We start from the raw sequence: 125,836 nt of genomic DNA, 5'->3' as shown, positions 1-125,836 counted from the left end.
GACATACCACCTTGTGTCAGCGTTAAATTGGCACAACACGCACAAATGAGCCTCCTATCTATGACAATGCAGCATCTTTGTGCTCTTTGGTAATTGTGTCCCTTTTTCCTCATTCTGCTATCTTGAGGGTATACAGAGAGCAAAGTCAGGCAATCGTCACTCCTGATAGGCTGCTGGTGCAGGGAGCCTCTTCAGCCTTAATAGAGAGTCTCTATTTCAGGCTCTTCAATTAAGCTGTTCTGTTCAGCCAGCTGACTGGCTGCTGCATAATATGCTCCGTGTTCTCCCATTCTTTGTCCTGTGTCCTCGTCCCTTTGACAAACAAGTTTTCACTTTATTTTGGTTTAGTCTGTAAGGACATTTGCTTAGAGGTGTACAATCTAGAAGGTCTTCGTCAGTGATGGCCTGTAAAACTAAAACATTTCTAGGTTGGTGTAGAATAAAATTGGCAAAAATATCTCCAATATAAAAAATGATTGCTGAACTTTTGTACATAGTGAGGTATTGTTCTTTACTTGAGTATTTCCATTTTGTGCTAATGTGTTCTTCTACAGTTCCGATGGAAATAATACACCTTTTTTTTAATTACTTAACAAAAGAAAGATTTCACATTACATAAATCATTATCAATATTTATAAATCAGTTCTATCGTTAATATTGATAAGAAAAACAACTTAATACTGACCTGATACTCTGCAGACTTCCAAATCCTATTAAAAAGAAACATACGCTTCTTTTTGTGTTGCACTTCACAACAATCTTCCCTCACACTTCTTTTCTTTTCTATATATTTTCTTATCTCTCTACATAATTGCTGAATGAGATGTTTTTGTCATGTCCATATCTAAGGTGTCCTGGCTTTCAGCAGGTTTCTGAATCCAAATCTAAACAGAATTTTGACATTTAGCTCATCACAGAGGGAGCATCATGAAGAAAGTAAACTTTGACTTTCAAAATAGCTGCTTAAATGATAAAGAATATTTTCCCTAAAGGTTATGGTATACTCAGATGGGATCTCTTCAGCTGTGTGAAAGCTGTTCCAGGTATCATCAGAAGAAAATGTTTCAAAAGTTTCCCTAAAACTACAAAAAAACACACATTTAACCCTCACCACCTGGAGCCTCAATCCAACCTGAATGAATATACTACAGACCTTCAATCTCTTGCTTTTACCATATCATTCTCTGCTTAAGTGAAAGTATTCTGGCATTCAAAATGAATATTTCATCTCCATTCCACACCTGGCTCTCTGTCATAGACATAATGTGGAGATGACATACCGTGGTGGCACAGACACAATCAGAGGAGGGATGGAGAGAGGGAGGAGTAAATATAGCATCAGAGTCTTGGCAGGAGCCGACGACAATCTAGGACCTAATCTGAGGCAGTTATCAGCATCTGTTGCCTGGCACCCAGTTCTGTGGGGGTTTTAGTTATTCATCTATTGCTCCATATCTGTCACTTTTTTGCATCTGATTCCCCGTACAGAGGATGCGTTCGAGAGTGTGGGAGGATGTAACCTCTCAATACCCCTCAGTGAGTCAGTCTGTCAGTAATACACGCATGTCTACGTGCTCAGCTCACCTGATGTGTAAAAACAGTTTAAGGATGGGAAATTGATTTGTTTTGCCACTGGCCATGTTAAATGTAAATTGCCAGAGTGCCTGACCTTGGAGGAGTCCTGATTAATCATTTGCATATCTACAGAGTGGTAATGTGTCTTCAAGGAACAGACTGTGTCACTGTTACCATTTGTTTTCTAATCATGTGGCAGCAACTCGATGTGGAATTTAATCTAACGACTGATTTACTTATTTATGTATTCACTATATATGTGGACCGTAACATCTGTGCAAAACTAAATAAGTGTGTGTTGACTTCAAACACTAAAAGATGAGCCTGATCTCTGGAAGGATCAACTGAAAAAGACATAACCAATCAAATTTATGGTTGAGACAACAAGAAATCTCTGTGCTTAGACACACTATAGCCCACTTAGGTATGAGCTGACAAAAATGGAGCCGACTACAAATCACTGGCTTACAAGAGAAGAAAGACAAATGGTGGTTTGGCGTGTTCGATGTGATTTATCAGCACCCTGGGTGACATTTGAACCAACATTTTGACAAAGGCCTTTCCTCCCCAAGTAGACAAACCAACCTCATCAATTTGATTGTCCACTGCAGCCTTTGTTATCAAGGCTTGTGAGTTATAAACCAAGAGTATGTTGATCAGCTTGGGTGCTTGGAGAGTTTTATGACCCTATCTGAGCTGAATACACCTCAGCTCATTTTCCTGAAGTTGTTTTTGGAAACTATATAGGTCAGAAATACACCGACTAAGTTTGACAGCTTTGAGGCACTGTAGGGCCAACACAGTTTGATTTAATATGTCATTACAATGAGGAATGAATGGCATCTTAAACTCAAATACTCCATAAGCAACATATGTAGCCTCAAAACCTTGAAATGTGATTTATCTCTTGTGTAGTATAAACAAAACAAAAAAAAGAAAAAGAAAACGATCATTGCTTTCCATCATAAAAATAGTTGAGCTAAAACAAGCTTTCTGAACTCTTGCTGACTTCACCCATCTCCCTGACTCTAAGAAAGGGTCACAACTTGGTGGCATTAACAGCTCTCCACAGCTGGCAGTATACAGTAACATGATCAACACCACACATGCAGACAACTAATAAAACAATAAAATCCATAAACATAAAAGGGCATAGTGACAGTCTGAAGAGATAACTTTTCTTTCCTGCCTCCAAATTATACCCAAAATATTGTCTAAAAACTGCTATTTGAATAAATACACAATACAGGACTCACACATCTCTGTTGGAAGAGGCAGCCTGTTTATCCAGGCAACCATCCAGGCTAAAAGCACCAGATAGCAAAATTATGAATGGTAATTTAATCACATAATGGCTCCTACACTCTCCAAAGTCTAATTCCTTGCCTCTGCTCCTCTGTAACAAGTATGCAGTGTGAATTTTAATGATTGAGGACAATTGTTTTATTGCATTTTAGACAACTTTGTTCGTGACTGATGGAAAATGATCTTCAACAGATTTGATATAATAACTCAAAGGAGAGCGCATGGATATGCATGCCTAATATGAACGCTGTTATAAAACTGAATTAGATTATCTACTTCATAAGAAATATCTATGCTATAAGAACTCAGGAAAGGTCCTTTATCATGTCTTCTCCAGCTTTACGATGCACATTTAGGTATTTATCTGCAGAGCTCAAGTTTCCACGGACGGCTAATAAGACAGTTGATAAGATTTTGTGACTTTTTTTAAATATATAAAATGTTATTAAGTTTTTAAAAATTAACAGAGAGTACCTCCAGAGGTGACTTTTATTGTATATTACAGCTGCTGTTTGTACATGCAACAGCTGTCTGTACATCCAAAATTAACATTTATATTGAATTCTAAAGTCAGGCTAGAAATATTAATACTGGACGATTCTGCTTTAAAATTTTCTCTCCGCCTCATGACATCTTGGCAAAAAGGATAACTTGGCAGAATTTTCACCGGCTTTCGTTGCCTTCTTTCCCTTTCATTTTTCGTTTTTTTTTCTCCTAAACACAAGACAGCCAGTATCATACACACCACTTCAGACATCACTGTTTGTTTACATTCTTGTTCCCAGAAGTCGCTCCCTAGCACCTCCTACCCAATGACATTGCACAGATTGTGAAAGATGGCAAGTTCTGATTGGCTGCAGACCAACATGTAGTCTGTCATGCCTCTTGGCTAAGTCAGAGCCAGAATTTATGAGTATAATCACTTAATCTGACACAGCTACAATCTTAACAGACAAAAACATTGTGGTATGATTTGCTATTGCGATTTCAAACTGGTGAATATTGATTTTGTTTGCTGAAATGACAATCATCGTTGGCAGATTTCATCAGCTATAGCTAGCTTGCTAATTACATTAATGAACTGGTTGGCAATGTTGCTCTGGCTGACGTTTTAACAACTCGCAATGCATAATTTTGATCTAAAGTACAAAGGCTAAAACTCAATGTTCCGGGCAAAAACTCAAAGCATACTTACCAATCAGTAATCCATGTAGAGGACATGCAAATCAAGAAATAGCATATTTCTTTTTTTTTAAGTTATTCTTTTAGCTTTATTTAACAGAGACAGCTTGAAGAGTGGGTCGAGAGAGATGGGGAATGACATGCGGGAAAGAGCCACAGGTCAGATTCGAACCCTGGGCCACTGTGGCAAGGACTGAGCCTTCATACATGGGGCGGATGCTCTACCAGCTGAGCTAAATGACACCCCAAAAAAGCATATTTTTTTGTATTGCAGTATAGAAGTAGCTATATAATAAGGTCACTCAGGAAAAGACTGTTGAATACATTTCTTACACATTTGCTTGTGTTTTGGTCTTACTATAGCCTTTGCCCCTTCTCCAGAATGTTGAGAAATGCAAAGCTTGCCATGCCTAGTCATGATTGATGATTGGACACTCATTGTTCAGGGTTAGGGACAGGCATTTTAAGTAATTTCCATATTTCAGCACTAAATTATTATACTTTTAATACAAAACATAAGAATAGGATTTGAAATTAACATCCCACTTGGGTTGGGTTAGGGTTTGCCTATACTGTATTGATATTGTACTCTGGCTCTCTTTCCACAAAGCTCAATAAGAGCCAATCTTCAGTCACCATTTTCATGATGAGCTGGCTAAGCTTCTCTGCCCTGGTGGCATGATGATGCAATGAGGGATTGCATGCTATCTGTCTGTGCTGTTTTCTGCTTGTGCTAAAGGTTAATTATCCAATTAGCATTTATTTTATACTTCAAAATAGGACTGTTACGCCTGATCGCAAAAGGCTAATGTAACACTGAAAATTGCTGAATATTTGCGGCTGAGCAGATCATTTTTGCTCGAATACTGATCCATATTCAGGGTTTGGGTTTACTGTTTCCTGTGTTGGCATTAAACGTGCAGCACTCTCCAATATGGACCATATTTCCTGGTCTGTTCATAGCACTTCCTAATCAACAATGTTATAACTTGTATACAGTAGTAGGCATATTGATTTTGTCAAGTTGTTTCATTGAGTTCTCTATGACGTAAGAACTTTCACTTAGAAAGCACAGTCAGTTCTTTAGTGTTAATGTGTACCTTTTCAAATCAGATGTTCTCTTTTAATGTGTCTGTTTCGCACCCTGCTGAGCATAAAATACATTCAGTAGTTCTTTTTGCTTTTCCTGTCGCCAATTTTGGCTGCTACTGATCAGGATTTAAAGGATGAATTGCTTTTCGAGCTGTAGGAAGTATCCCACAGGACAAAGCGTGGCAGGGTGTTATTCAGCTGGTGTGGTTCTGAAAGCCAGGCACTTTTGACTTTTATGTTGAAATGGTGGCACTATTGATTCAGAGACACAAACGGTGAGAGCTTTCAAAGCATCCCTCTACCCCCCTCTGTTTTAGAGATCTGTTTGATGGGATTTGTGGTTGTGTTCCTGTAAGAAAACCAAAATCTGTGAAAATACTCCAATTTATCAATAAATGATGTGAAACAATTGTTTTTTTGTTTTCAGCAACTGTTTAGGGGAAGCAGCAGGTAGCAAACCCTGTCTGAATAGAAGCCATGATTTTGTGAAACAGAACAATGTCAGCACAAAGTTTGTTACTTTTTATCAATTTCATAACAAAACGTTATAAACTTATCAAAGTATATGTGTGCTAAATGCAATCAAGCTGATCTGTAGCTGGGCTCGAGTGAACACCATTTGACTTGGGTGGTAAGCAACGCAATTCTCTCTCTGATGTGAAATCGCAGGCTGTGACTGCTCATATAATGCAGTGTTTACCTCCAGCTTTGTCATTATCACTCACCAGACAGATTGATTCAACGGCCCAATCAGACCAGTTGAAGTAGATTGTTTGTTTGTATGTCTAGCTTCGGGTATTCTTGGTGCATGTTCCCTTTTAGTCAGTCATTTTCATCAGTAAAAGAAGAATGTAGCAAACTATGAGATAATGACAGAAATTGTAGATTGCAGCATTTGGAAGAGCTACAAGAGAGAAACTTGAAGAAAAAGTTTTGAACAGATTTAAGCTGAAATACAGTGTCACAGTAGAGGAAGAGTAAGACAAACTCAATCTTTAATAGAAATGCAAAATGGATGTAGGTATTTAGATATGGTATTTCCCAAATATCACACACATACCACACCGAGGAGGAAATTGGACATAGCCTGAATCCTGCCGCCCCAAAATCTTAAGTACTCAGTCATGCTTCACTCTAATCTAATTGAGTTGGAAATTAAAGCCCCAGAATAAGGTTAGTGACAGAGCTTTTATAAATGAGGTTTAATAATAGCCAAAGAGAGTTGGATGTAATGATATCATCAAGTCAGTTTTATGATTACTGAGTCATGTGGAAGGTAAAATACCCCTCGACAGAGTAATGCAAAGTGTGTATAGTTTGTTTTGTGAGAATGACAATCAAATGGATGCCAGTTGTGAGAAAGACATGCATATACATTCATATGTACTGCCTTTCAAGAATAACTGCACTCAACTGTCAGAACAGCTGACTTTTAAAGATAGTCTGTTGAATAAATGACTCCATTAATGAAAAAAATCTAGCTAACCAGCTAGCAAGCTGAATGTTGAATAGAAGATTATATGTCAGGGGCCCACACTGTCCCCATCAAAGTAACAGATTTAAATAGTTTGACTTTTAAAGCCCATATGGTTCAGAGCATGCATGTAGCTTTCAAGCTAAAATTACCTTTGTCCATGAAAATATCATCTAAATGTCATCACAGCATCTTACCTTACAGTTGGTCGTGTCCATATGGCCACTGACCCATGATTGATTGGCCACAGTCTCCACACCCTGTGTACCTATCTTCATGTTGTTTAATTTTCTTGTCTTGCTCGTGTTTTTCCCTTACACACACACACACACACACACACACACACACAAATACATACACTTTTTCTACATAAACCCTCAGCATCCCAGAATTTCTAAAGCATAGATTGTCTCTTTAAACTCAGAAAGCCTATTGCTTCGAAAAGTCAATGTTTGTATGTTGTATATTATACAGTATATAATATGTTTTCGTTTAGGCATCTGCTCTAATGGCCCACAAAATATTATTATTATTATTATATGAATTATTTTTAGTTAATAGTTTAATAGTTATTTATTTTAAACCTACAATCATGTTGTAGGTTTTAGTGAAAAGCCCCAAACTATTCAGAAATGTGGTTCATGCATTCATACTTCATAATCAGAATCACTTTGGACATAGATGACTGAAGTCCATTCTTGGTTATTATAGAGACATGGTGGTTCAACATGGCAAAATCCATGGAAGAGGACTTATGGCTGTTAAAGCTTGGAAAGGCCAAAAAAAATCTTTAGAAAAATGACTTAAAGGTTAATAATATTTGACTGATAGTCTTTATTGTCCCTGGAAGTGTTTTCATAATCTGCTTGCTATGCTTCACAAGTATTCACTTCCCCATATATTGCAAACACACTCACACACACACACACACACACACACACACACACACACACACACACACACACACACACACACACACACACACACACACACACACACATCTATCATATAAAGAATTCAGCAAAGTATTTTAGTCAGGGCTGCTATGGCAGAAGGGACAAAACCTCCACCATTGTAAAGTTGCTATGGTGAGTTCTGTGCCGTTGAGGTCTCATGTTAGGTACTGTACTACTGACGGTCAGCTTGGTGAAGAAGCAGTGGGAACAGTATAACAGGATTATTCTTTTGTAAAATAACAGCTAGAGATAGGGAGCAACAAATAGTGCCCAGAGTCTGCAGATGACATGGAGTCCTTGCTGGCATCCTTTATGGATAGAAGTGGTGTGTTGGTCAAAACTGATTTATTGTTTATAATGAGCCCAGGCTACTTGAAGCCTTCAAACTGTTCAACTGTTTTGCTGTGGATGGAGTTGGGATTCAGTCCAAAGCAACACTCACTTAATGTAACAGGCTCGCTCTGCAATGTGGGGGCCTGTACTCGTTTCATTCAAAAACAACATCTGCTGTTGTGAAAACATAAACGTGTTGACCTTGATTATATAATACAACCCTTCATTTTTTCAAACATAATATACAGAAAAGAATATGTCCTTACATGCAGTTATACACATTGATTTAGGAATGAAATAAACAGCAAACATATACACAATTCTCAAAAAACAAACACCATAAAAAAATATTCTAAGTCTGTTCAGCGTCTTTAGGTTAATCCTTTTTATACATACATTTATACTTTCTTTATACTCTGTATCACAAATTTGCTTCAAGGGACTTTATGATCTGTACAGCATATGACACCCTCTATCCTTAGACCCTCTAAACGGGGACAAAATTGGAAGAAAACCCAGTAGAAACCAGTACAAACCAGTTGAAAACTGAGGAGCTTTAGGAGCCCAGGGGCAGTCACCTTCTTTGCCTGGTCGGTAATCCATCCTTCGGCTCTGCATATTGAATTAACATCATATTAAAGTTGAGTAATAGCGGACTATGTTTTTGAAATTTGCATGACACCTCTCATTACGGAAGCCATGAATTAAAAAGTCCAACGGTCTTATGTGATTTTTTATTTTTTTAAAACAGTTTTAATATACTTTCTTGCAAATTAATGAATTACTTAACCATACGGCTATCTGATAACAAAACAAATCCATGCCAGCTAAACTGCAGCATTGCAGTTAGTGAGAAATGCTTTTACAAACTGGTATTTTATGTGTAGAAATATAAGTGAAAGAAAGAATTGACTTGTCTCGGTCTGTGCTACATGCTAAAATACCTTTGCATTAAGCTGAAAATTGCCATCTGTCATGAGAAGCAGACACTGACATTTTATGAAGTTTACATCGACGTAGTTTTCAGACAAAAAGACAAAAGGCTAGTGTGCAGCAGGCTAAAAGAAGCTGAACTCAAAAGTTGCACTATTGATGTTTTTATATTACCAATGGATATGATGACTTTGTGTAATGTGAAAGGTGCATTTTGTAGTGATGAAGCTACAGAGAATTTTCACTCCTGACTCTGCAGTTCCCTTGAGCTGTATGGAGCGTTTTAGTGTCTTCCAGCTAACTGTTTTGGTTCTACATCCTGCAGCTTACTTGATTCCCTCTTGATACATTCATCACTGTCATTTCCAGCAACAGTATTTTAGACAAAAATAAGTCTAAAATCCCACTGTACATTGTCTCTCTGCTGTTATGCTGAGCATTTAAAGATAGCAAAAAGCTTGTAAACATAGTGGAGCACTTACAGCTAAAGAGAGAGGTTTGACAAACAGGACTTGTTGTGGAGTGAGGGGACTGAATATTATTTATAAGTTGATAATATGTCCATGATGATTTCAGAACTGTTGTTTTATCCATGTTGCCAAACTTAAAAAGAAAGAAAGAAATAATTTATTTATTTACTCAGATAAATAATAACACTGTAAGCCTCTGAAACATGCCAGGGTATGAAGAATGCTTTAAATAAAAAAGAAGACATCTCAGAGCCTGCTGCATCAATTTTGATCTTTTCGATTTTGAACACTCCATTGCGAGTTGTAGGAGTGCAATGCTAAACCAGCAAAGTATTCTTTTAAAGCCTTGAATATTTTTCTATATAAAATTGTGAAGGTTTTAATATTATAGTCAGTCATTGTTTTTATCCACTTAATAAATTCCTTTCACATTGTTTAAAATCCTTTTTCATGCCAAGATGAAGCCCCAAAACATCATATAGTGTCATAATTTACTGTGTATAACTTAATAATACATATTAGTATAATAATACAGCAGCCTTCACCAAGTGACCCATGGTGATTACAAATTGTTAAGTATCCTGCCAAGCCCCCGTTTTGCTGAATATTTTCATGAGCTTGAATGTTAATGTAGAGGATTCATTGTTATTTTTTAAGAATCAGTCCACAAGCAGTCTACCAGTACTAAAAGTACTAAAGTCTTCATCATCAAACCCTGAGCAATGCAGAGAGCGGCTGTCAAAGGAAGCCCTATAGAGCCTCGTCACCAGAAAGGAAGAAGCAACAAGGCCCGCTGGTTCTCCCTCCCAACTCACACTTCAATCCTAGGGAGTATGGTCTGTACACAGAGGCCTCAGGGGACTGGTGTGGCTAGATGAGGAGGGCTTTTGAATGGATAGCCCTGTGTGTGTCCGTTTAACGGAAAGAGGGAGGCAAAGAGAGAGAAAGAAAGGAAGAGAGAGACGAGAGTGTGGCCTGCGTGCTAAGACAGATAGGCTATTGATGGACTCCAGTACACTCAAATGTTCAGATGAAGTTCTGGCACATCTTGTGAAATATTTATGAGTTGAGTCTGAACATTTTTTAAGTTGCAGAGTTTCTCACACAAAGAGGCTTGCGTTCGTTTCATCAGTTAGGTCATATAGCACCATAGAGTCTAAGAATTTAAATATGTGTAGGTATGTTTTTCTCTTTCTTCTTTTAAATTGTATAACTTCTCTGTAGTGTAACCACTTCTTCAGTGAACCCTGAACACACTTGATATATGGACCCACTCCTACATCTTATCATTAAAGCAAAATCGAAATCAAAATCAGAGGGCACACATTCACACTGCAGAGATATCTTTAGTTACATCTCTGCCTTCCCTGTGTACACACATTTCAAAGAAATATTAGCACATGTAGATAAAACAAACTTAAGATAAATTGACAAAGTCTGGATTTTTGATATCGCCGTCATTGTGTGCATTCATTTTTTTTATTCATGCTTTTTTGAAACACTTCACCTAAATCTGCCAGTATAATCAGTATATCTGTCTGTCTGTGGATCATTTCCCCCATTCTTACTCCTTTTTGTGACATGTTCAAACCTCTGGGGTGGCAGCTAAACTTTAGAGAACGCTTACAAGCAATTTTTTTTTTTACAGTACTTTGCATGAGATGGTGACAGTAGAAGCTTTTAAATATTCAAAAGAAGAAGAAGAAGCATATCTTAAGAACATAAATGTGAAAAAGTGAAAGAGAGAATAAAATGCTTTACAGAGAGCGAAACTGACGTGCATATAACTTTATCTTAAAATATTTTTCCTCCAGTGTGAGTGTGCTCCACAGACATACAATCAAACGAATAATACAAAAAGTTTATGTTCTATCATCCAAATGTGCACATATAGTGATATAGTGATAGTGTCCTTGCAGAGCTTTGGCATTTATAGATGCAGGTATAATCAATCACTGTTTATCATGCGTTTAAATCTTACGCAGTATTTGGCATAATTTCTTTAATAGTTCATCATCCAATTTCTGTTGACCAGCACTAAAGCACCAGCTGAGATTTTAAGGTGTTTTTTCATGTGGCTGTCCAGCACCTGGGGCCAAATGCTTGCAGATTGGATAAATGCCAAATTATATGAATTATAGCCCCTAAACAGTCCAACTCCATGAGAATACACAGCCTGATGCAGGCTTCATCTGCTGCCATTTAGCTGAGCCGTCTCTCATTTTGATCGAGGCATTTGAATTAGATTAGATCTCTACAATAAGATCTTTCATTTAGATATTTGATCATCATTATGTCGGAAACTGTTATTCAGGGTTATTTCTTTGTTCAACCTCCTATTCATCTGTCATGGTTTTCATGGTCTAATAAACAGATGTTTTTCTTTCTCTGCACTTCAGTTGTGGCATTCAGACCACACAGAAATATATCTGCAAAGGCATATCGAGATTGTTTATGTGAAGGAGAAAGAAACTAACAAGAAAGAACCTTGAATTTGCACAAATTGTGCTCAGAATGTTTCAAAAATTATTGCCACTTTACTTTAGAACAAACTTTAAGTGAAAGGATACATTTATATTAACAATGGATGAAATGACTTTGGGTAATGTGAAAGGTGGAACTTGTAGTAAAGCTCGAGAATTTTCAGTCCACAGTCCACAGTTGCCTTCAGCTGTGTGGAACTATTTAGTGTCTTTAGTGCCAGCTAATTGTTTTGGTTGTATGTCCTTTAGTTAATTCTCTGTCATCATGCACATCAGTGTTGTTTTCAGCAGTAGGCAGCTGTTTTAGACCAAAAATTTGCTTTGCCATCTGCTGTTATGCTGAGCAGGTAAAGCTAGCCGATAGCTAGTGAACATAATCCAGCATTTAGCAGCTGAGGAGACAGATTTGATGCTCATTGAGTTGTTGTAGAGACCAAAATGGAGCCCAAAAGGAGAGTGAATAATAATAAGATGATAATATGTCCATGCTGTTTTTACAACTTGTAGAAAAACTTAAAAGAAATAATTTCCCAAACATTCATTATCTAATTATTTCAATTAATAATAACACTGTAACCTCTGATTTAGAGAATGCATGGAATATAAAAAGAAGATATCCATCACAATGAACAATGAACCACTGTTTTTCTCTACTACATGAACTCTTTATATTAAACACATTCAAAACCCTTTTCTATCCAAGATAAAAAAAAACAAATACTACTAATAATTTACTCACACTGCATAGCTTATACATAAAAGCAGCCCTCACCAAGTGACCCATGGTGATTGCAAATTGTTTAGTATCCTGCCAAATCCCAGTTTGTCCAGTATTTATCATGAGCAGGAACGTTAATATGCAGGGTTTGATGTCCATCTCTATATCAGTTCACAAGCAATACCCATTCATCATTACAACACGCTACAGTACTGTAATTCAAGATAGATACAGCGGAGATTCAATGGGGAGTGAAGGCAGATGATACTTCTTTGTTAAATCATAAAATGCAATGGATCCCATTTTAATAATCATATACAGTAGATACAAAAAATGTAGACAATATCTAGTGAGAAATAGTGAGAGATGTGGCAGTCACGAAATGGAAGTAAAAGTAATGAGGTGGACATGGGCCACAGGTGTCCTCTGAACAATTACAGAGCATGAACAGCTGGAGAAGCAGTGGGCCTGAGAGGCTGCAAAAAAAACAATAACAAAGGAAAGGGCTAATAGAAAGACGGCAGTGTCTGAATCATTGTGAGTAAAAAAAAAAAATCACAAGTGTGTATCTTAAAAAGGAAAAAAAGCAAGCCAAACGTCAGACGGAACATAGACCCGGAGAGACCGTGTGGGTGTGGATAAATGAGTTCAGATGAAAGCCAGCAGCATTGAGTCGGTTTGAGTAGTCATCTATGACTCACTTACAAAAAGACTGAGCGCCAGCTTCATTATCCAAAACACAAACCACACTACAGCGTAAAATGCATGAATCCTATTGATCCAACCTGTTGAAGAAAAAGGTCGAAACAAAAGAAACACTGACTGCAGCGTGGACCAACACCATCGGGCTGGATGTTGTGCGAAGCATCTGCTCATGGAGGCCCACCACTTAGAGAAAAAAAACATTTTGACTCTGGGATACCCTGAAGCTTTGAGCGGCAGAGCAAATAAACACCAAACAAGAATCCTATGTGAAATTCATAACAGCTGAGACACATTCAAATCAGGTGGGAGTATAATGAGGAGTTAGCTTATGTACACACTGCCGTAAGTCACCCTGAAATGATGAACAGAAAGCTTTATAACAGAGTTTTGTCAACAGCAAATGGATCCAGAAACTGCAGGTGCGTTCACGTTATGGGACATTTAACCAATTACACATTAAAGCAGAACACTCTAACATGGATGCAAATGATCTTTTTGGAAAGTTGTTTGTTTTTGGTATTCTTTTTATATTTAATATTTTTAACATTTTATATTTTGCACCTATTAAAAAAACATTTTAGAGTGATTATAGAGGGATATAAAATCTCAACGCAGTGTCAGAACCCTTCACTGAACATAAATGACTTTAACTGAGTTGTAATAATACACAGGGCTCTGATTCAATTACTTCTCACTTGAAGGAAGAAGTCAAATGTGCAATCTGAAGAATGAAGGGGTAAATGTGTAAAGATGTACACGACACAGCCAATTAGAAGTAGTAGTGTTCATTGTCAAATATGGCAATACCTTGAACTGTCCAATGAAAGAAAGAAAAGATATATCTCTTCCTGTTAGATGTCATTACACTTCAGAAAATACCACCGTTATCGTAGTTCAGTGTTTTAATTAAAACTCTAATGAGCGCGGGTGAATGGTCCAAGAACTCCAAGGCTGATTTATGACAAAGTAATAAATTACATATACACTAATGAATATTTTCAATTATAGAAGTCCTGGATGACAAAATCACCAGTCTCAATGGGTTCAAATGAGGCAAATGTCAAGCAGTATCAGCTTAGATCTTGGATCTGATGTGGGAGCCAGAAGTGTTTTCTATTTGTTTTTTTCTGAATATCTGCATTATTTACAGTCGTATGTATGCACTCATACACACAGTGCTGCGCCAATAGGTGGAAATGTGATGACAGTAGGATGTAAAAGCCCAACTGGATCTCTCCTGTCTTGACCTAGTTACTGTATAATGGTTTGCATCATTATCTGCAACGCGGTTATTCAAAGACATCAAAGCATTAAGGAGATGCAAGACAGCCACTGGATTGTCCTAGGAGGGTGGAGAGCTGAACACGCTTGAGGAAATAATATTTGAATAAATTACATGGTGTTGAAATGATGAGATGATTAAATTATTATCCGAATCATTTTCAACCATTCTAATAATTGATCGATTGTTTAAATCATTTAATAAGCAACTAAATTAAGAGTCTACATTCGTGCTAGCTGTTCATAGGCACAAGCTGTTTTGAGCTAAATGCTAACATCAGCATCTTTTTGAACAATATTTTTATTATAAGGCCCTCTTCGAACTCTTACATACCTGTATGTTGTGTTTGTAATGCTGGTTTTGTTTAGTACAGTGACAATGTCAAAATGTTGACCATGATCACTGTATTAAAAAGGTCCAGATTTATGGGTGTCACAGTGTTTTCATTAGTGTATAATCACTTGAAAATAAGAATCGTTATTGTTAGAATATCAACAGCCATAAGTCCTCTTTCATGGATTTTTCCATGTTGAACCACCATGTTTCTATAATAACCAAGAATGGACTTCATCTATGTCCAAAGTGATTCTGATTATGAAGTATGAATGCATGATCTATGTCCAAAGTGATTCTGATTATGAAGTATGAATGCATGAACCACATTTCTGAATAGTTTGGGGCTTTTCACTAAAACCTACAACATGATTGTAGGTTTAAAATAAATAACTATTAAACTATTAACTAAAAATGATTATTTCGTGGGCCATTAGAGCAGATACCTAAACGAAAACATATTACATACTGTATAATATACAACACACAAACACTGACTTTTTGAAGCAATGGACTTTCTGAGTTTTAAGAGACAATCTATGCTTTAGAAAGTCTGGGATGCTGAGGGTTTATGTAGAAAAAGTGTATGTATTTGTGTGTGTGTGTGTGTGTGTGTGTGTGAGTGAGTGAGTGTGTGAGTGTGTTTGCAATATATAGGGAAGTGAGTACTTGTGAAGCATAGCAAACAGATTATGAAAACACTCACCAGGGACAATAAAGACTATCAGTCAAATATTATTAACCTTTAAGTCATTTTTCTAAAGATTTTTTTTTGGCCTTTCCAAGCTTTATTTGATAGAGACAGCTGAAGAGTGACAGGAATGCGGGGAGAGAGAGATGGGGAATGACATGCAGGAAAGAGCCACAGGTCGGATTTAAACCTTGGGCTTCCACAGCAAGGACTGAGCCTTCACACACGGGGCGGCTGCTCTACCAAGTGAGCTAAGGCCGCCCCACTTTTAAAAAAAAAAAATTATTTTACATTTCTTGAATAAATTTAAAATCTTGAGAATAAACAAGAATAAAGCAACATCTACCATAAAATAACGTCATCAGGGTTTCGGTCTGTCATTCCCACTCTGTGCCCCATATGCTTGTTATTGCCCCATGTTACTTTGTGCTCTGGGTACAAGCTCCTGTGAGAAGTATTGGTTTACGGCACTAAGTCACACACAACCAACTATTTCGCTTACTTTGATGAGAAAATAGGTTCTGGTTTTCCCTCTGATGTCCTCTGGGTGCCCTGTATCAACTTCAGCATCCTCTATAGACATAATGGCAGAGGTGAAGAGAACCAAAAGGATGATAGAGAAAGCTATAAAAAAAGAAGGAAGAAGAGACGAGCAAGCAACTGCTGGTCAAGGGGAAATCTGGGACTGACTTTTAGAAGTTAGCGAGAGCTTCTTGAAATAAAAGGCTGAAAGACAGACACTGGGCTGGGCTTCTTGCTGTGGGACTGTTACGAGAATTTTTAAGAAGAACCCTTAAATAAAAAGGACTGACTTCAAAGTATCAAAGTTTAAGTTGAATTTAATATTCTTGTACAAGAAGGAGCGTTTAACAGTGCAACAGGGCTCCATGAGGAGCACTATCAATAGGTTCTTATACATTGTTCAAAATTGGGCTGTCTCTGACACCTCCCCACTGATACAGATAACGTCATAACATTCCTTTAGTTGGTTTACTGCTCAGTAATGAGCACTATATTTTACATCCACATGGTACTCCCCTAGCCTGTCTCTCCTGTCCTTATACCACTAATTTATAATTGTCCCTCCTTACCAGCCTCAATAAATCAGAGGCCAACTAAGGGAGGTATGCAAGACATACAAAGAACAGGACAGACACACAAAATCTGTATGAGTTAAGACATCTGCACCCCAGTATAATCCTAATTTTTATAACAGGGACTATTAATTAATATTATCTGGCCGTTATGTCTTTGTCTTGTTGCATTTGCTTGAAACAGGTAGCACTAAATTGCAAATATACTAATTTTGTTGCTTAAAAGTCAAACTTTTAAGAATAAATCTACTAGCATATAAAATGCCTTGTTTCAATGAATTGGTGAAATAATCCGGAATCGATTTTAGTGACATGAAAATGTGTTTTTTTAGCACAATGACCATGTGGTAATAGGTATTTGGATTTGGAGATGGAGACGCCAAATAAACTGGGACGAGGTGTTGATTGCTCTACTAACTTGAATAATTTTTCTCATACATTTGTCTCACACTAATACTGGAAGCCATTTTGACTTTATTTTTGACCAAATTTTTTTCCCCCTTATGTCTGGTCCACACACTCTTGCGCTCTCACTGCAGGTTGTCTTCCTATCAGAGTGTACATTCTAAGCATTACAATATTAATAGTCTAGAAAATAAACATAACACATTGGTAAGTCAGTTAAAGAGGCCCAGCCAATCATTTTTGCCCTGGACCCCTCAAGACGTTTAATCTGGTCATGTTCTGGAAAATGGGAATAAATGTTGTGTGAGTGATACATCCTTCATAAGTACAAGTTTACAAGTTAGGTAGTAATTCTGCAGCCTTTATTATCCAAGTGTTTTTTTGTGAGTGCAGTGACTGAGTATGTGTCCCCTGTGTTACTGTCCTTTACTATTAGTGGTATTTTCTGCTTATAAAGCAATACAGCACGACAAAACTGGCTGTAGCCAAAGTGACACGGTGGGTCGGTCACATATGATGGTAAAATGAGAAAGAGGGAAGGAGGGTTGATGATACAGAGCGAGAGAGAGAGAGAGGCGCACATTGGACTTTGTGGTGAGAGAAGGAGGCGCGCTGCTCCTCTCCATCACATTTCACTTTCCAAACACTGACGAGGGAAACAAAAGAAAGCCAGGATGTAAAATCCAGTCAGAGGACATCCACAAATCCCGCAACAGACCAGCTTTTCTTCTGTATCTCTGAGAGGTTCCATAGATTAGGGTTATTCTGCTCCATCAGTCCCGCTCTGTGCGCTCTGCTCGGTGCAGGAGTCTGTCACCGACTGAAGAGGAGGAGAGGTGCCGTTTTGCTGCTGCTTCCCGCTGGACGGATCCGAGCTGCTTTTCTCACTTATATCAAAGGAGTCTGTCTTTACAGAAGCTTTGGAAGAGTTGGGATTTTGTTTTCCCACCTTCACTTGTTTCGGTGAGTGCGTTTGCTACCTGATCCATTTCACTCCATCTCTGTCTCAGATTATGTTGAGACACATTTCATGTTAAACGTCAAGTGCATGGGGGGGAAACGTATTTTCAGTCTACAAAACCTATGTTAAATCACCTGATATTATATCTTTATATAAAACATGTTTTAAGATATGTGCAAACATAATCACTTATTATGAGTCATTAACTGACCAGGTTATTTCTGAAACAAATTCAGGTCATTCGTGTTAAAACCCACAAAGATATTGTCTAGTAATATTTTATCCTTAGATGAATCTGAAGCAGTTGCCTCCTTATTCCGATTCAACAGGTTTGTTTCAGTCCTGATAGTCAGCGCTTTCCCTGTCGGTCAGTTAATGATGCTGCTCAGGGCAGATAGGTTTGAGGTTCTAGGTGTGTTTTTACTAATGCTGGTAACACTAATGATGATGTTGTTGTGTACATATCACTGTATTCATATCTGTAACAAATGTTGGTTCAGGTCCAAAACAGAAGTGATTTGGTTTGCAAATGCAGCTCAGTACTAAGTCTGTTATCAGTTAGTATATGCAAACTGTTAACAGTTTTTAGATATTCGTAAAAAATTATGGACTAAAAACATTTAATAAAACTTCGAGTTGAGGTAGTAATATCTTAAAACCTAAATAGAACTGAACTTTACCTTGACCTCTATTTATCAGCTTGTTCCTAAAAAATTAAATGAAATATTGGATTTGGACTAAATGCAGGTGAGAGTGACTGGAAAATTAATAGAGATGAAAACTGATTTGGAACTCAAAATGTCACAGTCTTTATGGTGTTTTGTCTAGTGCCATGATCTTTGTTGCTCATCCAAAGTGCTGCTGTTTTCAGCTTTGTTTCCTCTTTTTTTGGTGCCATTTCTCCCTCAGATGTCAGTTGATTTTGGAGACCACAGACTCTGAAGGTTAGGAGGACTACTTTAAAGACTTTGCTTCGCGATGGCTACAGGAGTAGCAGCGTGGCTCCCTTTTGCCCGGGCAGCAGCCATTGGCTGGATGCCTGTTGCCAACTGCCCCATGCCTGTTGCACCAAGAGACAGTAAGAGACAGGATGAGCTGATTATCCTCAATGTCAGCGGACGTCGTTTTCAAACTTGGAGAACCACTCTGGATCGCTACCCTGACACCTTGCTGGGCAGCTCTGAAAAAGACTTCTTTTACAATGAGGAAAGCAAGGAGTACTTCTTTGACCGGGATCCTGATGCCTTCAGGAGCATCCTCAACTTCTACCGGACAGGGAAACTCCACTACCCCCGCCACGAGTGCATCTCAGCCTATGATGAGGAGTTGACGTTCTTCGGCATCATCCCCGAGATAATCGGTGACTGCTGCTATGAAGAGTACAAGGACAGAAAGAGGGAGAATTTAGAGCGGCTGCAGGATGATCAGGAGGAGAACAAGGACCAGAAGCTGCCCAACATGAACTTTAGGGAAACCATGTGGCGGGCCTTTGAGAACCCCCACACCTCCACCATGGCCCTGGTCTTCTACTATGTCACAGGTTTCTTCATTGCTATCTCAGTCATCACTAATGTGGTGGAGACGGTTCCCTGTGGTTCCACCGCCAACCAGAAAGACATGCCATGTGGTGAACGCTACACAGTGGCATTCTTCTGCATGGACACTGCCTGCGTCATGATTTTCACAGTGGAGTATCTGATGCGCCTGTTTGCCGCGCCTAGCCGTTATCGTTTCATGCGCTCGGTGATGAGCATTATCGATGTGGTGGCCATTTTGCCATACTACATAGGTCTGGTCATGACCAACAACGAGGACGTGAGCGGTGCCTTTGTGACGCTGCGTGTCTTTCGAGTGTTTCGTATCTTCAAGTTCTCCCGTCACTCGCAGGGCCTGCGGATCCTGGGTTATACACTCAAGAGCTGTGCTTCAGAGCTGGGCTTCCTCCTCTTCTCACTCACCATGGCCATCATCATCTTTGCCACAGTCATGTTCTACGCAGAGAAGGGCTCAAGCTCCACCAAGTTCACCAGCATCCCAGCTTCCTTCTGGTACACTATTGTCACCATGACAACGCTGGGGTGAGTAATAGACATGTGCACACCCACATACACAGACACACAGGTAAATACATTCACATGTGGACATTGTAAGCACCCTTTAAGTTCTTCACTCCTATACTGTATATGTTGCAGAACTGAAACAACTGTTGATGATGTTAAGAAATGCAATGGATGTATTTTTGTGGATTTTCTTTATAAATTGAATAATTTATGAAAAACACTTTGAATTTCAAATGAGCATTATGACAGCCTGCCCCCATACTTCAGTACACTACAGCTTATTTGAGGCTGCCAGCGTGAGTAAGGGTAGGCAGTGTAGCATTTATCTACCAGCACAAACACTTGTGGCATTTTGTTTTGCCTCACTTAGAGCTCACCAAGTAAGGAGACAGTGGTTGAATACATACAATACACCTGAGTACTGAAAAGATGACCAGATGCTACACAGGTGTGTGTGTGCACTAAGGACTCAATTGATGGAGAGCTATTTTTAGTGTTTTTGCTTGGTTGAAATTAATGTTTTCCTTTTTAATTCTACTCTTTTTAGAACATGATGCACGACCAGTGGCCTGACCCAAGATGTAGAATAGGGCTATTCTAGTGTTGTGCTAGAACAGAACTTTGATGTTTTAAAATGATACTGATGTTGGAAACAAACAGTTATGATTAATCAGCCCATTCATAACCATCCAATAAAGGCAAATCTTCATAATTCTTCCACCTCTGTGACATTTAGATGACATGACCCCTTACTATCTTTGGATAAGCCATGGTTCAGTTTCATTATTTTGCAGAGGAAAAAAAAAATATATATATAGTACTCTATTTCTGCATTTCTTCTCTCCTAATTGGGGCCACACAAGAGGTACAATATTGATGTGGTGCTCAGTATAGAAATGCATTGTTAGGAATTCATTTAACTGCATTATAAAGTCAGATCTCTCTCCTGTGTGCCTGGAGGCAAGGTGTCCCGTGAGAGATACTCTGTCACCTTTATTATGATTCTACGCTGCTTTTAATATTTCACACAAGTTCGCTGAGATTCAGAGCCATGAACGGCAGTGTGAATTTGAAAGTGTTCCCAAAGTTTGACTGAGTATCTATTATGAAGGCACAGTGGACGAATAGTTATGAGTTCCTAAAGATCTATTTTTCTTTCTGGCTCTCTTTGCAGATAATGCTGTATATGCAAAGACATAACTGCCGTTTGGAATGAAATGGCTGAACACAAAATTAAATTTAGTGAGTTTGCTCACACTCCTAAGTTCAGCTGAAACTAATATGAGGCTTGAGCAGTTAGAGTATAGAGCTGTACCTAATGATTGTTTGCGGTATCAAAGAATTTACTATTTTGATTAAATATGTTCAGTTTATCTATATTATCACATCCAGAAAAGCATCATTTAAAATGCTGCAGCCAGTAAATATGAGATATTTTCCCTTGATGATTGAGAACCAGTTGAACAGTTGTTGATTTCTGTCAGCTCCATGTGGTCATGTTAGTATTGCACTAAAGTTGTAATCCTTAAGATTTTCATGAAATCAAGCCCTGTTTGATTGCCATCATTTGTTCTATGATAACCATTCAATCTGGGATGCATGTATTTACTGGATGAACACTGGTATTGGGCCATATCCGCCTTGCTGACTGACACTGGCCAACAGGCAAACAGAAATTCATTCACAGATGTTAGTGGCAATAATGTATTATCTGTTGTGTTGCATCCTGGCTAAATGTTGTGTTACGTCCAGCCTGGATCTTGGATAAATAATCACCTCAGTTTTCCAGCACTGGCACAAATTATGCTCCATGCACCAGCACGAACAGAGAGTGGCTGTTCAGCTGTGCATCTCCCATCCAGCATGAGAAGAGAAAGAGACTGAGCTGCAAAAAGCCAGAGATAGTATCTTTGTAGATCTCACATGCTATGCTCTGTCTTCTTGCCCTATGTAATTCTGGGCACGATATTTTATAGAGAAAATTTGTTCTGCTTTCCCTCTGATGTCCTGTGGTTGCTCTGTCCAGTAATTTACAGCTTTTCTCGACGGTCAGTAAAGTAAACTGCTGCGAATTATAGCTGCTGATAGCTAACTCAGTTTGTTAGCCGGGCTGCCCAGGCCATGAACTCAGAACACCAGGCGAGTGTTCGTGTTTATGCTGGTACCGCAGGCATACCTGCAGGACAAAAAGGTTTTCAAGGCCTGGGGTGTGGGGAAATGCTGATATTTCGAGTTAATGTTTCAAACTCCACCAGAACCGGCTGTTATATTTTTGCGGGATGTCGCGACTAGCCGGCATCAATCTGCACAGAGCAGCTTGAGCCAGAGACAGAAACAGCACAGAGAATCCGGTCAATTTCTGGAGAGTAAAACACACCGTGCAAAGTTCTGATCATAGAAACCACCAAAAAAGAAACAATTGAACTACATAGAACACTTTGTTTAGAAGTATATTTAGAATCACATAAACCGAGGGCTATGACAAAATCTAAGTAAACAAAGTCTGGTGAGCAAAAGGCTCCGCTTCCCAAGCGCTCCTGGTGTGGTTCCAAATCGCATAGAGGACGGACCAAAAGAGTGTCACGGTAACAGTGTGTGACACAGACATGTCCAATGGGGCTTTGGCGTAAAAAGAGAAAATGATTGTGCCTGAGCAAGCCACTGGATTAGAGTAAATCTCGGACTGACTTTTAGTAACTGGCAAGAGCTTTGTGAAACAAAAGGCTGAAAGACGGATGCTGAGCTGGGCTTCTTGCCGTTGCATTTGTAATGTGTTGTGTTGATGCACTTGTTTGATGTTTGGCTGTAGTTTTTGATCACAGTAATATAATAACAAATACACGTGTACGACTGTCCATATTTATGACAGTTGTATTGCACTCCGAGACAAGGAGCATCTACTGTATGTACAGTACGTACAGCTTTTGGGATTCTAACTTTTAAAGCCAGACTTGAAAATGTGAAGTGTTCCATTAGGATACATATTGCCCAAAAGATTGTGTAAGTAGATAAATAAAATATAATTTAGGCTACTTATTAAAACAGACCTCTTACAATAAGCAACTGAGAGCTTTAAAACCTGCTTATGTCTTAAGTGCTCTATTTTCTGCAGTGTTCATTACTGAGAGTGATGTGCTCAAGGACTAAGAATACTGGACAGGAGAATATGTGGGCTGTCATGCTGTACCTCATTTGACCCTCAGCAAGATACCTAATGATGTGACCTTGGAGTTTCTTTCTTTTCTTTTTTTTTAACAGGAGACTCCCTGTTGACATGTTTGGCTGGCAGAACTGAAACCTTCTGTCCTTTATAGTAACATAACAATACAGAATCATGACTTATGGAAAACATTTATTCTTTAGGTTATGGTCAGTGTTATTCACAAAACAAAAAAAAAATGGAAACCAAATGAAGAGTCAAGCATGGCTCTCTAGACATTAGTCGGTCTACCAAGTAGGGGCTGAAATGGCTACCTCACCTTACCTGTGATACAACATTCGTGTGTGTGTTTGTCTGTTTATTTTAATGATTATAAGAGGGTATTTTGTACCGTACATAAAAAAGGATAGAAATGCCAAGGTGAGAGCATTATGTATTGAAACTGTGAACCCTGAACAATGAGTTTGAGTGTGGAGCCATTATGTCTGACACACAATAGGCAGCACTCAGAGTCTACCCACAGCTGCAACAATAGTGATCCTCGTCACTAACCAAGGTCATTTGCAATCAGGAAAACTCATCATCTGATGCATGTTCAAGGCTCATGTAATCATTTTGTGAGTGTTCAAATGCAGCATGTTTTCTCTATAAAGCCACAGAGTTGTATGTATTTATGAGAAATCATGAGATAGTGTTTGACATATTTCTGTACCAGATCAGATATCCAAAAATCGGTTAAGTTTCTTCTTTTCCAGACAGAATTTAAGCACATTTATTAATATAAACAAAAGGAGAGCTTGATTTCTTACAGAATCAAGTCAAAATGTTTTGGATTTTTAACAAAAATAGCAATATTTTATGTGAAATGCCCTAAAAGATACCTAAAGGTACGGTATCGTTTTTCATTACCTGATTCTAGGCTTTGTTTCTGTACTGTACGAACATGAATCTGAATATGATCTGCACAGCATTCCGCTGATTGCAGCATGATACACTGTAACCTCCTTTAATCCACAAACTTTTTTTCTTTTTAAAACGTAAAAAAGAAAAACAAACACACGCAGATACAGTACAGTCTTTGTTCTGTACAACTCTAACCCACACATACAAAACAAAAGCAAGAAGGGGGAAAATAAAACATTCAAACACTGCTGCTCGTACAGGATAAGAGAGGCGGATCTGTGCATAATCACAACTGGAAGTGAACAGCCTTTCATGCTTGCCTGTCGCTCTGTTCACCTGCTGAACGGACATATGCTCAGGTCATAGAGTCATGAGTAACCCATCTGTCAATGCACATAAAAGACCACAGGGAAATAATCTCACAATATGGTGCATTAAGAGGTAAAACAAACAAGCAAATAAACAATATATACTGTTTTTTATCTGCCGGTTTGATTACTAGTTTGCATGGTTGTGTGTGTATGTTCAATAACTCAATTTAACTACTACAAAACAAAGCGTCATATTTCAATATAACAGGTAGTAATGAAACAAGAAGGAGCCGCTAGTGAGCTGTTGCGGAAGCACAGTTCCAGATGAGCCATCCCCATTGAATTGGTGTGTAGTGCATAATTTATGTCCAGATGTAGCCACTGGCAAAAAAACCCCACACATATTCACAAGCAAATATTACACACACATTAACAATATGTGAGCAATTTGTAAGCCAAAAAATAAAGACTTTTAATTAGCCAACACGACATTAAAAGTATAAACACACCTGAGAAGACTTTCTGCAACAATATGAAATGTTCTGACAGCTGATGGTCAAGCCTGTCACTAAAATGAATCAGCATATGAATCTGTCACATTCATATGCTGATTCACACACACAGTTATTGCCTTTGATCTTGTCTTGCCTTTATGACCTGCTTCTCTCTCTGAGTCCTCTCTCTTGTCTGCATGAGCCCAGACAGTGCAGCGCAGCAGTTCTGGGTAATGGGCTGGAGCTATGGGAGATGAGGGGGGGAAAGGCACTGACTGGCTGTATAATCAGCCGCTTTCACTGTCCAGGAACAGAGGTGTTAAATCAACCTCAGGTGGCTGGTAAAAGGATCTGGATTGAATATCAGCAAGGTCCGCTCCCTGCGGCTGCCTAGAGGCGCTTGAAACTGCTGGTGCCGACCGGATACACGGTCATTGGCATCAGTGGGACAGGATCCAAAAGATTGATGAGAGAGGAGAAAGCCCTCTCTCTCTTTCTCTCTCTCTCTTTCTTTCTCTCTTTCTATCCCTAACGTATCTTTCTCTCCCCCTTCCTCCCCTCACCCCCCACGAGTCTCCCAAGGGAACAGCTATTTTGAGAACACAGGCTCTGTGTGTGAAAGGGAGTTATCTGTTTCAACTATAATCTGATACACGATACAGGCACAACGGATGAGAGCAGCCGTTTTACCTGCATGACAGGTGCACTGGAAGCGAAGGTTCTCTGGCATGCCACTGGCTCTCCCAAGTCTCCCACGCCTCTGAAAACATTATTAACCCAATAATGAGAGAAATATTAATGAGGTGTGCATTGAAATCTGACTCTGGTGTTATAATTAGAGTGATTCTCCCAGTTGTAGAGTCCTGGTCCTGGACAGAGGCTTGTTCCATAGCAGAAAGTGAGAGAAAATGTTGTTATGCATGTAGGTCATGTTCCCATCTCTGCCTTAATCAGTGGCTATATATAATCTCTTTCTTCAGAGAGACTTTTAGCTCCTCGCTCTCCTCTGTGTTCTCTGCTCAACATCTCTATTAGACAATGTGGACTCGGCCTTGGGGCCAAAGGCAGGAGGAGAGAGGTCTTGTTTTGGGTTCACAAGAACTCAGCGGTGCAGGGTTGGTCGAAACGAGAAGAAAGTGCCAGAGAAAAGCCAAACAAAACTTTCTTTGACTCAGTTTTATTACAATGTGCACATTGATAAACCACGCTGTCATACATATGCACAGGATGCAACTAATGATTATTTTAATGTAGCGATGAATTTTTCAGTGAATCCATTAGGCTCAAATTAGACTTTCCACGTCTGTGTAGCCAGGGTCATGATGGCCATACTGTATGTGTGCACAGGTTATGCAGACACTCAGTGTAGTAGAAACAAAGAGACCAGAAAAAAGACATAATCAGTCATTTCAGCAAAATGCCCCAAACTGACATTTGTTAGCATTCAAGTGACCTTTGTAAATATGACTCTTATCCTCAGAGGCGAAGCAGGAAATAATATTTTGTACAAAGACTTGATTTAGAGGACCTGTTGAACAAAACCCTGTATGAGTCTGTTGAGGCGCCCTTTTTTAATCATTTAATTAGCGTTCAGTAATGTTCAACAAAATGTTCAAAAATAATGAAGAATGGCCTAAGGTGACTTCATCAAATAGCTTTTTTATTCAAACAACAGTCCAAAACCCAAAGGTATTTTGTCTAAAACAAGCAAAAAATTACATCTAGCTGAGACCAGTGAATGTTTGGCATATGGCTTGAGTGATAAATCAACTATCAGAATTATTGTGGTTTAATTTTCTGTGAGTTGATAATCCACTTCAGCGCACGTACAGCCGACTCACACACTGACTCTTCTTTCGTCGACATTTCTGTTGTTTAGCTTCATCTTTTGGAGACTGGTATGCACCGATAAGCTGTGTATGCCTGTGCTTTGTCTTGACGTTTGTGTTCCTGTATTTTGGAAGATGTAAATAAGGTTAATTGTCTAACTTGACCACTGATCCTCATGTCTCTGAAACTGCAAAAAAAACAAAACAAACCTGGTGCAGTGAGTTTGGTGACAATAATGAAAGCAGTAATCTCAGTCCTGGCTTTGATGGAAGGTTTACTTAACTGTGTTCTCAGCTCAGCACCCTTCTCTATGTAAAGGGATTAATTAACAGTGGGTAGAACAAAGCCTTTCACATTGGGAGTTAATCAATAGTCTGTTTGAAGATGCATGTAATATCTAAAGAAGCCTTTCCCTTTTTTATCTTATTGTGTGAAATTAGTGTGTGGCTTCTTGCCTTTTGATTTGCTTTACTTGTAAGTACATTTTATAGTAATTGTGTGCTGTATAATATATTTACATCAACACAAACAATGGATAATTGGAACAGAAGTTAGGAGTTTGGATGGCCAATTAATTCTGGAATGACATACATTGTTTTGTTAATAATTCAGGATCTGTGCGCCATGCTGAAACAGAACTGGGATGTGGAGCTGCAGTTTGTAAGTGGGAATGTACTTTCACACAAATCATCGGAGGTTACATATTGTGGCGCTTTTCTATGGCAGCCCGCTTTCAGATACAATTAATGGGCTATTTTGCTGCTTTGCTGAATCCCTGAGGTCAAAACGAGTGCAGCTAGTCGGAAATTAGAAATATTCCTGCCTTTATCGGGCCAACATGCTCGTGGAGCCAATTTCCCAACACAAGGCTCTTTAATAGAAACCTTTCTAATGATAGCTGTGGAATTTAATTTAGCTGCAACACAGGTTCATTTAACACCTAAACTCATTTAAAAAGAATTAAACTTGTAAAGGATAGTAGTGTCTTGGATGCTTAATGACCCCTGTTCATTCTTGCTGTTTCTCTGTTTCTCTCACTGGTGTGGTACTGCATACTCACTCACATAAACACACACAAACTACACCCATGCCATGAAAATGCATTAGTGTTATCATACACTGACCTCTATTTTAACACCGGGAAACGAGAGAAATCATCGGCCGATAAGGCTTCAGCACTGTTTCTTCATTCACCCTGCATTAATAGTAACCTTCATCAGTCCAGTTACTTTTTTGAGGTTGAGCAGCAGCGCATCAAGAATCACTTATCTAATCATTAAATCATGTGCAAATCAGTGACACAAAAAAACTCAGTTTAGCCTATCAGGTTGATGCATTTCAGCAAACCATTTTTCCACAAAAGTTTTTCCCAGGTGTGTAGGATAGGTGTTTTTTCATTAAAGGAATAAAAAAGAACATTCCATCCTAAAGTCAAATCCTGCAGCATCTTATGGAGCATTTTATGTATACAAAGTTCAAATATAGATACATAATCTATGCCTTGAGGTACCATTATTCTCTGTCAGGCCTGCTTGTCAGTGGGCCAAACAGCTTTGGAAACTCCCTCCTCCCACATCTTTCCAATGTCGGATTAGTGGGGATTTGTGTCTGGCACACCTACGCTCACTCAAAGTGCTCACAACTCACACCCAGTTCACTTTGTGACTGGCCAGCTGTGCAGAGGTGTAAAAGGAGCTCGCGTTCCATGTTGTGTTCTGTGTACAACTTTTCATGTGTACAACTGGGTGTGTTTTGTTTTCCACATATTAAAAAAATGATCATGTCCCCCCCCTCATAGCTTTTGACTGTAGCCATTCGGATCAGGCATAAACACTTTAGCTCTCTGATGTTGCCGGACACACATAAGAAATATTTTTTGAGTGGACCCCAGTCGGTTTCAGTGGCTTTACTGTTTTCTCAAAGACAGATCACATATAATATAAGGACCCTCCTTATTATAGCTTAGTAAGTATCATTAAACCACTTTTTAAAACCAGCAGAATAAGCTGTAAACCTCAAACAGACATCTTAACCATATAAAGTTGTTGATGCACATGTCCAATAGACACAGATCAACTTTATGACAATTGAAGTTTATGTTTCTGGCCAAAGTCCAATATACACAGATATGTTATCTCTGTTTTGGTTTCCACTAACCCCTGAGGGAAATATCTGGCTCTTAAGCTGCTATATGCTTAATGTTCACCAGCTAGTCATTAAACTTTATCCGTCTGATGTTTCTTGGCAGGTAACAGAATGTATTTATCAGAGCTTTTTTTGCTGAATACATTCTGTCTGTTGTGACTTCAAACGGTTCTGATGAGAGCAGTGAGACTAAACCGAAACAGTAAAGCTGTGGGCTGTAAAAACAAATAAATGAGCTAAAACATGCTAAAAGAAAGTTCTCTGCAACCTAGAGAAAGCAACCTTAAACATTATACTGAGTTGTATAGTCTATTGCAGATTGTATAAATAATTATTTAAATGAAATGGATATTTAAATGAATGGTTTTAGTACTTAAAACTAATTGATTTTCCAGTGGATCTTCTCTAAAGTTTTTCTTTATTCTCTGAACAGTTAATGATTCACTCCATAATAGCATCCACACTGTAATATCTTAGGGAGTCTTTGTTTCATTTAGTCCATTCTTTTATTTTCAGATTCAATTGAAAACAAGCACTTTTGGCATCACTGAACAATCCTTTATCCATCTTCAGGGCGATCCAGCTTTAAAAGACTGAACTTGTTCTGTCATATTTTTTTTTCTTTCATCTGCTTTTTCTCTTTCTAGCTCTAATTGTCTACAACTCCCATTTTGCCAGTAAAGTATAATTACTGTTTTTCATACTTGACTTAATAACTAAGCACTGAGCACACTGTAAAGTAAACACCAGCAGCTTTAAACAGGTCAGTATGTGCAAATGTGACCTCTCCCCATATGACATCCTTCACACAAAGGGCAAAGGGAAATGTGCTTTGTGTTATTAAAAGAAAAACATATGATAAACCTGGTAATGTATGTTGTTTTTACCCTAAAAACACTTATTGGTCCATGTAATGTTGATGATGTAATAGAAACAAAACTAGTGGCAAGAAGACTTGCAGCCAGTTTGGATTTTGTTTCATGTCAACATATTCACAGAAATCTTTTGTGCTGTAATCACAACCTGATCTTTCTCCTTTCCTTCAACATCATACACAGACATAGGGCTGCTGGGATATGACTGGAAGGGTATGCCAACTTTTTTGTAGTAATTTGTACTTTAGGGATCCACAATTTCAAACATGCCGCTGTTTGCTTATTTGTACATGATATTTTTCTAAAGTGTCATGTTTGATCTCACTCTCACACCTGTTCCTAACATGGAGCGAGTGCGCAAACTTTAGTTAATAAAGCACAATTTTATTTTTCTCCAGATTTTCTACGCCTTTTACGCCACTTGTGATTTCTCTCTTTGCAAATAAATAAGTGTCTAAGTCGGTGATACACAACAAGGCCCATGGACTAGATTGGGTGCTAGTTGGCCCACCAACCATTTTCTAATTTACAATGAAAATAAGTACGTTCACCATGGGAATTTTTGTATGCTTATACCAATGAGTAAAAGTTCAATAATGTCCTTTGGATGTTACTTGGGAAGTTGTATATTAGCCATCAGCAATCTGTGCAGAGCACATTTGTGGTGACACTTGGGGCTGCTTGACTGAATTTGCCTCTTGGCAAACATGAGTGAGAGCAACAAATGTTAAAAAGGCTGAGCAAATCAATGAAAAAAAAATGGACAGATAACTTTGCCATTGCCTCCTCTTACCACTCCTAAACAACTGTTTAATTAACCAAATGACAAGTGTTGTGTACAAGAAGATTACAACGCACTCATCGCATTCACCATATCAACAATCCTAATGTTTATTCATTTTATCTTATAAACATTTTAATAGTTGTTTATTAACTGGCTCCTGGAAAAAGCAAGTTGAGTATCCCTGGTCTAAGTTATTCCTTCCGAACCTTTGAGGATATCCTTAAAAGAAGGGTGCTGTGTATTATATCATACATGTTGACTTTTGACTGGAGGGGAAATGGAGGACATCAGCATCAATTTTGATTTTGACCACTGAAAATAAGTTTGAGGTGGAGCAAGTGTGTGAAACTTTACAAAAATACAACCAGCATGAACGCTTAGCCTGTTCACTGATGCACGGAGCAGGTTAGGACATCTTCTTTTGGAAAAACTAAAACAGTCACATGCTTGTTCACATTGCTTTCAGGAGACAGTTTTAGAGAGTTGTAGTGAGTCGTCTGTTGAGTTTTGGAGCAGTTGCACAGAGACTCAGACGATCGTTTGTGTGATTGATTGTGGCATGCTAAGGTCAACAAAGTGGCAAGAAGTGAAAGGAAATGAAGTGAAATGTTTATTAAATGAAAGCTGAGGCAAACAAAAGCTTGATGAGATATGGAAAATATCTCATCAATTTGATAGTAGGAGGAAATGAGAGGTGAGGAGGTAAGAATAAATGAAGACAAGCAGAAAAGGAAGTGAGTGTAGGTAGGTAAAAAAAAAGGAAAAAAAAGGAAGGAAGCCAGTAGGAAAGAGACAGAGGACGTGATGCTATCTGGTACAGTTTCTAACATGCTATCTCAAAATGTGTGTATCGGGGCACAAAGGAGAACCATGAATGACACAGCATGCTATGTACTCTGGAATGACTGAGTTATTTTTAGATACTTGGCCCTTATCTCACTGTACAGCTGGCAAAGGTAAAGAAAATGTACGTATAACCTTCAATGTGCCGTGAAGGAGGAAACAGAGGAGGTGCTGTAGCAGAACTATTACAGTTTGTGACAGGACAGTCAAGGTTAATTGACCGAAAAGTAGTGCATAAAACAGAGAAAGATTGTCTTGTTTTGTCTAAACAAATCCAAACTGATGTCAAATAACATGCAAGTATATGTTTCCGCCTTTGTGGGAGCATGTCATCTGCCTTCGCCTGGAGTGCATACCTGACATTATACTGTATATAAAACCAGCATGTTTATTGGTATTTTCTATTACAGTCTTGTGCTTCCCTTTTCACCTGGTGTTTAAATATCAATTTATATGCAGCCAGAGTTCAGCAGATGTTAAATAAAATGTGAGGTGTAGCTTTTCTTTCATTTATTTGAATTTCTTTTTCAGAACTGAAAGTGACGATGTGGCTGTGTTTCATTCAAACATTCATGAAGCAAGAGATGAGATCCATTAACCAAAATGGGCTTTCTGATTGGACGACAAAAACAATCAACATTTCTAAGTTTGCTGTAATAAAATCACACATTTAATGCATTTATACTGAAGGGGGGCATTATGTTTATATCATCAGACAACAAAAAGGACACTGTTATTGTTTAACTGAGTTAAACAGCCGTTTGTAGTGATAATTGTCATAATTCGTCTTAATTATGCATTGGACTCGCAAAAAAAAAACCTGTTCTGAAGTTATATCATAATAATACTTGGTTTGATTAATTATTTAATAAATATAAATGTTTTGAGTAAGTTTGTTTGTTGCAGTATCTCTCTATTCATCAAACTTGTAAAGAGACTATTTTAAATGTACAATAGACCTGTGAACATTTTGAAATAGCCTATTTGCAAATATAAAAAACTGCCATTCTACAAAGGACAAGATGTCCAGCAACCATTCTAATACAAGGAGCACCTTTATTGTGAGACCAACACATTTCGGCTTGTGGCGTTCATCAGTGTTGCTGAAGTTCTGACCCTTTAAGACTATTTTTCTTTTCTCAGATAACTCTGCAAACGTTGTTTTGAAAAATAACAAGATAATGATAAGATTTGCATGCTAAATATTTTTTACATGTTGCAGAAACTGTGGCTCATAAGGCTGTGTTATGTACTACTGTTATGCAACATGTTTAGAAAATCTTGATTTGGGACACTTTCCTGGGCAAGTACTAAGCATCTCAATGAATTAACCCAATATGACAGAGAAAATATAAATATATCGTAATATCTCAAAGCAGTTTAGTTACCTGAAGAATATCCCAAGGTAAACTGATCTTATAGTGTGTAAGGCACCAGAAGATGTGAATATTGGCATATGCAAATATGCAGCTAAATGTTTGCCCTCAGTTCTAAAATGTCCCCCAAGAAAACAAACATATTACTGCACCTATAGGCCTTAATGTTGATACTAATGTTGATACTAATGTTGATATTAATGTACAAACTCTTTGGTAAGGTCAATACTGAAATGACAACTTGCACTGTTTAAACAAACAGTTTTAGTAGCTGAACTATCCAAGGCACTCTGCTGATAACAATGAATGTCATTAACAAGCTTTTCAACACACACGCTGCACTCATTCACAGTTGCCATAAAAGGTATGTAAGATGACTGCCTGGCCTGGATTTGATGTTTGATGCCTCCAGCTGTTCTGTGTTTGGCTCACAGTCTGTGAGCCAAAAGTGGAGCGAACAATGACGTTGCTTTTTCAATGTGAAAAACACTGACTATTGAGGTACTGAAGGATAAAACAGATGTGTCTCTTGACTTGTTTCTGAACATGATTATTGCAGAAACACTCGCCGCAGGTCAAATTGAATAGGATATTGGACTGAAGTGCAACTTCTTTGAAGAAAGGAGATGAAGGCGGAGAGAAAAAGCTGTTATTTGTTTGTTTCAGATTAGGTATTTTGGTTTTGACTGTGGGCTGTAGTTAGATTACTACTGCACATCTATTAAAAAGAAGGAAGTGTGCTTGCAGTTTTAGGAAAATGTTCATTGATTTCTTGTCAACCACTATTTCAACTTGAGTTCATCAACTTGAGTTAAACATCATTCACTGTATTTCTTTACTCAGTTACTTTTTAATCCCAAAAGTTGTAAAAAATAAAGTCTGAATTGTCTTCCCACCAATAAAGATTAGAGCAGAATTCAATTTAAAATCGTTAACTCCCACTCCTCCACTCAGTTCGCTTCTTCTTCATCCACATCTTGGACTGAACGTTACAGTGACTCACTATCACCTCTCAAGGCACAAGTGGGATTACAAGAAAGTACGGGCCAAAGCTAATAATTATGAAGACATTTGACGTAACCTCTTAATGTTCTTTTGAACGATGTTTTGTAATTTTTTTTATAAATCTTAAGTCGGTTGGTAAATTAACTTCTATGTTAGAATAAATGTATGTCTTTTTTCTATTTCTACTGCTCTTTATAACCAGAAATGTATGGGTTTAAGTAGTTTAAGTAAATTCACTGTTTTTCTGCAGTGTGTTTATGTCTGAACGCATAGTGTCAATAATAAAGCAGTTATTGACAGCACACCAAACACCAAATATAAGTAGGAGCTGACAAAGATCTGATGACACTGTTGCCGATTGTTTGCTTGTAGCGCAAAAACTCAACAGAAACAATACAGTATATACTCGTAAGTATATACTCGGTCTTTTACTCACCATTATATTAGATTCAAGGCCTTGATCAAAGAAGACATTCAGAATCGTTATCCTCTATCAAACTGGCATGCAGCTCCATTATCGACCACGTCAATACGTCACATCTCTCATGAAGTGAATCAACAGCTCTGGATGCCAATTATGTTGACATCTCAAGGTTACAATGACCCTTTGGTGTTCCCTCAGAATATGAAAAGCCTTTCTCAGGCTTGTTATCCTCACATGAGCACGGTTTCTTCAAAACTACTTTGGTGTTTTGAATTCAGGTGGTGGTGAAGTACACAACCATTACTGAACAGAAAACACCAATAAAAGCTGTGTCTCTAGATGAAAATTTCTGTTTTGTATTCAATTTTTAAAATCTTATTCAACATTAAATGAAGACTTCCTGAGGATATACTGTGTTAAATAAAATGATCAGTCACAATATGAATTATAATCTTGTCTCACTCTTTTATTTTTAATCAGTCAGCTGGAAAACATTTTGCATTTTGAGTTGGGGTTCAGAGATTAATATTTCATTTTAAGACTTCAGTTCTTTTCCTGTTCACCATGATAAATTCACCCCTGAATTAAAATTTTAGTCATTTTATTGTTTGAAATATATTAAGGCAGTCTTTCTGTATCCATAAAATACCATAAAGTTGCTATTTTCACATAATATATTCATTATGATACGAAGGAATGCATTAGTTAGGCTATTCCTTTAATCTAGCAGTATTCAAATACCCATACTCCCTGACACTGAACATCTGGAAGTCCTTTTACCGGATTTATGTGTAAATTGCGTCATGTCCAATGATTTTGCCATAATCTTTATGGGTTTTGCTGCTGCTGATAGCTGTTGGCTGTATTTGTAAGATATGTTTTCATTTTAGCTGGACAGCCTGATCATAAAAGTTGTCATTTATGGACAAACTGAAAAATAATAATCACAGCTCCTGTCATGAAAACCGCCCGTCACCGACATTCAGTACAGGTTTGTTTAGAAGACGATGGCTTACACAACGTTATTATATCAGACTTTAGACTGCATTTATAATACGCTATATGTATGTTGATTAAGCAAGCCATTACAAGCTTTTCTAGTCTTATTATATTAGAATTTAGTGTCAGTTACTTATTGACAAGGATGCTTATGAACAGGACACAGAGTGAGATTACATCTAAACATACCATACTGTATATCGACTGAGGTGCAAGATTGTAATAATGTCCCTAATCAGAGCAACATAATCCTTGTAAATGCACATTTATCCTATTACATTTCCAGTAGTTATGATGTTGATTCCTTCTTCACAGATAATAATAAATGGACTGCCATGCCATAAGTTGCTTGTTGATTAAGTATTGCTGCTACCTTCTACAGTCGCTGTCTTCACCATGGTGGACACTGTCATCTACTGTCTGTCTGTCTTTTACTCATTAAATGTCTTTTGTTGGCGCTTATGATGTCTCTTTTTCAGAAGGGGATGCATAATTGTGACTACATGCGTACTGTAAATTCCTTTTGATGATCAAACTTCTGACAAGTATTGAGTTATATGTATTGAATTCAGCCAGGCAATGTTATTAAATCCTTTAGAGATAGTTTAAAATGTCAAACTGAAAAAAATGTAACCAGAGGGATATTAAATCTCCTCAGCAAGAACCACAGATGAAACCAAATCTTTACAGCATCTCAGCCTTCAGCAGCACACATAAGGGAAATATGTTTTATCCTGCACTGTGAGCCACCTTCATTCCTTGTCTGTGCTGAAATCCCACACTTGGTTGAACATGTTTATGAATGGGAGCACCCAGGTGTAAATAAAGGACAGAACTCAGAAGTGAAACATAGAACACAGATAGCGAGTGTTTTCAGCAGTGTCTGTGTATATATAAACAACAATGTTACACAGTGCCACGAAGATTCAGTGGAAATCTAAAAATAATACCCAGGGCCAGCTGTTGCCTTTATAACCACAGCAAAGATTTTCTTTTATCTTGTGGCGTAAAAGAAACATCTTTGCATCTGTTTCCATTTGACCTTACATTTTCCATCAACATGTAGAGATAAAACATGACAACCCATAAAAATTAAGCTATTAAAGTGAAATTGAGTGGTCAACAAGAGATGATGATAAACCAAATGGACGAGTAAATTAACCAAGTTTGGACTTCAAAGAGCTCCTTATATTTCTATGCAGCTCATAATAAATAGCAGCTTGGGCTGGCAGATTTGTTCTCCCATGAGCAACAGAATAATCATGTACCATGGCTGTCCACTACATTAATTCAAATATCAGAAGCCAACAATAAAATACAACAGGTTTCTGCACATCACATGATGCTGATGGACTTGTGTTTGGCTGCAGAGAGCTGGATCAAGATGACCATGTAACAGAATGTGTGAAACATTAGATCATATATTATATATTTACAGTATGTTGACATTATACGCTTTATATTCATTCAGTTCAAGTGGTGATATAATATTTTCTCTTTTCTCAACAGAAAAACAATCCAGTATCCCATTTAGCTCACTGGAAAGGTACAACTGCTTTATTTAGCACAACATTTTTAAGTTAAGTTATATTTTATATGAAAGAGACATAGTTCCATACAGTATCACAGCAAAAGAGATTAACAATAACCAATTATTAATGTGTTAATTTCCCCTGAAAAAGTCACATTACTAATATCTCCTATAGGTGTAAATGTGAGTGTGAATGGTTGTTTGTCTCTATGTGTCAGCCCTGTTACTGTATGTACCTTGCCTCTCGCCCAATGTCACCTGGGATCGGCTCCAGGCCCCCGCAACCCTGATAAGGATAAGCAATTATGGGAAATGGATGAATGGATGGGTGGAAGTCATGTTGAACTGAGATTATACAACGTCACCAATATTTACAGCTCTCTGTCCTGACAGTGACTGAGGTTGTTTTGTTCAGAGAGCAGAAAAAAAAAGTTATTAAAGTTGGAAGAGTCCAGGGAACCTTAAAATTGATGATCACAGAAAGAAAAAAAAATCTTCAGATCAAGTAGAGAAGTTATATTAAAAGTCTTTAACAAAGCTCACAGGGTGTTAAATATTATTGTACCACATAATGTAATAATGAAAAGACCCACAGAAAACAGCTACTGCACTTATATCAAAATATTGATATCACAAAAACTTTACCATACAAATCATATCAGTATGATGCAGTCACAACAATTAAAGTTGTTTATAAAAAGGGTTTGTAATCTATTTCTTCATTCAAATCAGGATAGACTAAGGCATCAATTGTTTTATAGACAGTCACACTTTTTGATAGATCGTTCAACACATTGACACATAAAGTTGTTTTTATTAATCAGTTCATTACATGAAAAAGTATTATGTGTTCAGGAATAGTGAGACTTTTTTGACAGGGTGTGGTACTGTCGAATATGTTATACTGTTCTTTTTGAGCTGTTTTTGATGATGATGATGATGATGATGATGATGATGATGATGATCATGATGATCATGATGATCATGATGGTCTGTTTGTTCAGAGGTTGAAATTTGAAATTGAAAGCATTCTCACTCTTTCATCACAACTCTTTAAATAACTACTGTAGTTTTCTGTTGTCTTGAGCAGTGCTGCATTTTCCCATCACACGTTCGCTTTAGGTTTCATTGCTACGTTAAACATACATAATTACTTGCTGTGCCGAGGATTTACAACTTTCTTCAGACATGAAATCCAATAATGAAAATAGATCGACACTATTGAAGTTACAATAAAATGAACAATAACTGCCTGCTAATTTCCTCTGTCATTATATATACATTTAGCACATTGCATGGATTTTGAGATCAGTGTCCCATTAATGTTTAGCGCATGGTATAGCAGACATGCACAATCAGTTCAGCACTGAACTGAAATTTAGGAGACATACAATATAACTGTTAGTCTCAGGCTTTTGCTTTCAGAGTCATTAAACCTATTATTGGTCTCATTATGTTATTGTGTATTCTTGATTTGCTTGTTTGGATGCTACTGTTGTTTCTGAATTGAAAGTGGCCCATAATGAGGCATCAATGTCAGTTGCACTTTGGGTTTAATTTAATGACACTTCTTAGCAGCAAAGGGTCACATATAAAGAGTGCACAGAGTGGCCTGCTGTTCCTCATGACACGGTGTATGTGGAAACCCATTTTAACTCCAATTATTCTTCACAAGCGAATAACTGTTTGTCAATCCTTCATAAAAGTCTACAGGAGATTGCATTGTTTTTCCACACAGCTGTCACCTCTCATTTAGCAGTGACTGCCACTATTGATTTCTTTTGTTTCCAGCTCATATCTGCTTGTTGTACCTGAAGCTTTTTTTTGTTTTAATAACTTAAGACAAAGATTAGAAAATAGAACAGAGGTTTACCAAAAAGTAATAATTTTGGTCTTTGACAGCTCAGTCATTCATATCGAATGGTATCAAACAAGTTTTGAGTTTTAAAAGTTTTGATTAAGATTTCAGTCTTGTCCTTCAGTCAACGAGTCCTCCAGAGTAATAGTTTGTCCATTCCCTCTAGAATGACACATTGTTTTCTGATCTGACGGATTATTATCAGGACAACATAATTTGTCTGTGCCTTCAAGAACAAAGCACTGTTGAAAAGTAAATCCATTTTAAGATGCGACAGCACTATGGTTAAGGTTTATTGTTTAGCCACAAAAATGACTCCAAGTTTAGGGAAAGAACCCCAAGGGCTGGATTAAAATGATTACTTCAATAATGTTAGGCAGACAGTTAGAGTAATAAAATGTTCAGTTTGTCTGCTCGTTCCTACGTTTTGCTGGACCACCTCCCTTCTTTCCTGTGGCTGCTTTACAATAAAAGCTTTGCAAGTTATGTGCTATTAATCACGAAGAAGTAGAAGGAAGAAATGTTTGATTTGAATTAGCAGAAAGTTAACACACCTCTAGTACAAGTGTAGGAGAGAGTCAATTAGATGAACAGGAACGTGTTACATCCGTGCAATGCTTCCTGTGAATCTATGTGCAAGTATAGGTTATTTGAAAAGCAGACTCAACCAGTGGCAATGAAAACCACTATATACAGACGGAATTACAGAAAACACTGAATTGCTCTTGCAATTACCGACTTTTTGTAGACACGAGGGTTTCATTAGCAGCACGGTATGTCATGATATTCAATGCAGTCCTAACACAGACTCAGCTCAGCAATTGGTCACAAGTGGATATCAATAATTCATGTGCTTATAATGGTTGACCTAGTCAGGGAGTTATGTTCAAAACATGCAATTATTAAATAATTTGGCTATACAAATTTGTTTTTCCACAACACACCTAATGTGCTTTTGTAGAGTGATTTTTACCTTCCTGCGAGCATTGAATACACCAGGGAAGTGTTGGTTTTTAGCCATGTGAGCAGGATGGCTCTAGGGATGTCAATGTCGGTCGGTCAGTCCACTAGTTTGGTCCAGACTAAAATATCTCCGGATGTATGAGATAGATTGCCATGACATTTTGTAGAGACGCTCAGGATCCCCAGATGATGAATCCCCTGACTTTTCCTCTAGTGCCACCAAGCAGGCTGACATTTTCGTTTTTTATTGAAATATCCTGACTGTTGGATGGATTGCTATGAAATTTGATAGAAATATCCAAGGTGCCATAAGGATGAAGCTTTCTTTAAGATAGATTCTCCTAAATCTTCTCTTAAATACATAAAGGAGATTGTGTACAGTATGTCATTGATAGCAGATGTCAAGACAACCAACTTCAGGCTGGTGTGTCTATTTGATAATAACACACACCCTCACACACATACACAAGGGGCAGAACACCCAAAGGTAAAAGGGTCACACTACACTCTTAGTTAGGGAGCATAGGACCCCATTGAGATTGAGATAATAATTTTGAAGTGCGATGAAATCTAAGCAAACATTTTATATATATATATATATATATAGTGCACTCTTCACATCGTGGTAGAAAGTCTGGTTTAGTTATGCATGATTTAAAAGGGCCCGACCTGTTGAAACTGTGACTTGTGAAGATTTTGGTTTCTTGTCTCTGGAAATATCTCTCTCCTCCTCATCCTGTTCTCCTCAGTGACTTTGCTCCTTCATCCTGGAAATCCTTGACATGCTTTTTATGAGGTTACATGAGTGCTTCACTCACCTCTATATTTAGCTGATGCTATAATGATGAATGTTAGGTTGACAGAGTTCAATTACATAAACATAACGTTTACAGTGGCACCATACTCTCCAGTGATTTCTCCAGCTGTGGGGACAAAAACCTCTTACTACTGATGAATAAGAATTTTTACTTTAGTATTTAAAGCTTGTTGCAAAGACTCTCTATTTAAAGGATCATATATGGTCCTCCTAACTAAACTAGTTAGCTTGAAGTATGCTATGAAATATTCACTCTAAAACCACACCTACAGTACATGTGTTACTGCATTTAAACCCCTCTAACGTAAATGAGACTTTACAGTAGTTTATACATACATGTACCAAATAACACCTAACCTTGGAAGACACTGGTTGGACAATGCTTCAGTGAAGTTGTTAGACTTACTCACTGGTCCACAAGCTGAGGTTTGTTAGAATGTTTCCCCATTGGGCAGAGAGTGTGCTGTCTGCATTGAGTCCAAAAATAAAAGGTTTCTAGATCCCAAGAAATCTTTAAAAGCTTGTAGCTACTCAAACTGAATGGAAGTTGATTGGTGACCATGAATCCATAAATGAGAGATCTTTTTGTCTGTCTTTCGAAAGAGAAGTTTTAATAAGACAGAGATAGCATATAGGATTTAAAGTAGGGTGAATGGTGATATGAGTAGAATAGAAAAACGAAACACACGTGGACATGCCGATAAACTGTCCCTGTAGGCTTCAGCTGGAACTCTTTGGTCTTCACATAATATCAGTGAATGAACAATTTCTTTCAATGAGCAATCATGCTCTGACCACAGTAAGGTTACCAAATGCATTCTTTCCTCTGAAGGTCATTTTTTTCAAGATGCAGTAAAAAGACCTGCTTCACAAGGACACTAGTTTTATCTCGGTGCACTGCTTTTAAAACAAAGAATGCTCTTTGTTCACAATCCTACAATGACTGGCTGTTGGATCATGAAAATAGTACATAGAATGAAAGTGCAGCATTTTTGTCATCATCAGTTGATATGACAGTCTGTACAGCAGCTGATCATGTTGGGTCAGAACTGCCATAATCATTGTTGCATTCTTTACACTCATCTCTAGCATGTTTCTATTTGAGAGTTGAGGCCAAGCTCGAATCACTATGAAACTTGCATCCAAGTATCACATACTTGCTGTGTATGTTACCATTGTCACATTTCTGCTTTAGATCTCTTTGGAAATTGTTTCCACAACTATAATTTCAACACTTTGACAGTATCTGTATTGTCATTTCTGCCTACATTATGTAAACCATCTGAACAGAAACATACTGTTGCACAGAGACAATAACACTTGCAATGATGACTTCACAGATATAAACTTTACTTCAGTTTACCCAGCTTGCTAAAGGCACGGGGAATCAACACATACAAAAATACATACACATATATCTAATATAACCAATTGATGACTTTTTGGACGATGACAGTAACAAGAGTCATAGTGCTGTATTTTATATTTATTAGTGCTCCCTAGAAGTGCATTGCTTAATTGTGAGCTGTGTGATGTCATTCCAAACGGTAAGCTTATAAACTCAATCTTCACTGAGTATTACAACATCATTAACTAATGGATTTAACTGTGCTTACACTTCATCACTGGACTACTCAAGACAGTTGTATGATTGCAGAGTTTAATAAATGAGGGTTACAAATCCTGTTAATTGACATCATAGCACTCGATTGATTTACTCTTCAGTTTTATCACCACGTTGTGTCTTTTTATTACCTTTCCCCAATCAAAATAAATAGGAATAATAAAAAAATGTGTTCTTAATTCAAGTAATCGCTGTTATTCTATATCAAAAATAAATATCATTACACATTAACTAGCTTGTTCACCAGCAGCAGTTGTTATTTTAGATCTTAGATTTTAAATCAACAATTAAAAATGAGAAGTCTGTTTTTTTCTGGAAGAACGTGTTGTGCAGTGTTAGATTGGTAAACTTGGACCATGGCTAATGTTCACAATTACAAGGATGGATGGAGGAGGCTGCCAAACTTTTGCCAATCAACTTTTTAGAATGACATAAACTGACAAATTAGGGATGAAGTCTATCCAGCCATGGGGATGCATTGATGGTTTTAAAGTTCCAACAACTCATTGTAATCCCAATAAGACCTCATCATTGTGAGGTGTTGTCTATGTTTAGACTTTGTTAGAAATGTCTTGTTAGCACCAAGTCAGACTGGAAGAACCAGGGCAGCTCTTCAAAGTGAAGAGTCACCATGGAGACGAATCGACTCAGTCGAAATTGTCTCCTGTGGCCTTTTCTCTTCTGTCATTGTCTCTTCAGACGAAGCGGTAGCACAATGCTTCATTCCCTCGAGCTGTCAGCAATGTGCTCCTCTACTGTCCTCAACACAATAGACAGGCTGTCTTGTTTGGTGCTCATCCTGGAAAACCTCATGAATGTGGGAGCTTTGGCACAGCATTACCATTGCCATAAGAAATGCTCTTTTAGACATCCATCTTTAACAAACAAATTGGCAATTATCTGGTAAATCTCATGTCAAATGATTCATCTGACTTGGTCTAGTCTATATTTTACTATATGAAAATGCTCAGCTTCAGGACTAACACTTTAATCACTTGCTCTGCCTTGATACTTTCTGTATGAAACCAATAATTTTGACAGTACCAAGACTGATCAGAAAAAATAGGCTTCTTCTTCTTCCTCTGTATACCATTCCTCTATGAATTACACCAGGAGGATACATGAAAGGCTTCTCTTTATGGTGATGCAATTACCGTCAGGGTTGCAAATTTTTGCCAATGCAATTTTTCAGTTTAGCAACAGCTGTAAATGAGCCCAACAGAGGTTCATCTGAGTTGTGTGTTTTCTGAGTCTGAATATTCATTCTAGAGAGATGATTTCTGTTCAGGAAAAGAAAGGATGTATCCATCATGCAAGAGGAGGACAGAAGGGTACAAGCAGAAGGAAGAAACACAGTATTTCAAGCTGCTCTTTTATTTTGTTATTACTAAATAAAGAGCTACTTTAAAGCAACTCCATAATGCATATTGTATTTTTCTGAAATGTGCTTTTCTCTTATCAGGAAGGTCTTTTTTTGTCCGTTGACATGTCCCGTAGTTTATTATAAAAGGGAACTTGAGTCATGTTGGGATACATTGTTCCTGTGACTGTTGGCAGTAAAAAAAAGCTGTCATGAGGGATAAAATTTGACACTATAAATAATCAAATGAAACAATGTTAGAATCAAAGCTCATTTGTAAGTTGAGGAGTACAAAGTTTGATATACTCAAAGCCTAAACTTAAGAATTTAAGTTAAGTTAAGAATATTTGCAAGAGACACCTTTAGATCAACCACTACAATTCTTTAGAGCTCATATTCAGTGCAGTTGGTAGCTTGAGGTTGCTTGTTAACAGAGTAACGCTTTCAGTTGCATCATGGACCTCATTATACTGCCTCAGTTGAATAGGACCTACCTTCAGTATCTGGTGCCTAAGTGGCAAAAAACAGACTTGCTAATTGTGTTTATCAGGCCATCTTTTATCTATATTTCTAAACAAGCCTAATTCACACACTGCAAAGTGTTAGCAAGTGGAGCTGGGAAAAGGGGGGATTGTATTATGTTGATGGTTGATGGCTGATGATGATGGCTCGGGCCTTTTTGAAAGAGAGCCACAAGATGACCGCTTGGGCACAATGAATGTTCAGACTTCTAAATGAACTTGTTGAGGTCACCAGCTCCAACTCTCCACACATCCTATGTCTTTCTGACCCTCTCACTCCAAATTTTACAATTAAACCTAATTTAAATCTCAAATATTGTATCATCTTCTAAAACTCAGATAATATCATGAAAATATTAGATCTGACATTTTAGCTTTCATGAAACTACAGAGGACAACAAGCAAGCAGACGTTAACACAGGATCCCTATAGTAAAAGCTGTAGATCAAAGTGATCCTTTTAATATGTGGTACAGGGATCAGGCTGAGAGCCAATACTGCCTTGAGCCTGAGTACATACTACGGTTACGGTCGAATAGTCAAAAAAATTAGCTCCTAATTCCTTTCCTAACCACTTTTCGTTGACCTTGATAGAAAACATCACAAGGTCAAGGAAAGATGTGAAGGAGAATTCATAAGGAGTTAGGAGAAGATATATGATTAATCAGCAATGGTAACTTCATCACACTGTTGAAATACATTCATGTTTTCTGGTTGTGAATGACTGAACTGACTGAAGTATGCGCCGATTTTTTGTTGCTGCCGCAAGGAATTGTTAGGCGGCATTACCTCCTTTCGTTTCGTAAAGGATGGTCCAGTGTATCCTATGCTAAAGGAGATAATAAAGGAAGTATTGAAGCATCTTTCCTTAACAGTTAGAGAATTTGACAGCTCTTATCATGGCGGCTTTGTTAATACTTTCGGGTCATTTCACTCAGTTTAGAAGTTTCCTAAGAAAATGTGACTATTCGACCACACCCTGGATGTCATGAAATGCTAATATGGTAGAGTCAGCAATGCCTGGTGTCATTACATTAAAACAGTGATCCAGAAGGAAGGAGCAGAGAACTTTAATGATGATAATTCTTGATGTCAACATCAGTAATAGATGTCCAGCCACATCTAAACAGGTAGCATCCTGCAGGCACAGCTGTCACAACTTCATCAATAACTCTGACATGCTCGCTATTATTCTGTTACTGTTTTAGGGCTTTTACAGTATGTTTTGAAAAAGGCACTCCTCTAAAGACAGATGGATGGATAAATATATTCAAAACAACAGTTTTGCATTATACCTTCCCTTCACGAAGGTGTTAATGTCGAGATGTATTGATTCAGTTTTCTGATCATTTTTGAGTATACAGTAGAGAAGATCTATATCTATCTATCTCTTCTGTTATATGCAGTATAATGCAATACAGTTCAACATTGCCGATGCCATTCGAAATTACCATAAATTTAAATAAACAAAAACTGAACATTACAATGGTACTACTATTACCTGCTAAAATAGATTATTATTTTTTTAGCTAGGTAGACTTGTGTGTATATATTGACACAAATCCTAATCATAAATCAACAGTGTAGCCGTGAAATATCCTAACCACACAACATAACCCCTTTTAAATCATCACTTTTGAAATGTGCCACAGAAGCTGAGATTCCAAAGGGCATCAGAGGTCATTGATGTCAAAAGAAGAAATTAATTCTGTGACCTTTTTGCAGTTGTGTTGTGCTGCTTTCAAAGACTTCTGTAGATTAGCTGAGACCATCAGGACTTAGCTAAATATGTATGTGTAGTTTACTGCTGCATCGTTTCATGTATTATACGGTGACTATACTTTGATTAATCTAGGTTTTTAAGGTAGGAAATAATAAGTTATTTTGAGTTAAAGTGTCTATTGCCTCAGGGTTCACATTTCTCTGCACGCATCAAGGTCCAAACATAGGAAAACACCCATTCAGTTTTATTTCACAACGTGAAAGAAAAATCACTTGAGGTTTAAAACCTAATGAAATAAAACAGGAAATAAAGTGCAATCAGGGCTCAAAACTAATGACAGTAAAAATGTTGCAATAGCAATTTGAAGTAATTCAGTTTTATTTGGGGTTCCAAAATGTATTGTTTTTTTTATGACAAAAGTTAATCGGCCCAATAAAAACAATAACAGGGCAAATACAACAGTTGGTTTGCTGAAAGGGATGAACAGTTATAAAAGTTGCTTTCAAGCCAGGCTGGATTGTATACTCCAGGCATAGACGGCCTTATGTTTCACTTGTGTTAATAAAAACGGGGGCCCCCTTCCAAATGGTCCTGTATTATAAATCTAGTCCCTTTTCTTTACAGCAGAGTGTTTTCACCTCTCCCTAAAAGACCAAATTAACTCTCAGCCAAGCTATGGAATGTTTATTTCAGCTTGACGGTAAGAAAGCCTTTGGTCATCCCTCCGAACTTATCAATTCCTTTATTCGTTGCTAACATGTTTTTCTGACAGCTACACATTGCAAAACAATGATGTCAAACTCATGCAACTACTCTGCACACAAGTGTCACTGCTTCCCCACTGAGTGACACATCCGTTACGAGGGCAAATATCCAATGTTATTATAACAAGAGTGCCACACGGTCAGGATTAACAGATTTTTTTTTTCTTTGACTAAGACAATCTACATGGAAATAAATGCTACAAATATTCTCTCATTTCATCAAATATAGATAGCGACACGCAATATCAATAAGGGATTCAATAAGAATCAATAATGGCATTATTAGCATCCCCTCAATAATAAAGGTAAAAACAATTTAGTTTTGAGACAGGAAGGTATCACATGACGCATGGGTGTGCACAACAAGTACATGTACAGACACAGTGAACTTATTTTGGGAAAGCAGACAGGGATGGTCGTTACGCACTGTGGCAGTCCCCAAACCCTTACAAATAAGATAGAAGAGAGCCTCAGCATATGACAGCTTGCAGTGATGACTGCAATGTAATGTGCACAGAGCTGACAGTGTGTCGCTGGTCACCAAGCACACTGAATACTGAATGAAAAAACAGATGTGTCACAGAGACAAAACTGAATAAAAGGAGGCGGTGAAGCGAGGAATTGTTTGGATTATTTTTACGAGGAGGTGTCCATCATGCACAAAATGTATCTACTGTAAGATGTAGTCTGGCAATATTCAATTATTGATGGAAACCGATTTAAATCCATGTTTTTTTTCTGTTGTCCACCAGAGGCTTCAAGGACCAGCGTACTGTAGGATTTAATGGCATCTTTCTGGTGCTGTAGTTGCAACCCTGTCCTAAATCTCACACACAGGATCTTTAAGGCCATGCCTGACTCTTTTGTGGGGCAGTTGTGGTGTTAGCTAGCCCCCTTCTGTTTCTGGTGACATGCAGACACATGCAAATCAAATACAGCCAGGTTCCTCACTGCTTGTCATTAAAAAAAAATAAATAAAAGGGAGTTGGTGGATCTGCCTAGCCCTCTGGTCTCCCCATATAAAACCTTTTTTTTCACAATCACAATCCACTTTGTCCACTTAAACAGACCAAAGCTGACGACTAGTATATACACTAATACACAGCCAAATCAGAAAAGAGTGCAACAGCTGTCAAATTCAGCAGTTCATTGCAAGCTCTCTACTGTAATAGTTTTTATTTTTTTTTGTGATAGTGGGTGATTGATGAACATAATGTGTTTTTATTACTGCACAGAGAGAGAGATATTTCAAAACTCTCACCACATGAAGTGGGCCTTTGAGACTGGGTAGACTTTGTTATCATTCTGACAGCTTGAGGCTTAAGGATGTCTGCAAAAATGTTGAATATCTAATGCTTAGACAGTTGGCTACGACTCACTGAAGGATATGAGACAATTTCCAAAAAAGTTGCCATGCTTTGTAAAATGTAAATAGAAACAAAATGTGATTATGTGTCATACAATGAAACCTCATATTTAATTGAATGTAGATACATATGTAGATAAAAAAAACATATCATGTCCTAAAAATGGAAATATTATTATGATTATAACCCATGCAATTGTTCTTCTGCCCTGTTTCCAAAAGGAAGAAATTAAATGATAACACAAAATGCCATATGTACTATAAATATTGTGCAGTTTCAGCTAATCGAAACTCATGCTTTTGAAACTCAGTCAAAAGCAAAACAAAACTTCCATATGACAAGAAAAGACACAGAAATTGAGTTCATGGATGTTGATGAAACAACAAGTTGAAACTTAAAGCCCTAATTGCTATTAATTACAGTGCTGCAGCCAAATAGGCCATCTGGTAATGTGAATTTAACTCTGTGGTGGTGGAGTGTACATACGCTATTGTGGCGATGACACAAGGCTTCTGTCCCATGGGCTGCAAGCGGAGGCTGAGCCAGATGAGTGCCTGATCACACTGCTCAGCGGTCCCCCGGGGACTTTCATGAACACCGAGTGCAGTCGTCCCTCATTGCTATGACAGTGCCTGAGTGCCTGCACATGTACATGCGTCCCACAATAAAGAGAAATGTGAATGATCCTATGAAATATGTGAACAAGGTCCCTGACTGAGAAAGAAAGGGATACTAAAACAGTCTCAGATATGATGTGTGATCTGATACAGAATATGCTGCAGGTAAGTGGAAGTTATGCCCAGCTTTTAAATAATGAATATGTCAGGCTGAACTCCAAAACTTAAAATCAGTTTTTTATTTTTAAGTCAACTACTGTAGTAATCCACATTATGGCAATAACTACTCATCTGATTAAAGAGAATCAATGGTCCGACAATATGTTAAGACATAAAGCTCAGTCAATATAGAAAATATTAATAACCTTTGATTGTATCATTATGTGCAGTCACAATGATATGATGAATCTGCTGAAATCACCAATTAATCAGAGCCCACGTAAAAGCTTTGCAGAGTCCAAGTAGCAGACACATTGCAACGATAGGAGACTGCATTAATCAGGCCTTCATGGTTGATTCGCTGTAAAGAAACCACTACTGAGGAAGACCAAAAAGAAGAGAAGTGCTTGGGCCTGAAAACACAAAGAATGGACATCAGACCACGGGAAGTCTTGTTTACCGCATAATTTCATGTATTATTTCATAGTTTTGATGTCTTTGGTGGTGGCAGAATTCGCCCTGCTTGGGCTGCCATCCAGCGATTATTGCACGCTCTGTCTACACCAAACTGTAATAATAGGCACTGATGGGTAAGTTGCACAAACATGTACGTCTCTGCTCCTGTAGGTCAGTGGTATAATACATTTCTTTCATGCATGCAGAATGTGCTACTAGTTACTTTTTATGATTAGAAATAAACAGGGTTTTATCGTTTGACCTTCTTTTCCATTATTTTATAATACGGCTGAATTTGTAGAATGTAGAATGTTGGAGCGTCTCGACCTTTTCCTCAAACACACTCGCACACACACACACACACACACTGGGAAATAGAGTTATTGGAGAAAGAAAGTTAATTATTTTGACCACTAAATTCCTAAGAGACATGTCTTGTATTAAAAGAAAAATGAATTGGATTTCGAGAGATGGGCAAGTGAAAAAAAAGATTATTTCCCCAAAGACTTCTACCTCCATTGTATTGTGCTTCCTGAGATTTATTTCTGTTTTCCTGTGTATGCAACAAAAAATAAGTTATTCATTTTCCATCCTCTGCAGCCACTAGAGCCTTGATCTCAGTGTGGCACGTTGTAGCATTTTTCACCTGCTGAATGTAGAGGAGAGGTGCAGCTAAGTGGCTGAATGTAATTTGTGGAATCTGCTCGCTCTGTTTGAACACGGTAAACAAACATCTCTTTCAGTCACTGACAGCTGAACACCAAAGACGCCCCCAGACAGCAAAACAAAGGTGATTTGTAAATTACAGGGCCTAGTTCTAGGTGAATTGCACTCAGTAAATGTGAGTGGAGACAAAGGTTATGTTATTTGATTTTGATGGTAGCCGCTTGCCTCCCAATAGAGAACAAGAGAACAAACTTTGAGTTCAAATGCTTTTATTGAATGTCATTGCCCGTGTAACAACAAGTCTAAGCCCCTTATAGAGTGTCACCACCATTGGCTATCTTTATTTTTGTTTATTTGTAGAAAAACACGATTTTCCACTTATGAAAAGCTTTTATTTTAGCAGTTTTAAAATCCGAACTCTTACAAATAATAGTAGTCATTTTTAGCTCTGTTACTGCATGCACCATGGCTCTATGGGTAACAATGTCAGTCTAACACCTGAACACCTGAAATATCTCAACAACTATTGGATAGATTGCCATGTATGGTTGAGCGATATGTTAAAATTTCCCAAACTTACCAACTAGGAGATGTGTGTGAGTGTGTTCCAATGAATAAGCAAAATAAACTCACAAAATATCAAGAGAGGAGGTATTCTTACACACTATTTCCTTATAAGACAGAAAAATACAACTGTGCAACTTCTGAGTTAAGTTCCTTTCTCTTACCAAATTGTTCTAAGCTTAGCTGCCTAGTTTACTGATTGTAAAACACATTTCAACAACAGATAGAAACAAAATAAAACTCACCAAAAATGTCTGGTTTAGTCTTTTCAGTATTCCATCAATAACCAGCTCTGGTTTGGTCAAAATAACCAATCACGTTGGACGGGAAAAAATTCTGCCCTAAAAAAAGAACAACAGGTGATGGCCAATTGCCAATAGCTAATATTTGTTCAATTGCCCAACATTATTGCCATGTGAAATCACTCAGTCTGTGTCCATTCGTTATTCTGTCAGTGGTGCCACCATGCAGGCAACATTTTTGTGAAATATCTTGACACTTAATGGATAAATATGATCAAATTTGGAGGAGGTACCAATGGCGCAGAGAAAATAAATCGTAATGACTCTCTTCATCTATTTAATTTTGCAAATATCTACTCGATTGGCACATGGCACAGACATTCATGGTTCTCAAACAATGAATCCTAATGACTTGAGTGAGCCCCTGACTGAAATTACTCAGAGACCAGTTGGAAGACAGAGGTATTCAACAGCAGCAGTCCATGCACCTGATTTTTACAGCATGTTGTGGAAAATGAGTCATCGTCAGCAGAAGATTGTGAACATGATGCCACCGTTTTATGGGAAATGTCTCAACAATTGCTGTATAGATCTCCATGATTGGGTACAGATTCTTGCTCGCTTTGGGATGAATAGCAGTAAATTTTGTGATCCCTTCACAATTCATCTAGTGCCATCATCAGAAAAAAAATTCAATTTGTCCAACGCTGACATTCCCATCAGGCTCAGCTGCACTTTAGTGCTTTAGTACCCATTTAGTGCTAATTAGCTAATTGTACTATGCTGAACAAGATGTTAAACATGGCAAACCTGCTAACTGTCAGTGTGTTAACCTTTTAATGTGACCACATTTGCCATGCTGACATTAAGCACTGCTGCGCCTAAAAACAGCCTAACAGGGCTGCACATGTAGAACTTTGTGTAATCTGCCATCACAGTCAGAATGAGAAGCACATTTTGATGAGGACTGACCTCTCGTTTTCATTGACTGTGCTGAAAAAGGATTTAGTGAAAGAGGCTTTGATGAAAATGCACAGAAACAGGGAGTCAGACTGCTAAAGGTTGAGGTCGGTTTGAAAGGGCATGAGGTTAGGCCTCAAAGTCTGACTAGGACTGGGGGTAAATTGGACTGCAGACTCCCCCGCTGAGGACCACAGCGGGTGGAGAGCTCTGAATAGCACGATCGTGTTCTGTTCTCTCTCATCCCCAGCCTCTATGAGATGAAAGCTGTCTGCAGGCCACAGGGTCATGCATACATATGCCATCTTTTTCCTTTTTATGTCACGTGTCTCCATGCCTTGCACTAACATGGAACTGATCTTATCAAATCCAGCCTTTTATACGCTTTTTATGTCAGCCTCTTCAGAAAGCCTCACTAGCATCGCCTTTTAGTTTTTCATAAAGTGTCAGAGAGTTAGGACTGATCTCAGGAGATGAGAACGGACACCTTGTTCCCTGTGACACTTCAAAACAGGAGCCTGGCATGGTGCCACCTGAAAAAGCTTTTTTTATTTCTCCTTACAAGAACCTCAGTACTATAGAGCTAGCCTGCAGGCTGTCTTCACCCTATCCATAGTTAAATGACTTTGTCCAAACTATAAAGTGTGTGAGTTTTAACTCTCTCATCTCAACCCAGGGATCATAGCATATACTGTACCTGATCATTGCTCTGTGAGTAGAGTGCGCTGCGAATGAATGTTACTGTAGGTGGAAAAAAAACATCTGTTTAACATCATGGTCCATGGAAATGATTATGAACACTAGGAAAACATCATCAACATAACTTAATTACTGCTGTATATACCTGGATTTTATGTTTTCTTTCCAAGGCTAAGATGATCCCAAGGTGCATTTAGCATTTTTTTTTAGCATTGCTACAGTATCCAGGAGACTCCTGTGTTTCTGTGTTAAGTAACATTTATAAAAAATTATAAATACAGAATGTTAAAGAGCTGTAGCTCAGTCTGTAGGGGATTTGGCTTGCTTTTATTTCCAGGGCAACATTTATTTAGTAACTTAAGATTTTATTGTCTTAATTTTAACCTTTAACATTGTTTACAATTTATTATAAAAAATAATAATAATAATAAAATTTGACACCAAGTTGCTTTAGATTATGGTCCAAAACATCAACTTGCTTTACACCAAACTAGTCTTTGTTCTTTTTAATAGGTAATAAATTGGGGTAAACTAGCACAGTGGAAGTCTAACATGTATTTTAATTCATAACAACCCCACTGGAAGCATCAGGCAGGTCTTATCCATCCTCATGCCCTTCCTAGTGGCTCCCTATCTGATATTTAACCTTCATTCAGTTTGTATCCCCCTCTCCTCGTCTGTAGTCCTCCAGGTGCAGGAGCAGCAGCCGCAGCAAACACGTCATGATGTGTGACCTCCACATGATGACATTATTGGATATAATCAGCGTGAAACTGTGCAACCATGACTTTGACTCTCTGACTATGACTTTCTCCCTCACACACATATCTGTACAACAGTATGATAGTGCTCATTTATCATGTTTAGGCATCTCAGGACAGGCTCCGTTTTGCTGTTTCTATAACATGTAAATATATTTTGGTATTTTGTCTCAAATGGAAGAAACTCAGGTACTCAGGAGAACCTTTGTCAGCCTCATCTGCGCCTAAAACACGGTAACACATTTTCAGAAAGCACACTCAGTGAGGTGCAGACTATAATGACGAGTCACTCACGGTCTTCTCCAGTATAACATGAACAGTGTTGCGAGCCTGGGCATTTTTCTGCACAGCTGACCTACTTTTCATTTTATGCAGTGGGTAAAAAATGTTTCAGGCAGCTTATGAGAATTTGGACTACTTTTTGTACCATTTGGATTTCTCATGGGTTTCCCCTGACGAAAAAGTCCAGTACACACAGTGACTTATAACTAGTCGACAGACCCAAATGTCATTTTAGTTGAGCAATTACCCTGAACCTTCTTCCGTATTGAATTTATAGTAACAAGTCAGTCTTTTACATTTTGCATTTTAACATTTTGACTTTTAATCAGTGTAACTGTGTTTTTGGATTTGCAGAATGAAACTCATAACAGAAGCACTTTTTTCTAACGGGACAAATCCTGTTTTTATTAAGGATAAATGGTTACTGTTGTTTAACTTATTCAACGAATTCTCAGAAAATCATCACACACACCTCATCCCAGGTATCATAGTATTGCTGTATACAGTATATTAATTCTGGACAGACAAAAAAAAGGGTTGCGGGTGGGCAGTGGGTATTGGGGTTTTATTGTGTGAAGCACTGTTTTGTATGAAAAGTGTTATACAAATAAAGTTTGATTGATAGATTGATGTTCTAAATAGGTCTAAAATAGTTAACATTACTATAATTAGCACAGTAACATACTAACATGTTGGTACAGATGAGCACAAACACATATAAGCAAATTCTAAACCTTCTAAATCTTTAAGCTACTCATAAATTATGTTACATGAAGTAAAATCAGGGCAGCAAGAAGCCATTTTATTCTACACATGTACAGGATCAAATCTTCGTGTAACTCACATTCCCATGATTACATACTGCACTTGAACAAACACATAGGTGAAGAGAATGGAGCGAATAAAATGAAATACGAGGTGAGATACAAAGTTGAAGATATTTTGTGTTCATTCATTTACAATTGAGTTGTGAGACAGGCAAATCACACATAGCTTTGAAAAAAAGAGAATAAACCAGTATGTAAATAAGGAACAAGAAAATAAACAGCATCTTCCACTGGCACAGGACCCTTGCATTATCACCCACATGGAAAATGTCAAATATAATTTATTCCGCAACTGCCAGGTAGCTTGAGGAAGCTTTGCTGGCTAATATTTAAAACCTATCGCAGCTGAGCAGATGTTTGCCCAGAGTAAATATTGTTTGTTTAAAGGCCTAGTACATGGAGAGACAAGCACAAAAAGATGGTAATAGTCTTGAAATTACCTAAACATACGTCTAAAACTGACATCACAACAAAATCCTTGTCTGGGGTGCAGTTCTGCCTCAGATTCAGCCGGCTAATGCTTTTGTTACTGATTTGAAGTGTCTGCTGCTATCACTGCCAAGTGACCTCATCTAACAGTGCAGGTTCAGCTGAGTCCTTTCATCTGTGTACAACATGTGCTGTGTAATCCAGATTTATAAAACCCCACATCCTACTTTCTTCAAAACAAACCTATTGTTTCACTCATGTGGTTTGGCCTTGAGAGACACCATATCTGATGTTTCCTAAATATTAAAATGTTGGTAAATAGATTTGAATCTATACAGCCAAGCTAAATGAATACCTCTGCTTCCTTAGTGTTAAATTACAGTCATTGAATTTCAGGCTGTCTAATCTGATATTTAACTATTTCATTATAGTTAGTCATCTGTGAAAATGCTCCTACTGCTGGAAAATCCAATTAGTTTTTTTCTTAGATCCAGCCTCTATGACTGACTGTCCGTTATCAGATTAGATTCCAGGTATCAAACATAATTGACCGACACTATCTGCATTCACTGAAAATGTTATGGAACTCCATTATTGCATGGAAGGAAAGGAGCCATACAGCGCCGGTCCTGGCCACATTTGCGCCCTGGGCGAACGAATCCCCCCCTCCCAGGCGAATATTTTCTCATGCGCCCTCATGGCCGCCCGTGCGCCCCTGGATGCGCCGTGCGCCCCCATCAGTCTGTCCGCCGCCCCCCTCTGCCTTGTCAACACCCGGCTCCCGGGGCGCCCGCTCCGCTAACTTCATGAGCGGTATCGAAAATTACCGAGGTTTTTTTCTTTTTCAGGTGCTCGTGCGCCCCCCACGGAGACCGCCCACATTGCCCATAGCTAAGACCGGCCCTGGAGCCATAGTAACTTAATTGTTTCCCTTTTTTGTATACCTATTTTTGGTGAATTAACCCTTATATGACGCACCAAACATATGCAAACTGACATATACAGTAAAATACTGCAAACTAATGATTTTTAAAACAAATATTGGCACTAAAAAATACAACTTTTAGTTTCAGTGGTTCAGTTTCAGCTGAAGAGGTGCTAAAATCTGCTAATACCTGTGTGCTAGCTAACATAGATTTTATGTAATAAACAACAGCAGAGACAAACATACTTGCTAGCGGAGTTTCAGGTGAAGTTGTGAAAGCCGTTGTCGTCGCTGTGCAATCATGTCAACATTGGCTTTTGTCCACAGGCCACAATGAACAACCTGATTAAGTGTTGTGAGCAAAAATTGCATATCTGCAGCCCCAGTGTCTTTCTTTTTCTGCACATTTTAGATTGGCTTTTTAGTGGAGCACACCTGTGTAACAGTCATCCTGGTTGAATCAGCATCTTGATATGCCAGATTTGTCTGGTGGAGGGATTAACTTGGCAAAAAATATTTTCTTTCAACTTAGTATACGACTTGGATAAATATGAAAAGGTTATCCCAGCATGGACATGTTCTTTATTTGGTCCCCCAGATTTAAGGTCTGTGAATGAAGACCTTGTTGCACTATGTATCTCATAAAAAATGATACATAGTGCAACAAGGTATAGATTTCCTATAAGAAATCTATAATTAATGTATAGTGTCATATTAATTGTGCCGGAGTGGCAATACCTTCATTTTGTTGCTGGTACTAAATCAGCTACAGCTTTCTTCTTCACGTTAGAAAAAATAGTGCAAGGAGGGAAGGCACTGTGTTGTTTTTTTCATCTTGGTATGAATTTAATCAGCCCGGGGGCACGGTTTACTGAACCAACAAGGGAAAACAAAGATGCCTTAATTAGGAATATCAGAGGAAAGAAAGTCATTGCAGTTGTGAATGAGCTTTATAGATGGCTGTGGGTGTTGTATATGTCTTTATTAAGCCACAGTTTTCAGACAAATAATTTGTTCCGTACTCATCAGACAAGATTGCGTTCACATTCTGGCTAATTACAGACATGCATTGCTCAAATATCTCATTCTCATTCAGCAGCACTCACACTAATATCTGAATATCTTTAAACCACTTTTATCTTTTTTGATATCATATTCAACACTGTATTGATGACAGTCCTTTGTGTGGCATTTGAAGTGAATCAGTTTCTCATATTAAATGGAAGAGCGCTGAAATTCTGCAGATCTTGGAAAGTTTGCTCAAGGTTGAGTTTGTGATGCAATTTTTAGCAACATATTTTCTATGTATTTTTGACCTCCGTAAAATAAATTTACTTAGTGATGTTTTGCATTCATGCCCTATACAATGACTGCCTTTTCACACAGCATTAGTGGACCCAAAGGCCAGATGCTTTTTTTTTTATGAACAAATCTTTTGAGCTAGTTTGTTTCACTTAAGTTCTAATAAATTCCAGTGGAGCGGTGTATGAATAAGTATTACAGAACATGAAGTGAGAATAACTCTTTTCACCATTGTTTGCTGCTCAGGGATGGTGGCCTCAAGTGTTTGTGTCTTTTCTCTTTTCTAGTTCTGTTCTCTTATTAGTTTTGCCTCTCATGAAAAAAAAAAACAATTAAGCAACTTGGACGTTATCATTTAATTAGATTCTATCTTTGTCTCCAGACTTAATTAAGATGTTTTATTAAAGGACCTCTTCTGTGTTTTGTTGGCTTTTGTTTGGATGCTTTGTAAAGTGAAAGTGAGACTTCTAAACAATCCTGTTGACAAATCAAGGCTGTTAGCTCTCATGTCTAGTCTGGATTAATGTCTTCATAAGCCTTTCTGTCTTAGAGACAGCTTAACTAAGGCTTAATTTATGCTTAGTCACTGTACACAGCTTTCTCTCAACAAAAGATGATGTGTCATACCTTGCCCTATATATTTGTAAGAGACTTACAGTAGAGAGACAGAGCAGTCATGAAACAATGTTAAACTTTCCCGCTGTGCTGCTTCTGGTAAGACTTGTTTAGTTTAAATAACTCAAAATGAGCTGGTCAAATTCTAATCATTGTGTGAGTTACATGAGTCATATCTTTTCTTTTTCTTTCACCAACATTTTTACAGGAAGTAATGAGTTACCATGGCAATTGCAAGGCCATTTACCTATGTCCTTACCAAACTGAACATAACAACATGCACAACAACAACAGATGTTTTTCTCCTAAAAATGCTGAACCTCTGTGCTGTTTAAGCCCAGTGATGGACTAACGGCTTGTCTGTGGCGTTTTTTGATCAGAGGTAATGTAATCAAAACAAATACACTTACATATATACATAATATACATATGACAGAGATATTGCACTCAGAAATAGGTGGCACTAACATAATCTGAAGTTACCATATATTTTGTTTGTTGTTATTTAGTTGGTAATGGTAAATGCATTGGATAGGTTACTGCATCTGCAACTCTGTGATTATTTGCCAATTTAAGGTATCCATCTTATATGTGTAGTACTGTACTAAAATATAAACCATATTGCAGTGAAATCTCAGCTTGTTTAATTCTGACTGGGAAACCTTTGTTGCCAACAAGTTCACCTATTATATAAATACATAATTTGACCATGCCATTTAAAAATGACAGTTCTTCTGATTCAACGCCCCCTTAATGTCATTGTGCCTTGTGCCTTTCAAAATACTGCTGAGAAATAAATCTGTTTCATGATGTAACAAAAGTATGGTTATGGTTTGGTTAGGTTTAGGCACAAACATGACTTTTATTTAAAAGAAGTACTTCAAAAGAGACATTGTTATTAGTGTCATTACTACATCAATGTTAGTGGAGCCTGTCTAATAAAGTTCAGGAACAGTCGGGGTTAAAAATTGAATCAGTCAGTTGGAAGCAAACAAGTCTCTCTTATGTTACAGTCTGTTTTGTTGACTCATCCACCTCCTCTGTACATGAACTTTGACGCGCTTTAACAACGTCACAAACTTCCTTGTTTGCATTCATCATAGTTACCACAGCAACTAGGAATTGTCACCTGAACATAAACATGTCACCTTGCAGCACTTGCTGAAACACAGTATTTTCCCTCTGTATTTTACAAAAAAAAAATCAATTACCAGTTAAATTACAATAGCAGGTGAAGGTTACTGTGTAATCTCGCAGGGAGATTGACAAGATTGTGGTGATATGGAGCAGATTCATTACATGTTAGGGTTCTCTCCTTTTTTACATCATATATCGATGTCTATCAAATAATGAGTCTGTGATTAAGACTTTGTGTTACTAATCGTGGAAAAATATTACATTTTTAATGCGATCATGCCACATAATAGCATGCATCTGACGACCCACACAGTAATATAATAAAATTACAAATTTGATGCTTAATTATGAGTTCATTAGTGAGTATTACCTCTTCCTATATAATGAGGAAATTAAATTGGTTAAATTCACCAAAGTGAGAAGGAAATGCTGTAAATTTAAAAGTGTCTGAGCAAGGTTTCTTTGATTTCATGAAATCCCTTCTCCCAGTTGTTGGATGTAACTTTTACCAATAAATACTGAAATGTTAGCACCAAAAATGGTGTTATCCAAACATTACCCTTAAGAGAGGTAGTGGAGGTGGAGAAGTTTCACTAATCTATCCACATACAGTCTAGAAGTTTTACCCCACTGTGAATGATCCCTGTGCTCCGGGAAACATTTGAGGCCAATTACGCTCTACCTGCCGCATCACAAATACCACATTTGTATCAATCTTGTCATGTGGACTCCTGAAATGGGATGCCACTCCTCTCGAGTGATACCTCCTTGGGTCTCCTGAGCCCTTCTGACAGCCTACTTTCTCCTGTAACCTACTTAGGAGGCTTTTTAAAAAGATCCCAAAGAAAGCATTTTCATTTGTGCTCTCATCTCATGCTCTCTAATGGAGCCAGATGGAGAGACAGCTGATTGGAGGTTAAAAGTGAGGAGGGATACACCATGAGTGAAGATAGACACGTGCGAAGTTGGTAAGTGGATGTATGTGATTGGATAGTAGAAATGTAAATGCAAACAGGAGTAGTTCTCTACTAGGAATCAGCCAACTTGAGGGCAATAAGGTGTGAAGTAGTGTTTGTTATATTATGTCCATGTATTAAGTGAAAACTGTGTCCTGTTGCTAACAATAATCAGTAATAGTAACACCAATTTACACCTCTGAAACAAGCCTTCAGCAAACACTTCTTGTTCAACAAACCAGATGTCTCATCTTCTGTAAAGCCGCTTTCTATCTAAGTCTTGATCACATCTCCGGTGATTACTCCGGTGTTCCATTATTTCCTGACGTCTTACAACTGTATTTTCTGTTGTAGCTTTCATTTTCTAGTACATTACTTTGGCTTGTTGAAACTGTTCAACATCCTTGGTTGTGTTCAGAAGCAGGAATTGTGAAGATGAAATGCACTTGAGCAGCTGTTTGGAAAGTCTTGTTCAGAAGGATGGCTATAAGCCAGTAAACCACTCAGCACCCTTCTTACTCACTAGTGATCAGCTACGTCTGGTTTACCATCTGTGGTGGATAACAGGTCCCTGCTCTCTGACTCGCATCATCTCATTTTTCAGTTTTTCTGCCAATACATCTTTACCCTTTGAGTCATCTGTGTTGTATCTTTCTTTTGTTAATGCAGCTACAGTTTCTGTCTGATCGAGGTCCAAAAATAGTAGCTTGAAAGAGAAGCTTGATAATTGAAAATTGGAGAAATGTCATAATAAAGTTTTACCTTAAGATTCAAAGACAGTAGATAATAGGATAGTCTTTTGAAGAGTATCATTTTAGCCTGCCTAGAAAGCAGTGACGGTTGTCGGGTTACATTTCTTTGAATTGAATGAGTAACCTACTTCCCTCTCAAAAGAGAAGTACTACTGAATAGGCCTGAAACAAGGCCATTAGCCCATGACTCTTCTTCTTGCATAAATGATATCCAACAGTAAAGTAGCACTTTTCCCCCCAAACACTTGTGTGCATGATGAACTCATGAACCCAAATAAATGAAACACATTACTCTCCACCATAAACACAGAAATATATGTCACTGTATATACTCATGAACATCTCAGTTGTTAAGCTGTTTACTGTATTGTAGTTTTTCATATTGTATTCTTGTAAATGCATGTCCCAAAAACAAATAACAAAAAGACGGTATGTTTCTTGCCACACTAGCAATGTGACTCTAGGGATAGTCCACCACATTGTTCCAGCTATAGAATGGATTACCACAAAATTTCATATGGATATTAACACAAATCACAAATGACGTTGGCAGTAATCCCCTGACTTTTTCTCTAGCATTAGAGAAATTATAATAATTCAAAGCTTAGCTCAACTACAGCCTTACTTATAACTATAGGTGTTGCACAAATCAGTTAAGCTAATCAATTTAGCTAGCAGAAAAGTGATGCTTTCTTGTTTTTATCGTATGTCCTGTGATAGTCAAGCCACCATGAAGAGGCAGTGCACGGAAAGTTGGTTTAGGTTTTTTGCTTGCGCCAGATGTGAGACTGAACATTTTCTCAATTATCCAGTACATGTGCAGGGGCAGTGGAGAATAACAAGTCAGCATCACTGGAGCCACACTTTTGGATGGTTTTATTGTCCACTTTCACTCCACACTAGCTGGTTTGTGATGGCCCTTAATATAACAAATGAGACTCCATGCAAACACATCAGTGGAGACAAAGTTCATTGAGCCTATTACACATTACTTCCTGCACCCGCACTGAACATTGTCTTACAAATTTCCTCAGTATAAATGTGTCTGGCTCACATTAGGTCTCCCTTATAATGCATTTGCAATTGCTAATGCAAAATATTCGCATATGAACATAATTTGAAGGACAGTGGGTTGGCACGCCATACCGGCATTGCTTTGATATTATGTCAGTTCAATCTGGTTTCTGCACAGCTTGTTATTGCTCCTGTGATGGAGCTCAATCACAGAATTACCAGATTGGCCCATTAGGGAGGGAATGACAGGACAGCAGTTCCTACCTATTAATTGCCACATTTTCATTTCCTTGCCCCTGATACGTCAAAGGAGGAAAGTTCCCCAGATCCATCGCTAATTGGCTGGCTTTCCATCATATCGTGGTAGAAGATATTCAAGTACCACCGATCAAGAGCTACAGCTCCTTCGACTGGCTACACCCCTGATGACAGAGATTAAGGCCAGGAGGAAGAGATGCAGAACTCAAGCAGAGATGAGAAACTAATTGGTAGTGGGTTAAATCATTGGCTACAATTATGGCTTCTCATGTTCAATATTACAGTCACTAGATGTCACTTACTCTCTTGTTGGAAAGTTCACATTCAACGTCAATTAGAAGGTAGAGCCCACAAAAACATAGGGGTGGCAATATTTTCTGACTGTAGGGACATATAAAGGTGGAAAAGCCCCATGCATGATCACCAGATTTTTATGATATTATGATTTATAGAAGAAAAAATATGTTTGATTGTACAACAGGAACAATTTGTGACTCAAATATGTTTACACTGAAGCGTGAAGTCTCATGAACTGGATGTGCTTTGTGTCTTTGATTGGAGTACAAACAAGACCTGTAACAATGTGTCCTATTTATCAAGCAAGGAGAAGAAGTTTGAAGTGTTTTCACTGAACTACTTCAGTTCTTGATTAAAACACTTACAGTCTTTGCAAACATTACTCTGCATTTCATCATTTTGAAACTCTAAACACAGAAATGTTAATTATTCAGCCTGGATAAGTCTGTCTGCTGTTCACTCTGGTCAGATAGTTCAACACTGTAAATCCTCAATTCACATAGAGGAAGGATGTGATTAAAAACAAAGCTTACTGAATGATACGGTATTTTATGGCTGTGTTTATTATAGACTCTGACAATAATCTCTTATTGTCTGCATCCATTGAATTGCAAGGTTTAGCAGACTTAATGTTTCATTGTAGTCTTTTTATCACAATAAAAAAAAAAGTCAATACCAATCTTGTTGCCTCGCTCAGCACTTATACACAATTGTTACTGAATGTTCTGCTGCCCCAGCATTTCTCTGAGCTGCAAACACTGCTACATCTCTGCCGAAGAGAGAGACACAAAAGACAAATATGAATTTCCGGTCACATCCTCAGGACACTATGCTTCATTACTTCAGATGATTGTGTAGCTGAAATTGTCAATGAAACCTGTCTGACAGTATTGAGAGAAACTCCATAAAGAAACCTGGAAACAAAAACAGAAAACATCCATGAGGGTGGAGGAGGAAATAGAAATACATGCAACTATATACTAATTTTACATTGTAGGACTCACTTTCCATTTATTTGATTAGCAGACATGATAACTACACTAACTGATTTTTTTTTATAAATCGAGATTTTATGTAAATATCATATGATATCTGTAAAATACAGCAAAACACAGCATCTACAGTACATGTGTCCCTCATAATGCTTCAGATGTCTCAGTTCCATGAAAGAGATGGTTCCCCTCACATCATTTGATATTTCATATAAAAAGCAAAAAATTATACAAATTCCTGTTGCACCACATAGATTTTTCTTCCTGCGACCCCTTAAATTTATTTAATGACTCTTTGGAGGAGCCTGATTACCTCAGTTGGTAATCATTTGGTTAAGTTCACAGAGGCACAAGCAGTGGCGTCACTAGGCCTATTTTAGGGGGGCTTCAGCCCCTTCAGTGCGTCGTTATACAATCCATTCCACTTTTTCATATAGAGAACGCCCACATCACTGAAATTCCAGTCCATGTTTTCCATGCGACCCTGCTCACTGCCGCTTGCGTGTTTACCTCTGAAGTACACAGAGCCGAACCTCACAGCGGCAAGAGCAGAGCGCGAACGCATGGGTGAAGGATGGACATTAGAGCCTTTTTCAAGAAAGTAAGCATTCATCACTGCTGGTAGTAACACTTAGCTAACAGCAGAAAAGTTCCATGTAATTAATAAACCAAAATGTTCCGTGTTTGAATCCCAGCTGGCCAGCTCTGAAAGTTCCTAGCTGATGCTAGCTAGTTGAGATGACTTCTGTTAACCATTCCCGCTATTCGTTTCCTGACCGTGGTCGGGAAACACAGGGGAGATCCGTCTTCTCCAGGGCCGAAGTAGTTTCTCCGGGGCGAACTCCCAAGATTCGACTCCACACTAGTGATGCGCGGGCCGGCCCGAAACCGCGGGCACCCGCGGTCCGCCCGCGGGGCGGGACGGTGCGGGTAGAGAATGTTCCACTTTATTGGCGGGGCGGGCTGGGGCGGGTCGAATAATGTATATTGGGATTTTTTTTCCATTTTCTTTAGCCATAGTTACTAGTTACTCCTCCAAAAAAGTACCTGCGTTAGTAACGTAATTACTCTGTTGTAGAAATAACTCGTTACTGGTAACAGACGTGGATAAACGTTTTCCCCCAGCAACAATCTGCACTTCACATATACATTCTTATCTTTCATCTCAGTATAGGTGAAGTATTGCTTGTATCGACAATTTGTGAAAGACATCTTATTTTCTGATCGCTCGGGACTTGCTATCTCGTCTCTACTGTGTGTGTGTGTGTGGGTGTATGGAGGCGTCATCGTCTTCGATTAATCAATTGATTGACAAAGCTTTAATTGGTGCTCTGAAAAAATTTTCGGCGCGCGCTTAGCGCGCAATAACTTTTCTCCTCTATGGGCTAAGCCACCCCAGTTTCTTAAACCTAGTGACGTCCCTGGGCACAAGGCTTGGCAAAGTGATATGCAGCAGCAAAAAGCCAGAGGAAGTATCTTAGAACACTTCTGTCCTGTTTTACTAAATGCCTAAATACTTTGATGTCACTTTAGTCTTTAGTTGTTGTTTTTTTTACATTCTTGTATTGATACTTTTATATTCCACCACTCGGAATACTACCAGTCCTTGAGCCGGTGCACGTACTGTACATGAGATTAAAAAGACTTGTGTGGCTGCGTGTTTTTATCCATTTGTGAGCAACATTCATTCACAAAAATGTCACCCAAATATAAAATGAACTGCACACTGCAGTACTCAAATCATAACAAATTTAGCAGTGTCAGTACAAGGTCAGAAAAAATTGAGAAGATATTACTGTAGCTGTCAATGCTGTGTCACCACAGAGCTGCACGGTGACAGAAATAAAATAGTAGTAGTTTAATATGATGTGAGATGTCAAAGATGTCTTGCTAAAGCAAAACAGTCTGCATCTTAAATGGAAGGCAGTCAAGAGGATGTGACAGTCACAGATATATAAGAGAGAATATATTGCATGTTACACTGTTGGTGCAATGAAGACTTGCATGAAAAGACTCTGAGGTGACTGTTGGAGTGTGACTTACTTCTGAATTGTTGTCACACCTTTAAAATCTAAATAAAATAAAAAAAAACATTGTTGAATCTCTCAATGAGGTCCCAGTTTCCCCAGTGTGCAACATCTGATGTACTTTGTCAAACTACTATGCTGATATAGTTTTCTTTGTATCACAACAATTAACTGCGGGTTTAGTCATGATCATTGTCAAGATTACATGCCTGTAACTATAAATCAGGTTGTGCTAAAGGACACTTTATTTAAAAGATTCAGCAGAAGTAAAACTTCAAGTGAAAGAAATGAGGAGGAGGAGAGGACAGCGACCGGGCAGCACGAGTACACTGTAGCTGTATGAATATTAAGCAGGGAGTGGAAAAGGTGCATTGTGCTCTAGGTAAATAAATGTCAAGAAAAATAGCTTCTTTTATTTTGTGCTATTGTGCAGCTGTTGGTCTCTCATACATCATCCTTTGGTCAACAATGAACCTCAGCTGAACCTGCTTTATTCACGCTTTTAAATAGACTTGCTATTGTTTCGGTCATTTTCTAACAACAGGTTAGTTTGCCCTTGATGTTAACTCTCCCCGTTGAGATAGTGTGCACCAGACTCTAATTTAAAAAGGAGCTTGCACCCGTCATGATGGATGGTGCTTTCTTTCCAGTGGCAGCAGGTCACATGAACTAATATCCCAGATCCCTCACATGGTTTTGTGTGTAATAACGGACATCAGTGTATTTCTTTTCCTACTGTTTAATCCCGTCCAAGCCCTTTACAGGGCTTTCAGTTGGTATCACCCCCTCTCCTGCCTCCCCTCAGTAGAAAAAATGTGAGATTGTGTGTAAATATCAATACGGCAGATTGTGTACCCTTGCAATCCCTCTGGAAAGATGGTCAGGCCAGCCATTGCTCATGTTCACTTTCTTGAGGTGTAGCAAAGCAGATTGGTTTTTGTGTTGCCTCAGTGTTGATGAGAGGAAAAGAGAGGGTCATAAATGTGTCCTGAAGTGTAAAAGAGAGCAACAAACAAGACCACAGTAGTGTTGCAGGGAGGTGTTAGACCTGCAAACACAGCTTTAACTGCAAGAACAGGAATTACATGCTACTGTTACTCAGAATAAAAAAAAACAAGCTTTAAAATTCATTGTGTGTGTTTGCACTCTTTCAAGATTTAGATTTCTGATAAACACTGAAAATGCCCAATAAAAATTGTAAATGTGCAATTCCCATAACATCTTAATAGCTGCATTTTATATAGCCAGTGTACCTGTTGATCATAAACAAGCTTTAATTAATAACATTATGGAATGGGATATTTTACATCTATTACAATTTAGGTCATTAGCACTGTGTTCAAACGATTCGCTGAAATGTGGTAATGCAGTGACGTTGCTAAAAAGAAAACACAAGCAGTCCGATGATCATTGAGGTTTTAAAGCTGCACTAATCAATATTTTTATGATAACAACAAGTGAAATGACTATGTGTAGTATAAAGGAGGTCGTTCAGAGTGATGAACCCAGCGATAAATAACGCTCAACTCTGCAGTTCCTCTCAGCTCTACAGAGCATTGTTCAGCTCGTTGTTTGCGTTTTATGACCTGCAGTTTCCATGTTTTGATTCACCATCACGGCTCTCATCAACCTCATGAATCAGATGTAGCAGGCAGCTGTTGCCAGTATATACTGTATGTATATTAAAATAATATTGGGCTTATTGGGCTTGGAAGGCAGCCACAAACAGGACTACAAATAAGTACTATTATTGTTTTGTGTCTGCTGAGTGTTCAAGAGGCAACTGTTTGCCAACATATCACAATATCAACTTAATAAGGTGGCATTATGCCAGTTTTGTGTTTACACTGAAAAAAAGACTGTAAAATATGCCATGAAGTATGACTTCCTGTTTACAGTAAAACACAGTCATATTTCAAAACTTTTATTTATATAGCATTTTTAGGGAATTTATACAGAATAATTCAGTATTTCATATTAGAGTCTGTAAATGTACAGTAAAACAACGCAATATTTAATGCCATGTTTTACAGTCTTTTGCTCTCATGGTATTTTATCATAAAATCTAAAGACATTTTAAAACATGGACTAAAATGCCAACATTATATGTGAAATCATATATGTTATTTATTATGGTAAAATTCTGGCAACAACTGACTTTTTTTTACCATAAAAACAACAGTTTCTTTTTTACAGTGTACCTCAAAAAATCAATTCGTAATGCCAAATTTATTTGGAAAATAAATGTAGGTAAAATTCATACTTGTTAACATATATTGCAGTTTACAGACTGATTTCCTTGTTTAGTTTACTGAGTTATGTGGACAATAAGAGATAAATACCAAGTTACAGTTCATATTACTGTAGTTTTTACTCTCAAATTAACTGGTTTAGATAATAACCCTAAACTGCTGGCTTGTCTGATTATCTGATAATAAACCAAGAAATGTTCCAACAACTGTGTTTTGAGAAGAAAAAGATACAAAAAGTAAAGTAAGAAGTAGAGTAAGTGTTCCCAGATGTCCTGTCATTACCTCTTTGTTCTCCTCATTGTTCAAGTGGTTGACAAAGTGGAATGACATTCTCCAAACTCTGCACTTGTATCTACAATGGGATTACCCACTACTGATTCTAGCAGCGTACTATGAGAGTCATTCAGATTCTAGGCAGATTATGTAAACATCATGCAAAGAGATCTGCTATTAACCTGCAGTGTCACACAGCAAATGTGGGTCTGTCACAAAAAGCAATCAGGATTTGTCAACTTACCACATATTCAAGAGATTTATATGCATGTGTTACTGTTAATCCTTTAAAGACATAAAAGGATCATCCATTTTATAGTAAATGGATATTTTTAACATTTTACACATGCAACACATTCACCTAAATTGATGTCACCTTGTTGAATAAATAACAAATTAAATGCACTTTTGTGGATCAGTTTGACCTCAATACAGCAAATACATGTTAGTTAAATATCATTTTGCTTCATTTAACAAACAAACGCCTCCTGAAAACAGTCCATGAATCAGTAAAAAATCCAGCATTTGCCTTGTCAGCTTCAAATCAACTGAACCAGATAGACACCAGACGCATTTGACTATTTATGAAGTGTATTCTGTCTTTCTTCCCTTCTTATCAATCATTAACAATGGGGAAAGCAAACTGAATTTTAATAAAATGTCAGATAGGTCAGATAGTATCAGCAAACTCTTGTTTATTTCCCCTCCATGAATCATTTTCATTCAACTTAGTTTCGCTTCATATTTTTCCTCTGTTCATCCACGATACCCTTGGCAGTAGCTTTATGCTTGCCCCACAGTTTGAGAACCAGGTCTTGTGCTGCAGCCAGACGGCGAATTAAGTTTTTGGCGGACCCAAGAGAAGCTGAGCTGTAGTTCATAATTTGTTTTTGTTTGTTTTTTAAACTTGAAGCTTATGCTCATCAATCTCTGCTCAGTTTTTAGCATGTGTTATGATCTCTAAATGCTTCTTCAGAAATTCTAATAGTCCATTAAAACATTTCTGGGACCCACTTCAGCTGTAAAATTGTCATCCATCAGCATAACAGTCAGCAGTCATCCTTCATCCCTAATCACAGCACCTGCTGTGCTGCTTTCTCCACTGCTTCATTTGTTATCTGTTGACCAAAAAAATCACAGTTTGTTTTGTTTATTTGTTTTGTTTGTTTGTTTTCTGGATTCATCCACAATTGATGCTTTATGACTATTAGTTAGGAATTGAACAAGCCCAGGGGAATCCTTCCCCATGACCCAACTTATCTTTAACAGCAATTCCTGATTTGGATTTGTTGTCATAAATTTCCGAATACCAGCTGGAACAAATTAATTAACATGTTTACCCAAGTTAAAGGGTGCTCTGTCCAGCAAACCACATGGACTGTGCAAAACAATAGTATGTGGTTTCACTATCTAATATATAGACAATAAACTTTGGTTTAAGGACACAGGTCCAAGGAGAAAATCTCACTCCAACACCTCAAATAAGAAGAAACCCTAGCACAGCTTCCCAAACAATTGTGCTTTTTTTTCCCTGGTTCAAGAGTTCTCACTCCTAACCCTCACCTATCAAACCCCAGAGCAGCAGATCACACAGAGGAAAATACCAATTTAACTATCCATGAGCCAGATGTAAACTCCAGGAAAGAAATCTACTGTTGTCACCCTAAGCAGCACTGAACTGACCTCCACTCAGTACTTGAACTTGATCTTTTATTTTTTTGTTCCATCCAAATCCATCTGTAAGTCCATTTGAACTGTCCTTAACCGCAATTCCTTAGAGATAAAATTATTAAAATTGAATTTTTTATGAAAAACGATTCTTCCAAAAATATTATTGTAATTATGAACAAGTGCACTCATGGCAATGAAGAGAGTGCTCTTGATATCCCTCTGAAAATTAGTATTTAAGGTGAATGAGCTTGCTTTGAAAGCCTGTTTTGATGTTTTGATTATGTAAAAGTCTATCAGAGGGAATATCAGCTTTCATAGAGTGCCACATTAAAGATTTTGTACCTAAATTTGTACCTAGGTTCTTTATTAAAGTTCACTGACCACCAACAAGGCCTAGACACACTAGAACAGTTTCTTAATAACAAAACCAGTGAGAACAAACTGGGGCACTAAAATGGCACCTGTATTTTTGTTGGTAACCTAAAAGAAAAAAATGTATGACTCACAAAACCCTTCTACCTTTTCAGTATTTCTGGTAAATGTTATATTGATATTTACTTTGGACAGGAATAATCTCCCCTCTATTAAGTTTTTACAGTCTCATAAGTGTAAATTTGCCTTTGAAGAAATTAATTTTCTCAATATAAATAATAAAACAAAAAAGACGGTGTTTGCTCCTCGCCTCGTCTTATCCCTCTTAAGATGTAAGTCAACTCATCAGACTAAGAAGAGCATGTGATGTTCCAGAACAGTATGATAAAAAGCAAAGTAGAGAGATGTTATCCAAATTGAGAGAAAGAAGTACCAAGAAAAAGTGGAGAGAAGTGGATTCAAAGAGCAGACTTATCTCTAAGTTTAAAAATCCTCCAAATCTAAGCCACACTTTATTTACTGCACTTCATTTATCCCTAAGATCAATCATGACTTTAAAACATTGGCATATTATATTATATGCAAAAAAACGCAAAACCTATCTATGGTAACTTTCAAAAAAATATATTCTTACAGCATCCAGTGAGCTCATAACTAAACTTCTTTAAGTGTGGATCCTGCATTAATTGCCAATATACCAACAATCTTGTAACCATCCTACAAATGAAAAGGCCAATAACATGAAACACTTTACTACCTGTGATGGTAGTATGGTTAATGGAGATGTTTTGATCATTTTCTTAGCAATCTGAAAATGTCCTGTGAACGCTGGGAGCTTGTACGATTTCATCCTACCAGCTCTGACGAGACATTTTGTAGATTTTCTTTGTGTGTTGATGGATGACTTACATGTCCAGTAACTCTGCTCATTTATAGGTTTTCTGAGCATTTTCAGGTGCCCTCATCAATCTTCATGAAATAAATGAAAGTGACAAATTACAGTGTAAGTTCTTAACACCTGTCAAAGCGAGAGTAACACAGGTCCTGTATGATTCAAAAAATATAGTTGTGTCCTTTAGCTGCTCTTGTGATAACAGCTTTTAATGTTCTTTATCACAGCTGTAATGAAGTCTGACTTGGTTTGACTCTGCTGTTTTCGATTCTGCCTCCCATAAGCAGAAATCATTCAGCCAGATTGATTGCTTTGGTTTCATAGTGCCTTTTTGAAGCAGCACGTCCAATTCAATTCTGATTTATCTGATGCTATCACAGATCTATCAGGAGCATGCTGCTCCTTCCACATGTTGTGGATACAACAGCAGAGCTTCTCTTAATGAAGAGCAAAACAAGCAAGAGATTGGAAGGGATAAAACACAACTGAATAAATTCCTTCGCAATTGATTTTTCCACCCGCTTAGGCCTCTGTTTTAAACTGTGGCAGATGGAAAAAACAAAGTAATGAATGCCATTTACCAGAGAAATAGCCCTACTGCTGTGTTTCATACCTTGTTGCATTGTTTAACTACTCTTTCAGTGTTTTCCCTAGCAATTCATTGGTTACTTAATCTTGATTTTACAATGTACTGGCTTTTTTCTTGGGGTAGCATACATCAGTTTATTGATTTGAAATATTTGCTTATCTGGGAGATAAATACCTTCCTGACCTGCAGTGTTTCGCATTATTTATGCACAAATATTTATATTTCTGACTCAGACTGTCGGTGACTCACTGACTCCCTAATTAATCATAATTATTTGTATGTGAGGAAATTCTAACTCTTGACATTTCATGCTGCAGCTGTTCTGTGCAAAACCGATGCAAATTTATATATCTGTTTATGCAAAATACAGCCATGGGATTATCCAAAATGCTTCACAAAACACTCCAGAATGCTACAGAGAAACTGAATACATGCTGTTGTAAGTGGCCTGGCTTGGCACAACTTACACAATTGCAAACAATTACCTATACCTCTAGTTAATCCAAGTGAACAGGTGAGTCGTATATATTTTTGGCACCTGAGAGTCCATTTGCCATGTCCATTTGGACACCATCAGCATGGTTGAATTGTTCTTTCATTCTGCAGTGTATTGCACCTGGATTATTGTTAGGAAAGGGCTCATCACCACAGTGACTAAAAAGGCATGAGTCTGACCAGTCAATATAGATGTTCATAAGTTTTTATAGTACAAGCAGTTTGTTAAACTTCCATAGTGCCAGCATTCAGGACAGTGGGTGGTAAAATGTTTAAACTGAATACATCTTGTTGTTATGTAAACGCAGCCGTCTGTTTTTTATGCTTATTTTTTGTTCATGTATAATTACTTTTTTCATTGTTGTTCTTATTATTTTTTCCTATATTTATGTATATTATTCATTTAGTTTAACAGTATTTACTTGCTAAATGAATATGAAACAGCTGCTTTAGGTACTGGTCAGACAATGAGACACGATTCAGATCGATGTGTGTGAAATTTTATCTTGTGTAAACCATAGAAATACAGCGACGTTTGCATCTGTGTGACATTCAAATAAATGAGCTGACTGTTTTTGACTAATAACACATGTTGCAAAGGTTCGTGTGGCAGTGGCAGATTAACTTTCGCCATCAGTATAATCTAACAAAATCACCAGCTATTATCTGGAAATGAGATAAGGCCTGATAAGATTTAAAAGCTCTTCTAAAGCGCTGTAAAACAACACCGTATGATCTGTGTTAGAGGCCAAACAATGACATTTAAATGAGAGAAAGTGTTGGTCACAGCAGGTGATCAGCACCCAGAGTGATGGGGCGGCTCCAGAATGAAAGAGAGGACAACTCCATAAAAGCAATCCTAACTCTAACTACTGATTATTTAAGTGTTTTGGCGGCCATCCCCTTTAAATAGTAGCCTGTTCTGTTGTCAACTAACTCACTGCAAAAAGCAAAGTTTTGAATATTCCTACATATCGCAGTTGTAATGATGTTTGGCACATCATAGCGGGTATGAAGTGTCAAACATTACAACAAAGGAGTCAAAGAGGCTGCCAGGAGAATGTCATCTCTCATCGGCCGACAGACAGTGAACAGACCGAAGTATGAAATCATTTGTCTGGTTGTCTGACAGCCAGGAGCAGCAACAATAACAACGAGCCCTTTGGTCAAATCTTCATCGCTTGTTCATAATCCTTCATACTTCTGACTCTCTGTCTCCTGTGCTTGCAGTACACATCAGCCTGCCTGCTATGAGTTTTCAACAACAACAACAACATGAAATAAAGTTTTACCCAGGAAAAACTGAACTCTAAGATTGAGTTTGGGTGTGTAAAGAAAAAATTCCATTTTTTTAAAATACTGCAGGCATGATTACAGTAATAACTCAGTAAAATCAATTACAAAAGTTACTGTTGCTACGTCAGTCAAACTTACTGCTCTCACGCAGCACATATTAAGTTCATCATAACAGTGGAAGATTCACCTTGGAGAATTATTTTTTTCAACAATGCACAGGTTCTTGATTTTACACATAAACAGACAAAAGAAGGTTTATCAATTTCTACAGCTATATTTTACCCTATAGCTACCTTGCTCATAATTGTTAGCTCCTTGAGTTTTGAAACAAGAACCCTGTAAAAGGGGTCTTGATAGCTAAATTACGTAAATTGCTGTCCCAGCTAAAAAAAATTGCATCCTCACAAGTTGATGATTTTTGATACTTATAAAACATGGAAATAAAAAAGCAGCATTGTTTTTGTACTGAGGGTAGAGCTAGTTACAGTAGTCCTAGTGTACATACAGTACAGTACAACCATCCCTGGTATGTTTTAAGATTAGTTATTCAGCTGCTTAGTGTCGCATTAAGCCAAAAAACCACTAACGTCCCATTTAGCCCTCCACCAACTTGAATGGGGATAAAACTATTCGACTGTGTGGCCTGACTGTTAGTCAGACCTGCTGATGCTTGCAGATAAACACAATGTTTTATCTCTTACACTTATTTCTAGTGGGATCAGATTATTTCACTGGAATAAGTTCGTGCAAATCATGTGCAAAGGAGGTCCATACAGTTTAGAGTCTATTTAATTAATTCATTTAATTAATTAATTGCAGTCTGCATCATGTGTTCTCACTTCTACTTTGTAAAAACAAAAAGGCATTTTTAAAGAGGATTTGAGCAACATCACATCCTTACCTCTCGCTGGTATTTTTCATGCAGAGCACAGGGCTTGGTCTGTAATAATACCACAGCTCTTCAGTTTGTGGGTAGTAAGCAGGAGGTAAGTCTAGCGATTATAGTGCTTTTCAGCATGAAGAGCGGGAGCTTTGGGCCAAAAAAACAACAGCTAGAAAAGTGGAAAACCAGCTCCCACCCACATCTGTGCAGAGAGCAGCCCTCAAGAGGTACAAGTGGTCAACAGTGCATGGGGCTTACCTGTCAAGAGTCTCATTGTGTCGAGAATGCAGCGGAGAGGAAACTCAAAGAAGCCAAAGAGGCCAAACAGCCAGAGAGGAAGAGAAAAAAAGAGTCATTTGACAAGTGCAAGTATTTTAGTGAAAATTTAAAGGATCAAAATCAAGCCCCCATGCTCGGTTAATTTTTTAAAGTGGTTCTTGAGGAAATCAGTTTGTGGAGGGCTTTGGTTACAAGAGTAGTCCCTTATGCAGAATATGTACTCATCTCTCCTCCCTCCTATTATCTCCCCTTGTTTTTCTCTCAAAATGGTGCCAGTCCTGCACCAGCGAACACTGTTTCCAATCGCTTCACAACACTCTAGTTAAACTTGACATATGCATCCTCTCCAGAAGACGATTTCGCTGTCTTTTCCCTTCCGCTTACAAGCTTGTCCCAGAAGTCTGTGTTTTAAAATCAATTTGTTCCACTACACGCTGTCATGACCCACACTTGGACAGTGAGTCAACCTTGGATCCTTCCTGGCCCTCGGATCCCACTGGTATGGCTTTGTTATGCCCAGTCTGAGTTGCATAGATAGTAGGAGTCCTATCTCTCTTCCTCTGCCCACCTGTTACAGTAGCCATTCACCTGTGTAATTGGATTATTGGAAGCCTGAAGTAAGCCAAAAACAAAAGGAGTTAATAGGGAAAGAAAAAGAAAGCAGCAAAGACTGACACTGACACTCATTCACCATTACCTAGAAAATAGAGACCTAACAGCTAATAGTGCTGTAATTGGTATTTTTATATTAAAATGGATGACCATGTGTATGTGAGAGGGGTCACTTGAATCATGACACCACGACTTCCACTCAGCTCTCCAGAGCTATTTATGGTCTTTCAGTTCATTGTTTTGGTTTCCGGGCTGCAGCTTTACTGTTTTGGTTCACTGTATCCGCACAAACCACCATCATCCCAATTGGCAATTGCCAATATATTTGTACAAGTTTGTGTGTGTGTGTGTGTGTGTGTGTGTGTGTGTGTGTGTGTGTGTGTGTGTGTGTGTGTGTGTGTGTGTGTATGCACCTCCTCACTGGAGTTTCAGCTGTAGATGTGTGTGAGCAGAAGGTTGGATATAAACACATATTTTTTATTAAACAGAAACTTTCTGATTTCAAGTTTCTCTCTTTTACCAAACTAAGAATAGCATAATTGTCTTGTTACCTCAATGTAAAACACACTCCATTTGACAAAAATTCAATGTATTATGCATATCTATGTTTTCATTAGTGTATACGCATCTGAAAATAGAAATCATTATGTATACCTTGGAATCAACCTTTAATATCTACAGATACAGCGGGTCCTTTTTTATAGAGTCACCATGTTGAACCGTCATGTTTCTACAGTAGCCCAGAACGGACAAACCAAACTAGGCTCTAGTTGGGGTGTTTCAAGTTTGCTGCACATTGTGTAGTTTCTCCCTCTTGCTTGGAACAGGAAGGTGAGTGGAGAGGCCATAGCATATATCATAGCTGGACCAATGTTCCCACTAAATCCTACACACTGGTCCTTTAAGTCACTGAATTAGATGTGAAAATATCCTGGCTCTACGGCTGTGTTCCTCTCACACATTCTTTGATGGATTCAACCAATCACTGATGGGTGATATAGTCGTCCAGTCGCCCATCACTAGTATGTTACCTGCTCAGCACCAAACAGCAGACAGCTAGTTTGCGACTAGCTGGTGGACATAATGGAGCATGTAGCAGCTAAAGAGCCAAATATTTCCCTCAGGTATAGACTAGAATCAAAGCTAAAAGGTAGAGTGAACACTGGGTTTGGCAGATGGCCATAAAGATGCTTATAAATGAATGCTAATGTTGCTCTGCTGTGTTTATCTCTATTTATCTATCTTGTGGATGTGTAAATAAGCAGCTGTTTGCAAAGAATTATCACCATATCAACATTAAAGGTGATGTGAGTGATGTGTTTACAGCCCTCTAGGGCGCAGTGGAAGTAACTCAGTAACTTTCACATTTATCAAATGCAATGAATTGTGCTGAGGGATTGTCAGAAAACACATTAAGTAAATATAGTGCACTAAAAGATACAGCCAAAGTCAGATCAGGGAGCTACTTGTGAAAGTTGCAATGAGTCCACCTTGATGGTTGTGTAAAACCAGAAGTTATGGTTCCATTAAAATTGTATCAAAAACTATATCATATCATGACAACTACCTTTTAAGAAGCTCATCAAGGTCTCACATATAAGAGAATGTGATTTCATAATTATTGAGCACCGATAGCTTTAATGCATGATGGCAATTAATTGCCTCTTCTGATCCATGTGGACTTTGTGGTGTTTTTAATCAGCCACTATTTGAAAAGGAGGCCCCGCTGGTGCTGCCACTCTTTTTGTGCTTTATTTCTGGATCTTTCTGATTAATAGTAGGCCGTATAAAATTAAAGCTTTGTCTGTGGAAGCAGAAGCTAGACCGCAAAATGTCGAGGTGTATTCAAAAGCTTTATCCTGTCTTTTTTCGATATGCCAGCTTTCTGCCTCATCAAAAACAGAGAGATGTTTTTGCAATATTTTTTTCTCCTAAGGGTTTTCCATGCACAAATTGAAAATGGGCATTAAAACTGGAGGATGAAAACATAGCTGATGTATTCTAAGGCCACATATCTACCAACACCATTTATCCATTTGAACACTTAACTTATTCTTATCTGTGTCATTTCTAGGTATGGAGACATGGTGCCAAAGACAATTGCGGGGAAGATCTTTGGCTCAATCTGCTCCCTGAGTGGTGTGTTGGTGATTGCTCTGCCCGTCCCCGTTATCGTCTCTAACTTCAGTCGCATCTACCACCAGAATCAGAGAGCAGACAAACGTCGTGCTCAGAAGGTAAAAGTAAAACAATAAAATGTCTTTAGCCTTCCCCTCTGCTCCAACAAGTTTTGTCAGGGTTAAATGAGTGTGGTTGTGCACATGCGTATTGCTTGAGCATGAGGAGTGCTTGCTCTTGATTTTCAAAAAGGCCACAGGATTATTAAATTAATAAAAAAATAATGGAAGAGTGAAGTGATGACATAAAACACAGAGTGGGTGGAAACTCATTAATGCCTGAAAAAAAAACCTTTGAAGGTCTGTTTATATTTTTATAATCAAGTAAAATATAATATTGACAGATTACTTTTTATGAAAAGGACAGAGGACACATTTTAACTTTTTAAAAATATGATGGTGAAAAAGGTTGACCACAATTTTGAATTGTTCCTGCAGTGAGAATCGTAGTCGTTCAACCTACGTCCTTCCACATGTTTTCAACAAAATTCACACACAGGAAATGTGTTGCCCTTCAGACCCAAACTATTCATTGTCCTTCCACATATGCTCACACAGTCCCTAGCTCTCTCCCTGCCTCGCACTTAATACCAAATGTTAGCTATCCACTTACTACACTTACCCAGCGGGCTTGACCTTTCTACAGGTTTAGATAAGAGCGCTATTAAGTTAAAGAGCAGCTGCTGATAGCTAATTGAGGAGAGAAAAATCTGGTTTAAATCCATAGTGGTAAAAGAATCCTAAGCGGTTTTCCTCATTAATGTACTGCTTTGAATCAGCAGAAGTAAATTTGAATTTTGGAGTGAACTCCTTTAAACTGTCCAGTTTGGCTCTTATCAAGTTAAATTAGGGATAAAAAAATAAACAAATGTTGGAGAAATTCTGCAGTAAACAGTCAAAATAGTTCCTGATGTGTTTGAATGCAATTTAAAATGTAAAGTAATTAGTAGTGTAATTACTTTCAATTTTAATTAGGTATGCTAAACCCATCAAAAACTAACTAGCCATGCAAATTCATCAGGTCAGAAAGGAGATCAAGTGTTTCTAATTTAGCAAACTGCACCAACTGTAATCGTGTTCAAGGAAGCTGTTTGTGATTTTCATGACTCATCCTCTATGAAATCTCACAGTACAAAGAACATTATTTACTGCTGATTAATGGTGCAGATTAATACACCGCAGCAGCCAAGGTCCCCCCACATATGCTGGACACTGGACATGGGCATCGCCTGGCCCAGACATTCAGGGGTAACCCAGTAGATTTGTTCTTTAGACCCGGGTAATAATAAAAACAATAATTCTTGATTTTGAGCAGTGAGACGATGGCAGTTCTGTAATTTTGCATATTCAGTGAACAGAACAGACTCGCAGTAGCGAGAGAGAAAGAGAGAGCGTGGAAATATATACAGAAGTGTCAACGTAGTATAAAAGCCTAATGATGCTCTACAGTTCTGTGGTTTATCAGTGGAGTGTATGAACTACACTGCAGACTGGAGTCTCTGTTAACAGATGGATAGATGCAGTGCATTTACATGGGATAAGAAAAGTCTGTGTTATACTCTTTTTATTTACCATCCCTCGGGTTGGCATGTTAATGAAGCTATGCCACATGTGTAAATGTACACATCACTCTGAATATGAAGACACACTTATCGTTATGCTGCTGTGTGCTGCTGCTGGTATTTAATGAAGTCAAATGAAAGAGTCTGACACTGTGCCAGCTGTATACAGGAAATAACATCATTACACATCATTACTGATGTTTTATCCCAAATACATTCAATGACAACTGAATGACAAACATTAATTTAACATGTTTTAGACTGGAGTTAGATGTATTTAATGTACATGTAAAGATGTATTTCAGTAGATTATGGTGAATTCATTATATTGACTGACCCCCAACCGTGACTGACTCCCCAAATTATGAAGCTTTACTCAGTCACTTTAAGTAGTTAGCCATTTGAACTTTGAATTGCCATTGTATTATGGGTTTCGAATATTTCCCATGATGTGGGCCTGTGATTAATGCAACATCTAATAATATGTAATAATTTTTCCTTTCCAATGTTCACATTTTGTAATGTGTAGCCTTTACATGCAAGTAAAAAAACAAACACCTGTTCTATCTATTCTGTCTATTCTAGCCTGTAACAAGGATGTATGATGAAAAAGGATCTGGGCTCAGCCTCTAATGGAGCCTATTATTGTTCCAGGCATTATCATAAAATCCTCAGATGTTACCAAGGAAATGGAGTTATGTTTGTGAAAAAACGTTCTGAAAACAACACCGATGAGAGCAATGAGAGTGTTTTACAACAGTAAATTGCTACTTATAAAATCAAAATAATGAGCTGAAAGACAGCCCAGTGGAATCAGAGTTGGCATCTTTAAGTCTAGAAACCTATATAATGAATTTTATTCATCCCAAACAAAAATTTTCATGTTGAAAAATATATGCACATTTTCAACAGACAAACATTTAAAACGACAGAAGGGTGCATATCTACATTACGTGTAATCTTCTCACACAGTAAGAATCCTCTGCCAAGCCAAGAGACATCAGCTTTTCATAGGTGCTTAATGGACTCTCTGTTCTCATCTTGTCTTTACTGTATCTGGTAAATGGGCGCAATTATAGTTATAAAAGGTTACCAAGACAAGTGTGCACTTGTGAGCTATTTTTCACCGATGTGAAGAAATGGCCATATGTGTTCTTTCCTTTATCCTACAGTAGAAGGTTGAGAACCAAAACTGAAGGAAGAAAAGTAGAAAAAGAGGAAAATAATAAGATCTGTTTTTTACGTTAACCCTATTCATCTGTTCGTTCTCCTTCTATTACTCCTTCTAGTCTCTCCTGGCCTTCCCTTCCTCTCTAGGTCTTATTCGTTTTCATTCTTATCTAACAACAGGCTGCTCCAGGCTCCCATTACAATTATGTAGTCATCTGGGGATTTGACTTTACAAAAAGGTCCTCTCATGTACCCATTGTAGCTTCACAGTCACAAAATAGAAATGGAGAATCTAAACTGGATTTAATGATAGTCGTTCCCTACTAACTACTGCAGTGTGTGTGTGTGAGTGTGGGGCTTAGTGTAAAGTACAGTGTCTCCTCTTTATGTTCAGTCACCCACAGAGGCCATACAATCCCTGATTCTAATGTGCCTAATTCCCTGATCGGAGTCGAAGTTGAAAAAAAAAAGTTCCCCAGAAGAAGACTAGGTTTCTTTTTTTTAATTTCCACACAACTCAGCAGTGCAGCGCAGTCGCCATCGCAAGTGTGTTGAGGCAGTAAATGGAATAAGGTCATACCGGTAATGGGACAGCAAAGTCAAGCGGAGCCATGCTAAAATATGGCAAGCTGTGGAAGAGAAAAAAGAAATGGCTCAAGACGTGAGGGCAAAACAAGACATGGAGCATAAGAGGACAAGAGGGGAAAGAAAACACAAAGGAAAGAGAAAGCAGAGGAAGAGGGAGAAGGACTGCAGAGAGGATTATCAGGGTAAAGGAAAAGAAAAAAGGATCTCGGTATGAAGTAGTGTCAAGGCTCACTTGTCTTAGAGGTGAATATAACATACCCCTTTTCCTGGACTGCTGCACTGAGTCTGTCGGATAGTGGGTGGTAATGTTAAAGCCTATAGACTTGATTTGCTCAGTCAACCAAGAACAGAGATGGTAAAATGGTGAAATCACAGGGAATCCATCATAACTGGGCTTTGGTGTGTTTTGAGGAGGAGGACCATTAGGTCTCTGAACAAGTTGTAATTTTAGACTACTTTATCTCAAAGAAGCTAATCGCCATCATTTGTTGTCCAAAAACTTAAATAAAGACATAAAATGAGAAAACATAAAACATAAATGAGACACACAGTTCCACTGGGTAATATGTTGCTTCATTACTATAAACATGGGCACTGCAAAGGTGCCCTTGAGAACGCCACCAAACTTTTTTTTTATGTGTGTTTTTTGTTTTTTGGGTTGTTTTTTTTTGGCCTAAATTTGCCTATTTGAAATATATATTAAACATCAGCCATTACTTGTAAGTCTCGACTTGAGACTTGATGATGACATGGAGAACACTGAACTTGTGTTGTTATTAGACTTGTCACTAAAAATGTTAAAAGACTAAAAAGATCAAACTTCAGTTCCACACACCAAAAATTCTGAATTTCATCACTTTATACTAACCGCTTCTTAGACAACCATTTGGGATCATTGGACCTTCAGAAGATGAAATACTCTTCACCACATCAATGCAACCAGTTGCAGTGCTCTTGCACTTACATTTGGATTTGAGATATTTATTCTTTCATATTTTCATATTTTTCTTTCCTTGTGTCAAGTAGAGGTTTTGATCAATAAGAAAAGCAGCCAGCGGATGACAGCACTTTCTCTTTCAAATTCATTCACTCTTTAACTGAAGCTACGTAGAAAGAAGCAGTCAAAGGTTGTATCTGTTTGCCCTCCTTCTCATCATTTCACATTCTGTGCACATACACAATCATTATTATTACATCTCCGTACGTTCACAGTTATCTACAATCTGACTGACAATTTCGGAAGCATCCAAACTAATTCCATTACTTTTGATTCACGTCTGTAAAGCAGATATTGCTCTGGCTCTATCCTGTTCCTGAAATGTATTCATCAGAGAGAGAGGAGTAGCAGAACAAGGTTAAAGAAATCTCTCACTTTACATGTCCAGAAGCACTCAAGCAGCTGTTTATTGTATGGAGTCATCCTACAGTTATATCACCTTCATTTCAGAAAGTCCCAAAACAATTACTCTTTCATTTCATATCAGTCTCCCTCGCTTTGTTCAGTTATCATATTTATCTGTTTTTCTCACCTCATTGTAGACAGAGGAGGACATAAGTGTAAAAAGTTAAACGAAAGACTGACTTTCTGTTGATCCTTTTGATGGCGAGCATGCAATAGGCATTCTTCATTGTTTATTTGGATCCTCATTAGCTTTCACAATGTGGTCACTGGTCTTACTGGAGTTGACATAAAATGATGCTAAAAATACATTTAAATTTAGAATTATTTAGTCTAACAAACTAACTACCAATGGAGCAAGAAAAGGCAGATCAAATCAAATATATGCATCAGAAAATATGAAGACTTATTTTACAGATGAAAAATCATTAAATTGTAGTATTATCATCAGCATTATGCTATAATTAGTCTTATTTATTTCTTGATTATAGTTGTAGTTATCATTATTATTATTGCTGTGCTCTCTAAACCCAGGTGGATGCGACAGATTGTCACACACCATTAGCCAGGATCTGCTCGAGAATTTTGCCACTTAAAGGATTTTTTGTCCTTGTCACTGTCACCAAGTGCTTGCTCATGGTTTGATTTGTTTGGTCTCTGTCAACAATATTATAAAGACTACCATTTTATTGCATGATTTCTGTTATGATTTCGCACCATAAGCACACAAAAACAACACAAAACAGCAAATATAGTCTCAAGATACAACTTTAAATCACATCTAATTACATCAATGTGGGATTCATCTGCTTTTGTTTCAGTGAATTTTTGAAAGAAATGTTTTTTTTTTATCCATTCCTGTAGTTTCGTGTAGTCTGTGTATCCTGTTCTCATTAGTGCTACAAACAATTATTTTGACCATTATTTTCTTTATTTCTTTGGTCTTGGTTGTTTTGTCTGTAAAAGTAGAAAAAGTCAGTTGTCCTGAGATGTTGTTTTTTTTCTGGGTTAGACTTTAGTTACAAATAAGCCAAATCCAGTGACATATCTGTGAATAGTGTGATTGTATCTCTCTGGCAACAGTTTGGAGAAGGCTATTTTCTACATGACAATGCTCCTGACCAAGGTCCATAAAAAATGAGTTTGATGTGGAATGACAGTGCCCTGACCTCAACCACATGAAACACCTTTTAGAGTTAACACAGCAAGTTAGGTCACTGCTCTTGTGGCTTAACAGGAGCAAATATCTGCATTAGGGTTGCAAAAATCCAGTGGAAAAGTTAAGGTTGTTATAGCAGCATATTAATACCCACGGTATTGGAATACAGTATTTTGGTGGGTAGCATAATTCAAACAGAATAAGCTCCACAGAGTTCTGTTCTCATACATAAAGAAAGAAAGTCCTGAAAAATCTGAAATCATGGGAGTAGAAGCAGTGCAGTAGTAGCTGTGGAAATTACTACAGAGTTTGGGTGATGAGTTGACTGATTCTCACCATTAGACAGAGTGTTAGTCATCTTCTCTAACCTCCCGCCCACCCTGTCTGATGCTTTGACCTCTTCTTCTTCCCACGCCTAGAAAGCCAGACTGGCCAGGATAAGAATATCCAAGTCCGGCAGCGCCAACACCTTCATCCAGTGCAAGCACAACGGACTGCTCAACGAACTGCTCGAGCTGACGGTGAGAAAGACCTCTGACCCTCTGAACACTAAGAACCACTGACAACAAAGTGGGCGTGATGATTACTGGGAAGTTCTTTCAAATGTGTTAATTAAAACTGACATAAAATATCAGCAGATCAGAATTCAGTATGAGACATTAATCACATTATTCCTTGTCAAACATCCTGCTACTAATTATTTCAGTTAAGTGCAACTCAATAGCTTGGAAGAGACAGCTTAACATCAGCAGTATACACACAAGCATCTACACACACACACACACACACACACACACACACATAATGACAAACAATTACTGCCATAATTAACCAAAGGACAATTCAGAAGTCGTTTAGAGGCTATAAAAGAACAGCAGAAGTTGTAGTCATTACATTCTCATTGTTATACAGGGCAGGGGTGATAGCAGAGGAGTTTTGCCAATAATTCTCCATGCAGGCGTTATTAGTGTAATCACACAAAGTACTTTTCTTAGTTGTCTTTCAGTCCCAAACTTGATTTAATTAATGTTTGTAAAACAGACAAATTCAGACAACAGAAGTTGTTTTCACTTTATTTGCTTGTTGTGTTACTGTTGGCGATAATTAGTTGGTTAGTGCGTTAAAAAGGTTGCAAAAAAACTCAAAACTGCACCAGTGAGCAATGAGACAATGGATGACACTTAAATCCCACATGTTCCTGCAAAGGTACAAAATGTTTCTGTCTTTCCTCTCTATAATTATACCCAACTGCACTGTTGTTCTGTTCTTGATGTTGTATTTCTACAATAATTAATTTTTGTGGTGATTCAGCTGCAAAATCAAGTTGTAAACACACAACACTGACATGTATTATCACCTCGTAAAGTTGATAAGTAAACTTGTTAGAAAATAGTTGCCCATTTACACATCCAACAGTCACAGAGAAACATCAGCGTATTTACTTTCTTGCTGACAATTAGATTTAATCAATCATGCAGACAGACTGCAAACAAGGGGCTGTCAGAAATATGCCAGCACCTTACCTTAGCTCACTAAATTAACATGAATATTATTTCTTGTTTCTTGTTTCATTCGTACACAAACACAAATTTAAAAATTGTGGTTTTAGGATGAAGTACTTGAGGTTGCCTTCCAAAAAGTATAACATGAAACTCCCCCATGAAACTTGTACGAATTAAACAAATGACATAAAATGTGTTAATTAGTGACTTTGAGATTAACTTTAAGGTATTTGTGAACCCTGGACAGAGTCAGGCTCACTGTTTACTTTGCTTTAAGTTTCTGTGCCAAGCCGGACAACCCTGTGGTTCTTCTAACTCCATACTGTACTTAATAAGCAAACAAGGAAAATAAAGTAAACTATTTATCCAAATGTCCTCTTTATGAACAGGTTAGAGCTACTTGGACTGTAGCTCTAACCTGAAAAAAATCCTGTCTACATGTTATTACGCTAGCTGGCTAGCTACCTATGATTGGTTCATGTGATAGCATGATATAAGGCAATACTGGGTGATGTAATTAATGTGAAAAACTATATCCACAGGGCTTCCCATTTGTTGTTACTCATTTTCATACTTCAAAAGACTCACACAACAATAACAACGAGGCGTTAGGCATCACTTTGCATCCTTTGTCACTTGTGCCCCACAGAGGCATGCCTAAAGTAACAAAACTTTTCAATTTGAGTGATTCAATTTTGTATAACTTTAGTCATTACAGTATAAGCTACTCGTATTTATTCATTTTCTTTTTCGTCCAGAGGGACAACTCAGCCAAAGAGGGTAAATGGACTAATGCTCGAGCAACTTGAGCCTGGCATTGTACACACCCTTTCTTGCAGACATACAATTTTCTACTTTTTAAAGCAGGCATCCACCACCATGTTCTCCTCCCTTTTTAGAACTTGTCACCATGGAAAAACGTGTTTGGTAATGCATGAGCAAATTGCCTATATCCTTCCCATTCAGTCCATCACTCTTGCTTTCAGTGACACACTCCCAACCTTGCAGATGGTTACTAAAATCCATTTGGATCTAATCGAGTCCAGTGTGAAAGCTCATGGGTGTCTGGAAGTGGGTAGAATTATCATATAAATGCCATCTGTGAGTGCTGAGCGACCCCCACCCTTTGCATGCGTGTGATGAGGCTGCCAGAGTCCTGCCGCATCAAATTATGGTGGTGTCACTACTGTCAGTCAGTCGCTGCAAGAGTCTGGGGTGGGAGTGAGTGGGGATATATGACAAAATAACTGGTTTTCTCAAAGCCTAGTTAGATTAGAAGTTCTGGTCTGCTGGTCTTTTTAGTTTTCCCTGAAGGCTTTTGAATTTATTGATGGACATTTATTTGTTTCGCAGATCACAAGATCATTGGAGGGTGATTTATTGATAACCCTGAAAAGTTTTGTAATAACTTTGCAATGAAAGACTTTACAGTTTTATTCATTTGGATGCCATTTACTACACTTTTACTTTTCATGTCATGGCCAGATTTTTAAATCACATCCATGCAGAAATCAAATAGAACCATTAAGTAGTTCTCATTTCTGCTCACTGATAGATTAGACCATTGTTGCAATATTGACATGGCACTGTATGACAAGATAACCCCTGCTAATGGATGGTTGTAAGTTCACAGCTCTTGAATTGGATGAACTGATTGAAATGAATGAATGAAACAGTAATTTAGTCTGACTATGAAAGTAACATCTTCCTGTCTTTTGAAACAGCAGCATGTTTCCAGAACATCACAACAACAGCATCATGTAACATCATATAAAGCTATATGTCATAAGACAGTATATCAACTATAAGAGATGTCTCATTTACATTTACAACAGCCATCTGATGAATAACACTGATTGAAGGCCATATACTGAATATCACAATCCTGTTTGAAGATCTCCTGGAAGTCCATTCATGTTGAAAACTTACAGTATGAATAGTAGGATATCAGATAATATAGATAAAATGAAACAAAGAAGGTATTTACAGAGCATGGTATTTCATTATTAAGTCATTACAAAACCTGTAAAATCAAAGATGAAGGGTCTGTGTCTGAAATGTCCAAGCTCTGAGGTTCATTGAGCTCTATCTGGTAATTTTGTCAATACTATAAAAAAAAGAACCTGAAATCACAGGACTTTATATCTGAAGTGACTTCACTTAAGATATCAGCGTAAAACACTCTCAGTGAGTATCAAGGTAACATAACAAAATCAGCTTCTTTCTTTACATGAAAAGAGCTTTGCACCTTGACACAGGTCTCCATCTGATTGGGATGTCTTTCACAGGGCAAACACACACATTAAGACATCAGAAGGCGTATTCTCATGCCCACATAGCTGTATTGTTCACGTGTCTTGAATCTGAATAAGAGTCCTTGGGCTGGATCGCCACCCACCCAAATCCTTTGAGTAACAATGTGCGTTGTGAGAAAGAATTAATTTGTTTTCAGTTTTCATGTTTTTTGGCAATTGTGATTACTTTGAGACTAAGCTATATTGGAGCCCGAGCTTTGAAACCAAGTCCCGCTTGGAGAAATACCAAAAGTAACTATTCCATAAGTTTTTCTTCTGTTTTTCCTCTTCCTGAAGCTTCAGACATCAATAACTGCCTTCAGCTGCCTGGAACATCACAGAACACCCAGTGGTATCTACTTAGATAGTTAAGTACGCGAGCTGGCAACAACACAGTCTTAGTATTTATATTGTATTAGTTCATTAAACAGAAAGAGGGGTTCTTTTTGCAACCTGCTTACAAAGGGAATTAAACCAAAGGCAGCAACAGTATTAATGGCTCAAAAGATGCACAACTGAGAAAAGTAATTAGAAACAAATCACTTGTCAAGGCTGAGGGATCAATTCAGACCAAGCAGAAATATGGTCCCTTATGTAACTACATGGCTAGTAAGTGTTTTGAAAGGAAACAGCAGGATTTGATAAAGAATAAACCAAAATAGTTGCTGAAAATGGACGACACAGAATCAGAGAATCACGTCACTGACACTGGATTACTGAAAACAAAGTTCATATCAAAAAGTAATTTCAGTCTTCAATGAGTGACAAGGTTACACCAACAATGCTATTTGTCAACATTCATCAATCTCGTGTGTGTGCGTGTGTGTGCGTGTGTGTGTGTGTGTGTGTGTGTGTGTGTGTGTGTGTGTTTGTGTGTGTGTGTGTGTGTGTTTGTGTGGCTTATTAAGGATACAGAAGAGGATGAGCAGAAGCTGGCTAAGTCCATCTCTCTGTTAGAGAGCCAACACCACCACCTACTGCACTGTCTGGAGAAAACCACTGTGGGTACACTTGAACACTTCTCTATCTTTGATTTAAACATTTTTAGCCCTGGAAATCCACTGTTTACGTTCATGAGGGTGAACATATTAAAGTATTGTTTAAAGATGAAAAAGTTTTGGTAATGACAACTGTAAGATAAACACATAATCAGAAAAACACCACCACACTGAAACCACAAAAGTGTTTTTTTTCTCTTCATTGCTTACATTTCCTATATGTCTTGCACTATATGTACATATTTGTATGACATTTGAACCTCTATTGATCTGTCTTAGGTGGCTAAGCTTACTTTACACCCCTTGCATGCCATCTTTGATCATTACACAAACAGCGTGGGTGTTTGTTTAGACCTCCGCAGGAGTTTTTTTTTTTTTTTTTTGCTGTCAAAAATGTCTATCGATGTGACAGTAATGTTTTCCTTCTTCTTCCCGAATCTTTGCTTCAACATCAGTCGGAAGCAAGGAACAAAGTTTATGCAAAAATGCTTCAAAATGTTTACATGCCGGTTTGACGCTTTCCACAAGACAGTTTGTGTAAGCAGCTGTTAAGAGTCTGCACACAGAGATTTTGACGGTCTGTGGCTCTGTAGAGTTTTGAGAGCTACTTATTTGCAAAAGGTTTTGATGTCAAAAAATATAAATCTGTATAAAAACACTGACACAGAAACTGCTCTCCTGTCAGCAGATATACTAATTGGGCCATGTGCATGACTTCATGAATGAGAGCTACTACTACTTTATTATTATCAGCATTAATTATCGTTCTTTGGTGTATTTATTTGTATAATTAGAAATTATCTATCACTTAAGGCGTCAAGTCCCATGGGTCTGTCTCCTATTTACTCCACATTCTGTGCTCCATTCCCTCCCTGTGTATTCACACCATCATCCTGTTTCTTTTCTCCAGGCTCATGAGTTTGTGGACGAGCAGATGTATGAACAGAACTGTTTAGAAACGGCACTCCAGACCTTCCCGTCACGCAGCCCCTCTATATCCAGCCATGACAGCTCCGTGGGTACCTGCTGTGGCCGCAGGGTAAAGCAAAACACTCCGCTGCCCAACGCCAGCCTGCCCTCCACCCAGCAGGGCCCCCTACAGGAGCTCAGTGCAATCCACATACAGTGTGGTGACCCACCATCACACACCACCAGGTAACACTAAAAGACAGCAGCATTAGTACTGAGATTGTTTGCTTATAACTTTGACACTTTTCTCACTTGCTCCACATGGGGTAAAATTATGCCAAATGTTTTGTGCCAAGGTTTTGAAATATTGTATTCTACTCTCTGCACCTCAAAGCATTGAATTTGACAACCATACTAGTAGTGTGACTTTTTCAGAAACAATATCCAACTTTAGGTTGTTGTTGTTGTTGTTTTTTTTTTAGCAACGTCTCCTTGAGGTGCCTACTAGTGAATAATGAGTTTATTGAACTGACATCAGGACAGCCAAAATGCTGCCAAGAACTGCATTCAACCCTCATTTGAATCAGGAAAAGATAAACAAGATACCTTGATCTCTGCACAGGATAAATGTCAGCACACCTCCAGGCCAGGTTGCGTCCAGAACAACATCACAGACTGCATTCACCCAGAGGCGCAAACCTCAAAACCTCAGCAGATAAAACTTTGTGCACAACTATAAGTAGCATAATAAAGGTATATCCTAAACGGGTAACTAGAGGGGGCTATTGTACAATATCATCCATTAATACTTTGATTTCTTTCTCTGAGTTTTCAACTTAAATTAGATTTCTTACCTGATGGCGTTTCGCTTGAACATGTATAAATAACTTACACATGCTAAATAAATGAAAAGTACTTCACTTTAATATCATATTGGTTACCAGTGGTTTTCTAAGTTTCATAATATGCAGCAATAGAGGAAATGTTTGGACTATTTGTTCATGGGGTCCTGTAACATTTTTTATTATTAAAAGGCAAAAAAAAAATTTGTTTTTATTGAATATTTTAGATGTATACCTCTTTAATGTGAAGTCCATAGTACGTGTTTTCTTTCTTTCTTCAACTAAATGCTGCATTCATTGACTCTGTGTAGTACAATATAGAATTGTTAATAGTCTCTCTATGTTTCTCTCTCTAGTCGTTCCAACCTCAACCTGAAAACCGATAACAGCAGCAGGATCAACTGCAAAGGCGGCCGGATCACCACAGCAATCATCAGCCTCCCAACACCCCCTGCTTTGACCCCTGATGGCGATGGCCTCCACGGGCCGCCACAGAGGAGGCCGCCCCCTCCCCCGAGTCATCCTGCAACTCCAAGCATCCAGACCACAACAAGCTCAGCTGGCACCAACATCATTAAAGTCTCTGCCCTGTGACTGTCTGGCTCATGGAGGTAATTCAACCCAGCAGGAGGAAGAGGAAGAAGAAGAAGAAGAGGAGGAGGTAAAGACTACCTTTATGGACGCACCATGTCCCGTCCCACAGGGTCAACAGGAAGAGTGCTGTTCTCCAGCAGAGCCACCAGTTGGTGTTTTAGAGAAGACGGATGGTGTTGGTGACATAACTGAGTTAGAAGATTGTAGATATGTGAACCGAGAATCATGCGCCCGTCATGTTGTGTATGCACTGTAGATATGGACAGAATCGCTGCATTTCTAATAGTTTCTAACAGCAGTACAGATGTTTTACAGCAGGTACTGTGAAAAAAAAAAGATAGACATTGAAAGACATTGTGCAATTAGCATATCAGTACATGAGCAGATGCTGTCAACATACCACAAATTCACAGTAAATTTAAAGTGAATTCACAGTGAAATAGTGAAAATGATATTTTGTTGACTTTAAATGTGTTTGAAGAAAGAAACAGAAAAGTGTTGACTGTGTTTACTTCAATTTGATTGGTCTTATTTGTGTTATGTGTTGTTGTCATGGCATTTTGAGGGGGGGGAAAACAATTGAAAACAGTTTTAGTTTTCTTTACAGCATCATTCGAGACTTGACGGCACCCGATGCTGCTAATATCGTATCACTGAAATGCGACTTTAATGTGTGTGAGACCGAAAAGATGTGTTTTGTTGGGAAATTGTATCTATTCATTGTGTCAAAGACTGAAACCAAACTGTGCTTTTTTAGTTGCTTCATGTTTACATTTCTGACTGGATATTGACCTGACACTGTCTTCATGACATTAAAGGTCATATTTAGGTGAGACAAAGCAGTGTTTTGTCAGAATCTTCAAGCTGACCTCTCTGTGGCACACAGGCCCAAGGCCATTTGTTCCTGCTGAAGACACAAATATTTAAAAAAAAAAAAGACCTCACAAAAAAGTTTATTTTTAGAAAAAGGCTCAGTAATTTTCTCAAACAGCTGAGCAGTGCAGTTTCTAACAAACATTACTCAAAGAGGAATAAACCCTGCATTTGTCTGGGACTATTTTCACATGCGAATGAATACACGTTTAGCACAAGACACAGCAGGAGGACAGTGTGTATGAGTAAATAAACTACAGTGCCATGTTCATTGTCTGTAGCACATAGAAATAAGCTATATCAGGTACAGTACTTGTTAGTAGGTTGATTCATTGTTGATTTTGGTCTTTTTATTGGATTTGTTGACAAAATTACTCCAGTCTGACCTTTTGAATTAATGAAAAATAATAATTTTACTCAGAGTATGATCCTCTTTCTATAAATGTGATTTGATTGGGTCCTGTGGAACAATTCAAATCTGCCTCCACTGACTGTGTCGTAGGCTATGGCAGAAAACAGCATGTGTGTTCGTCATGAGCATCAGTGGGCATTTTAGCACCACAGTCATATCAAACAACCACAGAGAACATTACAGGAATGGAGCTACATTAAAGTTTTAAAATGGAGAAAACAAGGACAAAATATGCAAGCATATGCAAATGGTTCAGAATATCTTATTTTGTCATCTTCCCTCTCTCCTGTCATTATTCTTCTGAACAAAGTAGAAAAACAAATGCCTTCAGTATTATCATTTTGGGACTTGAGTTAATAACTGTCAATGAAAAGATTTTTTTTCACAGCTCACTACAGTGTGCTTATGAGGTGCCACTGTAAGTGTATGCTTGCCCGTTGAAATAATTCAGTTTCTGACAGATAAACGCAGGTTTCAAATCTATTTTAAAACTTTACGTTTGTAAAGAATGTCCAGTGTGTACACAGGTAAATGAGAATAGATAGATTTACTATTTTGACAGAATAATCTCAACTCAAGGTCCTCTTATTATCTTTTCCAGTTTTCAACCATAGTCTTTCATCAAGGGATTAGGCTTTCTTCAGTTGTGATAGAGACAAAATTTACTGCAATTTTAAGTCAACATGAAAGTCATGAAAGTGCCACGGATGAAATCACAACAGCTCAAGAACTAGCACAGATCCATCTCTATGACAACTGAGCTGATGATGACCATGTGATTGAAGGCATAGTACAAAGCGGACCTAAGTTGGGATTGTTCTGTCAAACTATTTCCAAGGTCACTGAAGAACTTTAAATATTAAGAATATTACTAATCAGCTCCATCATGTAAATCTCGACTGATGAATGTCAAAGATGGGCACAAGATGGCAGCAAAGACACTGAAATAATATGATTGAAAATGAATTAAAAATGATTGGTCTGGTTTATGGCCTTACTTCTACATTAATATTACATCATTTATATACCTACTGGCTGCACATTGTTGCTCATTTAAAGTTGATAGACGCCTGGTGTTTGAAATAGTTTGTGACTACTTGCCAAATGTGTTTTGATTTATCTGTATGAAATAAACAATGTGTTATTTGTCTTGGTTTGTTTTAGTGGAAACTTTGGTTTCACTTCATGTGGTTTTCGATCATGAAGTGCCAAGTGAAATTGTTTTTGCTGTATCGGTATACTTTGTGTTGCATTTCTGTATTTTGTCGTGTTCTTTGTGCTGCTATATATTAAAAAAAAACACACTTACAAACCCTTTTAGATTTTTTTTTTTCTGAAAATAACAAGCATACACTCAACTGTAGTGTTCATAACCTGGATCTTACACATTAGGGCTTTTTGCAGTATCATAGAACACCATCATGCTTCAACAACAGAGAGCATTTCTCACACCCCGGTTTGACTGTATGAGGATCACTTGTTGTCGTTATATGAGGGATTTCAAAAGGCATTGTAGGAGTCTCTTCTTTAAAAGTCTTGGCATTGCTGTTTGTGCTGTTTCTTATCTTTTTATCCTTTTCAACTGAGCTTTTCTGTCTTTTTGCTGTGTTTACAGTATTCTGTCAGTTTATTTGTTATAACAACTATGAAGTGTCAGATGAAAATTAAAATCTGCCACAGCAACCAAGTGTCATCTTTCTTCTTGCTCCTATCACCAACATGGAAATGTTTGCATTGAAATATGTATTTAGCTCATGACTGAAGTAGTTTTCTGTTTCAGTCATGATTATATAATTCAACACAGTTCAAACCTGAGTTTTTAGTGTCAGGACTACGAGTGCAAATTAGCTGTTATGCTAACCACATTTTCATTGAGGTTGTTAAACGTCAGTGTTGATTATTGTCAACAGTCCCTTATAAATAAACAAAACATCAATTTATAAAAAAAACAGTTAAAATTTACACCTAAAATTGAATGCACATTTTTCATTCTGAAGAGCATCACAAAGGTCAAACAAAATAACTCAATGTATCTTCTTTACAAATTACACCCTTTAAACTGTGGCTTATCTGCACTAGATGGCAGCATAATACACAAATAAAATTTTGTTGCATTTACACGGAACTAAAATATATAAAGACATAGAAATTATTAAAGATATAACCAATCAAACATTTAGTTCAATAGGAGACCTATTCAGTGAATACATGCAACACTTATACTTGTATCTAAATATCTGTGACAAAGATTTTCATAATATTTCTCCCTACACAGGTATGGTAACTCCACTCTGACTTTCAACTCAGAACACAATCCTAACTTTTTATTATTTTCAATATGTAACAAAATCCAAACTGCTGCCACAAAATGAGCCGATATTATATGACTGGTCTGCTTCAGTAACACAGTTAAAAAACTAAACCAAAGGCAAGCAAAAACAACACCTAAATGCTGTCACGTAACATGATGCACAAAGTCAAAGGGAAGTTATGTTTCTGACACACCTCTTAAATACAGCTTTCATGTATTTAACCAGGTGTTCCACTGTCAGCTCACTCCCGGCCACATGAGTGACTCGGACGATCTTTCACAGCTTATCACCCATCATTAGTGGTTGTCTGGCCGATGTCATCACACGCATGGTCTGGATGACTCAAACAGACTATGACTAACTCAGTTTGGACATAAAAACCCACACATCCAACTGCTACACAAAAAAGCTTCAGGACTAGAGAAAGTGCATCAGTGTTTTGAATTCTGATGATATTTTTGGTATTATGCAGCACTCTTAGAAATTAGGATACAGCAATTATAAAAAGCCCCATGCTCACCAAATTGCTGCCACAGTGTTGCACTGCAATTAACAGCAAGAGATGTGACAGGAAATGAGATAAACCTATAACTGAAAAATGCCTGCATTGAACATGTTACTTATGTAAAAGTATATTTAGGAAAATGTACTTAAAGCAAAGAAGAAATATTTTGTATTTATAACAAAACATATTTTATAAGTTCTTGATCTTATATATCTTTATGAAGTAAATAGTGACTAAAGCTGTCAAATAAATCTAATGGAGTAAAAAGTATAATTTCTCTTAGATGAGTAGAAGTAGGAAGCATCAAATATAAATACTCTGCAAGTCCTGTGGTGACACATCCTGACCTTTAGATGGCAGTGCACTAACATCTTTGGTAGAGAATAGATGCTGCAAAAAAGACAACAATCAATTTATATTGATATACATATTACACATTGCATTAGAGCCACACGTCCTTTACAATAAGTGCACACAGTACAGTCATTACTGGGTTTATAAACCATAATTAATCATTTGTAATTTATTTATATACAAAATGAACTTGATTAGCACATTGATTGTGATATAGTCATGTGATTAATTTGTCTATAAAATCAGGAAATTGTTTTTTCAGGTGTCTTTTGTCCGAACAACAGTCAATTCTTACATTTGAGGAGCTGGAACCAGATGATTTTTTTTTCTTTAAAACTTATTTACTTAACTTATCTTATCTACTTATAATAGACTATTAAACCATTACCAAGATGACTAATCAGGTAATCAATTCTAGTAATGATATTTTAAAAAGTGTAAGAACCTGTTAGAACCATATACATACACTTTATTATTCCTAAACAATCACCACCTCATGAGTACATCAAGTACTGTGTAATAACATCATAAGTCAAGTTACTGGTTTTCTTTTATCACATATTTTATCAGTCCCCTTGTGTGAAGTAACAGATGCTGGGTTTGTGACGGGATAGTATAAAGACACAATGTGATTTTATTACATATTTAACAGTTTACGAATGACAGTTATTACATTAACTCGCAGTCTTGATTCTTTTAAATCTAAATGAAAGCATGTCATCCCATCCAATTCTTCCCACCACAGACAAGTGACAAAACACATGAATGATTGTCACTCGCAAATTGCAGATAATTGTGAGTCCCACAGAGCTCATTCAGTGCTCATTAGTGAAAATTAACAGGAGAGGAAATCATCTCATATCACAAATCACAGCATACTTGTTGCAAATCTGGTGCAACGAGACCCATATACACAACTAGTGGCTGCAAAGTACAAGCTTTGGGATGATCAGCTACTGTCAGAACAGTTAGATTTATGTACATTTATAGCAGAGGATGTTTCTTTCTATTCTTGGACTCATGACACTCAAATGAGTATGTTCATTGTTTCCCAAACCTCATAAAGGTGAAGTCATGCACATTATTGAGGAAGAGGAGATGAACAAACCAAAAACAGACCTGCAACTCGTTTTAGCTTCATAGTTTCTCTTGTGTCTTGCGTGTAGCAGTTTCTGTTAACAACCAAAACACTTGCAGTCTTTGCAATGGAACCATGACATACATTATGACTTCTAACACGTGCAGCGTTTTGTCCTTTCTCAGTAGTTTGATTCATTTTTTTGAACACAAGCATAACCAAACAAGTCATAACATTAACCAAGTCACATAAAAGATGATAATACCTTCTGTCTGCAGCAATGTATAGATAGACAGTTGCTGCTGTTGCATGTGTTTCAGTGCTGAGTGATCTAACATTTCCTCCCAGCTGTCAGCATGAACACACACACACTAGATCAGGAAGTGGAGACATGTAGGAGAAGCAGCTGCAGGCCGGGGTCACATTTGGGATGAAATTGTTCTGAATTCTGAAGCAGCAGGTTGAACATTAAATACGTCCACATGTCATCATCTCACTTCAAATCATCTTGACTTGCATCTTCACACTCATGTGGACTGATTCAAACCTAGACGTATATTTGAGATTTCTTTTCTGCGTGTTGTTGTTGTTTATCTGAGAAGCTGTGCATGAATTTATGATACTGTCCTCCCTCAAGTTTGTACTTGAACGTTTGGTCAGCGGAAATTTAAACTAGTAATCAGCTATAAAAATAGTTTCCAGTTAAAGTCAATCACACAACACACAAGTCGGTTAAAGCTTTTCTTCAAAGTGAAGTTATGCTGAGATGATTCATTCATTTTTTCCTGTTTTATTGCTTTTGGGATCTGAGTTAGATCCACTTCCTTCTCTTTCTCTCTTAGCATCTGTCCGTCCATCTGGGATGCATCAGCAACATCAACCCTACTATTAAAACTTCCAGATGACAGATGCAGGTCAGAGGACATAAAGTTTCCTGTCTGTCAGCTAAAGGTCTTCACTGGACAGGGAGGAACTGCTTGAACTGTACATTTATTTGGATTTTATTGTATGTGATGCATTATATGTAGCCCTATAGACTAAATATTATAGCCTCCCTCTGCGCTACAGCAGAGCGAGGATAGATAAATTGTCTTCCTTCCATTTCCTTCAGCAACACAACAACCTGAGGCTAAAACAGATGTCATGTAGTTTGTCTGACTTGATCTCCAGAATGGACCAGATGCAGTCAATGTGCAACCTTTCAATAATGTCAAATCTATATTGTGAGGGAAGGAGTGATAAACAACTTCCAGATTGGGTTCTCTGTGTATGCAGCTTTTCCTTCCCTTTATATCCGGGTCAGGCAACAAAAGCCTGTGGCTCAGGTGCTTCCTCTCTGACCGCAGTGAAGGTGGCCAGGAAACTCTTCCTATGGCTCCTTTCATGACACATATGGTTTCTTTTAGACACAACTTCCTCCTTCCAAGTCCAACAGTGGCTGCTGAATCTATTTTAATAGTCTGTTTGTGTTATGGATCAGAGATAGTTACTTTTATTTTAATTTATAATCTGTCAGTGGCCCTAACTATCCTTTCCTTCGGCCTTGATTTAAATATCTCCTGATGTTTTTCTCTTTAAATCTCTGAAATAAATACAAGCTGCCCCATTCGTTTATAATAAATGATGGATCTGCGTTTTATCCTGGTTTGAATGGGACTAAGTCTGCCCTGAGCGGCTCACTCATTGGAGGAAATTGGATGGGCAACGTAAGCGCTCCTCTTGAATGGGAAATAGCAAAAGGGGAAAAACGAGCTGAGCAAGACACACACACACACACACGCGGCAGACTGACAGCAACACACGCACACACGGGGACTGAGTGTCTTGATGCAGAAACAAGAAGAACCTCATTATGATTTTTCTTTTGGAGTAAACGCATTTTCGTCATCAGGAGTTGCTTTTTTAATTACAGGATTCGCGTCATTACGAGCCGTGCGCGCATTCCTCAACAGGATTTGCGCATCTCCAATTGCAAATTGGTGTCTGCTCTCCACGAGAGCGTTGTTTTATTTATATTATTTTTTTCCTGCCCAGCAGAAAGCTTTCATAGTCATGTTCGAGCGGCGACTGGCGAAGCATTTCCTCTGAAATTCTTGTATTTCAAAAAAAAAAGAAAAAGAAAAAATGGAACAACAGCTCTCCAAACCAGAAAGCAAAAACATGGATTCGTGTCTGAGACGACTGAAGCAAGAACTGGTATGTTCCCTTGTATCTACTACAGTACTATTGCAGTGTGCACTGAGGGATGTTGTCCTACTTCATTTATGTACATTTTAAACATGTTGCATTTTAAAATGTGCATATTTAAAATAGCCTACACAATATTATAAAATGGCATCAGATGTTTCATATTATGTGTCCACACACATTTCTCTTAGATTCTAGTTTTCAGCTTCAGATGGGGGTGCGTGTGTATTTACTAAATCGCATTAATCTGTGCAGGCTTAAAGCTTTGAGCTCACTAGAGGCATGTGTATCCTCCTCCTCTCTGTCCACTCATCTGGGACAGATGTTTTAAGCATAATGAGCTCAAGACAATTTCAGTTTCCTCTTCTCCTGAGGAGGACTGTGCTAAGTCTGGTGCTTCCTAGAAAAAAACAGTTGTAAAGAGTCACAGTATTTTAATCGGTTGTAGTAAATTTAACCATGTCTCACAATAGATTCGAGCTGAAATAATTAGTAGATTAATCAGTTAGTTGATGAGCAGAATTATTTATAAACTAAATAGATAGTTGAATAATCATTTGATTTACTTTTCAAGCTGAAATGCAATGACTGTGCTGGTTCCTGCTCCTTAAATATGAGGTTTTACTTGAATATTTTTGAGTTTTGGGACTCTTGATTAAACAAAACAATACATTTGAAGGTATCACATCATGCTCTGGGAAACTTAGAACTGTTTTTAGTTCTTTTTTAAGACAAAAATCGATTCATCAAGAAAATAATTGTCAGATTAATCAATAAAGAAAATAATCGTTAGTTGCAGCCCGACACTAGAACGCTGTGGGATCTTGCTTTCAGAAGGGGGGGAGTGAAATTGGCAGTCACAGTGAGTTTCATCACATTATTATGCCCCAAAGGAATTTAAATGGTCACGTCTTCTCTCCTTTAATAAACACATTTGTTTGATGGTGGCAGAATTAGACTCCTATGTCTTACCCCCTATGTCTTTGAAACGTAAAAACAAAATGTGTAAGCTGCACCCTCACACCCAGATCATTTGGCAGTGACACACTGTAGACCCACTTTCAAAAGGAGCCATAACTGGCACAGACTTCATTTGGAATCATCTTCAAAGCAGACACAGATTTCTTTTTTTCTTTCTATCCAGCCACTGGCCCACAGAAAAGCCTCGCATGGCTGCGTGTTTTGCAACATGATCTGCTCTGTGACTCCTTGAGTCGCTCCTCTAAATTAGCCACACGTCTGTGAAGTGGCACATGCGATTTTAGGGGAGTGCACGTCAATGCCAGGAGGACATGTTGTGTTATAGTTGCCATAACACAGTTTGGTAACATAATAGAAAAGTGTAGCGCCATGCCGAGGATCAAACACGAGAGCGGAGAGCAGATGCCGGTTAAAAAGCTGAGGCAGTCTCCCCCTGCACAGGACCATGTGGGATGCAATCTGTTGTTCAGAAAACAAGGGGAGTCTATGCCAAGGTTGTCACTTTTCTTTCCACTGTGACGGCTTTTCATCCAGTGCTCACTGGAGAGTGGTAAACCAGCTCCATCTGCAACACACAGATCTCAGACATCCGACTTACACCTGCCATGCAAAGTCTAGTAGTTCTTCAGTATTACATGTGACAACATTTCAAAGACTGATGCCGTTTGTCTTGCGTGTTCAGTCCATTTACTACAAATCACAAACACCTTTAACCACAGATGACAGAAAGAAATCAGAGCGTGCTTTCGGTTTCTGGAAGCCATTGATTTACATTCATCTCTGTGTGGTATGAAAATCAGTTAGCAGACTTGCATCAACTTGCTTGAGTTGTGTAATCCGTCACACTCAATATCAAATCTTAAATGATCAAAGTCACACTGTGGTGATAATGCAGCTTCACTGCAGATTGACTGCATTAAATTACATAATAAAATAACTTTGACAGTAATGCATGCAGACATAATGTTCAGTGTAATAAATGCACTGACTTAAGCAAGTTTCAAGGAGCTACCATTGGCACGGCATTATCATTATGTTTCACTTTATCATTGTGTTTATGTTAGCCATTTTCTGTTTGAAAGTGGTTGTTATTTTTCTCAATCAGCAGTGAGTGATGTATCCATCCAGCCGATGTTACTTTTACTTGATAATGAAGCTACATTAGCAATATATCTGTCAGTGGACATATAAAAACACATACAGCTGCACCAATCTTATTCACGCTCATTATATGGTAATTTTTCTGTCTCTGTTTTTTCTGCCATGTGGATAAACCCACCTGTAAAGCAAGGAGCTATCAATGAGCACAACATGCAACCTCTTTGAAACAGTGAAGGTCTGGAACCAGGCTAAGATTTAATAGTGCTAATTGATTTTCACACCATATGGAAGTGCATAGACACTAACAGTTGGAAAAATACACCCAAAGAAAAAACACTTATGAGGTTGATGATGAGCTAAAATTGCCGGAATCTCTGTAGATTGCAGTGTCTGTAGCATTTGCATAAAAGTGTCACTTAAATTACAGCTGTAGCAGACACACTGAAACCCGATGCTGTCAGCTCTAAAACAAGACGAGTGTCAAATGAAAGTGTGAGCACTGTGTCAGTGGTCTGGGGGGTCGGTCTGTGTGAGGTAGTGTCAGGTCACACTTAAACATTTGACCCTTCACCTGACAAGGCCTGAGGCTATCCGTCCTCACTGCTGACCACATCCAACACACACCAGTGATGTTAAAACTCATGTCAGGAATGTATCTATATTTCTCAATGGTGTGTCAACAGGCTGTTAGCTTCCATTTGTTCCTTACAAAAGCTCTGCAAGGCTCAATAGAAAGGATATAATGGTAACAATGAAATATTTTAAGTTGCATGACTCATTATTCATACTACAGACAGACAAAGAGTCATGAAAAAAACAACATAAGCCCTTCCTGCCAACGGAGAGTTGAAGATACAAATGCTGACATGTCTTTGAGTCATCTTGTCTGAATGTAGGGTTCACACCTGCTTAACACAAGCACTTCAGACACTAAAGCACAAGTCAAACCTTTTGATGCCATCACTGCTGAAACTGATTTCATATGCATCATACTCTTTTATCCCTTTTGCACCTGAGGCACATTTTCAAACATAACTGCCACCTTGGAATTCAACACCAAACCCAGCAGGCATGAGATCATGAAATCTGAGAAAAACCTACACGAGAGCCAAACTTATAGTGTATTCAGGAATGATCGTGTGCCACAGAGTTGCATGTTCTTTGTTACCTTTAGGGTGTGGGTTCAGAAAACTGTACACAACACAAAGCAGTATAGTGGTTTGGCTTTAAGCTTCTCGTTTGTTTGGTGCCTCCGTCATGGCTCTTATTCTCCAACCTGCCCTTCCTTCCCCTCGGCTAAAATTGTCCCAGCTCTTGGGGGCAGCTGTGGGGTTTTGCATGGGTGATTATTGTGTTTGAGATGGAGCTGCTAACCTTTTTCAAAGCCATTTTACTGTGTCACTGTGGAACCATGCACATAGCCTGCTTTATCATAGTTCACAGAATGGACATGAAGACGTTGAGGATTTATTGTTTCAAGAGACAGTGGTTAATTATACTGCTGCTGTAACCATACACGCCCCCACTGGTCTAAGATCAAGGTCTCTCTCTCCTCTACTCTGTTAGCTTTTATTTGAAGAAAAATATGTGGGTTATTTCTTATGGGTACTGCTCTCATTGAGGTTAAGGTTAATATTATGTTCTCTTGTATTGATGTATAAATAAATTACAACTTGTCTGACATTATTGGTTTGTCTATAGCCAAAAAAAATAGATTTTTGGAATTGATTTGGTACTGAATAATCCCATAAAGCAGCAAATGTTGGCATTTTGGGGTTGGCAAAATAAGTGTAAACAGAACGTTAACAAATTATCACCATATAAAGTTATATTATACAGGTCCAGCATACTCAGAACAAGGTATTTCTGGACAATATTCACTCTTCTATTAGCTACATTTTTGGTCTCCACCAACTCCTGAGGGAAACATCAGGCTCTTCAGCTGCTACATGCCCCATTATGTTCACCAGCTAGTCACCAACTTTGTCTGTCTGTTGTTTGGTACTGAGCAGGTCACGTAGAGTGGGTTTATCAGAATATTCAGTGAACCAAAACATGCAGGTTGAGCTAAAATACATTAAAACACTGTAGAGCCAGGAGAAACTTTGCTTTGTGTCATGATTCACTGTGGGTTGATCAAAACAAACAACCTCTTTCACATTATGCAGCCATTTGATGGTCTCTTAATGTAAAAAAATATTAATAGGTGCAGCTTTAAAGTCTTTGGGGCCCCAATAAATCTCAATAAGCTTTCAAATGCTTTAAAAACTGAACAAAAATCATAAAAGCTGCAATCACAAGCATTTTCACCAGGAAATGCTTCTCTGGATTTACCCTATCTAGAATGAAGATGGACTAAGACGGGGGTAGGATCTGGAGTCTCTGCAAAATGAACGTCACACTTGATGTTACAACTGTGGGCTGTAGAAACGGCCATGCACTTTCACTGCCCACACATAAGGTGCTGACGTCAACTGCTGAGCTATCAAGCATCTATCTAACGATCCTTGCTTACAGTGAGCAATTTAAGCCAGGAAGACAGCAGATTGCTTCCCAGACTGTCTCCAAATATCATCTGCCAAAAGATGAGATGGAGATAAGGATGGATCCTAATCATCCCATGTCTCCCACAGCAGCATTGTTTTTATGATTTGCGTGTTTTTGTGATCGTAAACGAGCTCTGGCAGGAAACAGGCTATTAAACCACCTCCCATCTCTGAAAAGGGCATCAGGGAATCTTTGCTGGCTGGCAGGTCAAAGACGCAATGACAGATTTAGTTTAAATAGATTTTGTTTTAAAAGGCACAGTTTACCACTAACCTCTTGCTGATACTTGATAAAATGTGCACAAAAGTGTTCACAGAGATGTTTATAATTCCTGCCTTTAAAAATGACCCATATAAGGTTGGCTGGATCGTTTAAATCACTTAACCAAAATGACTCATATGACCTTTTTTTAACCCAAACAGTCAAGTCAAAGGACAGAGAGAGGTTTGGGATACACAAAAAAAACATTAAATAAACCACTGTTGACTTGTGATATGAAAAGCAGCCACCCATGTCCATATAGTAACGCACGTAGCCACTAAACAGCTTTGTAATTTCAACAAAGACATTGTATTCCCAGTATTTGCACAGACTACAGGTGCTTTCATTTTTCTTGAAAGTGCAGAGAAGAAATCTGGGAGATAAATATCTCAAAATCTGGGAAAATAAAACAAAATCTGCCATACTAGATACCACTGACTATAGGCGAGAATGTAATTCAGGTGAATGAACTGTGCTACCGACAGCACTCATTTTATGTGGGGTGTCAATTTGTCATGACATCATGGAAGAGGTATTTATGTTTTTTTCTTGAACATTAGTCACACTTCATCTCCTGAATGTGACCCCAAGGACATTCAGACCAAACAAAGTCACCATATAACCTCTTTGGTCAAAGAGGCATTCATTGCCTCATGCACAGTAATTTATTTCTTTGAGCGAATGCTCAACAGCTTTAGTGCCCTCTTGATCACAACCTCGGGGCTGTCCACATCGGTCCATGGCGTGTCCAGCCGTTCAGTCACAGAGGCCCTCTCTGTATCCCCTGGACAGAGACCCCATTCCCGTCCATGACCTACACAGCCCACCATTCATTTTTAATTAGGGGTGGAGGTGGAGGGAGGGTGGAGTACACTAGCTGCTGCTGCTGGCCAGCTCCTTCTAAACAGGAAGACCTTTTGGGTCTGATAACCTTGGCCTCACCGTTTCCTCCCCCTCCAGCCAATAACAAACAAACAACAACAGTGAACAGCCTGTATTTCGTAGCCAGAAAAGAGCGGCGGTTTGTTTTTAATCGAATTCTCGTTTGGGTGTTTATTTCTCACTTAATAATCTTGTGAATGTATATCACTGAACACAACACGCAAGCACACATGCCTGGAAAAAGACACTGACTTCATTCAAGCGAGGCATGTCTGGACATGTGTGGATGTGTGAGCTCAGTGTGTTTGCACAGTGAATTCATTTTTCCCTCCATAACTCAAGGAGGTAATATCAAGGCTGCAATGAAGACAGACAGCTCGATCTCAGCAGACAGCGGAGAAGGAGGAGCATTGATTTATTTATAGTCTGTGGTATTTAATTCAGTTGCATGCATATTGAATGGTTTCACGGTGCATCTTCACAGTATATGGATCCCGCCATGGGAATATAAAATTAAGAATTGCCAATCAACTGATTGTTGTTTTTTAATTAAAATGGCCGTAACTTTTTAATAAGCCTCCATTCAATATTAATTCAAGACTGCCAGCCATTGTTCTTAAACTTTGAAGCATTCAGCCCTTAATTGGCAATTATGTCTGGTTGGCTGGCATCGCTGTAGCCAAAGAAGAAGAAGTAAAGGGGGATGAAGGGGGAGAAGCTGGACAACCCCTGTTTGTTCATTCATTCATTCAGCAGATTTTCACTTGGCTTGCCTTTTTATAGTGTTGATTTTTTTATAGGAATACACATGATGGATTAAATGGCTGAAATAGTTTGGAGGCTTTAGTTCAAAAAGAAGATTTAACTAAACTTCACAAGACTGAGTTAATGATGCCAGTTTTTTTCTGGCCAGTACAGCAATTCCCTGCAGCCCCAATTTCATCCATGTTCTCTTATTAAATTAGATTAGACAGACACTTTTTCCCCCCCACATCTCCATTTTTGTGGGTAAGTGTTTGAGGTGCTCGTGTAGGTTCTGTCAGGTCCTCTGTGTCTTTGTCCTAATGAGGCCCCTGAGCTGATTAACACTTTGTAAAAAAAAAAAAAAAAGTGAGACATTTCAGGATGAACAACATCTGTGTTTAAACTAGAAACTGCTGCAGGACATTGTTGTGAAGTCACTTTTACCATCCGGTGCAGATGGCAGAATGAAGGTTGAAGATACTGACATATTTGTGCCGCAAAGTTCAGCCTTGAAATGGCAGTGAAGTGCCCGGAGTTAGTTGGTGTGGTAAAGGTGGAATAATGGGGGTTTAGTTAACTACTGCTCCTCTGTTTGTTCTCCGGGGCACAATATGAATTATTAATGTTACCTTAGAATAGAAATGCCAGTAAACAACTCTGTGTTTTAAATACCCAGTGGGAATGCCTGTGTTTTCGGGAATAATGGAAAGCTGCATGTGAGTGTTAAATTAAGGTGTTTTTGGTTAGCGTGTACAAACAGGTGCGGCCTTTTTAGACTGCATGAGAATGGACTGCTTAGGAGATAATATTTCAAAAACAGACTTAATACATTTAAGTTGTCCAGATCTCACCGGTAGCTCACAGTGAGGTAATCCTTCAGCTGATCCCTGCATAAACTTCACGGAAGCCACATGTCTGCCTTTACAATACATAACTCTGCACATCTTCTCTTTAGACTTGTTGACTTTTGACGTGGAGGAAAGTAAACCGTAATTATGCACTCTTTCCCAGCCTCTCCCGGGACGCAGAGAATTACAGCTAATGAAGTCAGCCATATGTGGAAGGCACAAAGACAAGAGACAACCTGATTGTACTAATTACACGTACCTCGGCTGCCTAATTTGGCGAGCCAACGAGAAGCTCCGAGGCTTTTGTTCCCAGCATGTGCATTGATAGGCTTATTATCTGATCTTAGAGGCTGTTCACGCCACAGTGCACCAGCTGAGCTGTATGTTATAGTGATGAAGTGTTTTAACCCAGAGGTTTAATGTTAATGGTTGCAGCATACTGGATAAGTGTCAAGGTACAAAACAGGTGAAATAGCAGATTAACAGGAAATAAATGGACAATTCTGTTGGCCGATTTTGTGTTTTCTACATTTTTCTGCTTTGTTTTCTTTAATTGTGAATATTTTTGGTTTTATACTGATTAATCAAGAACATATTGACAGAATATTGTAATTATTTAAAAAAATGAATCATTATTTGGGGCAATAGTATATAAGAAGATGTCAATTATCATTAATTTCTAAAAGACTGAGAGTCCACAGCCGTGCTAGCAGCTCTGTGAGGTTGCAGCATGGTGGTCCTGCTGATATGCAGATTTTTAGCAGGTACAATGTTTTTCACTATCTCAGTTAAGCATGTCAGCATGCTGATACTTACGTATAAACCAAAATACTGGACAAATACAACTTGACGAGATTAAAAGTCACCAGATCTCCAAAATAGAAGTCACCCTGGAAGGAACATGTGTATGTGTACTAAATGTCATGACAATTATTTAAATGGTTGCTAAGGTATTATTATAAGCACAATCTCAGGGTGGAGCTAAATGAAAAGGCAGTGCATCACCAAAGTCGGAAAAGCTTAATCGTCATCACCATCACCACCAGAAATCAAAAGAAGTTAAGAAAACATATTGGCTTTTGTACATTGTATACCATTTTCTCATGACTGTAGAAATTGTTTTACTACACATAGACAAAGAATTTTTATAATCTATCACATTTGTCTGTTTTCCCAGAAAACCCCACATTCTGCAACATTTCCTTCTCTCACGGTGCTTAGAGGATGCTTTGTTTATGATGCTGTACTGTCAGTTGTTCTACACAGCTACTTTTCCCATCCGGGGTTCAACACAATCACTGCTCCCTCAAGATTAAGTATCACAGCCTGGTGTTGTTACACCTACAACTATAACCCCCCTTTTACCCATCTATAACTCCCCCCATGTGTTCTTATGGTGTCATCCATAATTAAATCCGTCAACAGTTTTCTCCTCGACATCTAAACATATGGCGAGGAATCCCTCCCAATTACACACACACACACACACCGCCCTGCCGCCCCCACCGGCTTACTCATCCGGCTGACTCTCACCATCCCTTCTACTCCATGCCTCCCCTCTCTCGCTCCTCTCATTGTCAATCCGTTTCCGCCTGAATGACCCCCCCACCCCCCGCCATTTGGGGGTTATAGTCTAGACGGGCAGCACTGATTGGCTGTCACGTCCCGCGGTGTTCCCCCATTGGAGAGAGATACATATAGGGGTTGTCACAGTGATCCGTTTGAAAGGTGAGAGACAGTGACAGGGTGGCGGAGGTGCAGGCAAACAACAACAGAGAGACAGACAGGGAAATTTATACCTCCTTCTTTGTGAAAGTTTCTAGAAGGTAAGGCGGGAGTTTGAAATTTTTCTAAAGATGTATAATATTTGTTCTATAAATTGAGATGTGAGTGCTGCAAGTTCCTGTTTTTCATTTTCAAAGGATTATCCATTTTAAAGTGTTAGCTGTATGTTCTCATGAACAAGAAAAAGCCTGTTTTATGTGCAGGTATCTGAGTTGTTGTGGGTTAACCGACAGATCCTGACAGACAGCTTTGCTTAGAGGGAAAAGAAGTGTCGATCAGTGATACCTGCTGTACAGTGGGTGTGTTTTAAAAGTTTCAGGCTAACATTTTCCCACGCAATCCGGCACGTTTTTTAAAAAATTCCTTGCATGCCATTTTTCATCTTCCCACAGATGTTTGCTTTTATTTCAAAAAGGGAGGTCTGTCTGCCGGTTTACTCATCTATCAATCGCTACCTTTGCCCATGTGACCATGCTCCTAGATGAAGATAGTTGCTGTTAAGCTGTTATATTAAAAGAATGATTCAAAGTCTGGGTCAAGGTGTGAAATGATTCAGACCTACAAGTCAAGACACAGGTCACAATGCTGCCTCTGGGCTTTCTGTCTGCCTTCAGGAGAAGACGGTTAGTCGAGGTCACATGACACAGGCTCTTAAACAGATGAGAGCAGAAAGAGAGTGGAGGAGGAGGAGGAAGATAAAAGCTGAGTGTATGATTACTGCTGCACAGAGGGAAGTAAGAGTGAAGACAAAGAGCTCGGAGGACAGAGCAAATGTGGAATAAAGTAAATGGATGGATGCAAAAAGGAAAAGCCGAGACAGGAAGAGTAGAAGAGAAAGAAAGGCAGGCTGGTTTTACAGCTGTCATGGGTTGGATCCTATTTGTGCGCAGGCCATATGGAAGCCTGGCCTGTCATCCAAAACTAGGTCATATGACCCATAATTAAACAAGGTGCACGGCCTTAAACAAAAAAGATAAGACTCCAGAAGGCACACAGACAAAAAGCAGAACTATTACTGTGATTTATATTCATAAATATGTGTATTTAATGTCTTTGACACTGACAGTTGATGGCGTGTAATTGGATTTGTGCCGGTGCTGAGATAAACGATAAAAAAGAAGGGGAGCAGTGAGGAAATCAGTTTTTGATGGATGAGGTTGGTTCAGCAGGAGGCGGAGTCATATGATTAAACCGATGACCTCTACAAAGTCTTTAGCTGTTAAGCCGAACTGGACATTTTAGTTATTTGTCTCTGATCATCATCTCTTTATTGCTCTCTCTGTCTTCCTGCAGGTGTTTATGAAAGAAGCCGGGGATGGTCTCCACGCTCAGATGAATTCAATGATGGGAGCCCTCCAGGAACTCAAACTTCTCCAGGTTCAGACAGCACTAGAAAACCTTGATATTTCGGGCCGGCCCATTAACCGAGGTATCCCACATCCTGCTTCACCAGCTCCTCGTGAAGCATCAGCTACAGCAGCTTCAACCTCAGACGAGCATCACGGGTCCTGCTTTAGCCAAACCATGCCAGAAGAGCCTAGTCAGAGTCCGATGCCAAGTCCAAGGCAGTCTCTAGAGAGCAGAAACACCTTCAGCCGAGATGACAGCAGCCAATCACAAAACAGAAGCAGCCTGGGAACCTCGTCTTCCTCGTCATCCAGCCTAGAGAGTGAGAGCGACATAACTGAAAGAAGTGCGAGAAGTGCAAGAAGCGAGAATGACCTTGAGTCTATACCCAAGAGGTGGTCAGGGTATGCAGCACCGCAGGTGGATTTCTACGGACCAATGGGGGGAAACCCTCCACCAGAGTCCTACCCCCATCCACAGGCTCCACGTCGTGCTCAGGTAGTCGACCTGCCTGGGATCCTGTACAGCCTCTCCAGAGAGGGCCCTTCATTGGACAGTGACTACTCCCAGGATAGCACAGATGACGGCAGCGACTGGACTTCTTCACTCATGAGCCGCAGCCGAAATCGTCAGCCTTTAGTGCTGGGTGACAACGTCTTCGCCGACCTCGTGGGCAACTGGCTGGACCTGCCCGAGGTGGAGAGGGACGAGGGTGAAGAAGAGGAAAGAAGGAAGAGGAGGGAAGAGAGGATAGTGGACAGAGGTGCCGACAGACCAGACACACCAGCTCACCCTCTCCGCCTCAGCCGCTCACAGGAGATCTGCAAGAAGTTCTCGTTAACCACAAACATCTTCAAGAAGTTCCTCCGCAGTGTCCGTCCCGACAGGGACAAGCTGCTTAAGGAGAGACCTGGCTGGATGGCACCTGAGCTGTCAGAGGGCGACCTCTTTAAAAGGCCAAAGAAACTGGTTCCTAAAAGTTCAAAAGGCAGCTTCTACCTGCCGTTCTGGGCAAACGGACAGCAGGGCAAAGCCAGGCCGTGTCCACATCTAGCTGAAGCCGAGAGGAACCACCAATGCCACTTCCCCCAGGTCCACCAGCAGCCGTTCGCTGGGATTTATTTAGACAGGAGACAGCCGGAGACTGGTCTGGAGAAAATGCAGCCCTTGTTTGACTACAACACAGCTGTGTGGGTCTGACAGTGAGGCCAACAGTCTGCCAGCGATGCCAGACTGAGTGAATGACAGGTGCTGGGTTCTTTTTGGCTGTGCTAGAGGGGAATGAATGAATGACTGAATAAAAAGGCTTAGCTACAGATATTTTCCAAAAATGAACCGATGAATTTCACACCCAGAGATTATCAGGGCAACATTTTGTCTGACAATCCTAAAACCTAAACCTCGTTTGCTGTGTATGTCAAGGTGTGTGAATGTGTTTGAGACGGAGTTAGAGACAAACATTATGCTGCAAGTTTTGTATTATTCAAATTTCTTTGTGTGTGTGTGTGTGTGTGCACGTATGACTGGGTTCTCTGGATGAATTAAGACGGTACTTCGAAATGGACATCTGTCTCAGAATGTCACATCACATCACATCACAGATTCTTAAACAAACATCCACAGACTTTTTCACTTCTATGATACAGGACAGGCTCTCATATATCTCTCTTCTTTGCATCTATGAATAGAAACACCAACTGCTGGATTGCATGGTTACTGTTTTTATAAGTGATGCTACAAAACAGCTGTTACTGAACGCACTGCCACTGAAACACAGTAATGTGCTCCCTCTTGTTTCCAACAGGCCTTGATGCCATGGAAACTCAGGTTTAACTGAACTCGATGTCTCATTCACCTTGCTCAGGGAATGAATGTTACACAGGAGTAAACTATAAGAAACTGCCGCATTTAAATAGTTTTTAATACAGTTTAGGGAAGTCTTGCCTCATTCCATCTTGCCTAGAAAGACATTACAGCAATACGGTGCATGACTAGTTCAGATATTGCACATTAAACTTTGAGATTTGTCCCTCGTAATCAGCAGTGTTGTGCTTGCTTGCTTGCTTGCTTGTTAGAAACACTCATTTTTCTTCTCTGCCATGTGGACATGGCACACGTTGAGTCAACTGTCAGTCCTCCTGGGTTGTTACACAGAGCAAGGAGGGGGTAGAGATGGCACAGCCAGTACTGACTGACTGAGTGACTGCCATCTGGTACCCGGTCATTATGATAAACTCATTCACGACAGGCTCAAAGAAGATGCAAAACGGGCTCTTTTTTGTGGATGAGCTGAATTATGGTGATGGTGTTAGATACTGTATATACACACATACAGGTGTATGTATGTTAGAGGGCTGTGACAGTGATGAGACAGTTGAGAGTGGAGGTAAAGACCTAATTTCTATCAGACAGGATAGATGAAGTTAAATGTACAGAACATTGTACATATTTGTCATCAACCAAACAGCAGCAATAATACCAAGATTTATTCTAATATCCATCGCATGGTTTTCATTATTTTGCACAGATAAATACAGTATGTCACAGTAATATTGCAGTTCTTACCATAACATGTAAACAACATCACCACACTTGTATTGAAACCACAAACTGATGAGTTAATCGTTGATATACAGTATCTATTCTCTTGTATCATAACAAACCATTTCAGTGTTTCTCATTTTAAGTGGCATCTTAACAGTTAAAAACTTCAGCTTCCTTCACAAATTCTCATAAATATCAGGATTCCCCTCAGGATTACAGATGATACTGCCCGCTCCGACTTAAAAATACGTTTTTATAGAGGACCACTGTTATGCAAGGACAATCTGATGCTCTAACTTCTTATTGTAACAAAAAACAGTTAGTTTCATTAAGTTTTGTTTTTTAAAATAAAGGGATCCCAGACCAATCAACTCAGCCAGCAGGGATTAGGCCTGAGGTCTTTTGAGTGTCTTGGCCAGTTGATCCATATGGTGTTGTCTCAGTATTCAGGTCAATACATACCACACATTCAGAGGGTCCAAGACACACACAGTTTCCGCCATGAGGCACAGTCTGAGATGTCAGATATCACACACTATGTGTATGTGTATGTAAATGTAACATTTATTTCCTCCTATTTACAGTTGTCAAAGTGTAATTTTTCAGCACAGTTGTTGATATTTTTCATCAGGGTTCTGCGAACCTTCAGTAGTGATTCTGTGTCATGTGCACTGTAAAACTGTCACTGACTCTTTGTAAATTAAATCTGTTTTCAGAAAGAAATGTTGTTCTTTGTCTTGACTTTAGTTTGGAATATTAAATGATGAATCTGTTGCTTTGTTGGCACGGTCCACGATGTCCTGGTGTCAAGCTGAAACTTTACAGCAAGGAATAGACAAACAAGATCCTGGATAAGAAGGTTGGAATCAATATTATGGCAAAATTATATACTATATTTGATTATGCAGAATCAAATTGACTTTCAATGCAATTAATCTTGTTTAATTGACAATCACATCTGACACAATAATGTTTGCTGTAAAGTTTGCTTCTTCATTCACATTTAGATGCTTCTATAATTTAGCCCACCCTCATTGATATGAATGGAGTGGACAAAATAATAGAAACCACCTGTTAGTATAATGCAATAAACACAAACTACATCCTCCAAAATGAGCAAACCTCTAAGACTATTTAACAAAAACTGAACATTATGAAACTTTCATGAAGGGAGGATGTATTTCAGAACTGTTGCATTAGGCTACATTAGTTTTAGCACCAAAGTGAGTGGAGTTGGACTACAGGTTTCAAGAAAACATGATATAATGAATACTTGCACTGTTAGTTATGATCCAGCTCTACTTACAGTAATGTAAGATTTATACCCCTCTCATGTCTGTACATTAAATATGAAGCTACAGCTGGCAGCTGGTTAACTGGAAACAAGAGAAGCTTACCAACTAATACATATCTCATTTGTTTAATCCATATTTGAAAAAACAACAGGTTGGAGTTTTACCAGGATTACATACCGTCCCATTTCTTGGCTAGGAGCAGTAACTTCCTGAATTCTCCACTGAGTCTCTGATACCAGGAAGTCTGGCAACACTTCATGTTCTGCAACGATTTTCAATCTGAGAGTTATGGTCATTGTTCTTTATATTATTTTCTTTTACATTCTTGATGAGACTGAAAGTTCATCTTGTAAATAGTAGTTGATTAAAAAAAAATCTAGTCGCTCTTCTGGAGCTTTTGATTGTATCACACAAATCTCCTTTACCATATAACCAGATTTGCCAACACATTATTACCAAATTTATTGTTGTATATTTAGAATCTAGCATAAAAAGACGACATTTACCAACAAATAAAGACAAATATCTGATTCCAGCAACCAGCTTTTGCTTTCAGCTGTTAGCTCTCAGTCTGATTTGTTTCTGCTCTGCAGACTCACTACAGTGAAGTGCTGCTGTTAGTCCTAACAGGTTCACTTAGTCACTCACTGCCTGTGCATCTACTGTAGTGTGCACTAAACTCATTCTAAATCTGTAGAACAATTTGCTCCATCAGTGTTGTGAATAAATAAACAACATAGCAACATGAACTCTGCAGCCTTGCAGTCCAACACAGGCTCTTTGTGACACTCAGTAACTGAGATGCTTTTTATAAGATACACATCAAACAGTTCATCTTTCTGTCCCCGAGCACTTCATCCAAGAAAACCAAGTTATACCCTGTACTGTAATATATCTGCCCTTTAGTGTAAAAAATAACCCTTTAACATGATGCGTTGTGCTCCTTAGGAGCTTAAACAATGAATCTATTCAATGATCACATTTGTGATTAATGATGATTGACTTCAAGCAGAAATGCCAGATATGCATTGGTTTCAGCTTCTCTGTTGGCTCGTATGTGTTTTCTAAAACTGAATAACCAAATAAGATACATCTTCTTAGAATGACATTCATCTATAGTCAATTAATCAATAAACACAAAATTATAATAAAATTATGGTAAATAAATAATGCATATTTTCTGACATTTCAGAGACTACAGAATTCATTAATTACCCCAAATATAAGAATATTAATCGACATTGACAATAAACTAAGCCATAAATTGCCTCATATGTTAATGTGTTGTATTTTGAAACCTATCAAACTTTTTCCTCATAGTAAAACATCATTCACTGCTGCCAAATGTGCTTTGATCAATATTGTCCCATCTCATAGTAACACATAAAAAATTTATATAACACCCAGCGAACAGGTCAGTGAGCTTTATAGATTAAAAAGGACGCCAGAGATGGGCTAAGAATAATCTGTGTTAGTGTGTATGTGTGTGTGTGTGTGTGTGTGTGTGTGTGTGTGTGTGTGTGTGGTTTGTGTGTGAGTGAGAGAGCAACAACAGCTGCAACTGTAGTCCCCTCTATTCTGGCTCAGTTTCCCCCGGGATCCCAGTAGTGGACGCTGACTGTCTGACCACCACCTCCTCCCCTTCCTCCCTTCCCTCCCCTCCCCTCCTCCCTGGTCCCAGCTAGTCAGCTGTCGCTCTCTCACAGCCTCCCAACACTACTCCCACCCCAAATCTGGGGCATGCAATGCCTGAGTGCATGCACTCACACAGTTTGCAGAACCTTACAAGTCAGAGAGTCTGCAGAGCTCAGAGTCACACGAGGACTGAATAAAAGACCAGGTCATGTTACAGCAGTCAAGTGTGACTTATTGCCTGAACATAATGATGGGATGCATGTGATGATCATATAAAAAAAGGATCATCATCAGTGGGGGTGGTGAATAAGGAATGCAGTCTATAAGAACATTTATGTGTGTGCATGAATTTTCTGTGACCCCCGATGGATCCTGCTGTAGGCTAATTTCCTGCTAAGCACTCATCTTTCAATAAGACCTCAGCTGTGTAGCCGCACAGCTCTACCTTGGCCCTCAGGAATGCGCTCACGTTTCACTTTTTATAATCGTCAGCAGCTAAAAGTCCAGAATCGTCGCCCAGTGCGGCTTTCTGCAAGAAGTTCCCACAAGAAACATGAGACACACTCACACATGCTAAAGCTAGAAAAAAAACCATAGGTCATTTGTAGTAGCACATAAACACCCCCACTTTTGGAAATGAAAGACTACATCTAAAAGCCACAAAGCGGAGCCAGATTTGGTAGAGAGATAAATGCAAGAGTTAAATCTAGGGCGAATTATTTGGGATTTAACATCTGGCCGCTTCACAGTGCAACACTTATCTCACAAGTTAAGTCTCACACTCTCTTGTTCTGCTAATGCATGCAAAGTGGAACTTCACAGACATGAAACGATGTCGCATTAAACATTATTAACCCGGGCTTGTAATGAGGTGAAAGGGGCACGGCTTTGCACACAAAAAACACATTAATGATGCTTCAAAAAGGGTTCACCAATTGAACATATGCTTATATCTCTTATTTTTAATGTGGAGTTAGACATAGTCGATGGACATCTATAAAATTCATGTATAAGAATGTTATATGGAAGTGTGTGCATGAAATAATTTAAGATACAAGAGAAAATACACAGACAGTTTGTGCAGATGTTGAATGTATAATATATATAAGTATATTAGATTGTTGTTAATGGCACATATTGGTGTAAATGGGTCAACATAAGCTTGAAACTGGAAGACCCAGGTCTGGATAGTTGTTCAATGGTCACCCTGTTCCAACAAGACTGCCTTTTAGAGGCGGTGGTGTTGATGTCTTGGGCGAGAATATTGAGACTTAGATAGTCCCTGAGGGTGTCAAAAGCATAAAATATGTTTTCTGTCATGGTATAAAAGGAGAAATTGTGCTTTCCAGAAATATTTTCCTCAGGACATCACACCATCTCATGCTGCAAAAAAACATCACTGATTCCTTGATTGCTGTCAGAATGAAAGAAAGAAGAAAATCATGGTGGAGCCTCCATCATCCAATTAACCTGAAGATCCACGAGGATGAACAGCACTGGGAGGCGATACTGGCACCCTCAAATGAAATACAAGCAGAAACTGTACATGCCTTTACAAGTTCACTGGATGAGAAAGTTGTTCAAGTGATCTAAAGAAAGGGCTATTATATTAATATGTAACTTGATCTGTAAATATGTTTTCTGAAACAGATTTCTGTTTCGAGTTTGTTATGACCTTAAAAAGTAAAGTATAAATTAAATAATAAACTGATGTTTAATATGAAGAACTGTGTTCTGATGTTATGCATAACATCCTGCAACAGTAGGAGTTAGCTGATTCATAGGAGCAATCATAAAGATATGTTTCCACTGAACAGACCATATACAATATATACATATACAATAAAAGTATTGAATTATTGCATAGCCCTAATTGACATTCTAAGTTTTTTAAACTAACACAGTACAGAGAAATGATTGTGAGCAGTGGTACAGTAAATCTACAGTAGGTCATGTGAGCAAAATGCATACGTTGACCCGTTGAGCCGTACTTAATGTGATAAACCGCACCAATGCTGTTCTCTAAAATTATTCACAAGTGGGAAAAGTTTGTGAACATAGAACTTGAGTTTAAAGATGGACCCCAGCAGCGCTGAATACTTCAACCTGACAGAACGCGGCACCAATTTTTTTTCGGGTCAGACTGCAACATGAAGCTCCCTGCAGACCACCCTCCTCTGAAGCCACGATTGATGTCTTTAGGTGCTCTGACAGGTGAACCCAATACACAGGAATGTTTCCAGGCTTTGATCTCCTTCCTGTCTGCCAGTGTTTCATGAATCTGAGGAATTCGTGTGTATTTGTACAAATGTAGTCTGACGTTGCTCTAACTACACCGCAGACGAGCAGAAGTGCTGTCGGTGCTGTTGTTTCAGGGCTGTCAGCTCTCTGACTCCTGCTGTGTCCTGCCCATGAAATCTTCTTGTGAGGTGAAATCAGAAACTGTGATGGCTTCATTCTGGTGCTGAGTTTGCACTTGGGATTTTTTTCTAAATAAATTAGTCAGTCAAGGAACTGTTCTGATAATGAATCAGCAACTATTTTGATAATCAATTAATTAGCTGATGCCAATGTCATTCTCTAGTTGCAGCACCTCAAATAAGAAAATCTCTTTCTTTGGACTATTTATCAAAACAAGGCATTTCTTTGGAAAGTTTTCCACAATTATTTGATGATTTAAGGATTAATTTAAAAAAAATTATTAGCAGATTAATTAGCAATGAAGATAATTGATATCTGCAGTCTTAATTGGATTGCAACAGAAAATTCAATTAGTATATTGACTAATTAGTGTGCTATTGAAACTGTTTTCAGAATCAATTAACTATAAACTCTACTTTCATCTTCAGAATTGTAGGTTTCCTCCTTTCTTTGTCTTATGAGAAAGTAGTTTGAATAACTTGGACTAAACAACAATATGAATATGATCATCCAAAGCTTCAAGAAATCAGAATTGTGACAGCCTTTTTTATTATTTTCTACCTGTCCAAAGTTTTGACACACCTTTTCATACAATGTTTTTTCTTTATTTTTATTATTTTGTATTTACAGTTACCAGCCTCAGAATTAGATATAGCCCACATAAATGCAGACACATATCATCATAAAGTGTTCAGAGAATACTATGTGAATGAAGCCTTTATGGGTGACTGCAGAGAAACCACTGCTGAGGGAGACCAACAAGAAGAAGAGAAATGCTTATGCCAACACGGAATGGACATTGGACTACTGGAAATCTTTGCTTTGGTTGGATGAGTATAAAGATATAAACAGTGATGTTGTGAGGATGCTTTGCTGGATGATACTGTTGGTGATTTATTCAAAATACATGGCAGACTTAACTAGCATGGCACCCTACTCTTCCAGTTGAGTGTAATTAATTCTCCCTTTTTCAGATAATCTATAGACATCGCAATAATATTGTTATGGTAATAGTGTATTGACAATCATCGTTACAGTCCCAGCTAAAAAAAATAGTCTAACTTCACATGTGGAAAAAGACAGCGGCTAATTTGTTTCTGTTTATTCCATTTCTGTCAACACAAGCTGCATGAAGCCTGCTGCCTCCCACACCGAGAACATCACAACATATCATTAAGCGAAGTTTCCATTCACTGCTTCTCAGCGTTAATTTAAGAGATCATCTCATCGCAGCAGCTTCATATCCAAGCGCCTGCAGAGCCACAGCATGGAGCCCCCACCACCACCACCACCACCACCACCACTGTTTCAAGGGCGTCTGATCGTTCGTCATCATTAAACAGGAGCTGGTTTCCTCGTGCCAGTCATGGCAGCCTCCCCAGTCAGAGGGAAAGACGCTGGGAAGCACCACCAATTTGACCAACATACACTCAGATTAGAGGTGACCCCTGCTAATGGCTCAGCGGCCGTCGTTTAAACTTCGCCCACCCCCCTCAACAACAAACGCATCAATTTTCATGAAGCAGCTCCAATCCCCTTCAATTCTCTTGAAACCCTTCAAACAGTAAATAATTGAGCCTTGTACTCAGCCCGTCTTATCTCTGCAGGGTGTTGCTCTCGTAAAGTGGCTGTTTGTATGGATAAGCTACACACACACACACACACACACACACACACACACTTACATACCCACTCCCTCCCTCCCTCCACCTCCTTCTCTATTCATTTTACCCTCTATTTCTGTCATTCCTGCACACACACGTATGGCTCCAGGGGGTCTGCCTTTTCTCTGCTTTCATTAAATCATAAACTGTGGGCCAATCGGCACGCTTCGTCATCATTAATCCAGATTAAAACACAAATCTCCGGTTCTGACTCACACCCACAGACAGTTATTTAACACAGCATCCTCTTACTCAACATAAGTCATCATCGACGCCCATTTAGTATGTCTGATATTGGCACATCTTTTTTAAAAAAAATTTTTTTTCTGTCCTTTTCAACCATGTGCTCAAAAATTGATTTCTTCTATCTGACATTTGAAACCGTCTTTCCAAGACTAACTAACCAGACTGTTCCTGCTGTCTCCCCACATTTTAATCCACGTTTGTATCAACGCCAGAAGAGATTTTTTTTTAAAGAAAGGAATGTAGCTATAGTGTGGGAGAGCACTCTTCGAGTTAATGCATTTCCAGGCTGAATCAGAAATGGAAGCACCGTCTCCTCTCCTATCGATAACAACAATCTGCTCCATGGATTCTTGGTTGGAGAGCTGGATTTACTTTTCACAGGAAACTTTGAAATTTAATCATACAGATAGATGGAAAGACCTCATCACTCCCCTTTGTTCCCAACAAAATACTTCAAACTATTGCAAGGAACATCATATTTGGATAAAGAACTCCACCTGACATACAGCAGCAGAATCTGTTTTGTCTGTCACCAGACGAAAAAAAAAAAACATCCCAAATCAACTCAGTGTCAACAGCAGTGCAGCACAAACATATTCATAATTCACCACTATAAATCAACAGCATGAAATAACCCATAACTCACTGTGCCATAAACACAACAGCTCAGCCCCTACAAAGAAGTGAATCCACCATTGATACTGAAGCAAACAGCAACAGAAGAGCTGATAGTTTAAACAGAACAGTTTAAACACCCCGCTCTGAGGTCAGAGGGTGCGTTAGATTTATGCTGCTGCTGCAGGTAGGAGTGTGACACGTGTGAGTGGAGCTGCACGGTCTCAAAGTGCAGGTGACTTGGTGACAGCAGTGCTTTAATGTTGTGCATGAAGTTGATGCATATTTTACAAACGGATTATATATTTAAATTAGTGGTGGGCCGTTATTGCTGTTAACGTGAGATTCTTATCAGGCGATTAAAAAAAATATCGCCATTAATCTATTCTCAAAGTTGGGTTGTGTTGTGGAGAAATTGCTGAAGTCAAAGGTCAGTGATGAGGTCAGGAGGGAAGAAAGTGTTCAGAAGCCTCTGATGTCTTATGCTGTATTATTCATTGACGCTTGATCAAGGAGAACTAGAGACACTCTCAAAGTTCATCAGAAGTGCCTGAGTCGGTCTAACATTCTGACGAACTCGTGTTGGTGCATATACTTTAAACCCAAAGTTCACACCCCAAATACTATACGCCTCAGAATTAGTCAAAGAGAATGTCTTTACTCTTGGAGGTGTTATTGTCAACATATTCTAATCTGGAGACACAGATGTCTGTTTACGCAGATTGGATCATCAACAACAAGCTATCTATTATGTCTAGAAAGGCAGCAACAGGTCTCTTCGACCCCGGCCACCACAGTGTTGAGATATGGTGACACCTAGTCTAAGACAAACAATTAATACTGCCGAGGACCACAAGGCTTACACGTGACCTCAAGCAACCTAAGGATAGAAAATTCCATAACAGGTTGGGAGCTGGGTCTATACTACGCAAACTATGATGACTTTCACCTTGATATTTTAGCGCAGATGTATACCTAGCCGGATTGCACTGTAGGGGGCGAGAACGAGTCTTCCTGTATGCGTACTGTGAATTACCACATCAAACGTGACGTGCTAACATGGATGCAGCTACGAAGCCGCCGGGTTTGCTTCAGGGAAAATTCATTTTTAAGAAGCTTCCCAATGGAAACCTCGACAAGACTAAGGTTGTTTGCATCTTGTGCAATGCGGAATTAGTTTACTGTTGAATTTCTCTCAGTCTCAAGTAAACGCAAAGCAAGCACTGATGTCATGCAGGGAAGGAATCGTTGTCAAACTACTTTGTTTGAGTGCAACCAAGGCAAGCCCGTCAGTGCAGCTCTATCAGACAAGCTAACTAATCTTCTCACTCAGTGGATTGCCACCAGCTGCCGGCCCATCAGCGTGGTTAAAGATGATGGGCCAGCAGCTTGTTCTCCAGGCGACCACAGGTGACCCATCTTAAAAACTACCTGCGAGGTGAACTATCATTAGGAGAATACATACTGGACTAATCATCACTGTGGTCTGCTTTCCTCTGCATTTTTCTCTGAAAGTGAGAACCTTTCCTACTTCTCTTCTTCTCTTCTCTTCATATTACTTCCCTGCCAATGTAATCGCCTGTGAACACACATCATTATTCACACTGACTACGTCTATGATCACTGATTATTCCTACAATATCTGCAATGTACTTATTGCATCTAAAATTAAACTATAATTCTGTCTTAGCGACTAAACCCTGAAGATAAAATAGGATTGTGGTCAAGGCAACATAAATTCAGATTAGGCAACTAACCACTTGGTAATGATAAAACTTGTTGTCATGGTTACATAAAATAAAAGTTAGCTCTTATTCATAGTTTGAGACAGGAATTGAACATGGTCCTCTGATGTTGAAAGAAAGTAGCAATAATAAATAAGAAAAACATTTGATGATCGCAGCTTCTTAATTACAATGTTTTGCTGCCTTTCTCTGTTTTATAGCATTTTAATTGAAGAGATTGACATAAGGAATAAATATGTGCCAATACAGCTCTGGGAAAGATTGATAGGTATTGATATTCATATGATTTCTACAATTTTTATGGTATTTTAAGATTGATAAATTAATCAAGAAAAAACTATGTAACAATATCTCTACCCTTGCTGACTGTCACATACCTGACAGTATAGTTTTTATTTACTAAAGCAGATTACCTGCATATGAACAGATTTTGTATCCAATATAGTTGAGCTAGGAAAACCTTCTTCTTACTGCTTTCCTTTTTCCTCTCCTCCTCACTCGGCGTAAGGCCTCAAGAGAGGAACTCACTAATCATGGCCCCAATTCTGTCTGGTATCACATCTGCATCCTATTCCCCGGGATGTGTGGCCCACAAAATCCAAAGTCCTTCTTCATCATACATGCTGGAGTGTTTGTTCGGCCTCACTGTATCCCCTCAAGGATGAGGAAGACAGGTGTGAGGAGAAGCTCTGGATGGACTCCTTGGAGACCCAAGGTATCAAAAAGGTGTAACACACCAGATGATGAAACAAATGAACACAGACAGCATCGCGAACAAAAGCCAAGATATGAGTGTGAAAGCAAAGTAAACTTAAAAAAGCAGCTAAACCATCTGTTCGATAATTATTTTCCTGAAACAATTTCTCACCATCATTGTGACTCAGCAGTTTGATTTCCAGTGACCCAGATCCTAACTTTCTGAATCAGGTTTAGTCATTCTCTCTGCCTTCTGTAGTCCAAATGTAGGATTAATTATTCATAGAGAGGGAAGACTGAATCAGAGTTTTAAGGTCTTACCTGGCTAAATAATGAACGGGTGGCCCAATTTTAAAAGCACCCTGAGACAAAATATTCAACTCTTTTTTAGCTTACCTTCCCCTGCTTTTAAGCCCTGCGGCTGACCCTCACCCCATTTCTTTCGTCATCCTTCTCTTTTGCCTCCCCTTCAATTCATCCTCTTCTCTTTTATCTCCACCCCTTTCAATTTCCTCCCACAGCTACTCCCTCCTTTCCGCATCTCCCTTCCTTTACTATCTCCTCCATTCTTCATCTCAGTGACAGACCATTGTCCTCAGTAACACAGTCGCCTCGAGTCACAACAACAACACACAAAATGTCTCTGATGAACGCTGATAGTCACAGCTGAAATGTCACGGGCTGCCTGCTGTTAACTCTCAGCACATCTATTCCTCCACGCCTGACGGTGAACAGACAAAAAAAAATTGAGCTTAGAGTATCCACCCTCTGCTGCAGTCGCCATGTCAAGCTCTGCATCTATTACATCCAAGTATCTTCATGTACGTGATGATGCATTAAATGAGATCAGCTTTGTGGAAGCTGCAGTTTGATAAAAAAGGAAGAATTTGTATTCCCAAGATATATTTTCACATGCATAATGCTGAACCAGATGCCTCGACGGTGATGAATATACATAGTGTCATTCTGCCATAAATAAGCGATTAGCCTATAAATATACTGGAAAACATCAACATTTTTTACCGGCTTGCAGTTTTTAAAAGTTATATTTTTGCTTACTGGTTGGAAAAACATTTTTTGGCCCAAAGAAGACCTGGAGGCCTTGTGTGGTACAATGTCAAATAACTGAATCCAACTAAAACCTGTGTTTTTATGTCTGTCAATATATAGACTGAACTCTACAGAACCTGTAACATAATCTTAAAATGCTGATTCAAAGCTTTCTCCCATATAACCTGACATCAATGACAGTATTTCAGCATAGAGCCTTTGGGTTATTTGTGTATGTTCAGTGAGAAGCACACACATTTCAAACATGTTATTTATTTGCTCGAGTCTGGCCATACAAATCAACTCACTAGAAATAGCTACAGTGAAGCTGATAGCCTGCGGGTCTGAGGGACAGCTGCAGGAGACGGGAGAGAGGAAATGTGGCAACGAAAAAATAAAGATGAATAAGAGTCAGCAATAAAGCGTCTGGATGTATGTTTGACAAAGGGAGGTACTAAATGTCCCTAAAAATGTCTCACGTTTAAATATGATGAGGGTGAAACAGGTGGAATCTGCCTGTATGAAAAATAGTTTTTTTTTTATTTAAGCCACTGCAAAAAATCAAAATTCCTATAAAGTTACTACTTCCAAGCCCTCATTGCATGCAGAGGAAATAGACACTAATAATAGCTGTGTGCAGACGGTCTGGGTACGATAGACTTATTGCTAACACCACCCTTTTGTTGCATCAGTTAAGAAATTGAGAAATCATTTGCAATCATGTCATGAACTTTAGATACGACTATGCCTTAATATTACACACACTGGTTTTTTTTGTGACGCATGGGAATTTTTGACCATCTTTTCCGGCCGCAGTTTTTAGCGATGAGTGTAAGCAGAAGCAAAAGGTGAAAGAAGAGTGGGAGGGAAGGGAGGGAGAGAGAAGCAGCTCTGCCCTTTATTTTAGTCTGAATGTGAGGAGGAAGAGGAGGAGCAGGGTGATGGGATGTGATGAGACATTCACCACTGCCCCTGAGGAGGAATAGCAGTACTAGGGAAGCCTGATGAGAGGTGGAGGGCAGAGTATGTGTGTGTCATTGCATGTGTGTATATGACCTTACCCTGCTCTAAATTTCATGAACACTAATGAAATTAATATGTCTAAATAAAACATTTAAAATTATAATATGCAAGTGTGTCATTTTCCAGATAGGTTAGCACCTATGCATGTGTGCAAAAATGTATCGGTATATGCATGTATGCGTGTGAGTGCAGGGAGCAGGGTAATGAATGGCCCTAAGTTTACCTCGACTTCCCACAGCTCTGTGATTAACTACCCCACATGTATCCCAAATTAAAGATGTGGGTTTTCAACTTTAACCCCCGTGGTGAGGCTCAGCTTGGCCAGCACGGCCTAGAGCCGGTGCAGCTGTTGTGGTCTGGCAATTAGAGAGCACCACGATTTGATCTAGAACAAACCCAGTGTGGTGAGACTAAAGTAAAAGAAGGAGCTGGCGAAGACCCCCAAAATACAAACGTACAGTACGGTGACCCACCCTGCCGAGAGGAGCCTCACATGAAACCATCATGTGGTCAAAGTCCAGTTTTACCGACTTACATACCTTGCAAATCTTTTCTGGAGTAAATACAACTGGTCTGACTTGAGTTGAGCAATGTAATGTAAATCAGTTCGCTTTCAAATAAAACACACATGAAAAATGTATTTTTATTTTTGTGTGCATGAATGGTTAATGCAAATAAATTAACCCACTATCATCCAGCATGGTCTGGTTTGAGAATAATACCAGCACTTTAGGAACCAGTGACAAGAAAAACAAAAATATTATTCATTGTTTAAGTCAAATCAAGTTTATTTTTATAGTAGTCTAACATAATTTTGTCAATTCATGCTACATACTATCATATCTGGAAAAACTCCAAATGAAAGCACAAGACCAAGTTGTAGCAGCATATAAGATTTAAATTTTAAATGTTTGATGGACCCAGAAATGGTGTAAGATGACATCAATAAAAAGCACAGTTCTTTTGCCCTTATAAAACGTGTCCTGCCTGTTTTTGTCATGTCTCAACTTCTCTATCACAGCCCCAACCTGTTTTTGTCATGTCTCAACTTCTCTATCACAGCCCCAAACTTTAGAAGGAGTGCAGACTTGTTTTTCCATTTATACCGTGAATGTATTTGTGGCGGTGTTCTCCTGAGAATGTTCCACCATATCTCATCTTCAGTTTCTTCCATCTTGCCCTTCATCATCACCCTTCATCCTGAAAGTTCAACACAGCAGCAGCCATTAAACATTTAACAGCTGACTTTTACTAGTTCCTCTGAGCAACAAAATCCTTTTCCCTCAGCACATGAATATGCAAGGAGACTCAGTCAATTCATGAGAGATATAAAGGCAGACCAGGGCACAGTTACACTGCTGGCTGAAAGCCACTGTTATGTAGCCTTACATCACATCATCTCCTGGTGCAGAAACGCACACTACTGGAACAGTAACCCATTAGGCTACGAGCTCTGCTGGCTTTTTTTTCTGTGTCATGGCTTCCTTTTCTGTGTCATCGCAGCTGGAATGCATGTGGTGGTCCCCAGATGGATGAATCTATCAACTTGGATCCAGAGATGTTCATATTTCTGTCACTGCAGTAGAAATACAACACTCAGTGACAGGATTTTCCAGACATTTCTTCACCGGAGAAGTAGCGATGTCCCACTGAATGCTAGATGTCTATCATAGTAATGCTTCGACTCCAGCTCAGAATGTTTCTGACATGGTTTTATGCAATAAGATCTCACAGGACACGCTATGGTTGAAGTGAACACATCACAACATGTAAGCTTGTTTTAACATACACGCCTAAAACTATTTAGATCTTGTTTAAATGATTAATCTAATACACACTGAGTAGTGCAGTTAGCATGAGACTAAGAGAGTACTGCCATGCCAGCAGCTCTGTGATTTTTCAGTCACTCGACATTAGGGTACTGAAATGCTCAGAATGGTAATGTAAACATGCTGATATTTGACAAGTAACGTTTACTATGTTCATTTGACAAATAAAAATTTTGATTTCAGGATAGCACCGAATGAAAAGTGAGGGGAACATAATGTTTGATCCAAATTTTTATGGCATCCAATATGTCCCTCAAAACTACAAAATTTCAGCCTCATGGTGGCACTTGAATAAGAATCAGGGATCGCCAAAGTCAGCATGATACATCATATGGGAACCATGAATGTCTGTACATTTTGTGCCAGTTTATCCAATTGCTGTTGAGATATTTCAGTCTCTACCAACATGGTGAATTGACTTTGCTATTCCTAGAGGTACACCGTTAAAAAAAAGCCAAAGACATATGGAGTCCATGCTTGAGTAGTCCAGTGAATTATACTTTTGACCTATGACATCCAGACAGTGAAAAAGCTATAGGCCTACCGAATGGTGTGAAAAGCCCAATCGATATACATTATTTCCAGTACCAAAGAGTCCTGAGATCAATATGTAGACTGAAGGTGCTTTACAAACACAACAATGGATTAGTTAACCGTTTTGCCACACACTATCAGGAGAGCAAAATGAGCATCATTGTGCCACAGACGTTAGACACAGAAATCATAATGAAACCAAAGACAAATTAAGGTCAATTAAAAACATTCAGCAGCTTCCCAGCAACATCATAATGCTTTACTGTTGTGTGACTTGCTCAAAGGCACCACAGTAGTATTCCCTATGGTAGAGCATTACTCATATACACCCATCCCCCCAGTTTTTGCCAGTTGGTATATGAATCTCCGTCACAAGCTTGTTTTTCTAACCTGTAGGCTAATAATGCCCTATTTGCACCAGAAAATGTATGTCCTTGTATGAAGCTGAAATTAATTCATTAAATATGTAAAAGTGTGTAAATGCCACCAGCATAGAGTCATGTGACAGCAAGCTCAATGTTCAGTGCCACAAATAAATGAAATCACAACGTGACATTTAGCTTTGGTGATGCATTCACTTTTCATCAATCAGCAGGAGTTTAGACCTTGGTTTATTACCAAAAATGACATCCAATTAGCTGATGCGAAACATGGTAAACATCATCAATGCATTGTGCCTAAATATAGCCTAACAGAGCGTTTAACATCACAGCAGACTCCTCTTGTTCAATAGTTAACGCCTTATTTTGCTTAATTCTCAAATTAGAAGGAGTTCCTTATTTCTGGAAGGAAATGTTGTTTCATTAAGACTCTTCAAGAGCTAAAAATAGCATCAGGCTGCAATGAAG

General features: G+C 38.5%; 2 protein-coding genes across 2 annotated transcripts; both read left to right on the top strand.

The window, feature by feature from the left end:
• Positions 1 to 17,636: 17,636 nt before the first annotated feature.
• On the top strand, positions 17,637 to 92,349 carry LOC104922298 (potassium voltage-gated channel subfamily D member 3). Its single transcript, XM_019267886.2, has 7 exons — positions 17,637 to 17,995; positions 18,903 to 20,071; positions 76,355 to 76,517; positions 82,755 to 82,856; positions 87,040 to 87,132; positions 88,040 to 88,284; positions 89,237 to 92,349. Exons 2-7 carry the CDS (start codon positions 18,972 to 18,974, stop codon positions 89,472 to 89,474), a joined length of 1,941 nt encoding a protein of 646 aa, XP_019123431.1. The 5' UTR covers positions 17,637 to 17,995; positions 18,903 to 18,971; the 3' UTR covers positions 89,475 to 92,349.
• Positions 92,350 to 96,662: 4,313 nt separating this feature from the next.
• On the top strand, positions 96,663 to 110,575 carry inka2 (inka box actin regulator 2). Its single transcript, XM_010735093.3, has 2 exons — positions 96,663 to 97,204; positions 107,638 to 110,575. The coding sequence occupies exons 1-2, from the start codon at positions 97,133 to 97,135 to the stop codon at positions 108,889 to 108,891; spliced, it is 1,326 nt and encodes a 441-aa protein (XP_010733395.2). The 5' UTR covers positions 96,663 to 97,132; the 3' UTR covers positions 108,892 to 110,575.
• Positions 110,576 to 125,836: the final 15,261 nt, after the last annotated feature.

The sequence above is a fragment of the Larimichthys crocea genome, chromosome VI (assembly GCF_000972845.2).
Source record: "Larimichthys crocea isolate SSNF chromosome VI, L_crocea_2.0, whole genome shotgun sequence".
In the NCBI taxonomy this organism is placed as follows: domain Eukaryota; kingdom Metazoa; phylum Chordata; class Actinopteri; family Sciaenidae; genus Larimichthys; species Larimichthys crocea.
The sequence above is the reverse complement of the archived record's forward strand: the minus strand, read 5'-3'. Positions and strand labels throughout refer to the sequence as shown.

Excerpts from the sequence above, each read along its gene's own strand:
- LOC104922298 (XM_019267886.2), top strand. The coding sequence starts at position 18,972 with ATGGCTACAGGAGTAGCAGCGTGGCTCCCTTTTGCCCGGGCAGCAGCC. Across the intron at positions 76,518-82,754 it reads ACAAACGTCGTGCTCAGAAG|AAAGCCAGACTGGCCAGGAT; the intron begins GTAAAAGTAAAA and ends TCCCACGCCTAG. Across the intron at positions 82,857-87,039 it reads ACGAACTGCTCGAGCTGACG|GATACAGAAGAGGATGAGCA; the intron begins GTGAGAAAGACC and ends TGGCTTATTAAG.
- inka2 (XM_010735093.3), top strand. The coding sequence starts at position 97,133 with ATGGAACAACAGCTCTCCAAACCAGAAAGCAAAAACATGGATTCGTGT. Across the intron at positions 97,205-107,637 it reads GACGACTGAAGCAAGAACTG|GTGTTTATGAAAGAAGCCGG; the intron begins GTATGTTCCCTT and ends GTCTTCCTGCAG.